Source organism: Schistocerca serialis, chromosome 8 (genome assembly GCF_023864345.2).
Source record: "Schistocerca serialis cubense isolate TAMUIC-IGC-003099 chromosome 8, iqSchSeri2.2, whole genome shotgun sequence".
Taxonomy (NCBI): domain Eukaryota; kingdom Metazoa; phylum Arthropoda; class Insecta; order Orthoptera; family Acrididae; genus Schistocerca; species Schistocerca serialis.
The window spans coordinates 393,702,038-393,846,216 of record NC_064645.1 but is presented as its reverse complement, the minus strand read 5'-3'; positions in this window follow the sequence as shown (position 1 = coordinate 393,846,216).

Here is a 144,179-nt window from a genome sequence, read left to right as displayed (position 1 = left end):
AAGACGTAAGTGGCTAAAAAAGGGGCAGAGGATAAGGAAATGTCTGACCGTTAATGGCTGGCTACAGAAAGAACATTTGGATGCAGGGTCGCCACTCAACAAGTGGCGGTGACTAAAGCGGCAGCGCCTTACTCACAACCGAGCTAGCATTACTTCCTCACGGCAAAACGACCGGGAGGTAGTCGACCAGGCTGTTGGGAGAGGTTTCACTTCTCTGAGTTTGTTCCCATGAAGGGGGCACCAATGATCATGTGAAAGTGACGTGATACGCTGATAGAGAAAAGTACAAATATCTTGCGAGGGAGCAGAGTAAGAGGCGGGCCGACCGAGATGGACAGCGGGCTTGGCTGCAGCATCAGCAGCGTCATTCTCAGGCAAACCAACAAGGCCAGGAAATCACATGATCATCACTTAGGCTCCCCCATCCGGGAACGAATGGAGGCAGTCCTAGATCCGTCGAACGAAGGGGTGGACAGGATCGGGATCATCTAGACTCTGAAGGGCACTGAGGGAGTCAGAGCAGATCACACAGCTAGTGAGCTGGTGCCTCCGGACGCAGTGAACAGCCTTATAGAGGGCAAGAAGCTCTGCTGTAAAAACTGTGCACTGATCGAGAAGCCGATATTGAAACTTACCAGCCCCGACGACAAAAGCACAGCAAACGCAGTGGGCGGACTTCGAACCATCAGTGTAGAAAAATATGCTATCGGCAAGTTGTGAGCGAAGTTCGACAAATTTGCAGCGATAGGTCAGCTCGGGAGTCGAATCTTTCGGGAACGATCTGTGGTCAAAACGATCACAAACCTGTGTCTGAAGCCAAGGTGGTGAAGGGCTCTCCCCCATTCGGAAAGTGGCAGGAAGTGTGAAGTGCAGCTGCTGAAGTAGGTGATGAAAGCGGGCGCTGGGAGGCCGCAGAGAAGAAACGTACGTCTCGTACTGGCGGTCAGACGTGTCTCCCTGTAGTGTGTCCGCAAACTGTGAATAACACGTGGAGAGGAATTAGCATCGGCAGCAACGAGACCAAAAGTCAATCCATTTTCGATCAAGCAGACAGCCATTCCAACAGATACTGCATTACGATGTCGCATTGGATGTGATCGGTTGAATATAATATCCACAAATGTCAAGTACCATATGTGTAACTCACTAGAAAATACTGGGCTACCGGTACTCATTTCCTTCTGAGAGGTCACAGCCAGCAGATAACACAGCCAGCAGATAACAAATGATTTTAATAGTTGCCTACACTGAAAGCAAAGATCTCAAGACATGCAAGAAGACCACAGGTACTGCATGCATCAAAGTAGATTTAACATACCGGACCTTGATATGCGTGTTCCTCTAAATCTTTTGAACAGAGTAGAAAGATGCGGAAAATTAGGTGGACTCGTAAGAAATAAGGTTATCTGAGGCATTGAGGGCTGAAATAAATGGAAATTATTGACAAGAAGAAGCGCAGGATGATAGTAAATTGGTTAGGGCGTCAAGGAATAGTTTCCATAGTAGCAGAGGGAGCATAAAAGGGTAAAAATTTTGGGAGACGACAGTTATTGGAATATACCAAAAAAAAAAAAAAATTAGAATGGATGTAAGTGCTACTCTGAGTAGAAGTACTTTGCACAGGGACTGAAATCATAGCGGGCCGCGTCGAACCAGACGCCATTAAAATTGCTACACCACGAAGTAGACGTGCTACAGACGTGAAATTTAATCTACAGGAAGAAGATGCTGTGATATGCAAATGATCAGTTTTTCAGAGCACTCACACAATGTTGGCGCCAGTGGCGACACCTACACCGTGCTCACATGAGAAAAATTTGCAACCGATTTCTCATACACTAACAGCAGTTGACTGGCGTTGCCGGGTGAAACGTTGTTGTGATGCCTGTTATAAGGAGGAGAAATGCGTACCATCACGTTTCCGACTTTGATAAAGGTCGGATTGTAGCCAATCGCGATTGCGGTTCATCGTATCGCGACATTGCTGCTTCCGTTGTCGAAATCCAATGACTGAGAGCAGAACATGGAATCGCTGGGTTCGGGAGGGTAATACGGAGCGCCGTGCTGCATCCCAACGGCCTCGTATCACTAGGAGTCGATATGATAGACATCTTATCCGCATGGCTGTAACGGATCGTGCAGCCGCGTCTCGATCCCTGAGTCCACAGATGGGGACGTTTGGAAGACAACAACCATCAGCACGAATAGTTAGACGACGTTTCCAGATGCATGGACTATCAGCTCGGAGACCATGGCTGCGGTTATCCTTGACGCTGCATCACAGACAGCAGCGCCTGCGATGGTGTACTCAACGATGAACCTGGGTACACGATTGGCAAAACGTCATTTTTTCGGATGAATCCAGGTTCGGTTTACAGCATCATGATGGCGCATCCGCGTTTGGCGACATCGCGGTGAAGGCTCATTGGAAGCGTGTATTCGTCATCGCCATACTGGCGTATCACCCGGCGTGATGGCATGGGGTGCCATTGGTTACTTCTTGTTCGCGTTGACGGCACTTTGAACAGTGGACGTTACATTTCAGATGTGTTACGACCCGTGGCTCTACCCTTCATTCGATCCCTGCGAAACCCTACATTGCAGCAGGATAATGCACGACCGCGTGTTGCGGGTCCTGTATGGGCCTTTCTGGATACAGAAAATGCTCGACTGCTGCCCTGACCAGCACGTTCTCCAGATCTCTTACCAACTGAAAACGTCTGGTAAATGGTGGCCGAGCAACTGGCTCATCACAATACGCCAGTCACTGGACTTGATGAACTGTGGTATCGTCTTGAAGCTGCATGGGCAGCTGTACCTGTACACGCCATCCAAGCTCTGTTTGACTCAATGCCCAGGAGTATCAAGGCTGTTATTGCGGCCAGAGGTGGTTGTTCTGGGTGCTGATTTCTCAAGATCTATGCATCCAAATTGCGTGCAAATGTAATCACATGTCATCTGCCTAACTCGTTTTGAATAGCAGTTTATCATCTGCATTTATTCTTGGTGTAGCAATTTTAGTGGCCAGTAGTGTAGGTAGACCAAAGGCTGATAAACGTAGGGTGGAGAGCTAGCGCAAGTATGTAGCTCCGTTTGAGTCCCTTAACGAAAGAAACTTGTATGCATCAGCAACAATGAAATTCGAAGCTGCGTTTGAGCTTTTTAATGAAAGCAGCTTGTAGGTAGAAGCAGCAATCAAATTCGAAACAACAATAAACGTGCAAGGTAAGTAGATACCACTGATAAGTTTCGCTTATGACACAGTTCTCCTGGCCAGGAAACTTGTTGAGAGGAATAGTCTGCATAGTTAGCGCAGGATACAGACTAATGATAAACGATGATTAAGTGCAGCAAAAAGGTGAACAACGACTTAGTCAAAACAGAAATAGGAAAGTACTCGGTAGAGAAAGAAGTGAAAGAGTTCTTCCATTGGGGAAGTAAGAGTACTCGGCATGGTCGAAGCAAGAAAGATGTAGATTAACATAGGCGAAGAAAGCTTTCTTCAGTAAAACAAATCTACCGGAGTCAATTATCGGTTAGGAAGGGTACATCTAAAGCACTCCGGTTCATGGGCGGGAAACATGGAACATGGAGCATTGCTTCCGCGAGGCGAATCCGCGGGAGCGACGCTCGTCCCGCACCACTCGGTTTGAACGCGCTGCGGAAGCACGTGGCCGACAGTTCCCTCACACGCCGTCACGCGAGCGAGCACACTGTGAGTGCGGGGTAATAGGCGAGTGGCCCTGCCACGCGGCTGAGGAAACAGGGATTCGTCAGAACTTAGAGGCAGCCATCAGAAATCAGCTCTGTGCACTCGCCTGAATGTCGCCAACGCGTCCTGTGACGTCATCTCCGAACTCGCTGTCTCCGTGTGCCCGTAGACTCAACTCTTGGGTCTCTGCCACAGCCCACTCGTCACCACAGTCTGTCGTCAGGGACAAGTACACTCGTCTCGCTCAGAAAGGAGAGCGAGTACACGAGTTCGCAAGTGTAACCAAGGACTCGCAACATTCCCACTATATATGCAACCGTTTTGAAAGAGATTTACAACAGTAAACGGTAAAATATTATTCATTTGCTTCACACAGCCACGATTTCGGCTTGATAGCCATTTTCAAGTGCAAGTTGAAATGTCACAAAATGTCTGACCTGCCTAAATGACAGAAGCGTTCAAAAATGGTTCAAATGGCTCTGAGCACTATGGGACTTAACAGCTATGGTCATCAGTCCCCTAGAACTTAGAACTACTTAGACCTAACTAACCTAAGGACATCACACACATCCATGTCCGAGGCAGGATTCGAACCTGCGACCGTAGCAGTCGCGCGGTTCCGGACTGAGCGCCTAGAACCGCTCTGCCACCACGGCCGGCACAGAAGCGTTAGATACCAATATAACAATTGATTGGTTAGTAGTAAATCTTGTTCTGTTTATACAGAGGGGTCCAAAAATATTTATCCACTGTTTAAAAGTCCATAACATGCAAACTATTTGAAGGAGTTGTCTCATTTTTGGTGAAAGTGTAGTTTAAAGTCCAACTTAAAGATATCACTGTAGGTGTTCGAAATGGTCACCATTAACATCCACACACAAACGATGTCGCCGAACTGCAGCACGAACTACTGATTGCCACGTGTTCAGTTGGATATTTGCACATGAATGTACGATGGATTCTCGAAGTTCATCCAATGTGCGTGGCTTTTGTCGATAAACGACGTCCTTTAGTGTTCCCCACAGGTAAACGTCTAGGGGAGTTAGATCTGGGGAACGTGGTGGATACTCCACAGCACCTCTACGGCCTGTCCATCTTCCTGGTAGAGTTTCGTCGAGATATGCCCTAACAAAATTTTGGTAGTGGGCTGGGGCACAATCTTGTTGAAAGTAAACTCGTCCGTCTCCATACTAGTCTCTAATGGCAGGTAAAATGGATGTCTGAAGCTTCTGAAGGTACACCTCACCGGTAACTATGCCGTCAAAGAAGAATGGCCCAATCAAGCCGCGGTAAGACAACCCACACCATTTACTCCTGGTAAATTCACGGTTTTGTCTACATGGACGTTCGGAATTTCGGTGGTCCAGTAGATGCAATTGTGGCGATTTAATGTGCCATTGAGTTTGAACTGTGCCTCATCTGACCACATGTGTGCAAACTCTTCATCGTTGCGCACAATGCTAGTAAACCACTCGCAGTATTCCATTCTACGATCTGGGTCGTCCTCGTTCATTGCTTGTAGCAATCTCTGGATGCAGCACTTCCACTTTGCTGCCTTCAAAATTCGCCGAACGCTTGAGCAACTCACTCCAATTTCACGGGCACACGGTCTCACAGACTTCTGTAGTGAGCGAGTGAATTGTTGTAATACACGACGGGAGTTAGCTGGACTTGTTACTGTTACAGGTCGTCCAGATCGTTGTTTGTGTACATCTTTAACACAGCCTTCGGCTTCAAATTTGTCTCGAATGCGACGAATCGTTAAACATGTCGGTGGCTCTGTTTGAGAGTTATTTCGCCTTTGCCGTTGAACCTCATTAATGTTTTCGAACTCAAAATACCACTTCAAAACTAACTTCCTTTCATCGAATGTAAACCTTGCGCGAGCCATGTTTACTCGAGTAACTAGGTGCAACTAAGATCAAAACACTGACTATCTGGCGACTGTCATCTGACAAAACAAAACAACGCAATACAATGCTTGTGTGGCGATTGCCGGAACTACAAACTGTTATGCTACAAAGATGAGACAACTCCGTCAATTAGTTTGCCAGTTATGGACTTTTAAACAGTGGATACATTTTTTGGGCCCCTCTGTATATACATTTAAAAAGATATAACTTTTTCTAAGACTGCTGTAAATTTATTTTAGCATGCAGTATCTTTTCAGACAATATGTAACAATTACATTCACGTATACACACCTTCACGACGTTACCGAATCTGTAACGACAGTACCAGAGCACATGAGTTGAGAAGGAAGTGCCATCTCTAAATTATGATTAATTATTGAAATAAACTACAGAACAGTATGGTAGGCTAAACAACTCGGTGTTAGCCCATAAAGGCAAGTTTCCATGAACATATGTGTACAGAAATAGCGCGCTTTTTTGTTGCACGGATATAACACTGACGTTGCTCCGTGCTTAGTTCTCGTCTGATGCAGCACATACGTATGTTTTCTCGTGGTGGAGGAGGAATAGACATGAATACAATCATTTTGTTTGCGTCGGTCGCAATTTGTATTTTTTCGTTTAAAGCGCGGACCGTAGCATGATACTTATTCCAGACATCACTCTTCCTTTAGTGGAACATATCTGCCATTGTGTACCCTGCATTAGTTAATTTTCGTCTTACCACCTCCATTGCTTCACGGAACACCGTGCTAACGTGGGTCGCGACTAGCCGTGCCTTACACTCCTGCACGCTTCAGTAACAGACAACGAGTCGACGAGTATGTTGCGAGCGCAGTGCCACAATTCTCAGATTCGTCATACTGGCGGAACTAAGGCAGTAAAGAAGGGCGCTCGTTAGCATTGATGTAACAGCGGCGCCTTGGTATATCAAGTATGCATCCCGAACATTAGACTTGTGCTCTCTCCGTTTCTGATCTCGGTACCGATGGACACGGCGAGCACTGGTATGAGTTTATAATTAGAATATGTTTTTAGCTTTCGATTTTCCATGTTTTGTACGGAAAAAGTGTAGGGTGTATACCTGAGATTCATCAAGTACTGCCAGAGCTATTGAGTATGATTATGTATGACAGGAATTAAAGTGATGATCAAACATTGAATCTTATTTGAGGTAAACGATGAACTTGGGGAACTATAAATTTCAGTGGATGAATATCTGAGCCGGCCGCTGTGGCCGAGCGGTTCTAGACCCTTCAGTCCAGAACCATGCTGCTGCTATGCTCGCAGGTTCGAATCTTGCCTCGGGCATAGATGTGTGTGATGTCCTTAGGTTAGTTAGGTTTAAGTAGTTCTAAGTCTGGATGTCTCAGATGTTAAGTCCCATAGTGCTTAGAGCCATTTGAACCATTTTTTGAAAAGGTGATGGAATAACCCTCGTAGTCAGTTTGCAGCTAAAATAACACTGACAGTGAGATATATTTTGTATAGAGCATATGAAAGAGATTTATGTTGAGGAATGTGACGATAATGTGACGTATAATAATTACCGATAAACTTCCGTCCAGCTCTCGTTTGTAAATCCCGCAAAGGCCTTAATGGGACTCGTTACAATTGGCAATATTAAGTGCACTAACTGCAAAGATGATGGAAGAAGGAGGTTTGCAGGTAAGAAATGCACGTTGTTCATGTGCACACCACAAATTCTCAGCCTAAGTGCAAGTGAACGCGAGCGCATGAGTTCTGCGTAGCCGCGTGGGACTAGCCGAGCGGTCTAAGGCGCTGCAGTCATGGACTGTACGGCTCGTCCTGGCGGAGGTTCGAGTCCTTCCTCGGGCATGGGTGTGTGTGTTTGTCCTTAGGATGATTTAGGTTACGTAGTGGGTAAGCTTATGGGCTGATGACCTTCGCAGTTAAGTCCCATAAGATTTCACACACATTTGAACATTTTTTTGAATTCTGCGTGTCTGTAGACAGCGCTCTCTTGTCTGTGTCATTAGCCGAGACACCATCGGTCATCTTAGGTAGGTTACGCCAAGACCTGCAAAGTTTATTCCTACTGTCTCTCGCATACCGCAGGTGTGTGTAGACATGTCGGATGGGCCAGGAGCTTCCAGGACTCTAGCGCACCACTGGAAACAGAAAAAAAGAGGAAAGACACAAGAATTTGAAATAAGATGACATAGAATATTGCTGAAGATTAGATGGGTAGACTACGTAACTAATGGGGAGGTACTGAACAGAATTCAGTAGAAAAGAAATTTGTTGTGTAGCATCACTAGGCGATGGGTCGGTAGATAGGACACATTCTATTGCGTCAAGGGATCACCAATTTACTATTGGAGGGAAATAGAGGAGGTAAAAATCTTAGAGGGATGTGGGAGGTAAAAATAGAAGAGGAGTGTGGAAGGTAAAAATCGTAGAGGATGTAAGTTACAATAGTTGTTAGGAGATGAAGAGCTTTGCACAGGATGGAGTGGTATGGAGAGCTGCGTCAGACCAGTCTTCAGATTCAAGACCATGACAGCAGAAGTATTGGAAATACAATCCGACCAGCGAACTACGACATGAAGAGGAAGTGAAAAGACCCCAACAGAAAGGGGAGGTAAGTAAGTGAAACACTTGCTACAGTTTATTGGAAGGCGCATTAGAAAGGAAAAGTAATGTAGCAAATGAAAACCATATTATAGAGGAATTGGGTGCAGTAGTCATGAAGGTATTAAAATATATTGTAACACTTCCGACACTAAATTTAACTGGGCTTTCTCTTTTGATGCTAGTCAGTTGTCAGGATGAGCATTACTGCAATGGGCACTTAATTATAAAGCATTATGTCAGAATGAAAAACACTAAGTAATTACTTTTTCTCTCTTAACGACATGTGGGCAGGGTGGGTTCTTCCTTGGCTCGGGTATGAGGTAGAATGAAACAGCATTTTTACATAAGATAACTTTTATTGAAAGTGCTGTACAACTGCTTCCTTACTGGATGTTCTGGCTGGGTAGAGCGGCAACTGTGTCGTTTGCGAAGCCGTCAGCTGCGGCAGCGGCGGCGTCTGATTACACCTGGCGGTGTGTATCTCGTGTCGCCGTCTCGCCCAGTTGACTGGAGACGTGCATCGTGAAGCGGCCCGTTTAATTATTGAGAACGAAGTCGTGAATCGGATGGTGATACCGTGGATGCTACGTCCCAGTGTTTCTCTTGTCTAGTGGCCGCGTGTGTCAGTGTTGTGCGTCGGCCAGTGGAGCGGGGCGGCGGGGGAAGGCCAGTGTCCCGGACTAGAACAACGAACTGCCGCTTGCCAGTCTTCGGCTGTCAGATCTTCATCACAGCTCACAGGTGACTGCTGATGTAAGGCCGTCTCCTTCCCGTTCTCACGAGCCACCCGGGTACATAAAAATCAGTCTTCAAATACCTTTTAACTTCTGTCTTCTGGCGGCGCGGCTGCTGCTTCCTATTCCATTACAGCGCCTGACTTGGTGCGTTTGTGTATGATGTAGTCTCTTCTTCCATAACGGTCTTCAGCACCGAAACTGACTGAAAACTACTGCTACTCTTCTTGTCGGGCCCACTGCGTCCCGCGTATTTATTCACTTCAGTTCACTGGAGGTGAACGACTTCACGGTCATTGCCTCTTCTGTCACGTTGAAAAGCTTCTCGAAGAATCTTCTTAACGTCGGTCATTGGCTCTTGGAATGTAGGCGAGGGCCTGTGATCACATGTGACAATTGAGAAACACGTGAGCCGGTCGGGCGATGCCCTGACGGCTGAATCGACAGCGTCCGCTTATGTGGGGAGGGCGATAGCTTCTTCTGAACTTGCTGACTTCATGGTCATTGGCTCTTCTGTCACTGCTGCTCTGCCCGCTGTTTGCCAGTGTGTAATTCTTCTAAACTAAACTAAGTATTTCATTTAGTTTCTAATTTCTACTTCACTTCACATTGATTTCACTAATTTATTTACCTATCTTAAGTACCACTCAACAATATGGAGGACTGGAGGAAAGCATCATAACATTCAGAAGAATAGTGATTTATTACGAAGCATCTGAACTGCTCGCTGGCTGACGCTCAGCTCAAGGACGATTGGGGACAGGATTGAATTTTTAATCCAGCTCCTTGCGAAAAAAGCGAATATAATTGCCTTCAAACACCTTTGGCTCGTCCCCTTGATCCAACTGCGTCCCGCTGCCTTTGACAGTACGCTACATTTCGCTCCAGCGGGCGAGAAACGCGTTTTCGAGTCGAGAATAAATTCTGGCGGCGACAGATACCAGTATCGCCCTAATGCATGCGCGCACCTGCAGACGAGCTGGCACGATGGCGGTGGGTGGTGGGGGCGAGTGTGTTACATGGCAATAGCGGCGCCAGCCAGAGATATAAAGTGACAGCGCTTGATACACGGAGACACGATCGGGCGCCGTGTGGGAGAAGAAGCAGCAGCAGCAAGCGCCCCAGCCGTGCTTTACCGCGCCTCAGGCACAGAGGGTCGGACCAGGAGGCGGGAGTCGGCGGGGATTCACCGAGGCTGCTCGCTGTTGGCGGCGGGAGAGGTGAAGGGGAGAGGGGGTGGCGGCAATGCGCGAAGATGGGGATGGAGCGCGCCCGGGCTCCGCGCTAAAGTAGGGGTGGCGGCAGGGGTGCGAGGGGAGAGAAAGCGATCAAAAGAGCCCGGGGGAATCCAGACATAACTCCTGCTCAGAGGAAATCCGGGCAGCCGCGCCGCCGGCCGCATCGCTCTCGTACGTAAGCAGTATAGGGGCGCATCGGCGCACGCCTCGGATTCCCGGCAATCGGTCTGGAGCCGGCTGAAACGCGCACCTGCCCGGAGGGGGCACGCCGGGAGCTGACTGAAAGCTAACGGTGCAGCCACTTGCAGACACTTGACTGTGGAATTCGCACGGTCACGATAAAAGCACACTATTGACCATTAAAATTGCTACACCACAAAGATGACGTGCTACAGAAGCGAAATTCAACCGACAGGAAGAAGATGCTGTGATATGCAAATGATTAGCTTTTCAGAGCATTCACACAAAGTTGGCGCCGTTCGCGACACCTACAACGTGTTGTCATGAGGAATGTTTCGAACCGATTTCTCATACAAAAAAAAAAAGCAGTTGACCGGCGTTGCCTGGTGAAACGTTGTTATGATGCATCGTGTAAGGAGGAGAAATGCGTACCATCACGTTTCCGACTTTGATAAAGGTCGGATTGTAGCCTATCGCGATAGCGCTTTATTGTATCGCGACACTGCTGCTCGCGTTCGTCGAGATCCAATGACTTAGCAGAATATGGAATCGGTGGGTTCAGGAGGGTAATACGGAACGCCGTGCCGGATCCCAACGGCCTCGTATCGCTAGCAGTCGAGATGACAGGCATCTTATCCGCATGGCTGTAACGGATCGTGCAGCCACGTCTCGATCCCTGAGGCAATAGATGGGGACGATTGCAAGACAACAACCATCTGCACGAACAGTTCGACGACGTTTGTAGCAGCATGGACTATCAGCTCTGAGACCATGGCTGCGGTTACCCTTGACGCTGCATCACAAACAGGAGCGCCTCCGATGGTGTACCCAACGACGAACCTGGGTGCACGAAGGCAAAACGTCATTTTTTCGGATGAATCCAGGTTCTGTTTACAGCATCATGACGGTCGCATCAGTGTTTAGCGACATCGCGGTGAACGTAAATTGGAAGCGTGTATTCGCCACCGCCACACTGGCGTATCACCCGGCGTGATTAGATGGGGTGCTACTGGTTACACGTCTCGGTCACCTCTTGCTCGCATTGACGGCACTTTGAACAGTGGACGTTACATTTCAGATGTGTTAAGACCCGTGGCTCTACCCTTCATTCGATCCCTGCGAAACCCTACATTTCAGCAGGATAATGCACGAGCGCCTGTTGCAGATCCTGTACGAGGCTACCTGGATACAGAAAATGTTCGATTGCTGCCCTGGCCAGCACATTCTCCAGATCTCTCACCAATTAAAAACGTCTGGTCAATGGTGGCCGAGCAACTGGCTCGTCACAATACGCCAGTCACTACCCTTGATGAACTGTGGTATCGTGTTGAAACTGCATGGGCAGCTGTACCTGTAGACGCCATCCAAGCTGTGTTTGACTCAATGCCCAGGCGTATGGAGGCCGTTATTACGGCCAGAGGTGGTTGTTCTCGGTACTGATCTCTCATGATCTATGCACCCAAATTGCATTGAAATGTAATCACATGTCAGTTATAGTATAATATATTTGTCCAATGAATACCCGTTTATCATCTGCATTTCTTCTTGGTGCAGCAAATTTAATGGCCAGTAGTGTAATTCTGATCAAATAAATGAAGAAATGGAGTCGAATTTACAAAGATCATTATGATGTTCGAAACCCTCTTGCATCGATGTGTGCACTGAATCGGTTGGGATGGATGCCACAAAGCAGATGTATCATCTACTGCGGCAAACTGGTATCAAAGTGCTGCTACTATAAATAAAGAAAATGAACCACCACAGCCGTATCATCAAAGAAATTTTCTTGAAACGACTAGTTTCAGGGGAACATTTACGCCACTATAAACGAAATGAGTACTTCCATTCCCTGGCCATGTATCATAGAACCTCTATAATACTTGTTGCCACTGATTGCATACATCAGGACCGTCTACAACGTTGATAGAGTATAGTCTTGATGTATGCAATCCACGACAATTAATATTAAATGTTTTGTACGATAGATGGGTCAAGGAGAGATAATACTGTTTTGGTTTATAGTGGACCTGAAGATGGCGTAAGTATTGCGACGAAACTAGTAGTTTAAAATAATATGGCTGTTGTGGTCCGTTTTCTTTATCTACATCGTCAGGCAGTGCTCAAAGTCCGTGAGAACGACGGACTCCACACAGCTGTTGCACTGGTCTTGGATAACCTCTGACAGGTTTAATTAGTTGTAAGTTCTAGGCGACTGATGACCTCAGAAGTTAAGTCGCATGGTGCTCAGAGCCATTTGAACCATTTTTTTGAAGTCATTCCCGATGGTCATGACACTCTGAAGCTTAGCAAGAATGGGACTACTCATCAGGTCGTCGTCATACTCGCTGACGGTAGATTCCGGGTTAGCGCCGAACGACGACTGATCACTGAACGAAATGCGTTGCTTTTCATCAGTAGTCTCCGCTTCCTGATCACGGCAAAACTCCAGATGCAGCCATTCCTGTTGTGGCGTGAACGGCAGCCTTCTCATGGGGCGTTAATTCCCTAGTCCAGCTGTTCCAGCAGTAGCAGTAGTGGACACTAAAAGATCCTGAGGAAGATGCCAGCAGAGGGGTCGAAACGGCGAAAATTTTAGAAGAAACATGATGCGGCCTAATAACCCAGATGATTTTAAATTCAGTTATTGCGCTTGCCACTGATGGAGTTACTGGATGACCTCCTGAGCGATGTCGTGCCACTTTCTGTCTGATTCGTGCGTTACATCGTCAAAATCCCGAGAAAGTTAAAAGGCCCTGCCCATGATGCTCCATAATGCTTCTCAGGCAGGGAAAAATCCGGGGGCATTGTTGGCCATGGTAGGGTTTGGCAAGCACCACGGTCAATCAGTAGAACCTCTCGCAATGTGCGGGTGGCCATTATCTTGTTGGAACGTAAGTCCAGGATGGCTTACCATGAAGGGCAACGAAATGGGGCGTACAATGTCGTTGACGTATCGCTGTACTGGAAAGGTGCCGCGGATGACCAAAGGAGTCCTCTTACAAAAAGTAATAGTACCCCAGACCATTACTCCCGGTGGTCGGGCCGTATGGTGGGAAATAGTCAGGTTGGAATCCCACTGTTGTCGAGGGCCTCTCTCTAATCTTCGACCGGGAATCTCACTGGTGGGAATCCAGCTTCGAATAGAGCCACGATGAGTAGCGAAGACGCGATTGCGTTTTATAGAGTGTGTATCACATAAATCACGAGTCTGCGAGGTTAGCTATACGCTATATTGTCTTCTTCTAACAATCCTATGTTCCATATTCATTTGTCACCGCCGTATTTACTTAACTTTCACTGTCACAATGGACCTGGGAAGCTACTCTATAAATTTTAGGGACCTTAATATAGATATTAATAAAAGTAAGTATTTAGCATTTACAGGAAAAACGTGAATACTGATACAGTAATCCGTGCAAGCTCCCAGCTCACACACAGCCACAAACATGCAGCTTTCCATTCAATGGTGCATCAACTCATATCTGTTATACTATCTAAATCAGATTTCAAACAGAACTGCAAGCCATCAAACGAAATTCTTCCAGCAACATCTATAGCTCTACCCTGATTGAAAATATTCTACGTATGAATAAAATTACACCCCTTCTCTAGAGTGGTCAATACAATCACTCGATGGTTTCAAAGCCTGGTACAAAATTACATAGCTGGGCGACATTTCAGACAATCTTGCAAAAAGGTCTTCATTTTATAAAAACAGCAAAATATCGAAATTTTTATTCAATATTGAAGACAAAATGCAACACTTGTCACAGTGCGCTATACATAAACACTTGAAAGTATTGTAAGAAATTTTATATTGGTCCATTAGGCAGGTCTGTGGCAATTAGGCTACGTGAACATAAGGAAGATTCTACCTTTGCTGGTCATCTTTTAGCAGAGAAACATCGATATGATGTAGAATGTGAAATTTTACGTTCTGTAAAAAAAATAGTAGGAAGATTACCCTAGTGGAAATATTGGATATCAACAGACACATGACACAGAATGCCAGCCTAGTATTAAACGATCATACTCACTTTCCGCTTTCCCCTTGTTAAATTAAGTTGTCGTTACAAATACTAGATTCAAACTGTAAATTCATTTTATTTCTCATTTGTTATATATATCTCCACATAAGGACTTTGTTTACTCCCCTTTTTAGTTAATGTAGTTATTGTAATATTTTTCTCACCTATCCTATGTAAACACTTTGTCACTTTTATAATTTCTGTACTAACAATATATGTGTAAGTCGTGGTTCATGATTATCTGTGTTTGCGACAGTCAGTTACCACGTGAGGATGGCCTGAGAAGCCGAAAACCCCGTACATGATTAAATAAACACAGCTTGCAGATCTTTAGGTGGCGTTTTCCTTTTCAATATTAATTGTATTAAGCTTTCATAGTCGAAAGTCATTGAGCAATGACGGTAGACAATCAAACGCATTGGCCTGGTCAACGACATTTTCGTGGTTGTGGGAATAATTATAACTGCTTTTTTATGTTTTTAGAACACTAAAGAATTCCTGCAAAATGCTTTTAGGAGGTATGTAAGCAGAGAAGATAATCCCATCGCCGTTGGAATTTGCCTTTTTGTCGCAACTACATACTGACACGGAACTTTGAAATCATTCGTAATTTTCATTGTCGCTTAACTGGAGGATTTTTTCTTTTGAAGAAGTTTTCTTATCGTGATGACAGATTTCAGTCTCCAGCTAATGTGAAGGAAGTTCTAGCAACATGGCGTGGGAATCTACTCGTAGAGTTTCTCTAAACATTTTTTGAATGGTTAAGATTTACTAAATGGGCAAATTCGACTGCATACAGTACCGAGTGAGAAACGTTATCGATAAGTTATTTGTTTGTAATAATGTTTGTAATATATATATATATATATATATATATATATATATATATATATATATATATATATATTAGTTGTGTCGAGGTATATATATATATATATATATATATATATATATATATATATATATATATACATATATATATTAGTTGTGTCGAGGAAAAACCGTGTAACGGACATGTGATTCGTATTTTCAGCTGGTAAAGCTTCTTGAGTAGTGAAAGTTTCTCAACTGGGATACTTTTCCAGAATATTCTGTGTGATTTCTAGAGCATTTACATCCATATGAAAATCACATTTAATACTTTATTTCCAAGTAATGCCAAATACTCATGACTTGATGTATATTTGCTTTAGATACGTGAACTCTTGTTCAGTTTTGTGCGTCGCTGTCACAAAATGTAAGTTCCTAAATACATTTCGACCTGCAATCGAAGAATTCTCTGCTGTCTTTCATTAATGGACACACCAAGGCAAATTTAATGTTTAGCTTGAATTATTTTTGGGAGAAACAGAGCTTGTAATTCGTTGCAAGACGTTAACGAGATCTGTGATTTATTAATAAAGACTGTTTATGGAAACGAAAGAGCAGGGAAAAGAAGTTTCGTTGCTTGAACGGAATGTTCCATTCACAAATAGATGGCGCGATTTGGATGCAGACACGCGCATTGCCTGATTCCTTTGGCGTCGTTTAGAAAACTACATGGCACAGATTTGCCCGCGGACGAAGTCTTACGTGACGTATTTCTGAAGGAGACTGATGAAGAACCCAGATATGGCGCAAGTTTGAATACAAAGCAGCAATCGGTTCGCTTCACCGAACTCCCAGCCTTCGGAAGGGATAACGCGATGTCCTCTAGAATATAGATTTTGGAGGTAGCCACGACGTCAGAGAAGAACACACTTTCCATATTCCCGACTGTATGCTGTGGTCCTCGTTATCCACTGATTCGTATGAGTAATTACACATTACAGGCTTAAGAAATAAATATTTCTCTGCTAACAAAATCAACAAAATTTTTCAGCGCCAGTGAACGCTGACGATCCAAAAACATAGACACATCAACAACAGTTTTGCAAAACCCCGATACGTTGTGCATGTGTGTTGCTATTGTGAATGTTGCTGTACCGATCGGAAAGTTACCCCTGAGTTGTTTGTACATATACACAGAGTTACCATGAGCGACATCTGCGGGCAGAACGCCACACTCGAATGGATTGCAGCATTTCAGTTGAAAGCCATTGTTTGCCTTTCCACAATATTTCCTATGGACACTTCAAGATTAATTTGGTTGCAGCTGTAATTCCTAAGTATTTAGTTGAATAGACAACCATTCAATTTGTGTTACTTATCGCGTAGTCAAAATTTGACGGAAGTTTTTGGTACTTGTGTGGAAGTCTGCTTGGTGAGAGGGTATACCTGAAATTTGGTGTACTCGGCACACTCTTGAGACTGGGGTCGTCGGATACTGAATTCCGTAATGATTTCCAGACTGAATGTGCCACGCGTATAGCTCCAACTACCATTCCGCGTTCAAAGTCTGTTAGCTCCTGTCGCAGTTCATAGTCACTTCGGAAATCTTGCCGCATGGCTCACCTGAGTGCAAGTTACAGCTTCGCTAATGCTCTGCCCTTTTATACCTTGTGTGTGTTATACTATCGCCATTCGTGTATGTACATATCGCTATCGTTTGACTCCGTCACCACAGTGTTACCCGAGTGAAGACGAGTCGGTCGCTAGTGTTTGCTAAAATGGGAACTATTTCGCCAACGTGCTCCAGAAGGAACGTAACTGGTATTGAATCTGGAGCGGAAGAGTTGCGTTTATTAAGAAACTTATGTTGCTTCGAAACACTGAAACTTATCTACTTTCAAGTTTTTTCATATTGGCCGCTGGCCTTGATTCTAATTCTGCAACAGTTTTTGCATCACATTTGATGAAGCATTTTCAAAAAACCGCGTTTGGTAGCTACTATACAGGGTGGTCCATTGATAGTGAACGGGCTAAATATCTCACGAAATAAGCATCAAACGAAAAAAACTACAAAGAATGAAACTCGTCTAGCTTCCAGGGGGAATCCAGATGGCGCCATGGTTGGCCCGCTAGATGACGCTGCCATAGGTCAAACAGATATCAACTGCGGTTTTTAAAATTGGAAACCTCATTTTTATTACATATTGTGTAGCACGTAAGGAAATATGAATGTTTTAGTTGGACCACTTTTTTCGCTTTGTAATTGATGGCACTCTAATAGTCACAAACGTATAAGTACGTTGTATCACCTAACATTCCGCCAGTGCGGAAGGGATTTGCTTCGTGATACATTACCCGTGTTAAAATAGACCGTTTACCAATTGTGGAAAAGGTCGATATCATATTGATGTATGGCTATTGTGATCAAGATGGCTATCAGGCGTGAGCTATGTATGCTACTATGTATCCTGGACGACATCATCCAAGTGTCCTGACCGTTCACCGGATAGTTACGTTATTTAAGGAAACAGGAAGTGTTGAGCCCATGTGAAGCATCAACCACGACCTGCAACAAATGATGGTGCCCAAGTAGGTGTTTTAGCTGCTGTCGCGACTAATCCGCACGTCAGTAGCAGATAAATTGCGCGAGAATCGCGAATCTCAAAAACGTCGGTGTAGAGAATGTTACAACATCGATTGCACCCCTACCATATTTCTAGGCACCAGGAATTGCATGGCGACGACTTTGAACGTCGTGTACAGTTCTGCCACTGGGCGCAAGAGAAATTACGGGACAGAGTTTTTGCACGCGTTCTATTTAGCGAAAGCGTCATTCACCAACAGCGCTAACGTAAACTAGCATAATATGCACTATTGGCCAACGGAAAATCCACGATGGCTGCGACGAGTGGAACATCAGCGACCTTGGCGGGTTAATGTATGGTGCGGCATTATGGGAGGAAGGATAATTGGCCCCCATTTTATCGATGGCAATCTAATTGGTGCAATGTATGTTGGTTTCCTATGTATTGTTCTATCTGTGTTACTAGAAGATGTTTCACTGCATGACAGAATGGCGATGTACTTCCAACATGATGGATGTCCGGCACATAGCTCACGTGCGGTTGAAACGGTATTGAATACCATATTTCATGACAGGTGGATTGGTCGTCGAAGCACCATACCACGGCCCGCAAGTTCACCGTATCTGACGTCCGAGGGTTTCTTCCTGTGGGGAAAGTTGAAGGTTATTTGCTATCGTGATCCACCGACAACGCCTGACGACATGCGTCAGCGCATTGTCAGTGCATGTGCGAACATTACGGGAGGTGAACTACTCGCTGTTGAGAGGAATGTCGTTACATGTATTGCCAAATGCACTGAGGTGGACTGACATCAATTTGAGCATTTATTGCATTAATGTGGTATTTACAGGTAATCACGCTGTAACAGCATGCTTTCTCAGAAATGATAAGTTCACAAAAGTACATGTATCACATTTGAACAACCGAAATAAAATGTTCAAACGTACCTATGTTCTGTATTTTAATTTAAAAAACCTACCTGTTACCAACTGTTCGTCTAAAATTGTGAGCCATATGTTTGTGACTACTACAGTGTCAACTATTACAAAGCGAAAAAAGTGGTCCAACTAAAACATTCATATTTCTTTACATACTACACGAGAATGTAATGAAAAATGGGGGTTCCTATTTTAAAAAAACGCATTTGACATCCGTTTGACCTATGGCAGCGCCATCTAGCGGGCCAACCATAGCGCCATCCGGTTTCCCACTTTCGTTTGACGCTTATTTCGTAAGATATTTGGCCCAGTCACGATCAATGGACCACGCTGTATAGTGAGGCTGTCGCTACCTATGCCAAATTATATTTTGCATTGTGACGAGGTCCGCAGTTTAGACGTACACGGTGTTCAGTGCTGGCTGACGTCTCGGCAGCGTACCTTCGACAGGCGCCGGTGTGAGATCTGCGCTGTCGGAGCGCGTCTTGAGGTGACGTAATGCCTGCTGAGCTTCCGGCTGTTTGTCCACCGCCCGTGCTGCCACCGCCGCCGCGAAGATTCCGCCGTCATTATGCGAGCCAACGGCGCGTGAGTTCCGCAAATACACGCTCTGCCGCCACCGCCGCCGCCGCCGCCGCCGCCTTCGCCTGTTCGCCTAGAGCTCCCCTCATCTCACCGCGGCAGCGCCAACATTGCACGAGCGAGCCGCACCTGAAACGCAAACCTGTCTGTTTGCCACCCTGACGAGCACAAATATGTTCTCCCCACATTCCTGCCCTATTTACTCGAAATTTCTTACAGTAAACAAGTGTACAATGTAACATAGCGGGAGTAACAACCACCATCGTCTCCTTGATTCCGCTGCCACCTGCACGACCATCGATAACGGAACCGAACGAAGTGGCTTTGTATAGCTGGTCTCTACACTTGATGTCAGTCTAGCACAAAACCTGAAACTATCTAAAAGTGTTAACAGTCCGCACATATGTTCTACATTCCTCTACCTTCATCCTCACCCACACAAAGCTCATCCATGTCACCTTAACATATTCTGGTGTTATCTAGGTCTCTGCCCCTCCAAAATTATTCAAATCCATTATAATAGTCGAGATACACACACTATTCCTCGTCGCCTTCCGCATCCATCTGCTTTCTCCAACTCGTGTGCTATACCACCTTATCCAGTTTCCATAACTACTGCTATTCCGTGAAAATTTTCGCAACCAATACTTAAACCTGAATACTCAATCCCAGCACCCCATATTACACCTTATTACACTTTCTCCAATGCACATCTACTGTTGCGACGTTACACCTTAATTCACCTACCATGCACTTCTCTGCCTCATCCCTCCTACCCTGGCGGAGAGACAACAATTCCGAAATCGCAACTGTGAAATCTTCCGACATACCTGTCCTAGCCGTCTCATACCCTAAGATGTCCTTCCGGTTCTCATTGTTGCTTATTGCAATCCATTTAATATTATACGTCCCCTACAGTTCTTCACGGCCCCATTAGTAAAAATATTCTTTATTTGTTAAAATGGCTCTGAACACTATGGGACTTAACATCTGAGGTCATCAGTCCCCTAGAACTTAGAACTGCTTGGACCTAACTAACCTAAGGACATCACACACATCCATGCCCGAGGCAGGATTCGAACCTGCGACCGTAGCAAAATATTCTTTATTCTTTTTCATACATCACACGCACCACTTTATGGCGGCATATCGTACACGAGGGAAACTTTTAATTTACATCTGGAAAACAGTAAGTTACGTTATCAATACTTTTATTATTTGCAGTACGTATCAACAGGTTTGGTACAAATAGAAATATCCTCTCCAAAGTGCCGTAAATTATCGATAGAGGAGGCAAAACAAAATGCCACAACCCTGTGATGGAGCTGAGTACTGTGTGGCAATTCATTTTCTACTTTTGATATAGAACAACAGCGTAAAAATCTACACTTAGTTGTTGGAAAAATAGAGCAGCGATAGACCATCATATGACACATTGATCAAGCAGAGCAGACGGTTCCAAGTGTGGTGAAAGATATGTGAACGACGAAGAACAAACTGACAGATCATCTTTCTGAATAATTAGGATTCACATGGTGGCTTGTTCTGGGACTCAAAGAACAGCGTAACACAATTGAGGCGTTAGTGGAAGGAATGGAAAATCAGCCACAGATCACTTTTCAATATGCTGCACTAGATTTTCGGCGTGCACAAATGTGACTGCCCACTGTATTCCACAACTGCCCACAGACAGTTGAAAAGCACGCCGAGCCAAGGCAGCAGCAGGTCAGTCCTGATGACCTGCTTAGCCCCCTACTAGCCACAGATGAGTGCTGGTTCTGTGAAGAACTGCCCACAATGCCTTCAAACACCGCATGCAAGAGTTTAACATTCTGTCGCTCACCGTGCAGAAATTATTTGTGCTACAGAAAAAATGAACAGGAACGTTTTGTAGGAAATTCAATGTAGTTAACTTTTATAATGGGATACGTTTTGGCTAGAGGTATAGTCTTCGAATTATTGAAGAAAAAAGTGACCTTCAAACGCGTTTTTCTATAATAACTCGAAGTTCGTGATCCCAAGCCTAAACGTAGCCCAGTATAGAAATTAACTAAGTGAAATTTGCTGAAAAATGTCCTGTTAATCTTTCTGTAGGACTAATAGTTCGTGTATAGCGAGCGAGAGAATTTCAAAATGTGGCATGTGGTTTTTGAAGGCCTTGCAGATTGCATAAAATGTATCGTTAGGGGCAGCTAAAACATCCTGAATAACCACAAGAAAAAACATCAAAGTGATGAATGTATTTGGTACAATGAGTGGCTTCTGCTGGATCTTTCTTTCTTTCTTTCTTTCACTTGCGCCTTTGTCCCGCAATGGTCGCAGAGTCAGCGTGGTTACAACGGATTTGGCAAGGTCAATCTAAACGGGCGGCTGGATGCCCTTCCTGCCGCCGTCCTATATCCACCAGGACGGAATCAGTGTACCCCAGCTGTCTGCGTCTGGTGTAAACCACGGAATAGAGCGGAAGTGCTACAAATGTCTGCGTGTCGTGTGACTGTGGCGGGATGTGGGGACCAGCCCGGTATTCACCTAGCGGGATGTGGAAAACCGCCTAAAAATCACATCCAGCCTGGATGACACACCGGCCCATGTCGTTAATCCGCTGCTCCGGCGCGCCTACTCGAGTCCACGAAGCAGCACATTAGCGCTCTCGGCTAACCTGGCGGGTTGGCTTCTGCTGGATATGGAATCCTTAACCCTTTCGTGGGCAAAATTATTGAGTAGTTTTTTTTAATGAATGGAGAGCAGATGGTAGTTAACAGATAGGTATATTTATCATACAAAATATCAAATATGCTCCAACTGTGAAAGTGAGTATTCTTCCCACTGCCCTTCCTTGAAGTTAAATGACAAAAACAACTTTTTCAATATATGTCATATTTATTTGATACATTCACTTCTCTTGTTAGAATGATTGTTTACAAATACTTGCCAAGAAATTTTCTGATACAAGGGTCTATGCAAAGTGGTATTTGACAATATATATTAACACAGCGAGTGCTCTTTTCCACAACTTTGGTACCACAGTGACGACACTTCCAGTAGGTTTCTCCTAAAATGGGTTGATGCTCCCCTATAGCCACACGACGAAAATCTTCAGGTACTTTACCCGTTTTTGCCAAAAAGACAGGTTTTTGTCCACGCCTTTTTTCGGATGAGAAGCCAGCGATCAATTGTCTGGCTAGATGGATCCTGTATGTGAGCTGATCATGCTGTCCACTTTCTCTTTTACTTACTTTCCACAGGATAAAACTGTTCACTGCAGCAACGTCCACCAGGAAATAAAATATTCTGTGCCAACATTTTACAGAACGTCTGCCAATAGCATACCTTCTCGTAATTGATAAAACTTATCCACACCACCCATTATTTTGTTGTATTCTGCCACAACTTCAGGACAAGAAATCTCTGTACTAGTACCAGCCTTGTTTTTCCTTTTCACTGTGGCTGTTTCTCATGGGTCATGAATTGAGGACAGGAAAGTGACTGGACGGTTATTCATCCATTTTACTGCAGAAACGGCTCGTTTTATTTCAAACTGGAATCCTCCTCGTTCAAATTTTAAGTTTTCCTTCATATATTTGGGTAGATCAAAAGTATTAACCTTATACTATAGCTTTGAGGAAAAAAATCACAAAATGTCACGCTAACAGCACTGAAAGGCTCCTCTACAGAGCAAGACTCAGCTATAAAATGCCTCTGCATGAAGGTACAGCAAAAACGGTGGGAACTTCCGATTGGAAGTAGTACCCTGTGCTGTTCAGTAGGTGGTAGCACCCTACAGATGTGGGACCTGTGAGTCCCACGGGACTAGGAGCGAGTTCATTGTAGTGGGAAGCATGATTCCCACGGTTCACTAAAGGGTTAAAGTAAGATGTGAATTTTCTACATCGCCAAGTTAATACTATTGTAATCGGTAGAGATGGTGATGCGTGGTATTAGTGGTACGTGTCCTTGTAGTGGTCAAACGTTGTGCTAATCTGGAGTGGCCGTATCCGTCACAGTTGCCTGACGGCAGGAGTCAGATGCACCCTCAAGCCACTGTGTAGGCTGCGCTACGAACCACGCGCTGGATGCTGGAGGCAGTGGCTGAGGAATCGGGTGTCGGCGTCACGGACACGCTTGGCGCACAATCGCGCCGCCATCCCAGCATCGACTGCCACTCCCCCAGGCTAGCCACGCGTCTCGTTCTACTCAGCGCGCTACGTGCTCGAGTGAATGGCAGAACTGCTTAGCAGGCAGCCGAGGCAAAAGTCGCGCCCTCTCTCGCAGCACGCATGGATCGTTTACGTGACGTGCAGGGCGCGTTCGGAAAGGCTCTTTAGGTTACAGTGGACTGTTATTCAGTAGCACTCTGCCCCAGTTAGTATGCGTCAAAATAAACGTTAAATTGCCTTGTTTCAAATTGCAAATGCATCTGCGTGTGTAGCGCAGCTACGATAGAATTCCTCTTTGCCTCCCGGACTTTATATGAATATGAATGTAATTGGGATGTCATATCTGCGTTTAAACGATACAGGTACAGAGAAATGGAAAGGATTTACCTGCAGACTTGCATGTCTGTTCAAACGTTGAGTAGCGTTATTTGAAGACAGAGAGAGGTGCAGCTCCATGTGACGGATAGGCCATCAGTCGCTAAAATACACAAACAGGTGCCTAGTATTGTTCTCCACCCGCATCTGTACTCTGCAGACGAATGAGAAGTGCACTGCAGAGGGTATTCCTGATCGTAATGTTTTCTACATCTGCATCTATAGACATACTCCACAAAGCACCATACGGTGCGTGTCGAAGGGTACCGTGTACCACAACTAGTCCTTTTTTTTCCTGTTGCACTCGCAGATAGAGCCCTAATGTGGTGTGCGTACTGTAAGACCTTCAGTGCACACACCATCAGATTATTTGACTTGTCGCTCTAACGAAGTAGGGGAGTGTCAGCAATATGTCTCGTGGTCTTGTCGTGGCGTGTTTATCTTCTGCCGTTAGGTCAGACGACAGAAATGCCACTTGCACGCTTACAGTAGCAGATTGACAGTGACCAACTTTAAACAGAACTTGATCAATTTTGACCCACATTTATTAAAACAATAACAAACATAAAAATTACTTAACTTGGTTCTGGATGCTATTTACAATTAACAATCTGAAATTCCTTTGGTATTGGTACGTAATCTTATTCTCACATATATCTCTGATACTTGACAAAAGTGTCTATACATTTATCTTCATGGCTATGAACGGGAATATGGTAATCTTATTAGGCGCAGACTGAAACTTGACTATAGACTGGTACAGACAAATGTAGAACTCGTACAGACAGGTACAGACTAATGCAGACTGGTGCAGACAAATGCAGACTGACTAATCGGAGGTCTCTACACTCGTTGTAATACCTCGCGCATTCATGTATCACTGCGCAAGTGTGATCTGCGAGGAGAAAAGGTTCTATGTGAGCAGCAATCTCATTGACTGCGTTACATATTAATACGCGGATCGGCGGAAGCAGAATTTGGTCCGTCTCTATGGCAGCGCCATCTCGTAGTGTGGAGACAGACGAGCGCTGCGCCTGCGCTGTTGTGCTTAGCGGGGCGCGCTCTAGGGGGAAAGTTGTGTACGCACTGACTACGCGGAACTATGTACACAACACCTAATTTCACGTGTCTTATCTTCATGGTCCCTACGCTAAATGTATGGTGGCGGGACTAGGATCATTTTGCAGACAGCTTCAAATGTCGGTTCTCTAAAATTTCTCAGTAGTGTTCTTCTAAATGAATCTCATCTACCTCCAGGGAATCCCAGTTGAGCTCCACAAGCATATCCGTAACACTTGCATGTTGATCGAACAAATCTAGCAGCTCGTCTCTGAATTGTCTCGATGCTGCTTTCAATTCGACCTGGTGCGGATCCCAAACACTAGAGCCGTACTCAACGATAGGTCGCACTAGAGTTCTATATGCGGTCTCCTTTGCAAATGTACAACACTTTCCTAAAAGTCTCCCAATAAACCGAAGTCGACCATTCGCCTTCGTACCACAATCCTTACATGCTCCATCCATTCCATGTCACTTTGCAACCCTAGGCCCAGACATTTAAACGACCCGACTGTGTCAAGTAGGACACTATTAAGGCTGTATCCGAACATTACGGGTTTGTTTTTCCTACTGATCCGTATTAACTTAAATTTTTCTGCACTAAGAGCCAGCTGCCATACATCACACCGACTACAGATTAGCGATATAACGTCAAGTGCGCGGACAATACGAAGTGATGTTGCATCCATCTTTCCGAGTTGGGTGACACAATGGACAGCCATTCAAGATTTCAAATCTTGGTTGTGATTTAAGCTTTATATTTTTTCCATAAAGCGATTAAGGCGAATTTCGAGTTGGTCTGAGAAAAGGAGCTGATCTGTGGTCCGTCTGTAGTGAACTAGTAATGGAAAGGCTACTGTACTCTGATCTTCCTGTTTTAAGTTTTTTCCTTCATTCTATCATTCTAAAGGACCATGCATTCAGTTCACTACTAACCAGGTAATTCCTCGCACGCACTGCGTGTCCAAGCAAACTTGCAGAACACAATATGTGACGCAATACCTCAATATTAAAATTATTGAAACACAACCAACACCTTTGCCGGCCACAGTGGCCGTGCGGTTAAAGGCGCTGCAGTCTGGAACCGCAAGACCGCTATGGTCGCAGGTTCGAATCCTGCCTCGGGCATGGATGTTTGTGATGTCCTTAGGTTAGTTAGGTTTAACTAGTTCTAAGTTCTAGGGGACTGATGACCTCAGCAGTTGAGTCCCGTAGTGCTCAGAGCCATTTGAACCATTTGAACACAACCAACACATTTTTTACACTAGCTCATGGAGAATGCTTCTAATATAAGTATGCCATTTCTTATAAATTCAAATGTATTGTTTTCGAATTAGTCAGGATTCATGAAAATTTTTAAAGCCGGTGGAAGGGAATGAAAGAAAGTCCCTACTTCGCCAGGATATGTACTTTTCTGTGCAGGCACGTCCCTGAAAATAAATTTGTAGCGTTTTCAGTAAAACTGGAGTTACATGAATTTTTCGGTTCTTACATTTAAAGAGCACGAGTGGAAGAAGAGCAACTTTTCTATCTAATTTCTTTTAAGTACTGAAACTTTTGCAAATTACATGCTCTAAATCTTCATGAAGTGGTGTATTGTGGGTTCTGTAGCATCATTACTGCACTTACAGCCATTGTGAGGTATAGATTGCAGATTTCACTAAAGGTTTATTTTATGACATACGGTGATCCTGTTGTTTCGGCTTCGCTGTGGAATTAAGGACTTTACTTGGTAGGCTACCACAAATTTTTGTGGCGTCAAACAGTGACTCCAGCGTGCTCACAGTATCATAAACCCGAAGATAAGATGACACAGGGCAAGCACGTCACTCCATCGAAGGTATATGACAAGCTGTTTCGCAACAAGAAACTCGTCGAGAAAGACATTTTTCACAAGAAGAATAGCCCACGACAATCTGTGCTATAATTCGTAAAAGTTTCATGTGCGTTCATCCTCATTTAAGAACAAAGGAAAAAATTGGTCATTTATATCAAGGCATGATGTCTGTTCTTTTGGTCATATCCGAAAGAAAAGACACTACACATTCATGTAATTGATTCGTCTCGATGGGCAATGAATCCATCACCTTCGGCGCGGACGCAAAATTACGTTGACATCCTGCCAGAATCTCAATGTACCGGGTGATCAAAAAGTCAGTATAAATTTGAAAACTTAATAAACCACGGAATAAAGTAGATAAAAAGGTAAAAATTGACACACAAGCTTGGAATGACATGAGGTTTCATTAGAACAAAAAAAAAAAAAAAAAAACACCCCATATTGCTAGACGCGTGAAAGATCTCTTGCGCGCGTCGTCTGGTGATGAATGTGTGTTCAGCCGCCACTTCCGTCATGCTTGGCCTCACAGGTCCCCAAACCTCAGTCCGTGCGATTATTGGCTTCGGGGTTACCTGAAGTCGTGATCGACCGACATCTCTAGGGATGCTGAAAGACAACATCCGACGCCAATGCCTCACCATAACTCCGGACATGCTTTACAGAGCTGTTCACAACATTATTCCTCGACTGTAGTTATTGTTGAGGAATGATGGTGGACATATTGAGCATTTCCTGTAAAGAACATCATCTTTGCTTTGTCTTACTTTGTTATGCTAATTATTGCTATTCTGATCAGATGAAGCGCCATCTGTCGGACATTTTTGAACGTTTGTATTTTTTTGGTTCTAATAAAACCCCGTGTCATTCCAAGCATGTGTGTCAATATATACCTCTCTATCTACATTATTCCGTGATTTATTCAATTTTCAAATTTATACTGACTTTTTGATCACCCAGTATATGGACGGGGACTGTGGATATGTGCCGCTAGGTGGCATTTTCCATCTACCGAGGGGCGTGCCGGGATAGCATGCGCATTGCGAAAAACACTGTGTCCAGATGTGTCAGTGGTTAACGCACCTGCCTAAAAAGCAGGAGATGCCGGGTTCGAATCCCGGTCAGGCTCATAAAGTTCATATGCAACTGACATTAATAGTTCCTTCCCTTCCCTTTCCTTTCTCCCTCCTCCAGCTTCAATTTACATAGAAAAATTAGTCGCCCCAATGGGCATTACGCTAAAATCGCGTACCTCCGCCTCTAGCCTTCAAAATCTTAGCGCCACGAGGAAGGGAGTCCACAAGTTTCTTCACCTATGCCTTATCTTGCTGAAGCTATTGTAGGATTTTGGATACCTTAGAGCTACCACACTGTGGACAAGTTGATTGAAACACGTAGTTCTAGACACTTTCTGCGGGATTCCTTAGTGGGCTAGCCGGCCGGGGTGGCTGAGAGGTTCTAGCCGCTACAGTCTGGAACCGCACGACCGCTACTGTCGAAGGTTCCAATCCTGCCTCGGGCATGGATGTGTGTGATGTCCTTAGCTTAGTTTGGTTTAAGTAGTTTAACTTCTAGGGGACTGATGACCTCAGAAGTTAAGTCCAATAGTGCTCAGAGCCATTTGAACCATTTTTTTTTTAATGGGCCACTCGAGATGCGATAGGATTTTTGAGCTGTATAAAGCAAATCGGACTTCTTGCTCCGTCAATTCAGGATAAAACCTTAGCTTTCGACTATTACTTCCATCGCCTTCATCAGAGACTGTCAGAATTGCTGCTTTGGTGGCCTTATATAGCCCATTGATGACTTCTAGTTGGTCGGTAATTACGTAATGCTGTCGCAGATGGTGTCAAAATTTGCAGTGGTGGCAACACCGTTCCCGTAGTGGTGTAGAGTTTGCGACGAATGTAGTTTTTGAGAGCGTTTCTCCTGGATATCAGTGGTTTTTTCTTAGTGTTTTAGAACGAACATAAACAGTATTCACAGCAAGAAACCTGTATTATTGTGGCTACCGGTTTCAATCAGCTACTGACGAACATCACAAACGTCAACTGCAACTGACGTTCGTAGAGTTCGTAAAGCATGCAGCATTCTCTGTCTGCGCCTGCCATCATGGTCTAAAGATGCTCAGTATCCGACCAAAACCGGTAAACACTAAAATAAAGATTTCTTGCAGTCGAGACTGTTTACGTACATTTTAAACTGCGACGAATGTCGGTGGCTCTTCTCTCGCTCCCATGCACCGCTAAGATTATATTCGCTGTCATGGTTGATATTCTTCTCACACATTCCTATTTCTACAGCTTCCTTAATTACAGAATCCTTGTGTGTAAGAGCCTGGGACGAAACATCTGATTCGTCAAACTGCTTTTTGTGTTTGTTTGTGAGGCTGTGCTCAGCAATTCCAAATTTATCCAATTCTAGTTTTAAAATCCCCCCCAAGAACCATGAACCATGGACCTTGCCGTTGGTGGGGAGGGTTGCGTGCCTCAGCGATACAGATAGCCGTACCGTAGATGCAACCGCAACGGAGGGGTATCTGTTGAGAGGCCAGACAAACGTGTGGTTCCTGAAGAGGGGCACCAGCCTTTCCAATAGTTGCAAGGGCAACAGTCTGGATGATTGACTGATATGGCCTTGTAACTCTAATCAAAACGGCCTTGCTGTGCTGGTACTCCGAACGGCTGAAAGCAAGAGGAAACTACGGCCGTAATTTTTTCCCGAGGGCATGCAGCTTTACTGTTTGGTTAAATGATGATGGCGTCCTCTTGGGTAAAATATTCCGGAGGTAAAATAGTCCACCATTCGGATCTCCGGGCGGGGACTACTCAAGAGGACGTCGTTATCAGGAGAAAGAAAACTGGTGTTCTGCGTGGAATGTCAGATCCCTTAGTCGGGCAGGTAGGTTAGATAATTTAAGAAGGAAAATAGATCGGTTAAAGTTAGATATAGTAGGAATTAGTGAAGTTCGGTGGCAGGAGGAACAAGACTTCTGGTCAGGTGACTACAGGGTTATAAACACAAAATCAAATAGGGGTAATGCAGAAGTAGGTTTAATAATGAATAGGAAAATAGGAATGCGGGTAAGCTACTAAAACAGCATAGTGAACGCATTATTGTGGCCAAGATAGATACGAAGCCCACGCCTACTACAGTAGTACAAGTTTATATGCCAACTAGCTCTGAAGACGACGAGGAAATTGAAGAAATGTATGATGAAATAAAAGAAATTATTCAGATAGTGAAGGGTGACGGAAATTAATAGTCATGGGTGACTGGAATTCGGTAGTTGGAAAAGGGAGAGAAAGAAACGTAGTAGGTGAATATGGATTGGGATTAACAAATGAAAGAGGAAGCCGCCTGGTAGAATTTTGCACAGAGCACAACTTAATCATAGCTAACACTTGGTTCATGAATCATAAAAGAAGGCTGTATACATGGGAGAAGCCTGGAGATACTGACAGGTTTTGGATAGATTCTCTAATGGTAAGACAGAGATTTAAGAACCAGGTTTTAAATTGTAAGACATTTCCAGGGGCAGATGTGGACTCTGACCACAATCTATTGGTTATGACCTGTAGGTTAAAACTGAAGAAACTACAAAAAGGAGATGGGACCTGGATAAACTGAAAGAACCAGAGGTTGTACGGAGTTTCAGGGAGAGCAAAAGGGAACAATTGACAGGAATGGGGGAAAGAAATACAGTAGAAAAAGAATGGGTAGCTTTGAGGGACGAAGTAGTGAAGGCAGCAGACGATCAAGTAGGTAAAAAGACGAGGGATAGTAGAAATCCGTGGGTAACAGAAGAGATATTGAATTTAATTGATGAAAGGAGAAAATATAAAAATGCAGTTAATGAAGCAGGCAAAAAGGAATACAAACGTCACAAAAATGAGATCGACAGGAAGTGCAAAATGGCTACGCAGGGATGGCTAGAGGACAAATGTAAGGATGTGGAGGGTTATCTCACTAGGGGTAAGATAGATACTGCCTACAGGAAAATTAAAGAGACCTTTGGAGATAAGAGAACCACTTGTATGACCATCAAGAGCTCAGATGGAAACCCAGTTCTAAGCAAAGAATGGAAAGCATAAAGGTGGAAGGAGTATATAGAAGGTCTACACAAGGGTGATGTATTTGAGGACAATATTATGGAAATGGGAGAGGATGTAGATGAATATGAAATGGGAGATACGATACTGCCTGAAGAGTTTGACAAGGCACTGAAAGACCTGAGTCAAAACAAGGCCCCCGGAGTAGACAACATTCCATTGAAACTACTGACGACCTTGGGAGAGCCAGTCCTGACAAAACTCTACCATCTGGTGAGCAAGATGTATGAAACAGGCGAAATACACTCAGACTTCAAGAAGAATATAATAATTCCAATTCCAAAAAAAAGCAGGTGTTGACAGATGTGAAAATTACCGAACTATTAGTTCAATAAGTCACAGCTGCAAAATACTAACGCGAATTCTTTACAGAGGAACGGAAAAACTAGTAGAAGCCGACCTCGGGGAAAATTAGTTTGGATTCCGTAGAAATGTTCGAACACGTGAGTCAATACTGACCCTACGACTCATCTGAAAAGCTAGATTAAGGAAGGGCAAACCTACATTTCTATCATTTGTAGACTTAGAGTAAGCTTTCGACAATGTTGACTGGAATACTCTCTTTCAAATTCTGAAGGTGGCAGGGGTAAAATAAAGGGAGCGAAAGGCTAATTACAATTTGTACAGAAATCAGAAGGCAGTTATAAGAATCGAGGGGCATGAAAGGGAAGCAGTGGTTGGGAAGGGAGTAAGACATTGCTGTAGCCTATCCCCGATGTTATTCAATCTGTATATTGAGCAAGCAGGTTCGCCGATGACATTGTAATTTGGTCAGAGACAGCAAAGGACTTGGAAGAGCAGTTGAACGAAATGGATAGTGCCTTGAAAGGAGGATATAAGATGAACATCAACAAAAGCAAAACGAGGGTAATGGAATGTAGTCGAATTAAGTCGGGTGAAGCTGAGGGAATTAGATTAGGATATGAGACAGTTAAAGTAGTAAAGGTGTTTTGCTGTTTGGGGAGCAAAATAACTGATGATGGTCGAAGTAGAGAGGATATAAACGTAGACTGGCAATGGCAAGGAAAGCGTTTCTGAAGAAGAGAAATTTGTTAACATCGAGTATAGATTTACGTGTCAGGAAATCATTTATGAAAGTATTTGTATGGAGTGTAGCCATGTATGGAAGTGAAACATGGACGATAAATAGTTTGGACAAGAAGAGAATAGAAGCTTTCGAAATGTGGCGCTACAGAAGAATGCTGAAGATTAGATGGGTAGATCACATAACTAATGAGGAAGTATTGAATAGGATTGGGGAGAAGAGAAGTTTGTGGCACAACTTGACTAGAAGAAGGGATCGTTTGGTAGGACATGTTCTGAGGCATCAAGGGATCACCAATTTAGTATTGGAGGGCAGCGTGGAGGGTAAAAATAGTAGAGGGAGACCAAGAGATGAATACACTAAGCAGATTCAGAAGGATGTAGGTTGCGGTAGGTACTGGGAGATGAAGAGGCATGTACAGGATAGAGTAGCATGGAGAGCTGCATCAAACCAGTCTCAGGACTGAAGACCACAACAACAACAACAACAGTTTTAAAATATCCCTGATAGTCTGTACATCAGCTGGAAACTGTGCTGATGGACTTAGCGATGTAATTGCTTCCGCACTCACAAGCAATATTACAAATAACACATTGGGATTATGTAATTAGAGAGGCTGTAGAAATAATGTGAGACAAGAATTACAACCCTGACTGCAGATATAATCATAGCGGTGCATGGAAGCGAGCTCTCGATGCAGAGAAGAGACATTCTTTACGTTGCTACGGGAGCGGTGGCGCCACCAGCGCATTCGTCGACACCATCTACGACAGCCATACGTAATTTCTGGCCAATCAGAAGCCGTCTATGGACTATATAAGGCAACTACAGCAGCAATTTTTCTATTCAGTTGCGATTGATGAAGACGGTGAAGGTAAGCTTCGAAAGCTTAAGATTTCAACCTGAGATGACGGAGCACTAAGTCCGAGGGTGGTTAATACAACTGTGGCGTCGCGAAAGACTTCGTTCTCAAGATAAGTATTCGTCGAACCACACATGTATGCACACCAACCTCTAAACACTGCTGCTGTCGGAAGACGGGATTATACCTTTCAACAAGATGAAGAAGGAATGCGCATACTAATAAAAGTCCTAGTTCATGTTTGCTATAATATGAATGTGTGGGCCTTAATTATGTTACACCACCCCTTCATTGCCATGGCTTCTATCAGTCCTAATACCATTTGTTGCCCTCCAAAGCTGTCGGAGCCATTTTAATAAGGTGATCAGCACTTTCTCTCATAGGCTTATAGCTGCAACAGATAGAAATAAAAAATTCTTCGATTTCTCGTAAACTATCAGGTGGTGGTTGTGGAATATATAAATAAAACTGCCTATTTTCGAGTGTTCTAAAGCTCCTGCCTGGTCCGAAATGCCTGATACATCATGACTTATCCCAGAGCTAGTATAAATTGGTGGGTCGCAGAGTCTGGAATGGCTCTGAGCACTATGGTACTTAACATCTGAGGTCATCAGTCCCCTAGAACTTAGAACTACTTAAACCTAACCAACCTAAAGACATCACACACATCCATGCCAGAGGCAGGATTCGAACCTGCGACCGTAGCAGTCGCGTGGTTCCGCACTGAAGCGCCTAGAACCGCTCGGTCACAGCGGCCGGCGCAGAGTCTGGACCTTGCTTGTAAGCACTGTGTATCATGACGAACAGTTGCCTCCAATATTGCCCTAAGTGATGCCGTACGACAAAGCTACGCTGACATATTTCTTAACCACATAACACGTGAGCCTGTTACAAGGTATATGAATCAGTGAAATTACAAACACGGTGAATAATAGAATCGAAGATTCATTAATATAAAGAACCTTCTTAGATAATTAACCAATTGAACATTTGTCATAGTAAACATACTTGATTCCGTATGCCACGTAAGGCGCGAAAGAGAAAGAGAGGGAGAGAGAGAGAGAGAGAGAGAGAGAGAGAGAGAAAGAAAATTGAAAAGTTTAACAGTTTGCAAGCATCACTGGCACAATAACAACAACCTTTAAAGATAAACCATCCATCCATAATTTCGATGACAACGAAGCTGCAGCAGTAGTAATCAGTTTTATTAAAGGTGCCAAAAGGTATAATCTCTCAGATCACATTCTAGGTATCATGTAGAAGAATTAAAATTAGTACCAGAGCTAAAATAAACCTCGGCAAGTAAGTCACATTGTCTACAATAGGTGCAATGGTAGAAGACGGAGAAGTGTATGAGTTAATTAACAACACATCGAACCTCGGGCTAAAGAGATGGAGTGGTTGGAAGTAAAATTCTGGAAGAAAGAATAAAGAAGAAATTCTTGATCTAACGCACAGTCGGGGTAACAGTTTAGTCTAAAGAAGAGAAGGAAGGATGGGGGGGGGGGGGGAATGGAAGGAAGATCAGGATCTCTATCGACAACAGGGAAGTCGGAGATGGAGCGCAAGGTCGGCTGGGGAAGGAAATCGGCTGTGCCCATTTCACGTAAGCTTCTGTATTACTTGAAATGGGAAAAGCTTTAAAATACAGATTAGGATGCTCGGTCGGGAGCATGAAGCCCCATCCGCTCTGGAGCAATTTTAATGTCTTAACTATGAGGCTTTGCAGTTCATCTGTTTTTGAAAGAATTCAAGAACTTGCCCGCTCAGAAAATCTCCCTTACATTTTTTTTCATTTCGATGAAATGGTTTTATATCTTTACCAACAAAAGCCTTAAATTCATAGGAATCCACAATAACTGCACTTATTGAAACAATTTTCCATCTTAATTGCCTTTAATTTCATTAACTATGCAAATTTACACGTTGCAGCTTAAGCCATCATTGGAATCACAGCAGAAGGACATCGATGCACAGTACCTTGTCAGAAACTCCAATGCTCAGACTGTTCAAAATAAAACTGACTGGGAGAATATTTCATGCACCTTCAGCCAACCGAACTTACACCAGCCGCCCTGGTTGCTGAAAGGTGGTATGTCACTCTCTCACCTTAACAACGCAATCGGTCAGATTAATATTCACTTTTTAGGTCATGGCCTCAGTGCTCCCCAGTACTACTTTTGGTATGTGCGGCTTATGACTTAATACATGAGGAAATTGTGTTCAGAATATTCATATAATTGAAAGCATAGCCTGTAGAGAACATGCACCCCAGGGGCCGTAGTGGAGGCAATGGAGACAAGGGAGAAAGACGAATTTCGGGCCATAAATGTTGTGCCCTGTGACCGGACTGTGCGAGTGATTCGAGGAAGCAAAAGTCTGTGAACTGTACCTGTATTCTACTTGGCCGGCCAGTGTGGCCGAGCGGTTCTAGTCGCTACAGTCTGGAACCGTGCGAACGCTACGGTCGCAGGCTCGAATTTTACCTCGGGCATGGATTTGTGTGGTGTCCTTAGGTTAGTTAGGTGTAAGTAGTTCTAAGTTCTAGAGGTTCAAATGGCTCTGAGCACTATGGGACTTAACTTCTAAGGTCATCAGGCCCCTAGAACTTAGAACTAGTTAAACCTAACTAACCTAAGGACATCATGCCCGAGGCAGGATTCGAACCTGCGACCGTAGTGGTCGCGCGGTTCCAGACTGTAGCGCCTAGAACCGCTCGGCCACCCCGGCCGGCTAAGTTCTAGAGGACTGATGACCTAGGAATTTACGTCCCATAGTGCTCAGAGCCATTTTTGTACTCCACTCGTCCCACTTCGGTTCAGAGGAGGAGGATGCTGGCTTGCGAAACACTTTACCTAGGACATGTGCCACACCATCAATAAGGCAGCCAGTTGCCAGATAGTGGGTGGAAAGACCATTTAAGATTGCTGTAATCTGAGCTTTTATGTAAACGACAGAATGATCATAAAACTACAAGCAGTCTCTTGTTAAAAGCTGGGATGATATGAACAGAGCGACTGGTGCACGTGTTCAGTGGAGGCAAGACTGTAACTCCCCTGATGCCAGGAAGTCTTCAGGTTCTTTTAGCGACTGACAAAATTATATGTTTCACGGGCACTACTGCCTGGGAAGCTTGACAGCCTTCTTTCAGAAATTGGAAATGGTCGCCGGCCGGTGCGGCCGAGCGGTTCTGGGAACGTTAGTCTGGAACCGCGTGACGCTACGGTCGCAGGTTCGAATCCTGCCTCGGGCATGGATGTGCGTGATGTCCTCAGTGCTCAGTGCCATTTGAACCATTTTTGAAATGGTCAGCCTGGAAAGATTAGATCTCTCCACAAATGAGGGACTATGCTCCCGTCTCGGTAGACGATTTTTGCCGAAACATGGCAATGCTTACCATGAGAACGATGCCTCCCTAGTCTAAAATACTCTTTTTTCAGACAAAAGAGATTCTGAGTCTGTGATTGGCTGCTCCCAGGATATGAGAAGTAGAGGCTTGCTCACCCAGTGTGGGAACTCTAGTGCTGTGTCTTGATTGTCTACGAGGCGAACAAAACAGTCATGAGGGAGATTCAGTGAGTAGAGGATAGTTTGATTGGTTTGCACAATGTGGAGACAGTTTAGTTTATGCTGGTTCGGCTCCCATACCGACGCATGGTGGAAAGTCATTGATTCTTTACCTTCATCGTCTTCTGGTCCTTCCCTGGTGGAGAACAGTTCTTTCCCTAGTGGGTGAGACTTGTTGTCTGCATATTCTATTGGACTATGAGCCAGTGGCAGTTTCCATCCGTACTGACAGTGGAATTGTGTATCATCTGAGACATATCGTGTGCCTTATTCGTCCTGCGTCGGCCATCTGACGTTTGACAATTCCAGCACGCGCCGTCATGTTTATGAGTCAAATTGGTTCGCCAGACCAGCTACCTCACACTGACATCAGCCGGGATTTGAGGGCTCCGATAGGGAAGTTTACCGCGTTCTAATTATCAGAACGCCAATCCGCATAGTTTTCAAGTTTTCGTGGAGGCGTCAGAACATTACAGTTGCCGCCGAGCTCCACTCCTCACTCCAACCCCAGTTCTCGATACCAGTAATATCGTACTACTTTTCTGCGAAGTAACAGACATATTTTTGTGACAATATTCACATTTGGTTTTATTAATGTATAGGTACTCCGATGTATCGATATATTACAGTGATATGGTTCTTGTGTGTATTCATTTCTGTGAGACTGTCATAATCTTTGACTTATTTGTAACCGTTTTGGCGCGAATGCGCAAAGAGCAGTCTTCGTTTCACTTTACAGAAGTTAAGTTGTTATTTCGCTTTGTAAAAGAATAGCCATATCTTGTGTTTGGTTAAAGTGGAAATTAAATATATGAAGACTGATACAAAACTGTTTTCTTGATGATGTGACAATTAAGAAGAAGTATATGTGAATTTACAAGAAGTTTAGCAAAAATGTGGATCGTGAACACCAAGTCAAAAATTATTTCTACCATACCATTGTTCTGATCTGGGATTGTTTGATCATTAAGAATTTCCTGAAAAACGCATTTGCTAGGTCTTCAAATATTGCTAAAATACAGATCTGGACCTTCTAGCAGTCAAAGTGGAATCACCCTGGAATCAACAAGATGAGCCAAGCAACTTCAACGAAATCTACGAGGGAATCCATTCAAGATAAGTGCCAAAATTAATGACTTTCTTACAGTGACTTCATTATTTCCATTCTGACGACACCATCCACAGACAATAACTTTGTAGTTGCCCGATGAAGCGAACATATCCTGCGTGAGCAGCATTATTAATCTGATTTCTAACCTACTTTGGAGTGGTGGTATTGTTAGAAGGGCAGAATTTTGTATAGTTTCCACCCCAATGAGTGCTTTGCCAATCAAGCACTTTCCCTTTCCTGATTTAAGTTTGGCTTTTATTGTGGTTATAAAAGGATGAATAAAAACCTGTCATTATTTTCGTTAACTTAAATAGGACAGTGCTCTCATTCATACTCCTGCAACCATTAAGTGTTTTTATTTTATTGCAGTGATACATGGATACACCTGCAATTCAGAACGCAGTCGTACAAAATAACTTAATTTGATGATTAATTTGGCTTCTGAAAGTGACTGCAGACACAGTCAACAAAAGTGCCATGAGTAAATTCACTTATTTCGTATATAAAAAGTAAGGGTGTATTTCACGGCATGATTTTTTTGAAAAGATAATACTTTTCTTTATGTAAAGATAATAATAAAATGGTTCAAATCGCTCTGCGCACAATGGGAGTTAACATCGGAGGTCATCAGTGCCCTAGAACTTAGAACTACTTGAGCCTAACTAACCTAAGAACATCACACGTCGATGCCCGAGGCAGGTTTCGAACTTGCGACCGTAGCTGTCGCGCGGTTCCAGACCGAAGCGCCTAGAACCGCTCGACCACTCCGGCCGGCCGAAGATAATAACATTTAGCATTACTTGGACTGCTAATCTAAAAGTGCATGATACATTTTCCGACACAGTTTTATTTTGATAATTCTGTACGACAGTACTGCGGACTAATCGACAATGACAAAAAATTATATTGACTACAGTTCTCTTTGCTTCAGACGCAAGTTCTTTTTAAGTGATCGATTGAAAAGACAATAGCGCTACCATCTTACAACGTAGTTTGAAATCTTCATGGTTTCTTTATTCAGAGCGACTGCCTCGTGCCACCGGGGCGTATTTCCTTACGTTGAAAACTCAACGCTCCTTTCTATCGACGTCTGAGGCTTAAAGCTATCCGGAGGAGAAACAGATATTAAACTTCTTTCCTGCAATTCTCTTTTATGTCCGCTTCGTGCTTATGCAGTCTCGTGACGACGCTCTGCGCTGCAAGTTACGTCCATTTATTCCATTTTCTGCTGAATGAATACACGTTTTATACCACTGCCATCTCACTACGTAACAACGTTGCAGAAGGTCAGCATTTGACCCTATTTGCTGTAAGGTTAAATAGCGATTAAAGATATAATGACGGTCACGGAAAGATTTACAACTACAGCACACTGTAGCGCAAGAACTACAGGGGTGTTGATGAGGTAGACTCAGGCTATCAGTGTGCCACGAAGAGTAGGCACTGTTCCTTCCAAAAGGTTTCCACCACCAGAGTACGTAGAACTGTCGGACAGGCTGTGACGAACAGACCGATGAGAGTAGCCAGAAACCGAGAACAGACTGTAGGCAGAAGTATCACCGCAGTCAGACTACTGGATGCTCCCAGAATGAGATTTTCACTCTGCAGTTGAGTGTGCACTGATATGAAACTTCCTTGTTTACTTGTTTGGAAGGTAGGAGGCGAGGTACTGGCAGAAGTAAAGCAGTGAGGACGGGGCGTGAGTCGTGCTTGGGTAGCGCAGTTGGTAGAGCACTTGCCCGCGAAAGGCACAGGTCCCGAGTTCGATTCTCGGTCCGGCACACAGTTTTAATCTTCCAGGAAGTTTCATACTGGATACCGAGTTGCAATGGGAAGAATACCGTTGATACCATACGCCAACCACCAGAGGTATGCATGAGGTACAGGCAGAGTGAACTAGAGCAAAGAGTGGCATTCTGTTGAGTTCAGATTATATCTGTGGCGGTCGGTAGACGACCTCGTGAGTGGTTACAGAAAACAGAAATTCCTGAAATCATGGACGTGTCAACATAAATAATTTGGTAACTATGGAAGGGAGGGCGACGGTTAGCTACCTTTTCTTCTTTTGAATCATCAGTCTTGTATGATGCGGCCCACCATGAGCTCCACTCCTTTGTAAACCTCTTCATCTCACAGTAGCTCTTGCACCCAAAGTCCTAAACTATTTGTTATAAATTCAAAATGGTTCAAAACGCTCTGAGCACTATGGGACTTAACTTCTAAGGTCATCAGCCCCCTAGAACTTAGAACTACTCAAACCTAACTAACCTAAGGACATCACACACATCCATGCCCGAGGCAGGATTCAAACGTGTGACCGTAGCGGTCGCGCGTTTCCAGACTGTAGCGCCTAGAACCGCTCGGCCACCCCGGCCAGCTATTTGTTATAAACATTCCAATTCTTTCTCTACAGTTTTTACCATCTACAGCGACCACTAGTACCAAGGAAGTTGTTCCATGAGTTCTTAACACGTGTCCTACCAACCTGTCCCACCTCCTTGTCAGTGTTCACCATATGTTCTTTTCTTCGTCGATTCTGAGGGGCGCCCCCTCATTCCGTACCTTATCTGTCCTAATTTTCAACATCCTTCTGTAGCACCACATCTCAGGAGCTCCGATTTTCTTCTGTTCCGGTTTTCTCACTGACCGTGGCTCGCTGCCGTAAAATGCTGCGCTCCACACGCACATTCTCAGAAGTTTCTTCCTTAGATTAAGGCCTATATTGATAGGAGACTGCTAGTGCCAACTAGTTTGATGCTCTCGGGCGTCGTTCTGTGTCCACTACGGTGAGGCCAATAGGCGCACCTCTGCGTGCTGCGCTCCATAGTCTCCGGGTATCCTGGGTTTAATACGGGCCGTCCACCTTGCCCCTCGCACGCTGCCGACAGCATTCGCTGATGGCTATTCCTCCACGGCGGGGCAGTGCTGAAACAGCCTGCCTCAGCATGGCTGTCCCGGCCAGCTGCTGCTAGCACTGCAGTCGTCACATTCCGCTGTTTCATCGATTCCCCGGTTCGGGCACTGGTAAACTTGGTTGTCCAGAATAAGCTTCCAACAGAAGCTCCTCATCTCCAGAGAGCATCCTCTGGCTTCGACGTCACCATCAACCTAATATTACCCAATTCCTGAGACTATCTATACTCGACATCCTGACGGCCAAGCAGTCAGTCGTACCGTTACCTTTGTGTGACTACGTATCAGTCAGCAATCCAGACAGCTGCACTACTGGCCAATAAAATTGCTACACCAAGAAGAAACGCTGATGATAAACGGGTATTCATTGGACAAATATATGATACTAGAACTGACATGTGATTACATTTTCACGCAATTTGTGTGCATAGATCCCGAGAAATCAGTACCCAGAACAACTAACTCTAGCCGTAATAACGGCCTTGATACGCCTGGGCATTGAGTCAAACACAGCTAGGATGGCGTGTACAGGTACAGCTGCCTATGCAGCTTCAATACGATACTACAGTTCATCAAGAGTAGTGACTGCCGTATTGTGACGAGCCAGTTGCTCGACCACCATTGACCAGGCGTTTTCAATTGATGAGAGATCTGGAGAATGTGCTGGCCAGGGCAGCAGTCGAATATTTTCTCTATCCAGAAAGGTTCGTACAGGATCTGCAACATGCGGTCGTGCATTATTTTGCTGAAATGTAGGGTTTCGCAAGGATCGAATGAAGGGTAGAGCCACGGGTCGTAACACATCTGAAATGTAACGTCCACTGTTCAAAGTGCCGTCATGCGAACAAGAGGTGACCGAGATGTTTAACCAATGGCACCCCATAACATCACGCCGGGTCATATGCCAGTATGGCGATGACGAATACACGCTTCCAATGTGCGTTCACCGCGATGTCGCCAAACACGGATGCGACCATCATGATGTTGTAAACAGGACCTGGATTCATCCGAAAAAAAGACGTTTTGCCATTCGTGCACCCAGGTTCGTCGTTTGAGTACAGCATCGCAGGCGCTCCTGTCTGTGATGCAGCGTCAAGGATAACCGTGGCCATGGTCTCCGAGCTGATAGTCCATGCTGCTGCAAAGGTCGTCGAACTGTTCGTGCAGATGGTTGTTGTCTTGCAAACGTCTGCATCTGTTGACTCAGGGATCGACACGTGGCTGCACGACACGTTACAGCCATGCGGATAAGATGCCTGTTATCTCTGTTGCTAGTGATACGAGGCCGTTGGGATCCACCACGGCGTTCCGTATTACCCTCCTGAACCCACCGATTCCTTATTCAACTAACAGTCATTGGATCTCGACCAACGCGAGCAGCAATGTCGCAATACGATAAACCGCAATCGCGATAGGCTACAATCCGACAGTCGGAAACGTGATGGTACGCATTTCTCCTCCTTACACGAGCCATCACAACAACGTTTCAGCAGGGAACGTCGGTCAACGGCTGTTTGTGTACGAGAAATCGGTCTGAAACCTTCCTTATGTCAGCACGTTGTAGGTGTCGCCACCAGAGCCAACCTTGTGTGGACGTTCTGGAATGCTAATCATTTGCGTATCACAGCATCTTCTTCCTGTCGGTTAAATTTCGCGTCTGTAGCACGTCATCTTCGTGGTGTAGCAATTTTAATGGACAGTAGTGTACAATATTATTGTTATACTGCTATGCCTGTCTCCTAAGCCCTCACTCTGCCGTCCATCCTTCGCCACCTCATACTACGCTGATGTTCCTTCTCCTCTGCAGGCCGTTTATTTTAAATGTAATTGCAAATTTTACTGTTTTCATCTTATCAGGAGATGAATATTTCTTATCGGAATTAAGAATACCTTATTTATTTAGTTTTTCTCACCAAACTAATGACTAAATCGTTCATTTACTACTTGTTGATGAAATGATGCAGATGTAACGCCAAGAAAAGGTCACTTCTGTCCCTGAGAATGCTACTGTAGCTGCGAAACGCGCACTGAATTCTCAGTGAAATATCTACCCTCACTTGTCTTCAAGGCCCCGGTGTATCCTCTTTCGCCGGCCTCTATTTGAAATCTGTTGCCTGCTGCATCGTTCCACACTACTCCAGGTTTCACAATTTCCACTGGAGCATCTAGAGACGGTGGAGGTTGTGAGGGAGGGAGCGGGGGTTGGAAGGACGCAGAGGTAGACAGCTGTATCTGCAGCAGCAGCGGGGCGAACACGCCTCCCCCGCACTGTTTCCAATCTCTCAGCGCAATCAGCGAGAGGCTCCGAAGCCGACTTCCCGCCGCCGTGAGTCACTCACTCCGTGGCACGCTAGCTACGCCGGGGTGACTCAAATCGTAGCCGATAGCGACACCCACGCGACGTTTTATTTTCTATCCCTCTCCGCGCCCAGAGGAAGGAAGAAATCCGGTATCCCGTCACTCGTATTGCCTTCCATCACAACCACTTGCGCATTACGGCAAAAGAAAGTGAAATTTTTCCGAACTGCTGACATTCAATAATGGCAAGTATTCGCTACGTTTTATGTTACAGGTCAGCTAAGGGTTGACTACCCTTAGTGTCGTTATTCAATGATTAAACTCCAGCCTCTCAAAACCTGGACTGAATTCAGACTTTCGCATCACACTTACCATCCAATTACGTATTCCTCCCAAATTTCGTCGGCACTATCGGTATCTAGTGTTTTTTATTTCAAAGGCAAATAAAAAATACTCAGGAATCTACATCTGTGGTCCATGGGGAATGGACCACTTAGTAACACTGGAAGAAAGATTAGTGGCAATGGGCGACGTGTAGAAGGAGCAGACTGCTATCCTCGACGAAACATTGTTTCAGACACATCTATCATCTGAGAAATTAATTTCTTGAATCGTATATCTGGAGTATAGCATGGTAAAGTTACAGAAGTAGAAAAGAAATGAATCGACGGGTAAGAGATGCGATATTGCATGAGAATGCTCAAATGAAGTGTATTGATGAGATACGAGATGAGGAAGTTCTCCTCTGAATCGCCGCCGAAAGAACTATAAATATGCTATAGACTGGGTAGCAGAATGTATAGGATAACAGGACGTGTGCTAAGAGATCAGGCAATAACTTCCATGGTACTAAACTGGGACGAGAGATGAAACACTGTAGGGGAATACAAAGACTGTAGCTTATAGAATACATAATTTAAACGTTGGTTATGGTTGGTGTTATGGGATGAACGGGTTGACACACAAACGAAATCAAACCGTTCTATACCCCCAAGAAATTAAGACTAAAACAAATTTCGCTCTCATTACCAGCCTCAAACGAATTATAATAGGTGAAAAAATTGAAACGGGGGAAACTTCAGACATCTTACCTATACTTGAGGGCAGAAGCAGTAAAGGAAGAGTGGTATTCTTAGAAAAAATGTACGAAACTGTTAGCTACACGGACAAGTCTGTCATGAGGATATGAGGAGAAGACACTCATACAAACAACCGAGTTGCGACTTACCTAAGGGCAGAGGTTTTCAGTCACCTTAATTTTTCCATCAAGGATGAAAAGAGCATATTTCCCATCAGTGGGTTTGAATCTCGACCCACACAGGTTAACGCTGTCTGTTGTAACAGAAACTACGCAGTGTGCTCCAAGACGACAATATTCTTGTTTGGTTATGTTGCACTCGGGCAACACACACACATCAAAAATTTTTAAATCACTCAGATTCCCAGAACTCCTGAAGATAGACGTTGACTGTGGGTATTGTATCACAGACACAGTCCCTCTGACTGTTCAGAGGTGTCATTAAACCTGCGCAAAGATATAAACGACCGTGCATGAGCAGCGCCTAATAGACAGAGGGTTCCGACCGCCGATCAGTTCCAGTCATTCCACCAGGAAGGAGGTACACGGCTCGTGTGGTCTGTAGTTCAATCCATGCCTAGACCGTCAATATCGTGTTTCAATCGCGTCCGCATTATTACTTTGGGCTCGGAAGAACTCTCAACAAGGGAAGTGTCCAGGTGTTTCGGAGTGAACCAAAGCGATGTTGTTGGGACATGGAGGAGAAACAGAGAGACAGGAACTGTCGATGACATGCCTCGCTCGGGCCGCCCAAGGGCTACTACTGCAGTGGATGACCCCTACCTAAGGATTATGGCTCGGAGGAACCCTGACGGATACGCCACCATGTTGAATAATGGTTTTCGTGCAGCCACAGGACGTCGTGTTACGACTCAAACTGTGCGCAATAGGGTGTATGATACGCCACTTGACTCCCGACGTCAATGGCGAGGTCCATCTTTGCAACCACGACACTATGCTTCGCGGTACAGATGGGCCCAACAACATGCAGAATTGGCCGCTCAGGATTGGCATCACGTTTTCTTCATCGATGAGTGTCGCATATGGCTCCAACCAGACAATCATTGGAGACGTGTTTTGAGGCAACCCGGTCAGACTGAACACCTTAGACATACAGTCCAGCAAGCGCAGCAACGTGGATGTTCCCTGCTGTTTTGGGGTTGCATTATGTGGGGCCGACATAGGCCACTGGTGGTCATGGAAGGCGCCGTAGCGGCTGTACGATATGTGAATGCCTTTCTCCGACCGATAGTGCAACCATATAGGCAGCACACTGACGAGACATTAGTCTTCACGGACGACTATTCGCACCCCATCGTGCACATCTTGTGAATGTCTTCCTGCAGGATAAGGACATCGCTCGACTGGAATGGCCAGCGCCGAGTGGTTCTAGGCGCTTCAGTCCGGAAGCGCGCTGCTGTTACTGTCGCAGGTTCGAATCCTGCCTCGGACATGGATGTTTGTGATGTCGTTTAGTTAATAAGGTTTAAGTAGTTCTAAGTCAAGGGGACTGATGACCTCAGATGTTATGTCCCATAGTGCTTAGAGCCATTTGAATCATTTGGAGTGGCCAGCATGTGTTCCAGACATGAATCCTATCGAACATGCCTGAGATAGATTTAAAAGGGCTGTTTATGGACGACGTGACCCGCCAACCAGTCTGAGGGATCTACGCCGAATCGCCGTTGAGGAATGGGCAACTGAACCAACAGTGCCTTGATGAACTTGTGGAGAGTAAGGCGCTGCGAATACGGGCATGCATTAATGCAAGAGGACGTGCTACTGGGTATTTAGAGGTACTGGTGTGTACGGCAATATGGACCACCATCTAAATGTGTCTGAGCACTATGGGACTTAACATCTGAAGTCATCAGTCTCCTAGACTTAGAATTACTTAAACCTAACAAAGGACAGCACACACATCCATGCCCGAGGCAGGATTCGAACCTGCGACCGTAGCAGCAGCGGGGTATCGTACTGACATGCCTAGAACCGCTCGGCCACAACGGCCGGTGGACCACCATCTCTGAAGGTGTCACAGTATGGTGGTACAGCATGCAATGTGTGGTTTTCATGAGCAATAAAATGGGCGGAAATGATGTTTACGTTTATCTCTATTTCAATTCTGTGCACAGGTTCCGGAACTCTCGGAACCGAGGTGATGCGAAACTATTTTTGATGTGTGTACAATCTAAGAGAAAAAAAAGGAAGTTAAAAAGTAACGACGCACCACGAACGAATTATCCGAATGGGACGGAAATCGACAAACAAGTTTATTAGACCTTTAATTACAGTTTATCAGCGAACTTTCACACGCGTGACTGAATAAGCAGGTGCGTCTGATTCAGAGGAGCCTCAACACTTAATTATGTCCACCCTCGGAGAACAGTCCTTTCTTCCCCACATATGTCATACGTCTCACACCTCAAGAGTTTGCACAATTATTAGCACTGCAGGTACCTGGTTCCGGGTGCGTGTCGCACGGGCCCACTCTGCAGCTCTGAAACTCATCTGCTCATCTCTTGGGCTGTCGCTTAAAAACACGGATTCCATACACAGATGAAAGTACTTATACCTAATTTTGATCCCGACTATCTAATTAATACTAATTAATCGGCTGTCTACACCGATCGATGTACAACAGAACCCTTGTGAGACAAGGGCTGAGAATCGATTTTAACAATATTAGTTACTCTTTCACGACACGGAAAAGATACTCTCATGTGTTTACTTATGTGTACAGATACATATAGAGGGAATTTCGACGGACTGTTAAATTAATGTTGACTGGTTGAGTCATGAAGTAAAAAATGGTGTTGTGACCTTACCTAAATCACAGAAAGTGCTGTAAGAACAGATTTTAAAATCTATGGTTCAAATGGTTTAAATGGCTGTGAGCACTATGGGACTTAACATCTGAGATCATCAGTCCCCTAGAACTTAGAACTACTTAAACCTAACTAACCTAAGGACATCATACACATCCATGCCCGAGGCAGGATTCGAAACTGCGACCGTAGCGGTCGCGCGGTTTCAAACTGAAGCGCCTAGAACCACTCGGCCACACCGGCCGGCCCTTAAAATCTATCATTGTTCCATTCGTGGGACAAGAAAAATTTCTGTACATCATTGATTCATGGGAAGGGACGACTGGCCGGGCATGTCATGAACAAACTTTTGTAGATGCACCTGCACCTAAAAACTATCGCACTCAAATGTACTCCACTTTTTCAACCCTGTAATGTTTATTTCCACAGATAAATTAAAATTTTCGCAAAAAAGTTTAAGAAAATCAAATGCTAAACTCTAAAAATTTTGAATATTATCTACAAAACTTTTAAATGTTTAAAAATTTAGTATATATTGACATAAAACTTTTCTGAATATCGTATAGCATCAAAATGTAAAAAATAAATAAATAAATAAACTGTACTGGAGAAACAAACATTACATCCGCGGTTACAGTAGTCTTCTTCTGTGTTTAGTAGTGGCCGTGGCCGGAACGTTGGTTTCTCCAGTACAGAATTTATTTACTTCTTTTCCATCATGACGTGGTGCGATACGCAGAAAACTTCTGTATCAACTGACCCCGGCCGCGGAGGCCTACGCGGTTTCCACAACATGTCTGCATTCAAAATTAAATTTTTTTTTTAGAAAGCGATGACTAGCTTCGGTAGATTAACAACCATCTTCAGATTTGAGAACAGACAAACCAAAAAAAAAAAAAAAAAAAAAAAAAAAAATTGCCGTAAGTAACAGAATAACGGAAAATAGGTGTTGACTTACTTTTAAAAAATGTACCAGGAATTAATGTACAACACGTAGTACCAGTGTTATAAACGCACCCGCAGTGTACAAAACTGTTTCATCGTCCGTAACATACTTATTTTAACGCTGCAGGAAATATGTGCTATGTGCAGACTAAAATGAACTGAAGGGCATATATATTATCCACTGGGAAACAAATAAGAATAAGAAATAAATATTTAGAGGAAAAGCTACTAGTGGGGGAACAATAATTAGAAGCGTAAACATGTCCTTACAGGCTTTGTAGTCTAATTTGAAAATGAAGAAAAACACACACTTTAAGCATATATTGCTCAACAACACTTTGGAATACTATCGTAAAATGTAGTCTACGAAACCAGAGGTCTCACTGACCTAGGCACTTCATGCATCATCCAGTTAGAGCCCACACACTGGGTGGTGTTTACTACCGGCATGCTTTGTGGCCGTCTCCCGCTCATGTACACACACTGCTGCCGCAGCAGCACACAGCGAGCAGTCCAGTATCAACAACAGCTTCATTCACTTTGTGTTCAGCACTGCAGTAACACGCCGCGTAGAGTCATACAACACTTTGATAGAGTCAGAATAGCGGCTTTAATTTTAGCAGGTCATACACGGCATGAAGTTGCCAATCGATTACATGTCACTGAAGCTGTGTGTCTAAGGTGTGGCGAAGGCACAGAGAGATCGGAAATATGAATGATAGGCCTCGCAGTGGTCGTCCTCGTATGACAACACCAAAGCAGGATCGTTTCATCAAGCTCTTGGCTCACAGACGCCCAACATCAACTGCGAGAAATATTGGAAAGAAGCTTTGCTGGGCAAAAGGGATTCGAATGTCAGACCAAACTGTACATAGTAGATCATCATCAAGATGTTCTTCATGCCGGAATACCAGCGAGAAGTTTTGCACTGTCTACATCTACATCTACATCTATATCTACATTTATACTCCACAAGCCACCCAACGGTGTGTGGCGGAGGGCACTTTACGTGCCACTGTCATTACCTCCCTTTCCTGTTCCAGTCGCGTATGGTTCGCGGGAAGAACGACTGTCTGAAAGCCTCCGTGCGCGCTCTAATCTCTAATTTTACATTCGTGATCTCCTCGGGAGGTATAAGTAGGGGAAGCAATATATTCGATACCTCATCCAGAAACGCACCCTCTCGAAACCTGGACAGCAAGCTACACCGCGATGCAGAGCGCCTCTCTTGCAGAGTCTGCCACTTGAGTTTATTAAACATCTCCGTAACGCTATCACGGTTACCAAATAACCCTGTGACGAAACGCGCCGCTCTTCTTTGGATCTTCTCTATCTCCTCCGTCAAACCGATCTGGTACGGATTCCACACTGATGAGCAATACTCAAGTATAGGTCGAACGAGTGTTTTGTAAGCCACCTCCTTTGTTGATGGACTACATTTTCTAAGCACTCTCCCAATGAATCTCAACCTGGTACCCGCCTTACCAACAATTAATTTTATATGATCATTCCACTTCAAATCGTTCCGCACGCATACTCCCAGATATTTTACAGAAGTAACTGCTACCAGTGTTTGTTCCGCTATCATATAATCATACAATAAAGGATCATTCTTTCTATGTATTCGCAATACATTACATTTGTCTATGTTAAGGGACAGTTGCCACTCCCTGCACCAAGTGCCTATCCGCTGCAGATCTTCCTGCATTTCGCTACAATTTTCTAATGCTGCAACTTCTCTGTATACTACAGCATCATCCGCGAAAAGCCGCATGGAACTTCCGACACTATCTACTAGGTCATTTATATATATTGTGAAAAGCAATGGTCCCATAGCACTCCCCTGTGGCACGTCAGAGGTTACTTTAACGTCTGTAGACGTCTCTCCATTGATAACAACATGCTGCGTTCTGTTTGCTAAAAACTCTTCAATCCAGCCACACAGCTGGCCTGATATTCCGTAGGCTCTTACTTTGTTTATCAGGCGACAGTGCGGAACTGTATCGAACGCCTTCCGGAAGTCAAGAAGAATAGCATCTCCCTGGGAGCCTGTATCTAATATTTTCTGGGTCTCATGAACAAATAAAGCGAGTTGGGTCTCACACGATCGCTGTTTCCGGAATCCATGTTGATTCCTACATAGTAGATTCTGGGTTTCCAAAAACGACATGATACTCGAGCAAAAAACATTTTCTAAAATTCTACAACAGATCGACGTCAGAGATATAGGTCTATAGTTTTGCGCATCTGCTCGACGACCCTTCTTGAAGACTGGGACTACCTGTGCTCTTTTCCATTCATTTGGAACCCTCCGTTCCTCTAGAGACTTGCGGTACACGGCTGTTAGAAGGGGGGCAAGTTCTTTCGCGTACTCTGTGTAGAATCGAATTCGTATCCCGTCAGGTCCAGTGGACTTTCCTCTATTGAGTGATTCCAGTTGCTTTTCTATTTCTTGGACACTTATTTCGATGTCAGCCATTTTTTCGTTTGTGCGAGGATTTCGAGAAGGAACTGCAGTGCAGTCTTCCTCTGTGAAACAGCTTTGGAAAAAGGTGTTTAGTATTTCAGCTTTACGCGTGTCATCCTCTGTTTCAATGCCATCATCATCCCGGAGTGTCTGGATATGCTGTTTCGAGCTGAGAAAATTTATGTGAAATGTATTCCAAATTTTCTCTCAGTTGTTCTGCCACTAATGCTGCTGAGTCGGGAGGTCGGTAAAAGGAGCCAATTATTAACCTAGCTCGGTTGTTGAGTGTAACCTCCACCCATAATAATTCACAGGAACTATCCACTTCTACTTCACTACAGGATAAACTACTGCTAACAGTGACGAACACTCCACCACCGGTTGCTTGCAATCTATCCTTTCTAAACACCGTCTGTACCTTTGTAAAAATTTCGGTAGAATTTATCTATGGCTTAAGCCAGCTTTCTGTACCTACAACGATTTCAGCTTCGGTGCTTTCTATCAGCGCTCGAAGTTCTGGTACTTTACCAACGCAGCTTCGACAGTTGACAATTACAATACCGATTGGTGCTTGGTCCCCGCATGTCCTGACTTTGCCCCGCACCCGTTGAGGCTGTTGCCCTTTCTGTACTTGCCCAAGGCCATCTAACCTAAAAAACCGCCCAGCCCACGCCACACAACCCCTGCTACCCGTGTAGCCGCTTGTTGCGTGTAGTGGACTCCTGACCTATCCAGCGGAACCCGAAACCCCACCACCCTATAGCGCAAGTCGAGGAATCTGCAGCCCACAGCCCAACGGAACCGACGCAGTCGCAGGTACATCAACATTGGACCATTGTAGAATGGAGTAACGTCATGTTTGCTGACGAGACCAGGACTCGTTTGTGATCGGACACTAGACGTGTTAGGGTTTGATGAAACGCTAGATGACACCAGGAAAACCGATACGTTCAGGACGTCCATCAGTTTGCAAGAAGAAGTGTAATGTTCTGGGCGGCAATAACGATGGGACGGCGGACACCTCTTACTCCCATCTATGGCAACTCGAGTGTCTCCGATACATCCAGGAGGCTCTACAAACGTGGAGACATGAAGTCTGTGACAACTTCATCCTAGTAAATGACAATGCAAGACCGCACCGTTCTCTAGCAGTATTTCTGTATCTTCAAAGATTTAATGTAAACCTAATTCACTGGGGAGCACAGTCCCATACATGAATGGAACTGAGTATGCGTGGGACCTTCGCCAAGTGGCAATTGCACAGCTTGAGAATCCATGTGACCATCCTGAGGACCTCACTGAATCTGCCATTGTAGAATGCAACCTCATACCCAGACTTATAATCATCATCATGACATAAAGATTTTCACGGATTTTGTTGTCACATGCACACTTAGGAGAGAGCCTGCTTTGTTTTGTAATGATTTTCTGTAACTAACCAAAATCTTACTTGTTTTCACAAGAAGTTATGTTTATTTTGTTAATGAGGTCTTGTACAAACCTCAATGTGTGAACTACAAGAAGTCATTGTAATAAGCCCTATGATATTCCAAACTTACGTTGATGTATGATTTGTGAAGTGAAATGCTATATTATGCCTGAAATACGGCGGTCCCTAATAAAAACAGGACACAAGAGTCTATTTGCCAACAAGAGAACTTTGGCGAAAGGTCAAGGCAACAGATGTATTGGCTGTAAGAAGTCTGATGATAACGGAAAGCCGGCCGCGGTGGTCTAGCGGTTCTAGGCGCGCAGTCCGGAACCGCGCGACTGCTACGGTCGCAGGTTCGAATCCTGCCTCGGGCATGGATGTGTGTGATGTCCTTAGGTTAGTTAGGTGTAAGTAGTTCTAAGTTCTAGGGGACTGATGACCACAGATGTTAAGTCCCATAGTGGTCAGAGCCATTTGAACCATTTTGATAACGGAAAATCTAAGGGTGTAGCTTCAAATAAAGTTGTTTAGAGTTCTTACTAACTATAAAATTAAATATTTAACGAAATATCAGAATGTGTGGGCCTAAGTGCAGCCCTCGAAATTCACAAATTTTTCAAAAATGGTTGAAATGGCTCTGAGCACTATGGGACTTAACATGTGAGGTCATCAGTCCCCTAGAACTTAGAACTACTTAAACCTAACTAACCTGAGGGCATCACGCACCTGCATGCCCGAGGCTGGATTCGAAGCTGCGACCGTAGCGAGCGCGCGGTTCCAGACTGAAGCGCCTAGAACCGCTCGACCACACCGGCCGGCACATATTTTTCACACAGTAAGAGATTTAACTTTGCTTGCACAGCGAATACAACCGATGCAACAGCCCATTTATCTGCTACGCTATCACGAAACGATACATGACGTCATGTTTTATAGTACTTCTACCCTACGTTCTGACAAGAAAGAAACAAGGAGGCATAACACAAATCATACTTATGTTCCGTTAATTCCAGCCTTTCTGCAGTTTGAAAATCCAGTTACATGATCCCCGTAAGTAGAAAATGTGATTAGGCCCCGATTTATTGTCTTCTCTTTCTCTCTCTTTCGAAATGTCTGTGGGGAAGAGGGAGGGGGAGGAGCAGGGATATATGTGCACTCGGCGACACATGACTCCCACGTACTCATAGTGCAGTAACACTGACCGTCGTGTCTACATGCAAATGGCAAGTTAACGGTTCAGGAAGTGCCGGTAGTTCGCGTTTCGGTATACAAGCGATAAATGTGAGGAAAGTTTTATTTCTTTCTGTCTTGAAACAGAAAGTAATCAAATTAAAATGATGTTAATGCATATTGCAAAGGATGAAAATATGTAACTACATTACGAAGTAAGCGATTTAACGAGATTATAAATGTCATGTGTCAAAAATAGACGAAGCACACAAATGTAATTTACTACACTACATAATTCATTGTCATTCATTAGCAAAACAAAATAAATTAATAAATTTACTCGTCAGTACATAGATGAACCCGTGCCACAAACACTGATGCCGTGCACTTTAGCCGCTACGCTACGATGACTTGCTCGAAATATGACTAAAGTTACAGGTATAAGAGGTACTCACTGAACTTCAACATGGAATTTCTAGTAAACCAGGCGCCGTTGCATGACAACCCTGATAGCCAGGTACTCAGGACAGGTCCCTCTACAACTCACCTTTCCTTTTTTTTTTTTTTTTTTTTTTTTGAGTCATCAGTGTTCTGACTAGTTTGATGTGGCCCGCCACAAATTCCTCTCCTGTGTCATTCTCTTCATCTAAGAGTACCACCTGCAACCTACGTTCTCTGTTACTAGTTGGACGCATTCCAGTCTCTGTCCTCCTCTACAGTTTTTGCCCCCTTCAAAATGGTTAAAATGGCTCTGAGCACTATGGGACTTAACACCTGTGGTCATCTGTCCCCTAGAACTTAGAACCACTTAAACCTAACTAACCTAAGGACATCACATACATCCATGCCCGAGGCAGGATTCGAACCTGTGACCATAGCAGTCGCGCGGTTCCGGACTGAGCGCCTAGAACCGCTCGGCCACCGCGGCCGGCTTTTGCCCTCTACAGCTCCCTCTGGTACCATGGACGTCATTCCCTGATGTCTTAACAGATGTCCTATCCTCCTGTCCCTTTTCCTTGTCAGTGTTTTCTACATATTTCTTCCTTCTCCGACTCAGCGCAGAACTTCCTCATTCCTTACCTTGACAGTTCACCTAATTTTCAACATTCGCCTGTAGCACCCTATTTCAAATGCTTCGATTCTCTTCTGTTCCGGTTTTCTCATAGCCCATGTTTCACTGCCATACAATGCAGTGCTCCAAACGTACTTTCTCAGAAATTTCTTCCTCAAATTAAGGCCAATGTTTGATGCTAGTAGATTTCTCTCGACCAGGAATGCGCTTTTTGACAGTGCTAGACTGTTTTTAATGTCCTCTTTGCTCCGTCGGTCATTGGTTACTTTGCTGCCTAGGTAGCAGAATTCGTTAACTTCATCCACTTCGTCACCATCATTCCTAGCCGGCCGGAGTGACCGAGCGGTTGTACGCGCAACAGTCTGGAACCGCGCGTCCGTTACGGTCGCGGGTTCGAATCTTGCCGCAGGCATGGATGTGTGTGATGTCCTTAGGTTAGTTAGGTTTATGTGTTTCCAAGTTCTAGGGGACTGATGACCTCAGAAGTTAAGTCCCATATTGCTCAGAGCCAGTTCAACCATCATTCCTAGTGTTGAGTTTCTCTATGTTCTCACTTCTGCCATGTGTCATTAATTTCGCCTTTCTTTAATTTATTCTCTCTGATTCTAATACTGGTTCCCCATGAAACTCCCGCTAAACCCGCTGGGCAGAACAGGTGATGGGATTGTGGAAAGGGCCAAGGGCTGAAGTCAGTTTCTGCTTCTAATTCTCATTATTTATTGTAATTTAGCAACTCTTTCACGGCTGAAGGCCTCCGACAAGAAATCTTAACAAGATAAAAAATCCAATTAAGATTGCAATAAGAAAATTCAAAAACAACATAAGCAAAGTGCAATACCAATGGCTGAGGACCACAATCAAACTTCAAAATTTCAAAATATATTACCATAATCCAGAAAGGCAGAAGGCTACAATGTTTAAGCTTGAATGATAAATTTAAAATTAATTTGCAAAATTTTAAGAAACCATCAATAACCATAAGCCTAAAATTTAAAATAGCTGATACCGGTGGAACTCAGAAGACCGCCAGCGAGGTCTGTCTGTCCTTGTTCACTTTGGTGAGACAGTTGGTGAGCCCTACTATACTTGATCCGTCGGAACCCAACCAGGGGACAGCCACGGACCAACCGACCCTCAGAATGCCGACGTATAAAATAGTCGCCAGGAAATAACGCCAACTACACACACAACCCAACAAACACTGCACGGAGACTTGAACAACACCCAACAGTAACTAAAGACACACGAAGACAAATCGGGAGTCGATGCACACACCACACACACACACACACACACACACACACACACACACACACACACAGCCGACTCATGTCATCGGCGAGCCAAAACGCGTCGTCTGGTTGGACGACCGACCGACGATCCACCAAGACTGTGGCCCGGCTCAAGTGATACGTGGCGGTAATGGTCGGGCGAGCCATGTCGACGCAGACCTAACTGCTGCTCCAACCCGACTGCACTAGCGCCGCATTGCAACTCCCGGCTGGCAGGTCCGGACAGCGCTCCAGGCGCGTTCCGACTGACTGGCAGCCCGAACTCGCGACCCGAACACGCTATCCGAACTCTCGACGAACTGCGACCAACTAACTTACAACCTTCGACCATAGATACCACTAGACTGGCCTTGCTGTGCATAAGCTACAGGGCTGGTGTGGCTCCATCATAAACGACGTGACTGTTGGCAAAAGGTGGCGGGATTTCAAATCAGCGGTCTGCCATCCTATGTTTGTATCGTATTTTCCCCACATTTCTCAATTGACTGCCAAACGCTTCCAACAAAAATTACTTTTTTATTTGCGAAAAATTATGCCAGAACTACATTTGACCTGGATTTGTTCTTTTGTTTTTCTGGGTGTTCGTTTCCATATCGCATAACGTCACTGTAAACAAAACAAAAATGCATGTTTTGAGGTATAATTTGTGGGCGAAGCATGACCGAAATGGCACTTAACGTAACGTGCTACAGTTCTACTCTAATACAATATTTTACTAACTCGCATTTATCACACACATTCTAACAACATTCAGACTTACAGGCATTGGAAGCACAGATTTCAGAAGACGTGGCATCATATAACGAACGCCTTTTACTGTGTGGTTTACGGAGCTTAGGCCTGTTCCATTTCATATGCTCCGGAAAATCAAAAAGTGTCGGGATAGCATCACTACTTAGCCAATTCCCTCCAGTCTTAGCCCTATAAAAACATCAGGTTTAAAAAATGACAGATACAGTAAACATAAATTATAAAGCGCATGTGTGCAGACGGCTTAAAGTTTTTCTGTTTCAGGGCCTGTATCCAAAGCTGCCTTCGGTTTTCATCCTTAGGGAACCTATGAGTAGCAACGAGAAACAGTTATACTTCCTTCTGTAGCCGAATTATCACAGATAGTTTCCAAAATGTAATATGAGTCTGAATTTACAGGCATCACTTTAAACACTCTAATTTACGTGATACTCTATTTCAAGTGTAAAAAACATATAAAACTCACTTCATCAGATTTCAGTAAACGCATTTGCACTATCATAGAAACACACGTGAAATGTAGTGCCATTTCCCTCGACAGAACGCTGAGTACAGCCATAAGCGCAACACGGAACAACCATGTTTTGCCAACATTCACGTGACTTCAGCCCAGAGATGTTGGAGCCACGAAAATGACGTCAGGGCCAGTCTATTATATTTATGGTCGAAGCTTACAACAGACAAAGAGCGGAAAGTAATAGCAATCGAGCAAAGATAATACGAGAGGGGATACATCGATACGCGCTGCTAGCGCCGCTCACGATCAAGCAAAGCATCAACTCACTGACAGTAGTAATTTAAATTAATGTAGTGAGGTGGAAGTACGTTAAAAATCGGGTGTAAAATACATAATGGCGGGAGCACGAGCCACGCACGGCTCATCCAGTTTCTTCTAAATCGACTTCTGTTTTTTTTCTATCACATCAGACATATCTTCCCCCTCATAGAGACCTTCAGCGCACTCTTCCACCTATCCGCTCTCTCCTCTGTATTTAACATCAGAATTCCCATTGCACTGTTAATGTTACCACCCTTGCTTTTAATTTCACTGAAGGTTTTTTGACAACGTATCTAAAACTCTTCAAATTCTGTAATTAACAGCTCTGATAGTCTCCTTGTAAGACACTTCTACTGGCTGCCAAGATGGTGCAAGCCGACCTGGGGCCCTATTCTGTATAGTTCATATCGATCGGTGTAGTTGGTTCGTTTCGGTAGTGACGTCATTTTCTGTTCTTTATCGAAATATCCTATTCAGTAAGCTTCTGAGACCTGTCACCGAACCGTCCTCCCACCGATTTTACGACAATTGTACCTAGAGGTTTTGGATTTCGGTGTGGCCCTGTCGATCGGTGAGCTGTGGTTTATGTACACCTATAATTTGTTATTTTAAACATATTTTGCGATTTTAGCTTTAGATTCAGTGATTGTGTTACTAAAGAATCACCAGAGGACGCATCCCGGTTGGAAAGTGAGTTCATAAACGAGTATTTTCTTTTGTTGGAAATATGGTTAGGTTAGGTTGTTACTGTGAATGATTACATGCAAACAGAAAACGTTTTCGGTCAATATTCTCTCAAAATATGTGTTATTTTAATGCAAGTAAGAGTTTAAAGATCGTTAAATAGCAAGACATCGGCTCTGCTTACGTATATTACATGAGTGTGAACTGACGTTACTAGTGACTTTGAGTACTTTTTCACACAAATGGTTTAGGTAGTGATTATCGAAACGTTTTTACAACTTTCAAGTAACAATGGAAAGCAATTGTGTGAAGCCTGATACTAGAAACCTTCCAAACTATTACGCATTTCTGACTTACGCAGCATCGTTTGGCAACAAAGTCAGCCTACGTTCCCTCTGTAATAGTACAAGAATTCAGCTACACGAAGTTGTTGTTTAACGTAGCCAAGTGGTCGCCGGCACGGTGACTCAGCGTGTTCGGTCAGAGGGTTAGCTGCCCTCTCTAATAAAAAAAAACGGAGTTAATGGAACAACGACGAACTAAAATGGGTGTCTTGCGATGTCCGCCCCGAGCAAATGCAACTAACGAAAACGAACAAATTAGATTTTAAAAAAAGTGGTTAGCGCGCGGGATTTCTACACGCAAGGACACGGGTTCGCGCACGAATGGGTGCAATTTTTTTTTTCCTCTTCATATATGCAACACATTCTGAGACATTGTTATTCGTGTAAGTTAAGATTTTTCTGCAACATTACTTACATGTAAGAGCGCACTTCTTCAGTAATGATTTGGTGATTTCTGTGTGTTTCAAATACGAACTGTGAAATTGTTGGATATGAAATTACTGTGAGTGAAACAACCGACAGTGACCTTTATATTTTTTCTTGTCAGAAATAATTCACCATTTTTCCCGAATATGTAGCGATTTCCGAGTATGCGGTTAGACAGGAATCTAAGAGCACAACTTAAATTACTGGGAATGTAAGTAGCAGCAGTCATCTTCGTAATCGTGCTTGTCACAAGCCTTTACCTGCTATCGAATCCTCAACAACAGTAGACAGAGATGAAAGATCTCCGGCGTAATATTTTTAGACTGTAGCACCATATACGAAACATTTTTATTCATGAGATACATGTTATAAGCTTCGACGAACAGTAGGAGCTCTCGAAAACGCGTTTTTTCAATTTTATTTTTAAGACGGAAATCGTTGACCAATCATATAGGAAAATCGGCTACTTAATCATTTGGATCTCTAAGAGCGAGTTATAACCACATTCTGTTTATCTTCTTATTCTTTTAGCACAGGCTATAAATACTGGCAAAAACTGTTCAACGATAAGTGCCTCTCCATACCCAGGGTTGCTGCTTTTGTTTCAAATAAAATACCCATAAACGACAATCACAATAGCAATCCTAAACCCTCTTTCAGTGTCACTGAACTGTGAACCTACTAACCTCACTGTCGTCCGACATTTCCACTGGTATTTTAGCAACACTTCGTACTGCGAAAACGCAAGTTCGGTATTTGGAAGAATAGCACGCCTGTGTCGTCTGCTAGCCGCTTTGTGTTCGTGGCGGTGTGCGCGCTGCAGTCCGCATGCGCAGATCTGCGGCCGCTTGCTTTTTGATTGGCTTGCGCGACACGAACCGACAACAGCGCTTCGGTTCTCTAGACCCGTACGGTATCGCTACCGAAATGCATACTAATTAATGATGGGACTCTAATTTGAGTACTAGACCGTTCGGTGCTCTTGAGTACCGAAACGATCGGCACAATGGCGGAAAGATACAGAATAGAGCCCCTGAAGTATTCAAGACGCTACACACCAGTACGTGATGAAGCTGTCCATTCGCAAGACACACTCGTCCACTTAGGGTTGGCTCTGAGCACTATGGGACTTAACTTCTAAGGTCATCAGTCCCCACTTAGGGTCTGGAGAACGACACACCCATGGCGTTCCATGAGGAGACATTGCCGCAGCCAGTCGGTCCCGAGGTGTCACAGCATTCCTCGCGCAGCGTACTGTTCGCCCTGGTGTCCTAATCCTAACGAAGCAGTGTGGGGTAAGGGCAGAACAGCGCGACAGGATGAAAATCACCTGCTTTCTAGAGCAGGCAGGGTTCCGTTCGCTGATTACTCGGGTCGTGCAGGAATTTCTTTCGCGACCATACCAGGAAAGCCGCTCCATCATACGTTGCGTTGGACCCGTCGTCACCGTGACAGTATATGAATACTGTGGCCGCAGACGAGGCCGGCGTCTTCTGGAACGTAATTTTCGGCGTGACATACGGCAGACGTTCCTGGCCCCAGTACAGTGCACCTGCCGGGCTCGGTAATCCTTCTGCCAGCCGCTCCTCGCCCGTAACGGCGGCCGGCTTCGCCCTGCCTTGTATAAATGGCGCGCGGTTGATCACGGGCTACGTGTTTGTTAGGCCGCGGGCTTAAGGGTCGGCCACAGCGCAGCAGGGCTCGGCCGCAGGCGGCTCCAACCGGCTCCTCTGCAAAAATCCATTTTCCGGGCGGCGGCCGCGTCAGCCCTAATGGGCATCCAAGCTGGCGGGTGCGCGTCGCCGCGCTGCTCTGCGCTGATCATTTCCAGCGGACCGTCTCCAACCCATTACGGCGCCGGATTGCTGCGCCGCTGGAGCAAGGCCCCCGCGGAAAGAAGAGGGCAGAAAAAAAGAAAAAATTCTAAATTGCTGCCCGCTTGGTGCAGCGAGGACCACGTAGCGCGAGGTGCATTTCTTCATTTTTCCGTCACGCTGTTACAGCGCAGTACTTTTTCCTTGTGATTTACCTGACTTGGCAGCTGCCGCTACATCTGTGTTCTCTTGTTTGTACCTGTAACTACAACTGTCCAATATCCTTATCCAAATTGATTTGAACAATATGGGACTCGTTAGTGAGATGCCTTCCTTTAAACATTTTCTGTTGAAGGAAGCATTGTAAGTAGACTTGTCACACTTAGAAATAAAGGTTATACGAAATTTATACTATCCGTTGGGGTTTGGGTTGTATGGGGGAAGAGACCAAATAGCGAGGTCATCGGTCACATCGGATTAGGGAAGCATAGGGAAGGAAGGCGACCGTGCCCTTTCAAAGGAAACATCCCAGCATTTGCCTGGAGCGATTTAGGAAAATCACGGAAAACCTAAATCAGGATGGCTGGACGCGGAATTGAACCGTCGTCCTCCAGAATGCGAGTCCAGTGTGCCACCACTGCGCCTACTATCCGTAATGAACAAAATATGTGACAATTGCCCAAAATTCTAAATAGTCCAGGAAAGAAAGTTTCACTACAAGACACCAGGAAGACCTTTCGGCTAAATAATGTTTATAACTCCAATTCTGTAGCACTTCTGAAAGGACATGACCACTCAACCACATCCATTAGAGATAGCCTACAGTTACAAAACTCTTTCAGCAAAGGGAAGAAAATGAATCTTCATGAAGGGCTCCAAATCTAAATCCGTAGCTTCAAATCACCCCACCTAGCTCTCAATGAACAAGTAGGACGTGCAAACAAGTCACTTTTACACGTCTTTAACGAAATGTTTTAAAAATCAAAGACTGTAACTCATTGCCCCTTCACAAACAACATTTTTTTTAGAATAAGATGTCTCTAACCTTATACAATTTTCCGGCAACCAATTTGCATATTACAAAAAAAATGTGGTTCCACAATCATGTAACAATTTCATTTTCATGATTTGTAATATATGTTATGTATCTGTAAGTGTAACATCTCTGCACTTCTTTGACCTAAGCTCTTTGACCATAACTCTGTTTTCCAATGAAAACACGCGGAAGTAGTGAGTGATGCGTTTCGGAAGTTACTAACATCAGAAGTGCCACTACATTTTCAAAGACATAATATTGAAGCGCCGTTAATTAACATGGTGACTAATACACAGTTAACGTCTGAAAAGAACGAAATATTTTTTAAAAGACAATTGATACATGTTTTGTGAAAACGATAATGATACACCCGCTATATCTAGGTAAATGACTCTATGGGACCTAACATCGGAGGTCATCAGTCCCCTAGAACTTAGAACTGCTTAAACCTAACTAACCTAAGGACATCACACACATCCATGCCCGAGGCCGGATTCGAACCTGCGACCGTAGCAGTCCAGCTGTTCCGGACTGAAGCGCCTAGAACCGCTCGGCCACCACGTGTAAAGACATTACTTTCCCCGAAAGTCGATAATATTTTCTTTCTGTTGTGCATTACCCTGTCACAGTACGTATGTATCATTTATTTCATCTATTCTTTATTTGTTAATAAGCCACATAGTTTCTACATTCATTTTGCTACTGTTTTATATTTTATATTGTTCGAATATGAATGTTCTGGTTTTATATGCTTTGCAAGTCTTTGGTTAGGATTGGAGAAGTACTGTGTCAGTGAGAGAGCGAATAACTATCGATAGAGAGCGTGCGAGTTGTGGTATCGTGGCCAGTTCGCGGGTAGAGAAACGTTGCCAAAGTCGGCGTGAAAGACGGTGATACGTGGAGGAACAATTAATTACAGTGAGTCCGCTGTGTTAATAGGAGATGGTGCATTATTCAGTGAGCAGTAAAACCTGAGAAGTATATCGAGTGTTTGCGGTGACGATTTTACATACTGTGTGAACTTGTGACAATTAGCCGTGAACCAGACACATCGTAGAACTGCGTGAAAGTGGAACAAACCAAAATGTTAAGTAAAAGAATAGTGCTGTGATTTGATCAAGAAACATTTATTATATCATCCAAACTGTCTTAACGACGACGACGTAAATTGAACTGATGTTTAACGGACTGTTATAGTGATAAACACATGTTACTGTTTTCCTGTGGCAACGCGGTTAAAGAACTGTGCGAAGTATTGGAATCAACCGGCTATATATCGTAAATACTAAAGACAGTGTATAATTCCGACCTATCAGCACCGCGTGATTAATAAACTTTTAATAATAAAACGTCGCTCGCGTAACGACAACGCACACACTGGAACTATTACTATCGCGCCAGTACTGCCAGCTGATTTGACTACAACGGAGACGTGGACCACCGCCGTAACTGTAATATTAATGAAACAGGAGGATCCATCATTATCGTCACGCCACGAACCAGGAGTAACTTCACACGTCGTCCGCGCGGACCACCGCTGACGTCATCGCACTGCCTGCAGCAGCAGTTAATATATTAAAAGGAAGTTATTACGCTCTCTCTCATTTCAAAATTAAAGACAACTGCAGTTAAATTATCTATTTTAAAAATACTGTCACAATATCAAAGCTCAATTTTGTTTAATTCCGATAAATATTCTTTCCTTTATTTCGTTTTGTTGACAGTGTTGAAAACAAGCCAAATTAAAGTCAATTAATGAGTTTCTTTCAAAATTCTTCTCAGACATTTTGCTGCTCATCATAATTTTATTTTAATGTTTGTGTGTAACTTCTGTTGGAGGGAGTACATATTTTATTTTTTGGGCAGTAAAATTAGCTACCACAAATTTATGTATATTTCCAGCTGAAGCTGTCCGCCATTAGTGCTTGAAAACTGACCAATAGTATTTTTGCACCTATTTTCCCATTGGCTGTCAGCTTCAAAACAAAATTGGGTATTTCTTGGACATCTAGCAGATGTGCGATGTCTATGTAGGCCCCTACAATAATTTGTTAATACGTCACATTGTTTCTACATTCATTTTGCTACTGTTTTATATTTTATATAGTTCGAATATGAATGTTCTGGTTTTATATGCTTTGAAAATCTTTGGTTAGGCTTGGAGAAGTACTGTGTCAGAGAGAGAATTATATTGACTTTAATTGTTCATTTGGCCCCTGTTAAAGTGATTTATCGCATCTATATAATAATTGTACTGAATTACCTAATTTTTTTTTTATTACGTAAGCATTGGCATACCATATCGAGATTAAAATTGACGTCTTATTGGCCCCACATAAGATTCTGCACGTTCTGACAAAGACTATGCCAATTTTTTTTCTTCGTCCATGACTGACAGGGATAGTCAGATTTTTTATTATTTAAAGTTTTTTTTTCAGAAGTAGAGAACCAGTTTATTGAAACGCGGCCGGCTTATCTAGGTAAAAAAATATTTTAGAAGACATGTCGCTTACCAAGGTACTAACGTTACATTAGCGTCCATTTAGTCATCATCACATTATTTGTTTTTGATTTAAATTCTAATTTTTAACACTGAGCTTGACAAATAAAATCATCATCTGTTGTGACAGGTTGCGGTTATTATTCTACACCCTATCAAGGTTCTGTGTATGGAGGGTGAAAGTTAACAAAACCAACAAACTGACTGGGAATGGATGAAAAAAGGTTCTTTGAACATGTGGCCAGAAAAGTACCTTTGCTGCGGTACATGACATTTATGAATGGCGGTTCCTGTGACCAAGTGCCGTGTGTTTCTCGTGTGTTGCAGGCTGCGTGATCGATGCAGTGCCCTGTAAGCGGCAGAATGGTTCGGTATTCATTTCGGGAACAAGCGGAAATGGTGTCTGTGTACGGCCAAGCAAATGGAAACGGTCGAGAGGCCGCACGGCAATACCAAAATCATTACCCTCACTGACACCAGTCACATCATTTAACATTTCAAGCCCTTTTCGGGCATTTGTGTGATCATGGGTGCCTAATAATAGGCGATCATGCAGGGAGATGGTGGACTATACGTATACCAGATTTGGAGGAGCGGGCTCTACAGGACGAATCCCAATATCAACTCCAAGCTATTGGCCCGCCAACATGGAGAAGCAAAAGTACTATTATATGTATCCTGAATGAAACCGCTACTATCACCTGCAACTATTGCAAGGGTTAGCAGCAGTGGATCGGCCCCTATTGGGAAGGATACAATTACGGTTTTTGTACAAGACCGTCACAACTATGAGATTTCTGTCATCAGTACTCTTTACTGATGAAGCAAGCTTTACGTGAACTGGCATCATGAGTGTGTATAATCGTCATTTGTGGGCTATAGACAATCATCGGGGAATTAGTCGAGGTGTCTCATCGGCATTGGTTCAGCATCAATCTGTGAGCAGGTATCTATGCAGACGATACACTTAGAATGGTTATTGAACCGTGATTTATTTTCAAAGAATATTCGAAAGAATGTATTTTATTTACTAGCGATTCATCAAGAGCATTATCACATTTAATCACACTATGTAAGAATGGAAGTAGTTGCCAGGGAGTAACTGATGAAATCATAAGCAAACTCCTTTTTAACAAATGGTAATTTATTCACTTTAATGTTGCCTAAAGCTTTTTTTAAAGGAGACAGATTTAAAATTATAATCAGAAAGCACTCTCTAAATATCAAGTTACAATTTATTCAGAGACAGAAAGAAACAAATTTTTGACTGTATGAGCTTTCGGGCTGAGAATCTTGCTGCTCCCTTTTGACACGGCCGTAGTTACGACCGTTCACAACAACCTCTGAAAGACCACAGTGGTGCAAATCTGCCACACACCAGATTACTTTAAACTAAAAGTTTTAACAATTCACACAAGCACACAAACTATGCAACCCACAGGAGGGATGGAAATGGTACAAGACACTAAAATTAAAATATTAACTTTGCCACCGAAGGTGCAACTTGATTTTAACTTCTAAGAAATATCTTACAGTGAAAGGGTGGCAACTTTATACACTAAAATGACCACTGAGATAAAAGCCCATGAAATGCAATCTTATATAAAACTATACAAAGTTGGCCAAACAAGTTAATATGCTCTACAGTACACAGATACCGCCTCTCAAGATAATAGGCAAGATCAAAACATATTTCAGGAATTAGGCCGTTACACTTCAAGCAATAAATTCGTTAACACACCAAATCCGACAAACGTGACAGAGGCAGCTACTAACGTACGGTAGATTGATAGGGAGATTACCGAACAACCCGAACCCCAGATTGCTCTAACGCGCCCCTACTCCACAAAGGAAAACGGACCACCCAATTCATAAACAACCACCTTCCCGCGGGTGGGCAAACGGAGACGACTGGTGGGACGACCCCAAAACAAAACGGCTGGTGACCTCACCAAGGAAACAAGTACAATTTAACAAGTAAATGAAACAACTTATCACCAATCAAAAATGGCTCTGAGCACAATGGCACTCAACATCTGTGGTCATAAGTCCCCTAGAACTTAGAACTACTTAAACCTAACGACATCACACACATCCATACCCGAGGCAGGATTCGAACCTGCGACCGTAGCGGTCACTCGGTTCCAGACTGAAGCGCCTTTAACCGCACGGCCACACCGGCCAGCTTTTCACCAATCACTTAATTTCTAATAAACTGCGATTTCTGGAGAAGGCCTGGCGCAGCACCGCCAAATCGCTCTCCCGAACCTTCCGCTGCCATCCGCTTCAACGGACGCAGGAAGGCGCGCCGATCTCCCGTCTCACGGCGTCGCAGCTCGCACCGGCCTGACCGATGTCATGGGTTGACTCCTGTTGCTCTCGTGTCGACCGCGAAGCCACTACCCCCTCGCTATACGGCGCGGCCCACTGGACACACGTGGCGACCTCTCATGCGCCGACGCTCAAGACGGACAAGCCATCTTGTGTCTCAGTGCGCGACCGACCAACCGATCGATCCAACGCCAATGAACATTGCCTGAACAAACTCGAGCAGACTGGCGGCCTAACGCGCAGAGTCACATGCAGGAACTAAGCCCCGACCGAGCGATCACTCACTCAGTTCTCTTACTGGCGGAGTGGAAAGACTCTCATTATCCCGGCTTTAAAAGGTTATCCGAACGAAAGACAAACTAGCACTCCGGACGACAGACAGGCACTAACTGCGTCGTAACTGCGGACGAGAGACTGCCCCAGACTGGCTCACTGGCGAGCTCATAGCGCCCCTTAAATGCACGTGAACAGGCAACCTTTCCCCTTTCCCACCAGAGGGAGACACCAAAGCTGCGATTGCCACGGTGGCGCCACCGCCAGAAGCGGAGGGCGACTGCTTCACATTACGCTCTGCGGCGCGCTCTTCAAAACAGCAATTTTTACCACGGCTCAGTTATTATACCGCGTCGAAGGTGCGAACAGGGACTTCCCGTTGAATACACTGACTGGGCAATACGACAGCTTATTTGGTTTCTGCATGATGTAGCACCACCGCACTTCCAGGTAACAGTTTGCTGACACCTCAACAATGACTTCCCAGAATATTGCATAGGACACGGAGGCCCTACAGCATGGCCCCCTGCTAGATCGCCGGGCTTACCTCTGGATGCATCTGAAAAGCATTGTGTATGCTGAACCGGTACCTAATATGCAGACCCTTCAACAGCGTGTTCACTACGCGTGTGAAGCTGTTCGGTGAGAGGCCGGAACGTGCGAGAATGAGGAAATCCGTGATGTGACACTTGCACGCGTGCACTGCATCCAATGGAGGCCAGTTTGAACATCTGGTGTGACGTGCATGCAGTTCAGCTCTCTATGTTCTTCCGGGGCGACCTGTTGTTGCAAGCACACCGTCAGTTTCCGGACACGTGTTAATAGGAGCTTTTCTCCCCATTTCCAGTCAGGAATCCGTCCCTGCAGTGTGTCGGTTTTATTACTGAACTCGGAATTGTACGAAACATTTTCGGAGGTACTCGAGGGATATTTTATGAGTATTTTATTTAGGAGGAACAGCTGGAATCTGGTGACTCGCTTCAGAGTAATTACACATCGTCCGATTGCTACATGTACTTATTGTTTTGTCTGTTTTTCACTGAAAATATCTTCACAGCAATGCAAATGTTAACGGTATGCGCTATTTGTCTTGTTCAAAGAGAAACTCGCCCCAGTCATCTGCTATAAAGCCGTAGTACAACTGTGTCGCAGTATCAGTACGGAAATAACGATGCACCAATTATCCAAACTCGTGGCTTTCTTAACATATGTTTCGGGACAACATTATCTCGTTACTAAGTTCTTAAAATTATAATGCCTTCAGGCAGAGTCCAGAATAATAAACAAGCAGCAAACACGTATTGTCCGACACACCTCTCCAATATACATATCATGGCATAATGTTCATAATTATCCGTGGTGCTTAATAGTCTCAAGTGCGCTATTTACTAACCCACGTACGACTCTCCAGTATACAGATCACTGCATAACGCGGAAGGACCACAGGTAATTAAGAACGTTATGCAGTGATATGTATACTGGAGAGTCGTACGTGTCTCACAGTGCATGTTTGCCACTGGCTTATTTGTTTTCTTATTTTTCACTGTGACTAATGGCATAATAATTTTAAGAACTCGATAATGAGATCATGTCTTCCTGAAGCATGTTGTCTTCAATAAATCACGCATTTGGACAACTGCTGTGTCGCTGTCTCCTTTCTGATATTGTTCCATTCAGTCATAGAACTTGCCGCTGAAAACAGTAGGGCCTAATACCTAGTTTATCTTCAAGCTAAAATTTTCATTTAGTACTACTTCGTTCTGACTCGGGTTTGTTCTCTTAGCAATGTTGTTTACTGAGAAGGATTTGTGACGAAACTGTGGTGCAAGAACAGCTCAGCATAGCAATGTTGTGCCGCTTTTCCATTAAACTCAGTGAGCTCCACACATGAGCTGCATATCGATCACGTTTGGGTCAGTAAACGTGTCCTTACTGCTGCGTATCACTATTAACTTCCAATTAACACTTCCGGAAAAACAAATCTGAGACTTGTCGGAAAATCAGCTACCGAGGTTGATGAAGGAAGTAAGCGTAATAGGGAAGACAAGAAGAAAAGTTCTAATTGATTAAGAGATGGGAGAAAAGCGCTGTAGGAGAGATGACAGTCGGTTAGACAGCAGCAACTAGTAAAGGTGAATATTTGTCCAATCTTCTACACGAGGACCAGTGAAGTAAATAAAGCTATTGAAGTCCCAGAAACAAAAAGGAAAATGTGTAAGACACAGAAATGAATGAAAAGGTTATAAAATACAAGGTGTAATTCAAGACATGAACTTAGCTTAATTAGTTTAAATGAATCAACAGGAAATAGCAATGAATACAGAACAATGTAGCAGGAACAGTACTAAATGATTAGTTAAAATGGTGTCGAAAATTTACGAAACAAGGCAAAACAATCTCTTCGCCAAAACAAAAAACACTTCTTCCAACTTCGAGAAGTCTTTGCAGTTGTCAGAATAGTCATGAAAGAATAGGCACTATCGGCTGAAAAATAGTGTCTATATTTATTTAAGTTGTGACATGTTTCACTCTAACAGGAGCATCATCAGACATTGGGTGAAACCTCTGGAGGACCACTGGCAAATGTGCAGAAAGCCCAGCGACGACCAAAAATGGCACGTCATCCAGTAAAATTCACAAGACGAATTCACCCGGTAAAAACACTCGAGGACCAATGCCAAGAGTGCAGAACGTCCCGCGGGAGTGCTGTACTCTTGGCAGTGGTCATCGAGTGTTTTTACCCAGTAAATTTGTCTTGTGAATTTTACTGGATGACGCGCCGTTTTCTGTCGTCACTGGCCTTTCGATACATTTGCCAGTGAACCTCGGGTGTTTTTATCCAATGTCTGATAATGCTACTGCGAGAGTGAAACGCGTCGCAAATTAAATAAATAAAAAACCGTTTTGCATCGGAGATTGCCTATTATATCTTGAATATCTGAAGAGGCTGCTTTACCATTGGTTATGAGATGGAGTGGCGTGACTGTCAAAATATTTGGAATTTTAACTACGAACTGCAAGCAGAACAGACATTTGAAGAAAATGCGCTGTAATGATTGATTTACTAATGAAATTTCTACGCTTTAAATGACTGTTCTTGAGTAATTTTGCATGATCCACACAATTTAATGATGTCTGTATGGTGAAACCTAAGGGAAATTTAGGTGCACGATCAGAATTTGAACCCGTACCGACAGGATGGTAGCTGTGAATCTTAGCCCCAAGCCCTACGTTTGCTCGCTCGGTTGAAACGTATCAACGTTACCGATATAGGACTTACTCATAAAACTTCAACATTGACTTTCTGGGAAACTAGAGGCCGTTGCATAAAAAGGCGCTATTCAGGTACTCAGGATAGGTCCCTCTACGACATACCAGAAACTCATCAAAATCGTGACTAACGGGGCTGATGATCGCATTGTTAGTATTCCGACGTTTAAGAATGACATTTCCTCACCACTCGATGTTGGTGTCTATTATGTAATGCTGTGGATAGTGAAAAAAAATGATGTTACCTTAGGAGATCGAGAAGACTGCAGCATTTCGCTACTGCTGTTTAATATTCAGAGTGGACCCGTGATGAGGCTACAAACTTTCAGGGATGAGACAGAAGAGGAAATGTGTGAGTTTGAAGTAAGTTGTACTGGCTAGGAACGACCACGTCGAAAGTTATAAGCGAAATGCGTTTTGATACAGCCGACAGTGGAATATATGTACTGTGCTGGCAATGTTGTTACTAAAATTGTATGGTAGGCAGCTTTCAAATGTGATAATATACACCAAAACAAGAAAAAATTGTCTAGTAAACATTGGCTCTAAAATGTAGCAGTGAGTACTTGTTTAGTAGAAGAGATGTGTTTCACGGTAGGGAAGTAGCGAAGATGAAGTAGAGCTCGTAGCTCGTAAAGTAGGCATTTTAGAGCCCACATTTGCGTCACTGTCTTACTTGGTTTGGTTCACACAACCGTCTCTGAAAGTGGCCCACCCTGCAATCTTTCAACAACAGTACCGGCACATGTATTCCACTGAGGCATCAGAACGATTTTCGCTTATGTTTCTCTACTCGGTAGTTTTAGGACCAGAGTCCCTTACCTTAAGTTGATACATTTTCCATTCTCCATCATCCCTGAAAGTTTGTAACATCATCACAAAATCGCCGTTAATACTGTAACGAAATTGTTCAACAACTAATTACGAAACTATAAAATTGAACATATGTTTTTAACCAACAGGATACTGCGATGACGATTCTATTTGCCGATGATCAAGTTTTTATCTCCGACAGTGAAGATGGACAACAGGAAGCTGCCTATGAACTATACGAAGTATGTCGGATATGTAATACTTCAGAGTCAATACAAAAAAACAAAAGCCATGGCTTTTTGTGGCAAGTGCCCAGTACGGACAAAAACTTTAACAGAAAACTGTTGTTGTTGTTGTGGTCTTCAGTCCTGAGACTGGTTTGATGCAGCTCTCCATGCTACTCTATCCTGTGCAAGCTTTTTCATCTCCCAGTACCTACTGCAACCTACATCCTTCTGAATCTGCTTAGTGTATTCATCTCTTGGTCTCCCTCTACGATTTTTACCCTCCACGCTGCCCTCCAATACTAAATTGGTGATCCCTTGATGCCTCAGAACATGGCCTACCAACCGATCCCTTCTTCTGGTCAAGTTGTGCCACAAACTTCTCTTCTCCCCAATCCTATTCAATACTTCCTCATTAGTTATGTGATCTACCCATCTAATCTTCAGCATTCTTCTGTAGCACCACATTTCGAAAGCTTCTATTCTCTTCTTGTCCAAACTATTTATCGTCCATGTTTCACTTCCATACATGGCTACACTCCATACAAATACTTTCAGAAATGACTTCCTGACACTTAAATCAATACTGGATGTTAACAAATTTCTCTTCTTCAGAAACGCTTTCCTTGCCATTGCCAGCCTACATTTTATATCCTCTCTACTTCGACCATCATCAGTTATTTTGCTCCCCAAATAGCAAAACTCCTTTACTACTTTAAGTGCCTCATTTCCTAATCTAATTCCCTCAGCATCACCCGACTTAATTAGACTACACTCCATTATCCTTGTTTTGCTTTTGTTGATGTTCATCTTATATCCTCATTTCAAGACGCTGTCCATTCCATTCAACTGCTCTTCCAAGTCCTTTGCTGTCTCTGACAGTATTACAATGTCATCAGCGAACCTCAAAGTTTTTATTTCTTCTCCATGAATTTTAATACCTACTCCGAATTTTTCTTTTGTTTCCTTTACTGCTTGCTCAATATACAGATTGAACAACATCGGGGAGAGGCTACAACCCTGTCTTACTCCCTTCCCAACCACTGCTTCCCTTTCATGCCCCTCGACTCTTATCACTGCCATCTGGTTTCTGTACAAATTGTAAATAGCCTTTCGCTCCCTGTATTTTACCCCTGCCACCTTTAGAATTTGAAAGAGAGTATTCCAGTCAACATTGTCAAAAGCTTTCTCTAAGTCTACAAATGCTAGAAACGTAGGTTTGCCTTTCCTTAATCTTTCTTCTAAGATAAGTCGTAAGGTCAGTATTGCCTCACGTGTTCCAGTGTTTCTACGGAATCCAAACTGATCTTCCCCGAGGTTGGCTTCTACTAGTTTTTCCATTCGTCTGTAAAGAATTCGTGTTAGTATTTTGCAGCTGTGACTTATTAAGCTGATAGTTCGGTAATTTTCACATCTGTCAACACCTGCTTTCTTTGGGATTGGAATTATTATATTCTTCTTGAAGTGTGAGGGTATTTCGCCTGTTTCATACATCTTGCTCACCAGATGGTAGAGTTTTGTCTGGACTGGCTCTCCCACGGCCGTCAGTAGTTCCAATGGAATATTGTCTACTCCGGGGGCCTTGTTTCGACTCAGGTCTTTCAGTGCTCTGTCAAACTCTTCACGCAGTATCATATCTCCCATTTCATCTTCATCTACATCCTCTTCCATTTCCATAATATTGTCCTCAAGTACATCGCCCTTGTATAGACCCTCTATATACTCCTTCCACCTTTCTGCTTTCCCTTCTTTGCTTAGAACTGGGTTTCCATCTGAGCTCTTGATATTCATACAAGTCGTTCTCTTATCTCCAAAGGTCTCTTTAATTTTCCTGTAGGCGGTATCTATCTTACCCCTAGTGAGATAGGCCTCTACATCCTTACATTTGTCCTCTAGCCATCCCTGCTTAGCCATTTTGCACTTCCTGTCGATCTCATTTTTGAGACGTTTGTATTCCTTTTTGCCTGTTTCACTTACTGCATTTTTATATTTTCTCCTTTCATCAATTAAATTCAATATTTCTTCTGTTACCCAAGGATTTCTACTAGCCCTCGTCTTTTTACCTACTTGATCCTCTGCTGCTGTCACTACTTCATCCCTCAAAGCTACCCATTCTTCTTCTACTGTATTTAATTCCCCCATTCCTGTCAATTGCTCCCTTATGCTCTCCCTGAATCTCTGTACAACCTCTGGTTCTTTTAGTTTATCCAGGTCCCATCTCCTTAAATCCCCACCTTTTTGCAGTTTCTTCAGTTTTAATCTACAGGTCATAACCAATAGATTGTGGTCAGAGTCCACATCTGCCCCTGGAAATGTCTTACAATTTAAAACCTGGTTCCTAAATCTCTGTCTTACCATTATATAATCTATCTGATACCTTTTAGTATCTCCAGGGTTCTTCCATGTATACAACCTTCTTTCATGATTCTTAAACCAAGTGTTAGCTATGATTATGTTGTGCTCTGTGCAAAATTCTACCAGGCGGCTTCCTCTTTCATTTCTGTCCCCCAATCCATATTCACCTACTATGTTTCCTTCTCTCCCTTTTCCTACACTCGAATTCCAGTCACCCATGACTATTAAATTTTCGTCTCCCTTCACAATCTGAATAATTTCTTTTATTTCATCATACATTTCTTCAATTTTTTCGTCATCTGCAGAGCTAGTTGGCATATAAACTTGTACTACTGTAGTAGGTGTGGGCTTCGTATCTATCTTGGCCACAATAATGCGTTCACTATGCTGTTTGTAGTAGCTTACCCGCATTCCTATTTTTTTTATTCATTATTAAACCTACTCCTGCATTACCCCTATTTGATTTTGTGTTTATAACCCTGTAGTCACCTGACCAGAAGTCTTGTTCCTCCTGCCACCGAACTTCACTAATTCCCACTATATCTAACTTCAACCTATCCATTTCCCTTTTTAAATTTTCTAACCTACCTGCCCGATTAAGGGATCTGACATTCCACGCTCCGATCCGTAGAACGCCAGTTTTCTTTCTCCTGATAACGACATCCTCTTGAGTAGTCCCCGCCCGGAGATCCGAATGGGGGACTATTTTACCTCCGGAATATTTTACCCAAGAGGACGCCATCATCATGTAATCATACAGTAAAGCTGCATGCCCTCGGGAAAAATTACGGCTGTAGTTTCCCCTTGGTTTCAGCCGTTCGCAGTACCAGCACAGCAAGGCCGTTTTGGTTATTGTTACAAGGCCAGATCAGTCAATCATCCAGACTGTTGCCCTTGCAACTACTGAAAAGGCTGCTGCCCCTCTTCAGGAACCACACGTTTGTCTGGCCTCTCAACAGATACCCCTCCGTTGTGGTTGCACCTACGGTACGGCTATCTGTATCGCTGAGGCACGCAAGCCTCCCCACCAACGGCAAGGTCCATGGTTCAGGGGGGGGGGGGGGGGGGGGGGGGGGAACAGAAAACTAGGAGACGTATATCGAAAAAGGCAAAATTGAAATCTTCATTTACCTAAACAGTACCATTAGAAGATCTTTCCAAAATAAAGCAATGACAGAAAAATATCTAAAATTTTATAGTATTATATCGGTACTAACGATGTTCTATGAAAGTGAATCCTGGCTAATGAAAGCAAAATAGATTAAATATTATTATAGACCAACGAAACGGGACTCATCAGGAATATGGCAGGATACATAAAGTTAGATTAAAATACAGTAACAGATGCTAGGAAGGAACTGAAAATATATATGGTTCAAATGGCTCTGAGCACTATGAGACTCAACTGCTGTGGTCATTAGTCCCCTAGAACTTAGAACTAGTTAAACCTAACTAACCTAAGGACATCACAAACATCCATGCCCGAGGCAGGATTCGAACCTGCGACCGTAGCGGTCTTGCGGTTCCAGACTGCAGCGCCTTTAACCGCACGGCCACTTCGGCCGGCAAAATATATATGATACAGTCAAAAAGTAGACAAGATCGGCAAAATCGATAGCCCATTGTTGCGAATGGAGGAGTCAAAAGTACCACTACATTTTTGGTAACATATTACATAAAGTAAAAGAAGCTTCAGAAGACCGGCAACTAGATGGAAGGACGAAATGTAGCTGAAACAGACCGAGCCAGGCCCAATCCAAGAGAAGAAGAAGAGGGAGAAGAAGAAGAAGAAGAAAAAGAGGAAGATGATGATGATTTGATGCTCGGTTGTGAATCTGCACAGCTCACCATTACTTCAGATAAAATAGCAATCACTACAATAAAATTGGATAACCATGCATACGTCTACGAAAATAAGTCGCAAAACCATCAGCCATACTCGTTCCTTATCACGTTCTGCCTAACATACATTGTAAATATATCACAAGAGAAATTACTTTTTACTGAAGTAATAACACACGAGTCTGCGATGAATGCAGACACCCGAGATTAAACGCGCACTTCTTAATGCCACGCCACGAGCAGTGACTTAGATGCGGATGGCAAGTCAAAAGCAAAATATCTGAAATTTGTAGTTCAATAAAACGATCAATTTGACAGTACCAAATACTCAAAGGAACTCGAGCAGCATATCAAAATCTATTAAAAATAAATGTTCGAATGGTTATTAATTCTTCAAAATGGAATTTGCGTATGACATTTGTGGCCGGGAGACCCCGTCTGGGTTCGAGAGGCCAAGCGCTAGTCATTTATTTGACACCACTTTGACGACCTGCACGCCAGTTATGACGAGGAAATGGAGAAAATCCCGGACCCGGCTGGGAATCGAACAAGGGGCCGCCTGATAGAGAGTCAGCAACGCTAACCAGAAGGCCACGACACTACCTCATTCACGTCTGTAAAAAAAAGAGTTAGCATACAAATATTCTTACACCATGTTTTCTGTTTTACTCAGGCACCTGTATTCTTTTTAGTAGTAGAAATGGCAAGAAATTGGAAAATCTTATAAGCAGTCTGAACGGAAGGGAAACCTTGTACTACACGTATACAGGAGAAACGAAAGCTGAAAACGCGTACTGCTAACATGATCTACTCTATTTTGCTACCAATTGCGAAACTAAATAATCTTTCTCAGATATAGAAACTGCCTTCTTACCATTCTTGTGCCTTAACAATCACACTATTGTAAATTACAGTTCTCTGACGAACTAGTTCCTATAGCATTAATTTATTATTAAGTAACTTGTTGATTTGTAATTAAGCACAAGGTGAGGACGTAAGGGACGTCACTCATTTACGCTTCAACGGAAAGTACTGAGATATTCCTACCTGATGTGATCTTATCAGAAATTATTCAAGTAGTGATCGTTTCTGACGTCGTAACTGTTTCCGGATTAGCGTCATAAGATAATAAGTCATACGCCTGGCTATGATCGTCTACCATCGGAAAGCAGCGAAACATTGTGCTGTCAGTGTTTCCGAAATACTGTTCCTTAAATATTGGCTCTGAGCACTATGGGACTTACCTTCTGAGGTCATCAGTCCCCTAGAACTTAGAACTACTTAAACCTAACTAACCTAAGGACATCACACACATCCAGTCCCGAGGCAGGATTCGAACCTGAGTCTGTAGCGGTCGCGCGGTTCCATACTGTAGCGCCTAGAACTGCTCGGTCACTCCGGCCGGCCCTTAAATACTTACCTGCTGAAGCGAACCACTTATTGAAAGTATCTGAACAGGAATTGTTCCAGAAAGGTGGGAGACTTTCGGCCTTATCGTCCAATATGACGAAGAATTTTCAAGTTCATTGACGTAAGACGACAATTACTGTTCATCACCTCTGACTAATTGGGAGAACAGTTGACCACTATGAGCTATTTTTCGCATTTTTTCCCATACTGACGTCTACACACGAGCACATACTGACTCCATACCGACTTCCATATTTAGTTTTGTAGCTTTCCCTCGACTTTTACCTACAATCCGCCCACTGCTTCTTCTTCCCTTTGTCCTCCCTCCCTCCTTCTCCCTCCCCTTCCCTCATCTCCCTCCCTCACCCCTCCATCCCCCGCCCCCTCTCTCTCTCTCGACACACTGCCGAAAATAATAGCTTTACACATCAGATCTCACGTTTTACGCTGCACTAAAACAGATGCAGTACTTGTGTACAAAAACGATACAAATGTAATATCTCAATGATGTGGACGAAACAAACTTCATAGGACTTTATTAATTAAGTGTGACAGACGGCCCACACCGTCCTCTCACGGCGCTTATTTAATGCCCTGCGAATACCGAACGAGCATTTATTTCGCGTCTGTACATGATCTGGTGGGAGTATCATTTCGCTATTGGGGAAATTCATCTCGGCTAGGCTCCAAATCGAAATTGTGTGACATAACAGAGGCTGCTGCCCACCAATAAATGTCGCTTGATGGCGGCAGAGAGAGAAATGATGGGAGGCATCGTGTTTACGAACTCATCGACAGCAGAATTTAGGGCTGCGACGTCACGCACATTGTCCAGCGCCCGGGCCGGCGACTCTGCTAAGGGGGGAAATTTATGCGCCGCTGCGACGGCTCGATTTAATTCGAATTCGATTGCGGCCCAGTGACAATTTATATCGCGCAGGCCGCCGGCTCGTCCCATTTCCATGCTCTGCACGTCTGTCCGCGCGAGTCGCCATTCATCTGCACAAAAACGCATGAGAACGTTTCGGTGCACACGCACGCACATCTCCCCACCCCCTCCCCGCACTCACTCTTACACACGCGATATACACGAACATACAACGTAGACAGCGTGCTTGGATGCCAAGAAGGCGGTGTAAACTACAAGTGTGTAGGCTCTGATCACAATGCGACTTAACTTCTGAGGTCATCAGTCGCCTAGAACTTAGAACTAATTAAACCTAACTAACCTAAGGACATCACACACATCCATGCCCGAAGCAGGATTCGAACCTGCGACCGCAGCGATCGCTCGGTTCCAGACTGTAGCGCATAGACCCGCACGGCAACTTTGGCCGGTTACAAGTTGTTATATATATCGAATTGATGATACCGATGATAAGTGTAAACTGTTATGAAACTTAGCTTAGGGCCTTCTGATAGGATTGTAGTTATGTACTTGGATGACTTTTCCTGACCATATATTACATGAGACGATACACATTACATTTTAAGAAGTAGTGGTCCATTGATAGTGACTGGGCCACATATCACACGAAATAAGCATCAAACGAAAAAATTACAAAGTACGAAAATCGTCTAGCTTGAAGGGGGAAACCAGATGGCGCTATGGTTGGCCCGCTAGATGGCTCTGCCATAGGTCAAACGGATATCAACTGCGTTTTTTTAAATAGGAATCCACATTTTTTATTACATATTTGTGTAGTACGTAAAGAAATATGAATGTTTTAGTTGGACCACTTTTTTCGCTTTCTGATAGATGGCACTGTAATAGTCACAAACGTAACATTTCGCCAGTGCGGACGGTATTTGCTTCGTGATACATTACCCATGTTAAGATGGACCGTTTACCAATTGTGGAAAATGTCGATATCGTGTTGATGTATGCCTATTGTGATCAAAATGCCCAACGGGCGTGTGCTATGTATGCTGCTCGGTATCTTGGACAACATCATGCAAGTGTCCGGACCGTTCGCCATATAGTTACGTTATTTAAGGACACAGGAAGTGTTCAGCCACATGTGAAACGTCAACTACGACCTGCAACAAATGATGATGCCCAAGTAGGTGTTTTAGCTGCTGTCGCGGCTAATCCGCTCATCAGTAGCAGACAAATTGTGTGAGAATCGAGAATGCCAAAAACGTCGGTGTTGAGAACGCTACATCAAAATCGATTGCACCCGTACCATAACTTCTATTCACCAGGAGTCGCATGGTGACAACTTTGAACGTCGTGTACAGTTCTGCCACTGGGAACAAGAGAAATTACGGGACGATGACACATTTTTTGCACGCGTTCTATTTAGCGACGAAGCGTCATTCACCAACAGCGGTAACAGAACCGGTATAATATGCACTACTGGGCAATGGAAAATCCACGATGGCTGCTACAAGTGGAGCATCAGCGACTTGGCGAGATGATGTATGGTGCGGCATTATGAGAGGAAGGATAATTAACCCCCCATTTTATCGGTGGCAATCTAAACGATGCAATGTATGCTGATTTCCTACCTAATTTTCTACCGATGTTACTGTGGTGTCACCGCCAGACACCACACTTGCTAGGTGGTAGCTTAAATCGGCCGCGGTCCATTTAGTACATGTCGGACCCGCGTGTCGCCACTGTGTGATCGCAGACCTAGCTCCACCACAAGGCAGGTCTCGATATACGATAGAGCACTCACCCCAGTTGTACGACGACATTGCTAGAGACAATACGGACGAAGCCTCCCTCTCATTTGCCGAGAGACAGAATAGCCTTCTGCTAAGTCCATGGCTACGACCTAGCAAGGCGCCATTAGCCTTACCTAGTTTGAGAGTTATCGTATAAATGTCTCAAGAAGAACGCTGTATTCATCAAAGAATAAAAGTTAAGTATAAAGTAGCTACGTACTGTTCTTGCTACCATTCAATAGTTATCCTGTTCCAGACTTGACGCCAGTCGGCGTGTGTGTACGCGTGCCTTTCTTTCGGCTCCCTTCCCAGTGTGGCGTAGCAAGCTTGTTACGCCACAACAGATTGGCGACGAAGGAAAAGTGTTCTTTCTGATTGCTTACATTTATTTGTGTCATGGCTTCGCCACAATCTCCAGATGTACTGTCCGAATTTTATCGCTTGCAGAATCAGCAGACGCAGGCGTTATTGGATGCCCTTGGACAGCTCGTCCAAGGTCAACGTGCACTGCAACACGATGCGGCAGCCGCCGCTTCACCGCTACCGCAGCCACAACATGCAGTTGCACTGCAGTTTCGCCAGTTTGACCAAACCCACGAGACTTGGACGGAATGGTCCCACCAGTTTGCATTTCACCTAGCCGTCTACAGAATTCAAGGTAATGAGCGGCAGCCGTTTTTGCTTTCTTGTGTCGGTGTGTCCACCTACCGTGTGATAGTGAAATTGTTTCCCCGACGCGACGTAGCAACTCTGTCCTACGAAGAAATTTTGTATGCTTTAGATGCCTATTTCAAAGAAACAGTTAATGTGGTTGCAAAACGGTATACGTTTTTTCGTACGAAACGTACGGCCGGTCAAACTAATAGGGAGTGGGTAGCAACATTGCAAGGACTTACTAGGGACTGTGCCTTTGACTGTGACTGTGGCCTTTCTTATTCAGATACAATGGTGCGTGATGCAATTGCACAGAACGTTTCTGATGTTCGCATACGGGAGCAAATTTTGAAACTAGTAAATCCCTCCCTTCAACAAGTGATAGACATATTGGATAGACAAGACACACTTGACTGTGCTCAGGAATCTTTTGAAACCTCGCCAGCTGTGTGTAACATTAACCGGCCCGCCGGGCGCGCTCACGCTACGCGGCCCGGTCAACTGCCCTCGCGCACACCAACGCAGCTGCCGCCACGCTCTAAGCCACGTGTGCCGCGCCAGCACACAAATGCAGTGAAATCATGCCCGCGGTGTGCTACTCAACATTCGCGTGAACATTGCCCGTCACGCCAAGCTATTTGCTTTTTCTGTAATAGGAAAGGACATGTTCAAAGTGTTTGCCAGAAAAAGCTCAGATCAGACAATTACAATCATTCCAGCCCCTTTGCTTCGCGCCGGAATCGAACCAAGGACACTCAGGATCATGGACCTTCGCCCATGGACATTCATGTCGTTACTTCCACCCTGTCCAGGGCCACTTTCTCTACCAGTGACGGTGTTCGTCCCGCAAAACGTGTGCGTCGACGTCACCGGAAATCGCGTCAATTAGCAACTGATTCTGTACCAGTGTCTGTTCAAATTGCCCAAAACAGTCGCTCTTGTCGTCAGCAGGACGATAAACTTTTTGTAGATTTGGACTTTAATGGCAAGGTCATACCGTTCCAGCTCGATACCGAAGCTGCAGTTTCATTGCTCAATCACGACACGTACAAACAACTGGGCAAACCTCCGTTGCGTGCCGCAAATGTTACTCTAAAAAGTTATTCAGGACAGCCGATCCCTGTGTTAGGACAGTGCACTCTTCTTGCAACATACAAGGGACAAACAAAACTTGTGTCATTTTACGTTCTTTGTTCTTCTACTGCAGTGAACTTGTTTGGTTTAGATTTATTTCAGTTGTTTAACATGTCTATTGTAAATCATGTCCTATCAGTGAATCAAACTGTGCCTTCAGACAGTGTTTCTCGTCTGTGTGACGAATTTGCAGACATTTTTGCACCGAGCTTAGGTTGCGCTAAAAACTATGCAGCACATTTGGAACTGAAAGTCAATGCACAACCGAAATTTTTCAGAGTGCGCAATGTTCCCCACGCATTTCATGATGAGGTCGCAAGAACACTAAACGAATTAGAATCACAGGGTGTAATTGAACGTGTGCGAGCTTCTCTCTGGGCCTCACCCTTAGTAATTTTGCCAAAACCTTCCGGAAAATTGAGACTTTGCGTGGACTTCAAGGCTACTTTTCCTTTGCCCCGCCTGGAAGATCTTTTTGCTAAACTGTGCCCGGGAAAATATTTTTCAAAGTTGGATCTCGCCGATGCGTACTTGCAAATACCGGTGGACGACGAATCCCAGCGCGTATTGGTGGTTAACACGCATCTTGGATTGTACATGTTCAAAAGACTGCCGTTCGGGTGTGCATCCGCCCCTGCATTGTTTCAGCAATATTTACAAACTATTTGTGCGTCGGTCCCTACTGCAGCAAACTATCTGGACGATATAGTGATCTCCGGACAGACAGAAGAAGATCATCTTGCGAACCTACGAACGTTATTTCAGGTCTTGCGACAAAATGGTCTTCGCTTGAGGAAGGACAAATGTGTGTTTTTTGCTCGTGACTTACCATACCTGGGCCATGTCATCAATGCCCAAGGCATACACCCGAGTCCAGAGCACCTCCGTGCCATACAAGATTTGCCTTCCCCTCAAAATGTGAAGCAGCTGCAGAGTGTGTTGGGTAAAATTACCTACTATCATCGCTTTCTGCGCAATGCCTCATCCATTTCAGCTCCGCTTCATCGCTACGCGCCTTTCGCCAGTTGAAATCGGCGTTGCTTTCTAATACTTGCCTCACGCCTTTCGATCCCCGGAAACCCCTTTTGTTGATGATAGATGCATCGGATTTCGGGATCGGTGCTGTGCTTGCGCACAAAGTTGGCTCGCATGATCGCCCTATTGCCTTTGCGTCCAAATTGCTCTCGTCTGCGCAAAGAAATTATTCCCAGATAGAAAAAGAAGCTTTGGCTCTCGTGTTTGGTGTTACTAACTTCCATGATTTCTTGTATGGTCGTCACTTTACCATCATCACAGACCACAAACCTTTGACATCGCTTTTTCATCCGAACAAGCCTGTACCTCCTCGTACAGCGCAGAAATTCATTCTCTGGTCAATTTTCCTCTCGCAGTACCGCTACGATATCTTGTATCGGTCGACTGCTAAGCACGGAAACGCCGATGCGTTGTCCCGTTTGCCTGTTGCTGAGGATAAAGCATTCGATTCTTCCAAACTTGCTTGCATGTTCGTTGATTCGGAAACCGATGAAGTGGTCGAATCGTTTCCGATTGATTTTCGTCGTGTAGCTATAGCCACAGCTGCTAACCCTGTCCTTGCTACCGTTTTACGTTTTGTTGCTACGCAATGGCCTTTGTCAAAGTCTCGGATCGAGGATCCGTTGGTTCGCCGATTTTTTGCTCACAAGGAGAGACTTTTTGTTCGACGTGGTGATTTGTTGTTGCGTTCTGATAATGATCACTCCCGAGTCGTGGTCCCACGTTCGTTACAGTCCTCTGTTTTACGGCTTCTTCACCAAGGACATTGGGGTATAGTGCGAACGAAACAACTTGCTCGTCAGCACTGTACTTGGTTCGGAATCGATGCTGCGATTACGAATATGTGTTCTTCTTGCATGGCATGTGCCGAACAACAATCCGCACCGCCGCGGAAAGTCTTTGCATGGCCAAAAGCCACTTCCCCTTGGCAACGCTTGCACATTGATTTTGCTGGTCCATTCTGGAATGCTCGATGGTTGGTTCTGGTCGATGCCTTCAGTAATTTTCCTTTTGTTGTCCGGATGTCTTCCACGACGTCCTCCGCCACCATCCAAGCGTTGTCTGCTATCTTTTGCATTGAAGGTCTTCCGCAGACTATTGTTTCCGACAATGGCCCACAACTCATGTCCGCAGAATTTCAGTCATTCTGCCAGGCCAATGGTATTCAACATCTGACATCCGCGCCGTTTTCGCCTCAGTCAAACGGTGCTGCTGAACGATTGGTCCGGACCTTCAAGTCACAGATGTTGAAGTTGAAAGAGTCGCATTCTCGGGAGGACGCGTTGTTGCTCTTTTTGTCTTCGTATCGCTCTCGGCCCCGAGATGGTCGCTCGCCGGCTGAGTTGCTCCACGGTCGTCCTCATCGAACCTTGATGTCTTTGCTGCATCCGCCGCATCAGGTTCCTGTGCAGCGGCAGACTCCTGCTTTTGCTCCAGGCGACGTTGTATTTTATCGCAACTATCGAGGTTCACGGCGTTGGCTCGCAGGGCGCATTCTTCGCTGCCTCGGCCGCGCGATGTATTTGGTTTTGGGGGCCTCTGGTGAGGTGCGTCGGCATCTCAATCAGCTGCGCCTCTGTCGTCGCACGGGTTCTGCCGCTCCCCGTCTGCTTTCAGCGACGGTGCCGTCCGGTCAGCGCCCTGGGGACCCATCTACTGGCTCGCCTCATCCCCAGGTGTTACCGACGATGCCTTCCATTTTGCCCCATGGCGACGCGCCGCCGCAGCCGCCGCCGCCGCCGCCTGTTCTCCCGCCGGCGCCGCCCGCATTCGACGCTTCGCTTCAGCCGCCAGGCGCCTCCCTGGGTCACGCGCCGCCGATCGCTTCCCGTGACCGGCTGTCCTCCGCCATGGAACTCTTGCCCGCTCCGGACCACATAACGTCATCGCGCGTCGGGTACCCCGACGCGATGGAGGTCGACCCTTCGGCCCCTCCTGTCTCATTACGGGCGCATACACCGCAAGTTGACGTGCACCCTGGACTAGGTTTTCAGGCGTTTCCTAGATCCCCTCGGACCGAATGGCCGGGTGCGGGTGGCACAGCCTCGCCTGTTGTTAGGCTCCCCACCTCATCGCATACGTCAACATGGGGTCCTCCCCACGGCGGGCGGAAGCCTTATCACACGACCGTTCGCCGATTTGCGGGGGAGGAATGTGGTGTCACCGCCAGACACCACACTTGCTAGGTGGTAGCTTAAATCGGCCGCGGTCCATTTAGTACATGTCGGACCCGCGTGTCGCCACTGTGTGATCGCAGACCTAGCGCCACCACAAGGCAGGTCTCGATATACGATAGAGCACTCGCCCCAGTTGTACGACGACATTGCTAGAGACAATACGGACGAAGCCCCCCTCTCATTTGCCGAGAGACAGTTAGAATAGCCTTCTGCTAAGTCCATGGCTACGACCTAGCAAGGCGCCATTAGCCTTACCTAGTTTGAGAGTTATCGTATAAATGTCTCAAGAAGAACGCTGTATTCATCAAAGAATAAAAGTTAAGTATAAAGCAGCTACGTACTTTTCTTGCTACCATTCAATAGTTATCCTGTTCCAGACTTGACGCCAGTCGGCGTGTGTGTACGCGTGCCTTTCTTTCGGCTCCCTTCCCAGTGTGGCGTAGCAAGCTTGTTACGCCACAACAGTTACTACAAGATGTTTCACTCCATCACAGAATGGCGATGTACTTCCAACATGATGGATGTCCGGCACATAGCTCGCACGCCGTTGAAGCGGTATTGAATAGCATATTTCATGACAGGTGGATTGGTTGTCGAAGCACCATACCATGGCCCGTACGTTCACCGGATCTGACGTCCTCGGATTTCTTTCTGTGGGGAAAGTTGAAGGATATTTGCTATCGATATCCACCGATAACGCCTTACAACATGCGTCAGTGCATTGTCAATGCATGTGCCAACATTACGGAAGGCGAACAGCTGCTGTTGAGAGGAATGTCGTTACACGTATTGCCAAATGCACTGACGTTGACGGACATCATTTTGAGCATTTATTGCATTAATGTAGTATTTACAGGTAATCACGCTGTAACAGCATGCCTTCTCAGAAATGGTAAGTACACAAAGGTACATGTATCACATTGGAACAATCGAAATAAAATGTTCAAACGTACCTACGTTCTGTATTTTAATTTAAAAACCTACCTGTTAGCAACTGTTAGTCTAAAATTGTGAGCCATATGTTTGTGACTATTACAGCGTCATCTATCACAAAGATAAAAAAGGGGGGTTCCTATTTAAAAAAACGCAGTTGATATCCGTTTGACCTATCGCTGCGCCATCTAGCGGGCCAACCATAGCGCCATCTGGTTTCCCCCTTCAAGCTAGACAAGTTTCGTTCTTTGTAGTTTTTTCGTTTGACGCTTATTTCGTGCGATATTTTGCCCGGTGACGATCAATGGCCACCCTGTATATGTATATGGATACTCCTACTTAAAACTTTAATGGAACATGCCCAGAATTCTGTACAGGACCTCCTAGTATTAGTCCACAGCTCTTTTTTCTGTAGTTTAAGAAAGTGCGTTTTAAATTTTCGTATCAGTTTTCGGTGACTTTTGTGCCGACTCGTTCCATGACTAAGTATCTTTGGGTCACGTGGTACCAAAATACCAAAATGGATAATTTAAATGAAATAGTTAAAAAACTGCACGGTGGATTGTTTTACGCAATCCTAACTGAATGAATAGACAGAAAAGCTACACTCTGCCACAATTACATTTAATTACTCTCATCAGACGTCCAAAAACTTTTGTTTCTATGTTGTAATTATACCAAGAGTATAATGCAAAACATATTCTTATAAAACATGTGCAATGGTTTTCGCGGATTATCCAGACAAAATTTGATACACAACTGCAAAGAACTTCCAAAAGAGATGCGGATTGAAAACATCGTACTGTCCGTGGTACTCCAGCGCTACAACAGTGTTTTTCAGACCAAAGGTGTGGATGTGAAGCTCTGGTTCGTCGACAACAAGTCAGACAGAATGCGTATGAATGGGCTTACAGCGTTCTCCACGGAATTCTCACGTGAGTTTCGTACCCCAAAGCCAAACACGTTCCCTACTCAAAATGACCTGATTGCTTGTGGACGAGGACTTTGGGAATACACGGAAGAGATACAATGGGACAGAACTAACGTGGAAGGTTGCAGTGAGTTTAAATCAGGAGGGCACACACGGGCTGCAGCAAAAGTATCTTGACTGAAAATGTGATGTTGTGTTTTGCAGCTTTAATAGTTGATACAAAGTAATTTCTGCTACTATATTTGTTCAAAGTGTCCTTCAGTGTTACCTAGACATCCAACACATCGTTCAAACTCTGATTTAGTTACCTCGTCATATAATTACCTTGTCACGAAACTCCCCGTCATTATTGGCAGAAATAATTTCAAATTCTATTTCAGTCAGATCCCTCCCTGTAGATCTGATGGTTTTGTAATGAAAATATTGTCTTTAAATGTCCAGAAATTGAAAAATCACTCGGTTTGATTCCGGTGATCTGGGAGGCAAACTGATTTCACCCTGACGTCCTGTCAACTCTTGAAAATTGTCATGAAGGAATAACAAGTAGTCCCTATGCTGCCAAATGAAACTGCTTCGTATAGCTTCAAGTGGAGGGGTATCGTGTAATTCAACAATATCTTCTCTTACCATATCAAAATACCTCTCCCCAGTTATGGTTCCATCGAAAAAATTAGGTCCTACCCCTCCTTTACTGTATGTTAGAACGGAAACACGCTGATCACATTCCGCTTCACAGAATGCAGGTTTTCAGTCAGGATCATCCTCGTTTGGGGTGTGTAGTAATGCAGGTTTGGATAGAATGTTTTAATATTCTCAACCTTCTAACGGAAAATTGTAGTTCCTTAAAATGCCTTCTGTCAGATTTCCTGCGCGATTGAACGAATGCCTGAGCTGCTGATTTTCTTCAGTAAAGAATAAATTTGGGAGGCGATTGCGTGGTAAGTTGCCTCAAACATTCGGTTTAATTGGTAGGTAGCCTGCATTGTGGCTGTGTATGAGGGAACTTTTCAACGAAAGGTCGTCTATCATCTTCATAATTGCCAGCAAATTTCCAAAACATCTGTAACACTCGCTGGTCTGTAGACAATTATGCGTTCACAACGTGCACTTTTCACGATTACAATCAATGCGCAAATGACGCAAATGCGCAGATTGTCACTTGTTAATAAAATAACCACTTCCATCACTCTTAACTTCACTGCGCACAGGTGTGGCGATTTTTCAACGTGGGAGATAATACCAAAATAAGAAGCTAAACGTTGACCATATACAGAAATGCGCAGCGATCAATTGACTTAAGCCGCATGTGATATTGATTTATTATTTAGTCTGTGACGTCGGATTCAGTTTCTTTGATAACCACTATCGCGACTGGCGGGTAGAATGAGGTAAGTGATCTTAGGTGACTGGATGCTTGGAAGAATGAGGTTAATATATCAACCAAAATGACGAACAGATGCAGCTTTAGTGCGGCAGTATTGAAGTTCTTGGCCGCGGCCCTTATTACGGCTGAATCATTGGCCAAAATTATTGGCGTGATGTTATGGCTGAGCGTAGGTGAGTTGACTCTGGCGCTACAGAGGGAATACAGTTAGTACGAGGGGGCGTTAAATAAATAACACAACACACTTGTTTCCTTGGCAGTTTTAGTTTAAAAAAATGAGGATTTTGCTGTGGGACATAGAGGAATATTCCTGCTTCAACCCCTATGGTTTCATAAAGTCCTAATAGGTGGCGGTGCTATACGTTGCCTTCAGAATATCGTCTGCAAAGGAGGTGCGTTCTAAGCAGAGAGCTGACACTGAGTTTCCTTTGGTGGGAAACCAGAACATCGTAGATAATCATAGGCGCTCCCTCAGTGTCTGCGGAGACCTGGCAGAGAACAAAAGAAGAGTGAGTCGTTGGGCGAAGTGTCCCGCCATCACTGCAAGAACGTCGCGCAAACCTGTCCGATTCTCCGCTTGCCGGCCGGGCGCACATAGTTGTGACTCTTGCAGTGTTGGAACGTGCGGACGCCCTTATTCTATGTGGTCAACGGATCCCAGTCAGAACTTCGCTGCTCAACTGGACGTCTCTGTTGGTGGTACTGACACACTCGTCCACCATTTGGGGTACTCAAACTGTGTGCCCACTGGATTCCACAGGCCTAAAAGACAGCAAAGACCAACGAAGGACCCTTTACCTAGAATTGCTCCTGCGTTACGGGGCTGATCGCCACAATTCTTGTCGAACATCGTCACAGTCGATGAAATATGGATTCATCACTTCGAAATGGAAACAAAACAGCAATTCGTGGAGTGCCACACACCACCTTTCCTCCGAAGAAAAAAGTTCAAAGCCGTATCCGCAGCCGCTAAAGCCAAGGCGACTTTCTTCTAGAACTCTGAAAAGGGTTGTTTTATTTCATGTCCTCCTTTGTCGTACAAAGATAAACTCTGAATTAAAGAAACGACTTCAGCGTGTTCCTCACTACAAAAATGAAAACGAACTTTTTTCTTTTCCTCACACAAGATTGCGCTTCCCGGAGGAGCTCCCAAAACTTCTTTAGACTGTTCTCACTCTCCCACCCTACAGTTCAGATCTCGCGCCTTCCTACTCCCTTCTGTTTCGCCCAATTAAGGGTATACATCGTAGAAGCAGTACATAGGCAATGAGGTTATTATTGCAGCAAGACGTGGGCTTCAACGCCGACCAGTAGAGTGGAACCATGCAGTTACATAGGCCCTCTCCTTTAAGCTGGTGTAAGGCCGTCGCACTGAACTGAGATTATTTGAAAAAAGGGTTTTTTATCCAAGAGAATTGAGAAAGAATATGGTGTTTTGGAACTCTGATTACAACGCATCCGGTTTCAATAAAGTGTTGCATTACTTATTGAACGCCGAACGTATGTAGAATTAATAGACGAATGTTAGTATTTTGGTAGCAAAATCACTATCGGGAACAGATATAAAGTGGATATAAAATGTAGGGTAGGCAGCAGGAAGAAAACATGTTCTGGAAAAAAAGAACTGTTTTAACATACACAGCGTGACTGCTACGGTCGCAGGTTCGAATCCTGCCTCGGGCATGGATGTGTGTGATGTCCTTAGGTTAGTTAGGTTTAAGTAGTTCTAAGTTCTCGGGGACTGATGACCTTAGAAGTTAAGTCCCATAGTGCTCAGAGCCATTTTTTTAACATACACACATCAAAAAATGTTCTGCATCAGCCCGGTTCCCAGAACTCCTGAAGACAGAAGTTGACTGTGGATATTGTATCACAGACACAGTCCCTTTGACTGTTCAGAGATGTCACTATACCCACCCAAAGATGTAAACAACCATGCATGAGCAGCGCCTATTAGACGGAGGGGCTCCGCCAGCCGATCAGTTCTATTCATTCCACCAGGAAGAAGGTACACGGCTCGTGTTCAACCTTATGAGATGGTCAATACCGCTTTTCGTTCGCATCCGCATTGTTACTTTGTGCCAGGAAGGGCTCTCAACAATGGAAGTGTACAGGCGCCTCGGAGTGAACTAAAGGAACGTTTTTCGGACATGGAGGAGATACAGAGAGTAAGGCCGCCCAAGCATATGAAAGTAAGTGGAAATGATCAGATCGCTATAACGAATGGAGCGTGGTATGAACAACATAGAAAACTAAGTAGGAGGCATAAAGTAGTAGCTACACGACAGGAGAGAGTTCCAGAATCTGAGTATTGTAATTATTGCATCTCTAACAACAGTTGCTTATAGAACTGATCCTTGAGGAACGCCTGCAATAGGATAGAAGTAAGCGAGTGGGTGGTATGTATTGTTACGTAGGACTAACGCCTCCTCATTAACGGTGTAATCAGACTCATGTAGCAGAGTGATAATAGAAGATGAATGACGTTTGTGGATCTTATGACCACGATTTGAAACTGAAAAAAAGGAAGATACGGTTCCACGGAACTTAGTTCCAGTCATGTTCAATAACCAAGTTACGGTGATAGTCTTCATTACTTTACATCTTTCTGAACCTAGTTTTAAAGTGAGTAAATTAGTGTGTTGCACAACTCTTCGGTATATTAGTACATTGTGGGAGCGATCAGAGGTGCCAGATGTTTAACTTATACAGAAACAGTTCAGTGCCTGCTGACTTATGAGGACGTCATCTGTCATCCACTGCCGTAGGTAAGTGTCGCATCACCTCTGGATTTAGAGGGAACAGTGTTACACAAAATACATAAAACCGTTATATACGAAGCTGGCCGCCTCCTGTGAAAGCCAACTGTGGCCAGTTGTCGTGGAAGAGCGATATCGGTCCCCATTGTGGTTCTTTAATATGACTTGAGCCTTTATTGAAATTCTGAAGTTTTAGGACGCTTTGCTGACGGAGAAAGTAAGCTAATACAAAGGTAACGCGAAGTGAAAACCTTGAATATGGAACGAAGGCGATTTATTTCTCACTTTTAAATAACGGATATCTGTTGAGCTAGTATCTTTGTATCTTTTTGAAAGTAGTTACTTGTTGGTAAACGAGGAGTATATAGAAAGGGATTTCCTGGTAGCACCTGAAGATGGACGGCCACTTAATTTTAGTAGCCGAGAGATGTGAAGCCAGTTGGGGAAAGTTTTATTTTTATTCTTTGTAGGCAGCTCAATGTAAGCAAGATGAGCTATTTTAATATCTAAAATAGAGAATGAGGCTATCAAACGAAAGCAACCCCGCTATGTTACAACGTTATCGCATCCCATCTCATAAATGTATCTAGGATCTAGCACATTTGAGCAGTCATGCATTTTTCATATCACTGCGAAGGAATGGTAGAGAGAAATGAGTAACAGCATTTCATTTACTCCAGAGTAAAGAATCATACATTGATAAATTACAGTTAAGATTCAAAAACTTTAACGCCGACTGTTTCACAGAGAAACTCTTTATCTGTTTCAGCAGAAGAGCCAACGCCGTGTTACGAGTGGAGGCCGAAATGCACGCGTTTTAGCTCACGCAGGCTGGCGTGAGGAGGGAAGAACTATACTGACGTGAGGTCTGGAACATGACAAGGAATGAGAATTCAGAGAGCGGACGTAATTATTTTGATACTTAACTTTAATCCATTAATGATGAACGTCGCTCTTGACGGTACATGATTCACAATATTATCTGTTCAGAATACATTCTTTAAGATAGAAATTATAGTAACTGAATAGGGCGCCTTGATAGGTCGTAGAAAATGACGTAGCTGAAGGCTATTCTAAACTGTCGTCTCTGCAAATGAGAGTGCATGTAGACAGTGAACCATCGCTAGGAAAGTCGGCTGTACAACTGGCGAGTGCTAGGGAGTCTCTCTAGGCTAGACCTGCCGTGTGGCGGCGCTCGGTCTGCAAACACTGATAGTAGCGACACGCGGGTCTGACGTATACTAACGGACCGGGGCCGATTTAAAGGCTACCACCTAGCAAGTGTGGTGTCTGGCGGTGACACCACAAACTCGAAACAAAAACCACTGATTAATAATCCAACCAATACGATGGTAGATCCCTCAGAAGGATGAATTGCTATCAGTTAAGCTTCGGAAAGTATTTGTTTGGAGTGTATCCATGTATGGAAGTGAAACATGGACGGTAAATAGTTTGGACAAGAAGAGAATAGAAGTTTTCGAAATGTGGTGCTACAGAAGAACGCTGAAGATTATATGGGTAGATCACGTAACTAATGAGGAGGTATTGAATAGAATTGGGGAGAAGAGGAGTTTGTGGCACAACTTGACTAGAAGAAGGGATCGGTTGGTAGGACATGTTCTGAGGCATCAAGGGATCACCAATTTAGTATTGGAGGGCAGCGTGGAGGGTAAAAATCGCAGAGGGAGACCTAGAGATGAATACACTAAGCATATTCAGAAGGATGTAGGCTGCAGTACGGACTGGGAGATGAAGCAGCTTGCACAGGATAGAGTAGCATGGAGAGCTGCATCAAATCAGTCTCAGGACTGAAGACTACAACAACAACAACAACAAGCTTCGGAATATACCGTGGCAGAACAGACCGTCTGATTTACAAAGTAGATATCGCCTAAGCATCACAATACTTCAACGGAGACTTCAATCGAACAGATTTTAATGAAGTGTAGGAATGGTGCGAAATCAAATCTGAGAAGATGAGGGTGAGAGTTGGATGTACAGACTAGCACACTGACAAAAGCCGATGTTCTGCACATTTCGATATTTTAAGAGGTGGGGCAGGCCGTAATAATCTGTAAGAAGTGGTGTTTTGCCTACGTAAGGAAATTAGAGCATTACAAGCTTCCCACCACCAGGTTATCACAACAGTGGTACGCAGGAAAGCACTGTTGCATTCGTACGATATGTATGCAACTGCGCCACGTTAATGGTATTCCGTTGCCAGATAAGCAGATCGATGAAGGCCTTCTTTCGACGCAAAGGCTTTTAGTCTTTCACATACAACGCAGTGTGTGCATGTCACACACAGACAGTCTATTACGCTGCGTTTTGTATTGGCACTGCGTTTATTTTTTTATGAGAGGTGAAATGTCTGTTGATCCGATCAATAAATATCTATCTATAGCGACATTTCATCTCAGAGTCAAAGAGATAATATTTATTCTACATAAGTCCCAGAAAAGTACTATTTTAAATGTACATAACGAATTTATGCAGCTGAAAACAAATACAAGCAGCAGTCACTGGTGTTATAAGTAACAACAATATCCGGAGCTAGAACCACGATAGTAAATTTTGTAGCATTACTTTCGTAGTACCTATTTAAATTTGTATCTTGAATACATTTTTTGCTTTGGTGTTGCATTTAATGCATGCATGACCAACGTTTATTTCCTCAGGTAATGTGATGCGTAGCGCAGGTGCAGTCATTGCAGAAAACCAAATGACTCCTGGGTATAGCAGTGGAATCGTAACAATTGGCACTTTACAATAAGGAGATCAGTTTAAAAACTACAACCTGGAAATACAATCTATGGGTTCAGGAAGTTAGTCATTTCAGTTTTCCTGTCTGTATGTAGGTGAAGGATATGTATTTTAAGAACGGACGTCTTTGTTTTTTTGTGTACATTTTGCATTTCAGTTTTAAAATACAGTCGAAAAAAGGATAGAAACATAATTTCTAGCCCACATATGTAAATTAAAGAAAGAATGCAGTTTCCTGGATTAAACTGAATATGATCTCTATGTTTTAGATTGTTGCAATTATTGCCTCACTGTATAATAACTTACGTGAAATAACACAATGATTTACTCCACATAAGATCCTGTAAAGTTCTAAACATTTTAATACCTAACACAAATACAGTACAGATTTTTAAAATTCTATTTTACACTCGTGTGACATAGTGCTAAACGAACTTCGTTAGACTGTAGAGTCCGTGAAACGATGGTCATACAATAACCGCGATCTACAGTCTAAACCAGCATATCACGGACGATTCACACTGTGATCCTGATTTGCAACTGTTTCTGATTATACGCAGCATTCTGGGTTTTAAGGCGGTAACTATAGCTCCAGCCTCATAAAATATGACACATAACTAGTTTGCAGTGGGAAACTGATGTCAGTAGCTAGCGTCATGAGGCTCAAAGCCAGAGGCTGAAAATATGTTCTCAGTAATTTATCGCCGTTTCAGTAGATCCCCAGGTGTTGCTACTTTCTATTGGCCTTTGCTGCACACAAGTTGCATGAGAGGCCTTATTAAAAAAAAAAAATCATGGTACTGAACCACAGTCATACAGTATTTTTTGAAAGAATACACAGCCATTTGACTGTATATTACTGTATTTTTCTTCTGTACAATCTAGAGTTAGGCTTTTACGCCATTATCGAGTACGATGCAAAATTTTCTTATTCCAAATCAGGTAAAGTCATTAAGCTTTGAACTGACTTTACGAGATGTGGTTTTAATGGTCTAAGAACTTTTAGTGCTGTACTCAATAATGGCCTGATAGCTGAAATGTAGACTGTGCAAAAGATAAATAGAGGAACGGATTACTGAGAGAAAAAGAGTAATGATACGAGGTTGTTCTATTTGCTTTTAAAATTTTAACATAAAGAATTGTTTCGAATACTAAAAAACTGGTTATAAGAAGTCGTACACCACTTTGTTCAAGGGGGGAGAAACACAGACATGCACATCTGTTTCTTATTTCCATGATTCTTCTGCATCTCTGTGTGTCTTATAAGACACTGTACAACCATCAGGTATTTCCCATGAAGACCGAGCAGCAGCAACAATTGACTGTAGGTCTTATAAGACACTGTACAACCATCAGATATTTCCCATGAAGACCGAGCAGCAGCAACAATTGACTGTAGCACCACATCTCAAATGCTTCGATTCTCATCTGTTCCGGTTTCCCCACAGTCCATATTTCACTACCGAACGATGCTGTGCTCCTAGCGTACGTCCTCAGAAATTTCTTCTTCATATTAAGCCTATGTTTGATACTAGTAGACTACTCTTGGCCAAGAATGCCTTTTTTGCCCCTGCCCAGTCTGCTTTTTATGTCTTCCTTGCTCCATCTGTCACTGGTTATTTTGCTGCCTGTATAGTAGAATTAATTAACTTCATATACTTTGTAACCATCAAGCGTAATGTTAAGCTTATTGCTGCTCTCATTTCTACTACTGCTCATTACTTTCACCTTTTTTCGATTTACTCTATAGTAATTCAATTCAGAAGACGTAATTATTCACTTTCACGCAGGAAAGCAACGCCATCAGCGAATCATATCACTGATGCCCTTTCACCTCGAATTTTAATTTCACTCCTTTAGCTTTCGTTTTTCCACCATTGCTTCTTCGATGAATGACTAAAGAGTAGGGGGCGAAAAACTACATCCCTCTAACCCTGTCTTACATCCTTTTTAATCCGAAAACTTCGTTGCTGGTCTTCATTATTATTATTCCATCTCGGTTCTTGTACGTGTTGTATATTACTCGCCTCTCCTTATAGCTTACTCCTATTTTCCTCATAATTTCGAACATCTTGCACCATTTGACGTTGTCGAACGCTTTTTCCAGGTCGACAAATACTATGAACGTGTCTTGATTTTCTTCAAGGCATGTTTCCACCATCAACCGCTACCTCTTAATAGCCTCTCTGGAGCCATTACCTTTAGTAAAGCCAAACTGATCGTTATTTAACCTTCCTCAATTTGAGATGTGATGCTGTATATTTTTCTTGTCAGGAGCTTGCATGCTTGAACTGTTACCCTAATTGTGCGATAATTCTCTCACTGTCAGCTCATGCACTCTTCGGAAGTGTGTGGATGATATTTTTCCGAAAGTCAGATGGCATATCGCCAGACTCAAACGGAAGGTTATTTCGACTTTCCTACATGCCGAGTTAGTCCTTCAGACAATAACTTCTTTTCCGATTTCTTCACGTTTATCACGCAGCCGTTTCGTCTCAGCTTCCCTGTACTTCCTGTTTGTTTCATTCCTCAGCGACTTGCATTTCTGTATTCCTAAATTTCCTTGAACATTTTTGCACTTCCTTCTTTCATCGATCAACTAAATATATCTTCTGTTATCATTGGTTTCTTTGCAGTTACCTTCTTTGTACCTATGTTTTCCTTTCCAACTTCTGTGATTGCCCTTTCTAGAGATGTACAGTCCTCTTCTGCTATACTGATTACTGAGGTATTCCTAATTGGCAGTATCTATAGTCTTAGAGAACTTTATGTATCACATTTCTTTGCGTATTGATTCTTCCTGACTACATTGTGATATGAGTCTTCATCCACTTCTGGGTACGCCTTACAATCCAGTATCTGGTTTCGTAATCTCTGTCTGATCATTATGTAGTCAAATTGAAATATTTCCGTATCTCCTGGGCTTTTCCAGTTATACCCCCTCCACTTATGATTCTTGAACAGAATATTCGCTGTTATAGCTTAAATTTATTACATAATTCAATTAGTGTTCGTCATCTTTCATTTCTAGTACCATACCCATATTCTCTTGTAACCCTCTCTTTTACGCGTTCCGCAACAATCGCATTCCATTCCCCCATGCCTATTAGATTTTCATCTCTCCTTACACACCGAATTACCTGTTCAGTATCCTGATATACTTTTTCTACCTCTCCATCTTTAGCTTGAGACGTCGGCAAGTATACCTGAACTATCTCTGTCGGTGTTGGCTGTCGATTCTCATGAGAACATCCCTATCACTTAACTGTTCACTGTAATTCACTCTCTGCCCTACCTTCCCATTCACAACGAATCCTACTCCAGTTATACCACTTTCTGCTGCTGCTGCTGTTACCCTAAACTTATCCTGCCAGAAATCCTTGTCTTCTTTCCACTTCACTTCACTGACCCCCCAGTGTATCTACATTTAGCCTTTGCATTTACCCTTTCAGATTTTTCTAGCTTCCCTACCACGTCCAAGCTTCTGACATTCCACACCCCTACTCCTAGAACTTTACCCTTTCGTTCGTTATTTGATATTTTTCTCATTGTAACCTAGCTTTTGGCAATCCCCTCACAGAGGTCCGAATGGGGGTCTATTCCGGAATCTTTTGCCTCTGAAGAGATAATCATAATAGTTTTTCAATTACAGGCCAAATGTCCTGTGGATATACATGTCTTAAATGCAGTGGTTTCCACTGCCTTCTACATCCTCACGCCGTTGACCATTGCTGATTCTTCCACCTCTTTGGGGCAGTTTCCCACCCCAAGGACAAGAGAATGCCCTGAACCCCTGTCCGCTCCTCCGCCCTCATGACAAGGCCGTTGGAAGAATAAGGCTGACTTCTTTGAATCTTTCACCTACAGACAAAAACATTCCACCTAGTTAACATTTCTTGTGGCTACTGTTCGAAAGGGAACGTGAGCCCTGCGCTAGTGGTCGATATCTTCCACAAGAAGAAAAAAACCTTCTTTTTGGAAAATGGAACGTGATTATTGAGGATTTATTTATTTATTTATTCATTATGGCTGCTTCATCAAAAATGGTGTCTCTTCTTTCGGACACTGTAACGCAGTAAGCTATTACGAGATAACATTCGTTGCAGTAAGGCACACAGCCGTCTAGTACGGTGGCTGCAGCATGGCTATGTTTTTTTTTCGATCTGCTCAAAGCACAGCTGCCTGCCGTGAGAACTGCATAGCGTGACATTCATACCCTCTGCGAATCTAAATAATCCATACTAATTATTATCCGATTTCTTTTCAAATTTGGTACACAGCCTCTTGTTATTAAGAGAATGCTGCTGTCAAAATTTCAGACATTTAATAACTATAGTTCCAGGGATAAAGAGAATGACCTAAAAGTCCTAAAACCTATGCTTGTATTTTAAAACCAAGTTGGGATCAATAACAGACTGACTTTCATTATCATTTGAAGTCATGAGAAAGTTGTCAGTGCATAAAAATCAATTAATTATAATTTTCTTTTTAAAACTTTAGTTACTTTGCATTGCATAATACAAAAATCGGTCAGAATTATTAACTGATTATATTTTGTTGCTTGAGTGCGTGAGAATAATTGAGAGAACGTATGTGAGACATACCTTAAAATTTAACATTTCATTTTACATAAAACCTTGTACAAACGAACCGTGGGAAAGTTATGTTGCAACCACGATTCAGGTGACGTATGTCGGTATGTGCTTGCTTTTGTATAGAAGTAGCCAGAGTGGCAGTTAGAGGCGGAAGAAGTTTATTTATCAATTTGAAGAATATTTCGCACTTTGCTTATTTTGATTAAACATAATACACGAAATTGAAGTTTTGCTGACGTTAATTACTATCAAATCACTAATTGGATTAGGCAAGATTTGCCGCGACAATGATCTGGAAGGAACGATCTAATTGGTCGTTTAGATCAACAGCCAATCAGAATTAAGCTGTTCTCGCACGAAAAGAGGAGTGAGCATATAGGAGAGTACCAGGAAGGAATCGCTTGCTAGCTGGGCTACGGATAGTTCGATGTCAGATCGATCCTTAGAAAAAACTCGGTAAGATGAGGAAATAGTGAGCTAATATCGGTTCGAACATATCGTTACTGAAGGGACTGGAGTTACGATCATTTTAATGAAAGTTTGGTGTTTCTAATTTAAATAGTTTGAGAGAGATGAGCGTGTGAACTTTCTGGTCATAGTAACAACTCCACGTGGCGAGTTTCGTGCTCTGTACGGAATATTCTGGCGGGCACCTCTTACGAGGAAGACCACCGAAACGACCGAATGTTTAACTCGCAAATAATAGTAGGTCTGTGACTGGTAGAACGTGAAAATTAGTCGGGTCGGACTTGCTAAAATTCTGGCTGCTTTTCGAGGGAATATTTCTTATACGGACAGTGAACTGTCAATGAGAACGTTTCACCGTATGAAATACGGAGTTGACAGCCATTTCATGTGTTTCAATGTAAGTAAAAAACAAAGTTAATCCAATTTTAAACGCTTTTCTGCAAGTAGACTGAATATCCCGTACGCCCGACTTTTTAATCATGAAGTTTCAGGAACTGACTTTCAACTAGAGTGACGCGGCCTCTGTGTAGTAGATATTAGGTAGTGGTTACATCAACGCTGCTTTACACTGCCTAGCACGTATCAGCTACCACAGAGTGAAGGGACGTCGTCAAGAATCGTATCAAAGTAGCTCGACTGAATGATAGTGTTGATAACAACACAGACGACCGACCCCGCACCGCCACAACATGTCCGAAATATATATTACACCTATTTAATATATACATGTACAAACACAACGATGCGTCCTGGCTGTCCTAGGTGGGAGGAATCAGTAGCTTTGTGGAACTGGTGCGGATATTGTATGATAGATGTTGGATATGTGTATGGGAATTAACTATTGAATGAAATGCAGATGTTGAGAGACTGGTGGGTTTGCAACTGGCGGCCAAATGATGAGATGGGCCTTTTATTTAGAACGTTAGGAGTAGGGGGTATTGTGGTTAACAGAGGAGGTACGTCTCGGGGATTTTATTCATGTTCTGTGTGGATGAAGCGATTAATGTTGCTCTGTCAAACGGCAACAGCCATGGTTCGCCAACATTGTAGGAAATAATAAGGCGTAGGGACTAGAGTGCACGGTTGATGTAGGACATGACGAAGACTTTCTACGTGTTTGAGTTGTGAAAAATTTGTGGGTTAACATGCAAGCCATAAAGCATGTCGTTCCACGATTTGAAGGGACTGTTATGACTTGGAAGGAGTGGAGTTAAGGGCGACGTATGCATTTGGGACAAAGAATGGAGGATGTAAGAGGCGGGCTACCACAAGCAAAGAGAGTTTCCTTGCCAAAATAAGTCTAGTAGTACCAGACGTGGTCCTCAATATAGAAAGTAAATATACGTCAGGAACCAAATATTTTATGGAGGTGTTTCATGGGCAGTTGGAAAACGGAAAAAGAAGATATCATAAATGTTGGGATGCCGACACTGTAATACGTTGATAAAGCAAGAAATACATTGATACGACAAGAAATTTGAAAGCTCTCTGTAGAACTGGTGTGCAGAGGGTAAAACACACTACAACAAGGGACAAGACGAACTGACGTAAGTTAAGACGTCAGCGAATAACTTCCACGGGTCTAGAGGGAGACGCAAAGGGTAACAATTGTAGCGCTAGAAGGAGTTCGAAATATATTGGAGAAATACGCAATTCACCTTTACTTTCTGTGTCAGGACGAGAAGATATAAACTCTCTTCCTCCACAAGTTTGCAGCTTTAATGGCTTTGTCACTGCACAACAATATATCTTCCGCTGTGCAAACAAACTCCGTCCGCGAGCACAACAGCAAATGGTCAGTTATCTGTATTTCTCCACATTCACAGCGGACATCTCCCCTGTAGCTCAAGTTAATCATGTTTACTTTACATTTTTCGACTCCTGTTCGTAGTCTATTCAGTGCTCGTCATGTGACAAATTGTTGAAGCTGTTGAGTGTAGCTGCTACTCTGGTATGAAGAGGCTGGCACAGAAGAGAAAATAGTGGCTGTAGGAAGTCAGAAGACCGATGATCATGTCCGACCCCGGTAGCTGAGTGGTTAGCGCGACAGAATGTCGTCCCTAAGGACCCGGGTTTGATTCCCGGCTGTGTCGGAGATTTACTCCGATCAGGGACTGGGTGTTCTGCTGTCCTAATCATCATCATTTCATCCCCATCGACTTGCAAGTCGCTGAAGTGGTGTCAAATCGAAAGACTTGTACGCGGCGAACTGTCTACCCGACGGAAGGCCCTAGTCACACGACATTTACATTTACCGATAATCATGCCCCATCCTCATAGTAGATCAGATGTGGGTCTTTATGTGCAAATGATTGTCGTGGCCATTTTTGGACATATAGTCTTAGCCAACTGGGGGCTTTCTATTGGATCATTGATACATAGAGATTTCAGGCTACTTTTGAACGTGTGTAAGCCTGAGATATATTACTAATTAAGATAACTGGATAGGACGGATGTATATAGTAAATCAGAGGTTTTGGGGATGGAAGGCTGCTGTATTTTCCTATACTCATCGAGTTTTTGTAGGGGTGATGGAGAGTACTACTGGTTCCACCCAGAGGTGAAGTTGTTGAAACAGACCTGGTGGGGTCATCGCAGTGCATTTAGAGTGGAGTGCATGATAAGGAACGTGGTGTCGTCAGCATAATGTAGCAGATAAAGGGCTGCTCGTACCTTTGCTAGAACTGGTATGAGCCGCGGAGGGAGTGAGAGAGTGAGTGAGAGAGAGAGAGAGAGAGAGAGAGAGTTGGGCAGCAGTGCAGAGTTACAGGCATTGTGCGGGGTTCCTCGCCTGTGGAGATCCAAGTAGCAGCTACAGCAGCAGCGGCGGAGCTGCCCCGGAGTGGGCTCTGAGTTTTATTGCCGGCGAGACGGCAGTTCGTCCGCTCAGGCCCAATCTGTCCAGTGGCGAGGGACGGGACGCCGACAGATGGACCGGCTGCGATAACTGGTTTACAGAGGCCGCAGGCTCTCCGGAGGAGCAGAAACTACAACGTTCGTAGGGCCAGGAGACCAGATAACAGCCGCAATGAAAGCTGGAGGTAAATAAACCCGAAACCAGTCCACTTCTGTATTACACGCTAGTGTCCGTTGGACATCTAGGCTAAAGTGAATATCAGCAACCCTGATTCCAAAATGACAGCAATATTAATAAAAGTAATACTAACAAAACTGGCATCATACTTTATGAATGAACACATTGTAGTAGATTACCTAGCACTGACTCGACACAGATTATCAAACTGAAGTATGTGCAGGGTGTTTCAAAGTCTTTGAATCAAACGTATGGGCTGTGGGGAATAGCTATTGACAGACACGCTTTTCGGCGGTGCTAGGAGTCCTTACGTATTCGTTGGGCCTGAAATGAATTAACTGAACCGGCAGGGTCTGCTAATGAGGTGTGCTGCACACCACCTGCCCTCGTACATTGCTAGACCAATTTTCCACAAGAAAGTCTTAAGAATGCTTGACTCTGAGAAAGATGCTTTAGAAGTGAATTACGACTCTAATTTTGCTGGGCCTGACTTATTTCATTCGGAGCTCGTGACTGGATTGTAGGCAACACAAAAGGCATCTGCGCACAACAGAATGCCTACATCCGTCCTCCTCTGAGAGGTATAACTAACGCAAAAGGAGGTCTACCGTCCATGGAAAACATCAGAAAACAATTTGTCTCTATCAAAAGTGTTACATCTGATGTGATTTATCTCGTCTTGACGTTTGATGCAAAGAGTTTGAAACTATATATACACGGAGCACTGGACAACATTGTATCAGTCTTTACGTAATTTTCGGGCTACAATTATGTCTCTCACGAGTCATATGATTTTGGTTTGGGTAGCACCTCGAAGTACATATGGCAACAGCAAGCTATTAATAACGCTCGTTTTCACCTGGGCAGCAGGTCAGGTGTTGAAGTGTGGAGACGTGGACACAGAACGGTTTGTCAGTACTGAGAGGCTGGTACACTTGGTGGTGGAATTACGACCGTGCAGGAAACATCAGGTAGAAAATTATGCGATGTATTTGTGAAACACTATTAGACGCAGAGGAAAAACTACCAGCACTCTGATACGTGTACATAGTAAGACACCACACAAAAACATTTACACCTATACCTGTCATATCCTGTATATAAGCAATACATCTTACATTACACACCAACATTAAAGTGACTTGTTCAAATCAAAGATGTACTGATATTGGTTCCGTATGACTACAATTAATGTCAGTAGTTCTAGAGAAAGTATTCAGCTGTTGAACCTGTTCCACATGTTAGTGGAACTCGCCTCAACCATCTTCGTTTTGCTGATGACACAGTGCTATATGCCCGTAGTGTAGATGAACTTCAACAATGAATAAAGGAACTTCGCTAAAACTGTTAACCAGGATTTGTATTAACTACGGGCTGGGCAAAAAAACTTTTGTTTAGGAAGCCTTTTTACATTGATACAAAGATCACTCTCCCACTGACAGTACCAGGTAATTATAAAAAATTTGTACCATGTCGTGGTGCTGGATAGAGAATGATTTTATCACAGTTAGTAGTAGTAGTGGTAGTAGTAGTAGTAGTAGCTTTATTCACCCGCAGATCTCTTTTTGCAAATATATAGGACATGTCAAAGTATTTACAATTTTAGACCAATTCAAAATAAGCTAAATCGTATACACATACACTTACAGACTTCTAGTTAGAGACAATCATTAGATTTACTCTTGGTATAGAATACTCTTTTTAACAAATAACTTATTACATAATGTAATGCCACACTGTTCACTCACACCTCATACCAGTCACTCCACACACTATACTCACATTGTTTCATAACCCTCCACTCACTACACACACACACACACACACACACACACACACACACACACACACACACTGGCGATCTCTGTGCCATTTTCGGTACCGCAACCTCCCATTTGCTATCCTGAAAAACTGAGTCAGCATCCATCTATAATGAGTCAGATGTTGAGCTCAGAAAGAGGAAGAGGTGCTACTATTGTGCTATGTATAGCTTGGGGGTACGTTTTTCTAGAAAAGGAGAAAAAGATGGAAAAAACATAGTGTGAAGGTGTTATGTGGAATGTTGGATGTTTTATGATCATTAATATTTTTTATTTTTACAACTTCTTTTAACCAGACCCCTACTCTGTTTTGTCCAAGTAATCCTTCAATGTATAAAATGAATTGCATAACAGGTACTTTTTAGCTGCCTTTATAAATAAGTGTATTTTTGCAATTTATTTAATCCCTTTTGGTAATTTATTATACAGTTTTATTACTAGGTAGAAAACGCTGTTTTGAGGTTATATTTTTATTGGTAAATGTTAAGTTCAGTCTATCTCTTGTTCCATAGTCATGGACAGAGCTGTTTGTGGAGTAATTACCAACGTTATTTTTGATGTGTACAACTGATTCACACGGAACAATTAAAATCCCCACTGTTTTGAACAGATCTTTGCAATGACTTCGACTACTATTTTGGTTTTAGGTGATCGTCGCACTCCGTATCAGCCTAGGTGTTCCTAGATATTTTATGGGCATATTTCCAATGATTTATCGCTAAAAATGTGATCAAGCAGCACTGTATCATTCCGCCAATTTACGCACAACACAGTGCTTTTTTTTATGTCGATCCATCTGGAACCATCTTGAAGCTGCTGGGAGCTAATTTAAAATTATCTCGGAAAATAAATTACAACACTGTGCACAGGTAACCAAAATATCAGAAAGAAATTAAGGAAGTCATCAAAACAGCCAATAAGTTTTTCTGCTTTGGACGCTTAAAGGCAATTATTATGTTACCTGCTAAATAAATAAAGAGAAGAATTGGTTTGAGGCGATCGAAAGGAAATGGAAGATGAACTGCTGGTTGCAGTGAGAAAATTTTCTTGCCTCTAAGCCGTACTGCAATGATTGTCTGAGTGACAGCTTGCGTGCTAACATCCAGGGCAGTGTTAGCCGCCCAGTTTAGTTTTTCTGCACAATCTCTCATTATCACAGTGAATAACATCCACAGTATAACTTTTACAGAACCGTATGTCTCATTTAGAAATACTCTCTACGATAAAACGGTTGTTACACTACTCATTGATACGTTCCTTTCCATTACCTTTTGCTGTATGCATGGCAATGACCTACCTTTGGCCTAGTCGACGCTAAGGACAAAGAAACAAGAGGACGTATTCTTCATCGTTGCCAACTTCTGTTCGGTATCTAATGATTTCGTCATCGACATAAGCCCTAATCTTCCACTATTTTTTTTCTTAAGGATCAATAGCATCCACCATTCTATACATCTGTTGCCGTTTCCTTTCTCTGTTTCTTTTGTGTATGCGTATTTACTGAGTAAAATGTTATATATCACATACAGGACGAGAAATCAGACGCGTCAAAATCAGTTTTTACTGTCTCAGCTGAAATGCAGCTGATTGCTGATCTCTGTTGTAGATGAAATTGTGATACTAGAATTTATGAATTCATTAATAAAGAGCAACCTATTTCAAGCAAGCTGTTCGTCTAGTAATGAAGTTACCCCATTCAGCTCACTGCCACTCTGTGGTAGCTACATTCGAAATTCGAATCCTCTGTACTCGTGAGCATTCACTGCGCGTCCTCGCAGGTCAGAATGTCCAACACTACAAGAGAGGCGCCTCACCTGAACAAGCCCATCAATTTGTCTTCATTAACGTGTGAAATGTAATGGAAAGCAGACTGTGGTATGTCGACACGCATGACCTGTATTCGGTCGATGCACAAGCCATGCCTGTAATTCAGGAAATTGAGCTATTGCCTGTTCCAGAGCGCACTGTGTTCATTAGAGAAGAAATTTATTGGGTGCATTTGACATAGTGGTGAAGTAATATTACCGGGAGAAACGTTTTAATTTCCTTATTTTTTACAATTTGTATACGTTCTAATAAGAATATTAATTTTTTGACGTCCCCTCCGTGTTATTCCGAGTAGTGTAGTGGTATAGGTCTATGAGTGTTTACATTGTCTCCATGCCTTTATGGACATTCGATAGTTTGAATAAGCATAGAAAACATCCCACTATGTCGAATTATTGCTTCTATTAATTCCTCCCAACCGACAGCTCCTTCACTGTAACTGGCGGTTCCTGGTCTAAGGTACGCAGTGGTTAAAGGATTGCAGAGATAATTTAGTTAATTCTGAATGTAATTATTCCGTATGTAACTGCCCATCTCACACTTCAGATCTCGTTTTTCCCCCATTTCTCAATTCCCTGTACCTGTCTCAGGAAAGGTTTTTGCATATCGTAATGCTTACTCGTATTGTACAAAGCGAAGGAACAAGAGGCGCCTAAACTGTACTAAAATGTAGTGAAGAAGGATGTTAAAACTTACAAACAACATCAAGATTCCTGAAGGATGTACATAAAAAGTGTACTGTGTTGTGCCTAAGTAGGTGGAATGATCCATTGCTGCTCGATCACATTTTTAGCGACAACGCATTGGAAAAATGTACATAAAACATTAGGAACACCTGGAACGATCACGTAAAACAATTGTGATAAAATCGTTCACCATCCACCCCTCGACAGGGAACAAAATATTTAAAATATAATTACCTGGCATTGTCGGCAGGAGAGCGATCTCTGTATCAAGGTCTAAAAAGGCTTCCAAAATAGAACTTTCGTTGCCCAGACCGTAGTTAATTCATATCCTGGTTAATAGTTTTAGGGAAGCTACACTCTCATTTTCAGATCATGTGTCACACGCAGGAGCTGTATAACTCACGTATCCGATATATATCAAGATGGCAATATAACTTTGCCGAAACTAGTAATAACAATATGTATTAACTGCGATCTGGGCAATAAAACTTCTATTTTCCAAGCTCTTTTCCATTAAATACTTAAATGACAAGACTGCTAAAGTAATCGACATTTGTTAATTACCACAACATCAGGTGTCAAGCTGAGATTCCCCGTAGGAATCACAGGAAAATGAGATTCATTGGCGAAATGCTGTTTCGATCGTGTGGAACCTTTCCCATTAAGATTAACACAGGACGCAATGAAAATCAAGAGGAGAGCTGAGAGTTTCTTTAGGGTTTCGTTTAGTGAGGGTGACAGTGTTGTGGATACGTTCACCAAACTCGAGGGGCAGATGCAGCAAAACAGGCGTCGGACATGGTGATTATAGTGAATCGCTACTGGAGCCAGCGTAGAAAACCATATTTACTGTATGGATACCAAATTTTGTAGGTGTGACATGCAGACCCTGCGCTACAGGATTTTCTTGTTAGTGGCTTCAGTGTCACGACTTGCTGTTAGGCGTCGGTATTGCTACGGCCACGTAGGTTTGAAACACAACCATCAGTGTGAATTACAGATACTGTCAGTCATCATGGCTCTGAACAAGATTGGCAGAGAGTTACTCGTCAAACTGTTTTATGAAAACCGCAGCGCTAGGGCTGCTGTTTCTGTCGAGTCTCGACGCAATAAAGGAATAATCAGAGGTCCTGTTTCTCCAAAAAGGTAGAAGAACATGATTCGGGAGTCCGAAATAACTGTCGATTTACGAATCACTCCTGGGAGAGGCCGGCCGCCATTTGCACCACAAGTTATTGAAGAAGATAACTGTTGCTATGGATGCTGGCTGTCATATGCGATCCTAAATCAGTGCACGAAGTGTGTCACGACAGTTGGATATTCCATGATCCACTGCTGCAAAACTGCTGTGAAATGGTATCTCCAATACGGATCCAGGCTATCGTCGATGCAGATGTTCGTCACATTGTAACTCTTAACGTAAGTATGGTACGCAAATAACAAATACTACCCTGTCATGTGAAAATTAATATGTGTTCCTTTTCACTGTTTATTCAATATTTCTCTTCTGCAAGTCCTTAAAAATATTTCCACAAAGTTTCATTGTCCTAAGATCACTTGTTTTTTATGAAGGCCCTCTCAAGCAGCGGAAGCTTAGCTATAACTGATGACTAAATGAAACCATCAGCTGCCGACATGTGTTGTTGATATACCTCGATGTGGACAGCTGAAAATGTGTTCCCCGACCGGGACTCGAACCAGGGATCTCCTGCTTACATGGCAGACGGTCTATTCATCTGAGCCACCGAGGACACAGATGAATAGCGCGACTGCAGCGACTTATCCCTTGCACGCTTCCCGCGAGACTCACTTTCCCAACTGTCCATAATTCTACATCTGTAATGTACCTTATAAACATTTGCCCGTCGAGTCATTACTCGCGCACACTTTGGCGATTCCCGTAAGAGTTTGGGCAACCTGTGCGCATTCGCACAGACGAAGATCAATGGCTGGGTAGCCACATCGAGATATATCAACAACAGCTGTCGGCAGCTGAGGGTTTCAGTTAGTCATCATTTATTCCAGGGAAAAGTTGCACGGCGATCAACAGTATCCGTTCTTTCGAGAACAGTATCTGTTACTTCCATTTTTTGTCGCTGTTAGTTTCCACGAAACCTCTCTTCATATGCTCAGATTTGGCACTTTTATGGGAGGGGACAAATAAAGCGTTACTCGCCTCCTACGTGTTAAAAGCACAACAAACAACGCTTGTTCACTGGGATGTTTAGCAGTGGTTTAAAACGGAATTCCCAACAAAATCAGTAGCAGTAAGTCGAGTGTTTATCACAAAAACGCTGTTGGAATGAGTGAAGACCGGATCTGGACACGGCCGAGGTAACTGAATGGTCCCGTTTGCTATTTAACTTCGGCTTCCACAGTTCCCCGTCGTATGATACGGGCTCGCGATAATTTAATTCGGAACTTCTTGCACCATTTACTTCGAATGGCAGTCAAACTGTACCGTGCAGACAAACTCTTCGCCGAGAACGGCCTTTGGTTTTAGCCGCGCGCCTGCCTTCCTCTCTTCCCTTCCTTTTCCACCCCCCCGTCTCCCCCTCGGCCACCATACTGCTACAGCCCCCACTTAATTAACTTCCAACATCAGGGGCTGTTGGCTCGTAACGTAACAACCACAGGAAAACTAATTTTTCTCCGTTAAGCTCTGCTCACATTTTACTCGCCGAGTTCGCTTACAATACAGCCTTTTTCAGCATAATTAACCCGGTGAATCATTTCAGACCTTATGGTTGGTGGGTCAGCCTCACTCGTATAACTTCTTAGCACTTTCGCTAAGCCAGATAAACATGGCAATGTCGGGATCGCTTTCTCCTCGCAAATACTCAGGTAGGCAAATCAAGGTTTCTTTTTACACGAATACGTCAACACTTGCTTTTTGACTCCGAAGGCCAACGTATTGTGCACGACAAGGGGTAGGGAAGCAAGTGAGAATTTCTTCAAGCCATCATCAGTTTACAGACACACAACGAGCCCCCCTCTTCGTCGCCCACGCTGAGTGTGTAGCGGTGCCGTCACAAACTGTTGAGCAAACATTTTAGAGCCGCAAAACAAAGCTTTTTCAGCAAATATAATGTAGTGTACTTAGATAACATATTTTGTAAAGTTTCTTCAGAATTAAATGCATACTTTTAGGGATACTGGAGTTTCTTCGATGCGTTTATGACCACCAGATAATGGCGTTAGAGAGCTTTAATTCAACGATAATGTGTATTTCCTACACAGAAAGCATTTTTCGTGCCCTTTTAGAGACATCTTTAATTTTATAGAGGTATTCTGAAATAAATTTTTACACTGAAGAACATGCTTAGATTAACTACCTGTGGTATCGCCCAGAGGCCGCGGCGCCACGTCAAAGTCGTCGGTGTGAATCGATACGTTAGCGAGAGCTCGCTGCAATCCGCAACAACCAGTGGGAGGCACTCCAGATGACCACACCCCTCCCTCAGCACAGCAGCGCCCTCACGCTGAGTTCACGAAAATATCGAGCATGCAAGAGCTCTGCCCAGTTTGTGACCTCTGTTTCAGTAGTCGACATCATCTAGTAGGACAGTGTTAGTCGAAGAGTAGAACATGTAACTGTGTTGATGACGAACACTGTACTCCAAGAGCACAGTTTTTGAATGTATACATCAAGTGATGTTTTCGTAGTAAGTCGCAAATATTCTACGCTCTCCTGTGGCAAAGAACTGTCTCAAGTTAAGTAAATCTTTTTTATTCATTCATATAATAAAGTGAACTAATATTTCCTATGTTTCAGTTAAAAATAAACCATCTCCCAGATTACTCAAAGAACCCACAGTTGTGGCTGGACGACTGTAGATTCGTCTGGTCGCAACGTTACCCGTAGTTTTAAGCCATCACCATACATAGTCTAATACATTGGACGTTATAGAGCCAATGGCCTTGCCACAGTGGTAACACCGGTTCCCATCAGATCACCAAATTAAGCGCTGTCGGGCTTGAAAAGCACTCGAAAGGGTCACTGTCCACGCGCTGTTTGCAAGTGGGGTGAACTTAGCCCTAGAAAGGAAAACTGAAGAGCTACTTGACTCAGAAGCAGCGCTTTCCATCACGAAAACTGACAATAGCTAGAAGAGCTTAGTGCTGACCACATGGGCCTCCATATCAACATCCTGTTACACCAATCAGCTGAAGACGACATGTTGGTCGGTCGGTACCGTTCAGGGCCCGTTCGGATGGAGTTTGTTCGTTTCTGTACGTTACAGAAATACTTAGTGTGTTGCGATTTTGGAAAAATTTTAAATTGTTACTCTAGTCGAAATGAGTAACGATTTCTGTCAGAGCCCAAAACTGACCTTTAATTATATCCTGTCTATTGATTCTGCAGACTGTGACACTTGTCGCTGGGCTTCAAGCAGTAAAAATTCCCAATTATTAAAAACCTGTGTCATAGCAAAGATCAGACGGGATGGCTATGAGTGATTTGGTTTGTCTGATGGAACATACTTTTTTCGGGGTGAAAGTAACCACAAACGAGTTGGGAGGGGGGAAGGGAGAGGGGGGGGGGGCGGTGGTTCCTGACCACCCATGAAAGCTGCCCCTCTCGCCGGCCAGAAGTCAGTTATTCCAGTCTATATCGGCTTCTACAGATTATATGCTCTACGGCTCCCACTACCACAATTAAAGTTGTTCCCTGATGTCTTAACAAACGTCGTAACATTCTGTTCCTCCTTATTGTCAGCGTTTTCAACACATTCATTTCTTCTGAGAATTCCTCATTCCATAATTTGTCATTTCACGTAATTTTCAACATTATTTTGTAGCACCTCATCTCAGACCAATCGTTTCACTTCTTTTCCGGTTTTCCCACAGCCTAAGATTCACTACCATACGGTGCTGTGCTCCAAACGCACATTCGAAGAAATTTCTTTCTCAAATTAAGGCCTATGTTTGAGAATAGTAGACTTCTCTTGACCAGGAATGCCATGTTTGCCAGTGCTGGTCTGATTTAATGTCCTCCTTGCTGCGTCCATCGTATGTATTTTGCTGCCTAGGTAGCAGAATTTCTAAATTTCGTCAACTTTGGGATCCCCTATCTTGAGGTTAAGTTTCTCGTCGTTCGCATTTCTGATACTACTGACTACTTTCGTCTTCCTTCGATTTACTCTCAATCCATATTCTGTACTCATTAGAATGTTTATTCCATTCCACGCATCCTGTAATTCTTCTTCACTTTCATTCAGGTTAGCAATGTCATCAGTGAACTTTTTAATGAGATATTTTGTCCCGGAATTTCAACCCCACCCTTGATGGAACAGTAGGGGCGAAAGACTGCATCCCTGCCTGGTACCATTACTCTTCCTAAAACCAAACTGACCGTCATCTAACAGTTCCTTAATTTTCTTTTTCATTCTTCAGTATATTACTCTTTCCAGCTACATGGATGCATGAACATCCAAGCAGATTGTGTCAGAGTAATCGTATTTATCTACTCTTGCTATCTTCGGAGCTGAATGGATAGTACATCTTCGAAAGTCTGTTAGAATGTCACCAGTCTCATAGATTCTACACAACGACTTGAATAGTTGTTTGGTTGCCTCTTCCTCCAATGATTTTAGAAATTCCGGTGGAATGTTATCTGTCCGTTTTGTCTTATTTGATCTCACGTCTTCCAATGCTCTATCAAATTCTAACTATATTACTGGGACCCCCATCTGTTCCATACTGACTCCAACTTCTTCTATCCCGTCATGAGACAATGCCTCATCCTCATACAAACCTTCGGTGTACTCTGTCAACCTATACGCTGTTTTCTCTGCGTTTAACAGTGGAATTCCCTTCGCACCCTTAGTGTTGCCACCCTTGCTTTTAATTCCACTAAAGGCTGTTTCAAGTTTTCTATATGCTGAGTCAGTTCAACTGACGTTCGTTTCATTTTCGACTTCTTCACATCTTACTGCAGCTATATCGCATTTGTTTCCCTGGGCTTCCTATTTATTTCATTCGTAAGTGATTAATACTCCTTTCTTTCCTTGGACATATTTGTACTTCTTTCATTCGCCGATCGGCTGAAATATTTCTTGTGTTACGGAGGTTTCTTCGCAGTTTCCTTCCTAGCACCAACATTCGTCTGTGCAGCATCTGTGACTGCTAATCTTACAGACGTCCATTCCTTATGAACAGAAACACCTAATATCGTATCCTGTATCGCAGTACCCACATCTTTCGCAAACATCAAACTTTTCTCATTATTCCTCAGTTTCCTTTAGTTACATTCTCTTAAAATTCAGTCTGCTCTTCATAATTACTAAATTATATTCTGAGTCTATATTTGCTCCTAGGTACACTTTACACTCTAATATCTGATTTCTGTTTGACGATGTAATCCTGCTGGAATTTTACCACTCTCCACACCTTTCCCGGGTTCACCTCTTCCTCTTGTTACTCTTGAACAGAGCATTCGCACTGAACACCTGAAATTTATTGCAGAATTCAATTACTCTTTCTCCTCCCTCATTCCTACTTATTCTTCCGTAATTATTTCTTCTACTTTTCTCTCTGCAACCACATTCCACTCCCCACGATTATTAGATTTTCGTCTTCCTTTAGATACTGAACTGTCTATTAAATCCCCTCATATATTTAGGGAAACATCACTCACCTAATTCTGGAGTGTAAACTTTGTCTACTATCTGAAGCACTGCAAACATTATAAACTATTTATAGTGTAATATCAATACATACTACTTTTCATATTAAGGAACTTTATGTTTTCAAGAAACCACTTTAGGGTAGTCTGTTACATCGATCTCCCCGACATAAGTTACAAATAGTCTGGCACGTTATAAAGCCCTGAGTGTCAAAGAGAGTGAGAAATTTGTTTTAATATTGCATAACGAATAGTTGATCGTGTTATGTGCTTTTGAATAGGGTGTTTCAGAACAACTCTGTATCATAGCTACTAATGAGTTGTATTTCAGGGAATAGATATATAGGACCTTGAAGACAGAGAGACAGTTGGAGTCAGTGCTTTTTGCAGGAATTTTCAGGTGAAAATACGATCCATCTATACTGAGCCTATGGAGTGGGACGGAGAATTCACATGGACGCAACAAGAGACCAATGACTATAGAACGGCGCACGTCTCCACAAATATACATAGTGAATAAAATAAAGCCCTCTCTTTCGAATAACTCCCGGTATAAGCCTGAGTTTCTCTAATTTTAACATTATTGTCATTAGGTGAGATTCATGTTCGAGAAAGCAGTATGCTTATCGGCTCAGACAACAGACCTGTGGGCTCCCAGAATTTTGAGCGTTGAGCCATCCCCACGAGGTACTGACTGTGGAAGTCGGGTATGGATGCGAGAGACATCGTGGTTCTTCAACACCGAGTCTATGACGGTTCAGAAACGACCACTTCAAGTACCGACCTACCGCTTCGTGTGTCTCTCAACAGTCCTCCTTTCTAAGGTTCCAACAGCAACAACCAGTTAAAATTGCTCAGACGAGAATTTCGAACGTAATTCCATTTAAAAATCGTTTACAGTTCACTTGGAATCCTTCATATATATCTGACGTCAGCCTGCCATGTCAATAATTTCGTATGGACTAAATTTTAAACGTCGTAAACAAGAATCGGCACTTCACATTTTTAAATTTTTCTTAATTGACTCAAGGCACGGCCGATTATACATGCATCTCATGTAAGCTTTACTAGCCTCGGTGTTGGGGCCTTCAAAAGCTACTTTAGAATGTATCACCTTAAGTCGTTTCTAACTAATACCGGTAATAAAATTGAACTACCACATCAAAGACCACGTTGTAAGGACAGTCAATACGTTCTTTAAAGAATGTAGAGATTTTCACTCAGAATATACACTCCTGGAAATTGAAATAAGAACACCGTGAATTCATTGTCCCAGGAAGGGGAAACATTAGTGACACATTACTGGGGTCAGATACATCACATGATCACACTGACAGAACCACAGGCACATAGACACAGGCAACAGAGCATGCACAATGTCGGCACTAGTACAGTGTATATCCACCTTTCGCAGCAATGCAGGCTGCTATTCTCCCATGGAGACGATCGTAGAGATGCTGGATGTAGTCCTGTGGAACGGCTTGCCATGCCATTTCCACCTGGCGCCTCAGTTGGACCAGCGTTCGTGCTGGACGTGCAGACCGCGTGAGACGACGCTTCATCCAGTCCCAAACATGCTCAATGGGGGACAGATCCGGAGATCTTGCTGGCCAGGGTAGTTGACTTACACCTTGTAGAGCACGTTGGGTGGCACGGGATACATGCGGACGTGCATTGTCCTGTTGGAACAGCAAGTTCCCTTGCCGGTCTAGGAATGGTAGAACGATGGGTTCGATGACGGTTTGGATGTACCGTGCACTATTCAGTGTCCCCTCGACGATCACCAGTGGTGTACGGCCAGTGTAGGAGATCGCTCCCCACACCATGATGCCGGGTGTTGGCCCTGTGTGCCTCGGTCGTATGCAGTCCTGATTGTGGCGCTCACCTGCACGGCGCCAAACACGCATACGACCATCATTGGCACCAAGGCAGAAGCGACTCTCATCGCTGAAGACGACACGTCTCCATTCGTCCCTCCATTCACGCCTGTCGCGACACCACTGGAGGCGGGCTGCACGATGTTGGGACGTGAGCGGAAGACGGCCTAACGGTGTGCGGGACCGTAGCCCAGCTTCATGGAGACGGTTGCGAATGGTCCTCGCCGATACCCCAGGAGCAACAGTGTCCCTAATTTGCTGGGAAGTGGCGGTGCGGTCCCCTACGGCACTGCGTAGGATCCTACGGTCTTGGCGTGCATCCGTGCGTCGCTGCGGTCCGGTCCCAGGTCGACGGGCACGTGCACCTTCCGCCGACCACTGGCGACAACATCGATGTACTGTGGAGACCTCACGCCCCACGTGTTGAGCAATTCGGCGGTACGTCCACCCGGCCTCCCGCATGCCCACTATACGCCCTCGCTCAAAATCCGTCAACTGCACATACGGTTCACGTCCACGCTGTCGCGGCATGCTACCAGTGTTAAAGACTGCGATGGAGCTCCGTATGCCACGGCAAACTGGCTGACACTGACGGCGGCGGTGCACAAATGCTGCGCAGCTAGCGCCATTCGACGGCCAACACCGCGGTTCCTGGTGTGTCCGCTGTGCCGTGCGTGTGATCATTGCTTGTACAGCCCTCTCGCAGTGTCCGGAGCAAGTATGGTGGGTCTGACACACCGGTGTCAATGTGTTCTTTTTTCCATTTCCAGGAGTGTATTTTCGGACCAAATGTGAAGGAAACTTAGAACTGCTAAGGAACTTCTCGGTAAAGAGCTTAGGATTAAGACACACAAAGCAAAACTGAAGGTTCTCGCATCCATACAGCCATTATATCTAGTCCAGGAAAGGTGCTGGCACTGTGACACGAGTCAACGTAGCAGTAGTCTCTAAAGACAAATTTTCACCAAACCGTATCTGCTTTTGGCGCCCAACTTCCATATTCGGACACGCCACGTAGCCACGGCAAATTTCCTGTAAGCCTGTCTTCCTGCCGAGTGATTCAAGCATTGTGTTTGAACAGTCGCCATCGAGAGGTATTTGTGTGAGTAAAACTGTCCTTGTCAGACGGTAATACAAGGAGTATTTCCATTAAAGCGTTAACCGGTGGCTCGTGCAGTGACGACTACCGATGTAATTTCGTAGATGGAATGTCGGACACGTCGGCACCCTGCTACAATGGTCCATTCAAACTGCAGGATGTCACATACTGCGTTGTAGGCAATGAATGAGAACGAGCGACCGGAAAAGATATGATGAGTGGAACATGTTATGCATTGACTCACCTCATCGTAATTGTCTCGCCGATATTGTCCCGTGAGAGCAGGTCATTGAAAATTGTACAGTAGTTTGCGAGTTAACTGATGTGTTTCAGGATGTTTTTATGGGTGTCTGAAAATGTGCTGTTGGCTCAGATTTCAGTTTTCTGATATTGTTACACGAGGTGACGTCTTTGGTTTTTTTCTGCATATTGCTCCCTATTGATAAGCACTGTGCTGTTCCCTTTATTAGCTCTTGTGACTGTGATGCTATTAGAGTGCAGTTCTTCTATTAATTTCTTAGTGGAGTTGTTTTCAGTTTGATGTTTCCTGTTTAGTTCTTTCTTTGACATGATAATTATGATGTTTATTTCTTTCCCTACTAGCTATCATATTAGGTCAGTATTTACACAAATTAACGCATAACGCAAATAAAAGACTCCACAAAGAGCATCTTTCATTTGTTGCAACACGGAGTACATGTACCCACCGGAGACACAATAAAAATAATAGAAGAAAACCTACTTACTTATAACGAACTACGTGCAGACAATATTAGAGGAGTAAGCAAAACTCTTTAAGAAATCACATCCGAAAATTACTTCCAGTTAGAAAAGGAATTTTGGCTATTAAAAGATGGCCTTCCAATGGGATCCCCAGTATCAGTAACATACGCAAACATATTCATCCGGTACATAGAGAACACGATCTTTGACCAATCAAAATTGTTTACTGGTATGCGGATTTTGGAATCTGTATGGCAGATGAACCAACAGATAACAAGGATAAACTTCATACCGAGATAAACAGTGTACATAAAAATATTCAACTCACCACGGAAAAACGAACATTAAGGCAGATACTTTTCTTGGATGTAAAACTAAAGGGAGACAGCAATAAGTACACGTTAGATATCTTAAGAAAGCCAACAGCCACAGACGTAATTCTACAGCCATGTCCTACCATCCACAAAATCAAAAATTAGTGGATCTATGACACATGTTGCACGGACTAAATGAAGGACATATTTCAATAGTGGTACAAATCCATTACCTCCACTTTTCTGATTATAGTGCTTCTGACATTAATAATCGAGACAAACAGGAGGAAAGGTTCATCTCTAGCAAGAAGCCATATGCTTGAATATTTCTGGTATATCAACCGCAGATTTTTCAGCGCTCATTTCACTTTAGGACTCTATATCTTAAAATGAACAAGAATGGACTTGTACCACTATTGAAATAAGCCCTTCAAATAATATCCCCCCTCAGAAAAGAAAATTATGCAACAGAATTAGAAACATACACCTCATGACCACAAACAAAGATTATAACACCCACATATGGGCAAAGACTCAACCACAACATCAAAACACAACGAAAGAAAAATGAAAACAACCAGAGTATGTAAACATCACAGAAACCCATAAACAATGCAAACACTACAACACACACAGAAACAAAAAATGGTAACTCTCATGACATGAGATAGCGAAAGAAATGGTACAATTCAACGTACATACACAAATCATCACACAGAATGGAAAGTAGACAAAAGAAACAAGGAGTCCACATTGCTTAAAGAACAACAAACACGCTCCAGCCACATATACACATAAATATACAGACCAAATAAATATCAAGGAGCAGGTGTATACCAGTTACAATGTCAAGAATGTATACCTGGGAACGACAGGCAGGAATTTCAAAACTAGATTTAAAGAGCATATATGAAGTTGGAAATACGAAAACAGCCATTCTACTTTTGCTGAGCACCTGATAAAATATGGCTATGAAGCATTCATCATAGAAGAGGACACGAAATTTACTAGAGTGAACAATCACAACAGAGAAACTCCTGACGTTACAGGAAAACTTCCATATACAGAAAGCCCCCTTGCAATGTAACATAAGTATTTAATGACCCAATCAATATAAGCAGTAACTCACTGATCATGTTAGCCACTAAAAATAGTAACCAACAGAAATGTAAATTATAACCAGATACGCAATTAATCAATCTCCCCTCTCCCTCTCATCTTCCTTACTCCTCCCTCAGCCCACTCTCTCTCTCTCTTTCTTTCTCTCTCTCTCTCTCTCTCTCTCTCTCTCTCTCTCTCTCTCTCTCTCTCACACACACACACACACACACGCGCACACACACACAAACACGCACACACACACACACACACACACACACACACACAAAGCAAATGAATGAATACCAAACTACACACAGACACACAATACAAACAAAAGACGGAAGATTAACACTCACCGACAGTTGCCAACAATACGCACTGTAAACACACACGTTCATCACACAGCGAAAAGTGCAAGTGAAGCATTGTAATAAATCTGGGTGTAAAAAGCGTCGAAAATCGGCCGTCTGGAATAAGGAGTCCGAGTAAACACATCTCCAGGATGATACACATGGACTAACAACACTGGAAATGAAAAGTAACATAAAACGATAATTTAATCCCACGACACTTGTTATTCAAAAGTTGTTTCTAACATGAGAAACGAGGAATAACACGAGAAAACGTAACATAGTAACATACTTTTAACTATCACATAATGTATTTATTACGTGTATAAAAACAAACATGTATTACACGTCACTGAAAGTGCTTCATAAATAGATAAGAGAAACGCTAATGCAAAGATGAAGACACTTTCATGAACCATTCTTTCGTTTTAACACAAACGCAACGTTTTCGTATCGAGAACACACAAATAGCACAAGCTATTGCTGCACATACAAGTATTCAACTGAAGTGGGGGGTGAGCTACTACTGTTGTTCAAAGTCAAGGAAACAATAGTCCGCCAAGAGTACAACAACTGGTTGCATAAAATTGGGAACAGCTAACCGACTTCAATTCATTGTAAAAGAAGAGCTTGTCCCAGTTAATTTTCATGCTACTGTATTCCCCTCCCCCATATCTGAATATGTTTACAGTTCCATCACGATACGAGTAACAGAAACTAACAAAATCACTTTTTTGATACCATCGTGTGTAGACACACCCATGACGGGCTGTAAAGAAAAAGATATCGAATAACACGTCAATTCAGCCTTTTTACAGGCTACACTGCCTTAAAGGTAATCTTCACCCGTTGAAGCTTTTCAGGTTCACAAGCACTTCATTTGATTTAACTCGTGCGATAGTGTTTGTAGTTATATTCAGAACCTTTTTCTGTGATATCTTGTAATCTTTAGTTACTTAAATACTTCACTGTGGTCTTCACTGTGGTACCAGTTTTGTTGCGAATGACAACATTTTGATGTGTATCAAAAACCGAGCTGCGTACAGATAATGCTGAAGGAATCGTAAAGTTTTCTATATTTCCTTGCGTACTCGGGAAGCCGTCATGCGGTCCATGGTGACTCGTGGTTGTTCAACAACTACGAGTCAACCCTTTCTCTGTCCCACTCGCTAATGAAAGAAGGGAAAACGGCTGCACGACCCCAAATATCTCCTGTGTTCGCGGTCCTTACGTAAGATGGATATTGGTGGCAGTAGGATGTTCCTACAGTCTATTACCAATCTCGGGTCTCTAAACTTTTTCAATAGAATTTCGCGAAAAGAACTACTTCCGTCAGGGATTGCCATTTAAGTTCACGTAGCATCTACGTAATACCTGCGTGTTTATTAAAAGCAGAAGTAACAAATGCCTTTGAACTTCTTCAGTGTCTTCCTTCAATCAGACCTGGTAGGGATACACAACACTAAAGCATTTCTCAAGAATGGGTCAAAAAATGTTATGTTCGTGGTCTCTTTTACAGAGAATTCTCATATTTTTCTAGAATTCTTCCAAAAATGGAAGCCTTCCTTTTGTCATCCGTATAGCTGACCATACGTGCTCGTCGCTTTCAAATGTTAATCCTGGATATTTAATCGACGTGACTGTGGGAAGCAACCCCATCATTAACACTGTATTCAAACATAATAGAATTTTTCTTTCGTAGTCATTTGCATTAATTTGCACTACGTTCTATTTCTCAAAAATGCTTAGAAAAAACTCATGTATCTGAGAAGCTACTCCGCATGCTCGGGTATTTGCTAACATTATACGAGTACATGGGGTGTCTCTTTTTTCGGACATGACCACGCTCGAACCCTTGCGGGAATCGACGAAACGCCGTGAATAATGAGGATAATGGGCTGTTGCACTACGTCAGTAGTGTGGGGGTAAATTGATAATATGGGTGTGACGGGAGACGTGCTACGGTATTCCGTGCATTTGCGATCATTACTGTGTCCGGATGGCTCAGTGGTCAGACTATCTGCCTAGTAAGCAGGAGACCCGGGTTCTAATTTCAGTGCGGCTCAAATTTTCAACTACTCCCATTGATGTCAATCAATGCCCACTAGCTGCCACATGTCGCAATTGCTTTGCATCTTATTTGTTAACAATCTGCTGTGAGGCACTGTGTCAGATGTTTTCCGGATACCATTTCTCATTTGCAGAGCTATCACTACTTTTCCGTAGCTTACAAACGACAGCTTAAGAGAACTTTAAATTAACTGATCCCATGGAGCCTGTTCGTCTTAACGAAGTGAACTGGTCACAAAGCGAAGTAGTTAAGGAAGATTTAACGATTATTATTCCTCAAACCAAAGGGGTTGGGGGTTATATGGGGAAGGAGACCAGACAGAGAGGTCATCGGTCTCATCGGATTAGGGAGGGACGGGGAAGGAAGTCGGCCGTGCCCTTTGAAAGGAAACATCCCGGCATTTGCCTGGAGCGATTTAGGGAAATCACGGAAAACCTAAATCAGGATGGCCGGACGTGGGATTGAACCGTCGTCCTCCCGAATGCGAGTCCAGTGTCTAACCACTGCGCCACCTCGCTCGGTTCAAACCAAAGGTATGTACCACTTACGAACTTGACCATAAGTTCTGACGGCCGACTGCGGCCTACAAGACAGTACGAGCAGCGATCTATGATCATGGGACATGTAATCAACACATAGTAATCACCCTCTGCCGTTATTGCCAGTAGACAAATCCTGAAAGTGCCACAGCTTCTTTATCCAAGCAGCTCTTCATTTGCCCTCACGAGGCTGGGTGAATCCTACTGCAGAATTCATTTATTGTGCTGCGCTAAGTTGTAGGTGCCCCTTGCCTACGATTCTTTCTCGTGTGCACGGGCTGTAGGGAAGATTTACGTCGCAGCGAGCAAGAATGGGAACACAGGTGTAAGAGAACTAAAACTACTGTGTGAGCACTGCTTTTGGCAAATGACTGGTAAAAATAGCTGCTGTTCACTTGATTTCTGGTCTGCGTATAAAAATCATACTCCTTCAGAGCAAAATATCCCTCCTAAAAAGTGTGTGACATTGCAATTCATATCTCCTGGAACCACTGTACAAATTCAGCCTCTAGATGTCTGTTTTTTCCGTGCCTATAAAACATCTATCGCACTATCTGCAGCTACCCCTTAAAGGACCTCTAGTTTCGCAGTAAGCTTCGTGAGAGACTGCTTTGGATGCATGCCATTACTTTCCATTGGTTCTCATCACCCTGTTACACCATTTTGATATTATATGCATTATTTAAGAGTGGATACCCACCTGAGCGTCCTGCACGGTTTGTAGCTCCCAAGGAGGTCGCCTTCGATTTTGATGGAGGGACTCTTTCTGATCATTGAGGCGCGCCAATTTTCATTCGGTACAAGTAAATGCTTCGTTTCAACTTTTATTGAATATCGATGATGTCGGTTTCGTGAAGTGTAACACATAGACTCTATAGAAGGTTGATCTCTGCCACTCTCGAACACTAGTTCCAGCACAGCACTCGTGGCTGCCGCATCGCGGTCGCAAAGTGGGGTTTCGAGGCAGTTCCAGATAAGTTTTATAGTCTGACGAGGCAGGATTCGAATCTGCGACCGTAGCAGCAGCGCGGTTCCGGACTGAAGAGCCTAGAACTGCTCGGCCACAGCGGCCGGCGAGATTTACTATTGGTATGAAATTTCTCATACTAAAAATGCCGCACTCTTTTCTCGCACTGGACCCACTTTTATCAAAAATCCATTTTCTGCATGTGGGTACATCGCTCGATTTGGCCGAAGAGTGCCACCGAGTTTCGCCCGTGGTCTGTACTTTAGAACGTTCCACTGGTACAGCCACACGTACTGGCATGCTGGTTTTGGAAGGTCGGCCGTTTCCAGCTATCGGCGGGTGTCACCGATGTCGGTGCCACTGTGATCACAGCCGGGCTCTGTTCGACTCGACGCCTAGACGAGGGAGACCCATTTCTGCCGCCAAGGGCAGCGAGACCGTGAACTAAAATTCCACGCACTCTATACTCCAAAATTGCCAGCAAAGTTGACGTTGATGCTGTATTCTTCCTACTCATGTCCATTATAATTATCCGGGCTGTTATGCCGTGGTCGGTTGATGAATTCTGTGTCAGTTCCCAACGTTTCGTCTCCGACTGCGGGAGACATCTTCAAGGGGGTCCGTAGCTCGATGGAAGGACCAACACACCCACTGGCTCGCTACTGACTGCCGCTAAGTTCCGTGTCCGCGCGCTCCCGCGCCGCGGCGTGACGTCACGTGTTTTGAAAACGTCAGTGCAATTGGCCGCTGTCCGTCGCCGTCGATCGCCGTTGCCATCACACAGTAGTGGACAGGTGGTACACATCTTCTTTAACACCGGCATCAATATACCGTTTAATTTCACGCCCTCCTCCTTTCGATTGAAATTATTGGGGTGTTAAGCGACTTCGATTACCTACCTGTAGAGCCTTTCGTAACATCAGCTTGTGGCCGCTAGTACTTGCGTCTCCTCGAAAGGAATATTGTGGTTCCCTGGCTGGAAAGCATGCTCCGCAACAGCTGATCGTTCCGTTTCTCCTCTTCTACATTTGCCCTTGTGCTCTTCCAAACGTTTAGAAACAGTTCTTTTTGTGGTACCCACATAAACATCTACACAGCTGCGTGGGATCCTATACACTCCAGCTTTTTCCAATGGTTTGCGAGCGTCCTTGGCAGGCTTAGGGTATTCCTTTATATTCCTGGTGTGCTTGTAAATTACGGTAATTTTCAGCTTCGTCAAGTTCCTCCCTATTCTTTCCGTTACATTTTTAACAAACGGCAGGAAAACCTCAGATTTTGCAGTAGCCTGTAAGTCACTATGATTTCTGCGTGGATGCCTCAACGCACGTTTTATTTCGGCGGACGAATATCCGTTCTTCATTAGTGCACTGTGGATATGTTTCATCTCAGCGTCGAGCAACTCAGATTCACAAATATTTCTAGCTCTGTCCGCTAACGTCTTGATAACACACCGCTTCTGTTACGGGTGGTGATTCGAATCCCGGTGCAAAGAAAGGTCCGTGTGCGTGAGTTTGCGGTAAACTGAGTGGCCCAAACTACCATTTTCGTTTCTAAAAACAAGCACGTCGAGGAAATGTAATTAGCCGTCTACCTCCTCCTCCATTGTAAACTGAATTCTCGAGTTAATACTATTCAGATGTTCGTGGAACCGGCTTAGTTCCTCCCTGCCATGTCTCCACAGCACAAACGTGTCATCCACGTATCGGAACTATACATTTGGTTTTTTGCTGGCATTACCTAAGGCCTGTTCTTCGAATTTCTCCATCAAGCAGTTTGCAATTACGGGACTTAGGGGGGCTTCCCATAGCCACGCCATCCGTTTGCTCATAAAACTGTTGATTCCACTTGAAGTATGTGGTCGTCAAACAACACTTAAACAGTTCTGAAACACCGGCAGGAAAAATTCGATCCAGCTGTTCCAATACATCCTTAAGTGGAACCATGTTAATAAGCGATACCACATCGAAGCTGACCAATATGTATCTTCCAAGGGAACCTCCCCATCGCACCCCCCCCCCCCCCCCCCCAGATTTAGTTATAAGTTGGCACAGTGGATAGGCCTTGGAAAACTGAACACAGATCAATCGAGAAAACAGGAAGAAGTGTGTGGAACTATGAAAAAATAAGCAAAATATACAAACTGAGTAGTCCATGCGCAAGATAAGCAATGTCAAGGATAATCTGACCTCAATAGTGCAGTGGTCCCGTGGGTAGCGTGAGCAGCTGCGGAACGGGAAGTCCTTGGTTCAAATCTTCCCTCGAGTGAAAATTTACTTTCTTTATTTTCTCAAAGTTATGATCTGTCCGTTCGTTCATTGACGTCTCTGTTCACTGTAATAATTTTAGTGTCTGTGTTTTGCGACCGCACCGCAAAACCGTGCAATTAGTATACGAAAGGACGTGCCTCTCCAATGGGAACAGAAAAAATTTGATCGCAAGGTCATAGGTCAACCGATTCCTCCACAGGAAAACGCGTCTGATATATTCTATACGACATTGATGACGGCATGTGCGTCACATGACAGGAATATGTTGTCGACCCACCTAACTTGTACACTTGGCCAATGGGTAAAAAGATTTTTCTACATTGCCCGATTTAGGTTGTCTTGTGGATGTGAGAATCACTACCAAAAAGGTGATGAAAACATAAGAGTTTGTCACATAAACTAAAAATAAAAAAGTTAAACTTTTCGTTCGAGGGAAGACTTGAACCAAGGACCTCACGTTACGGAGCTGCTCACGGTAAACACGGGACCACGGCGCTCCTGTGCTGACATTATCCATGATATTGCATATCTTGCGCATGGACTACTCAGTTTGTATATTTTGCTTACTTTTTCATAGTTCCACACAGCTTCTTCCTGTTTTCTCGATTGATCTGTGTTCAGTTTTTCAAGGCCTATCCACTGTGCCAAATTATAACTAAATCTGAGGGGAGTGCGATGGGGAGGTTCCCTTGTTAGTATTCTTCCTACTGTGCAGTGTAAGCGCAGTAAGTAACTTATTATTGTTACTTGCTGGTGTTGCAGATTTAATGGCCACGAGGGTACCATTCACCCCACTACTGTGCACCGAACTGCGACTGCAACAATCGTTCAGCCTCCAGCTCCGACTGCCGTTCCGACGGAAGCCACTCCTGGCCGCCCCAGTGCCGGCGCAGGGCGTCGCCGCCTCCGGGCCTCCAAGCTGGGCACATATGGCGGCGCCCATAAAGGCGCTAAAGTGGCAGCCGTCACCCTCACCGCCTCCCTAAAGGCCAGCCACGGGCTTCGCTGATTGGCCGCCACCGCCACAGCACTGCGGTCCGGGCCAGCTTGCCGTCGCCCCTGGCAGGCCCCCGCCGCCTAAGCAGCCACCGGCTATAGGTCGACGGGTGGCCTGCTGTACGATGTCCTCTACAGGACCATCACCAGTACAGCTGCTTAAGGGGTGGGGGGTGGGGGGTGGGGGGGTAGGACGTCAAACGGGTTGACTTGGAGCAGGAGAGGCATCACAGGACATTTTAATTTCCACTGTCTATACTTTTACAAATAAATTCATAAAACTTTGTCAGCATCACCAGGAAGGATTCAGAAATCACAGTCTTTGCATTGGAAGTTCGAAAACATAACGAAATAATTTTTTTTACGTGTCAAATTTCATCATCTTTTTCACTTGCTAATGGTAGCATTTGTTGCTATAGGTACACTTTTCTTCATAAGTTATAGAGATTCTTCGAAGAATTTTGCACAGCATACATACCATACTTACAGGTGTATGAAACTCTAGAATTTATTTAATTTATGAAAAAACGAATGAGCTGTTATATTTTAAACGTCATGTTTAGAAAAAAAACACAAATTTTATAGTTAATTACCTCAATTTTTACCACAGTTTTAAATAGATTTTCAAAATCCTTGAGTTTCATACACCTTTAAGTATGGTTTGTATGCTGTGCAAAATTCATCGAAGAATCTCTCTTACTTAAGAATGAAAGTGTACCTATAGCAACAAATGCAGTCATTAGTAAGTGAAAAAAATGATGGAATTTCACATGTAAAAAAGATTATTTCGTTATGTTTTCGAACTTTCACTGCTATGAGTGTGAATTCTGAATCATTCCTGGTCATGTTGACAAAGTTTTATGAATTTATTTGTAAAAGTATAGACAGTGGAAATCAAAACGTCCTATGGTGCCTCTCCTGCTCCAAGTCAGCCCGTTTATAGTCCTACCACCCTTAAGTACCCTGTTAGCGACAGACACGTTGCTACACCTAGCTACCGCCTACTGCACTTTCTAGTAATCCGATCAATAAACTTGGGGTATTCTTATGACAGTAGTCATGACACAAGTAAATATGCAGTTACAAATTCGAGTTAAGCTCAGCCGTTAGACCACTAAATAATGTCACGTTTTAGAACGTCATCTGACGTGTGTATGTTACGGCTTTCACTAAAATATTGTAAAGGAATTTTGATATAGATCGATTTTCGCCTTTTGTTAATATTTGGAGGACTACTAAAGATATTCTAACAGTGAAAAAAAAACCATGACGCACCACCTCTTACCATTAACACGTTCAATTAACAGTCTGACTGAGTGAGTTCGTTAGTTAGTTATTTACGTGTTACATTGATCGATCCCACGGGAACGGTAATGATGTGTAACGTGTCAAGTGCATACGAAATGCACACATGAATGAAGTTCTTTTTTTATTTTTTTAAAAAAGCCCAACATTTTTGTTACCTATCCCATGCCCTTAAATTGCACAAAACACTTATATTATAGCTATATATTTATTTATCCCTATTCAAAAATTCATCTGTGGTATAGAAGGAGCTGTCAAGGAGATATGATTTCAATTTCTTTTTCAAACTGTTACTACTGTCTCTCAGACATTTTATTTCATCTCGTAATTTATCGAAAAGTCTTACAGCAGCATATTTTACCCCTTCCTTTGCCAAAAATAGGTTACGTAGAGGATAGTGTAAGTCATTCTCTCTTCTGGTCTTATAATCACGAATGTCACTGTTGTTTTTAAGCTGGTCCATATTGTTGAGAACTAAATTTATTATTGAGTACATGTACTGTGAGGCTGTTGTAAGTATTCCTAACCTTTTCAAGAGATGCCTACAACAAATGTGACTATGAGCTCCACACATTAATCTAACCACTTTCTTTTGGGCAGTGAATACTTTTTGCCTAAGTGTTGAGTTACCCCAAAACTTTATTCCGTATGACATTAGAGAGTGAAAGAATGCAAAGTATGTTAGCTTACTAATTTCTATATCTTCAAAATTAGCACTTATTTGTTTGCAAAAGTCCACCCAAAAACTTAATATGCTGTACCCTAGCTACTGACTTCTGTTGATGTGTTATATTTATTGAGGGAACTGTACTCCTTGCAGAAGAAAACTGGATGTACTGTGTTTTCTCAATGTTCAGATCAAGTCCATTCGCAGAAAACCAGTCAATACCTTTTCCAAAGACATTATTTGTATCATCTTCTATTGGAATTTCTCTCACTGGATTAATAATGACGCTTGTATCATCAACAAACAGTGTCAGTTTAGCTTCTTGTTTCAGATGAGAAGGGAGGGCGTTCACGAATATCAAGAACAGAAAGGGACGCATGATCGAACCCTGTGGAACACCTAATGTAATTAGACCCCTGTTGGACCAAATGGAAAACTTCCTTAAAGCACTTAAACTATATAAAGAAGCTTTTTGCTTCCTGCCCTCTGGATATGACTTAAACCACTCATATGCTGTTCCATTTACACCATAAAATTGTAATTTCTGTAATACGATGTCATGGTTCACACAATCAAACGCTTTTGATAAGCCACAGAAAATTCCTATTGGTTACATTTTACTATTTAAAGACTCTATTCTGTGGGGAGTGAAATGGTATGTTTCTGTCTGAGTGGAACAGCAGTTCTGAAATCCAAACTGTGATTTACAAAGTATCCCATTACTGCAGAGATGACTAATCACTCTTGAGTACATTACTTTCTCGACAAGTTTTGAAAATGCTGTGAGCAAGGATATTCACCAGTAATTATTGACATCTGTGGTGTCCCCTTTGTTGTAGAGAGGCTTGACAGTCGCGTATTTTAACCTGTCTGGGAAAATACAGATGTATTACATATGTGACTCAGAACATCAGCTGTAACTGCTCCACATCGTTTTAATATCTTGTTAGAGATGTCATCTACTCCAACAGATTTAATGATTTTCCTTATTTCACAAGTGGTTGTTAGATGAAAATTAATCTGACTAGGATTTCTCAAAACTGCTCTTCAATGTACTGCATGGCTTTTTATTTTGAACTATTCTCACCAAATATTTCACCAAAATTTAAGAAGTGGTCGTTAAATACATTAGCTATATGTTTACTCTTGATTAAGACGATCTCGTTCTCTCTAGCAGTAATGCTATCTACCCCAGTGGCTACTTTTCCTGTCTCTCTTCTTACAACATTACACACTGATTTGATTTTATTGCCTGAGTTATTAATTTTGTCTCTAATATACATATTTTATATTTTCTGGCAACTTTTCTCACTATGTTACAATAATTTTTATAGTGTAAAATTACTTCTTGGTCCTTACTAATTCTTGCTGCCTCGTATAATTTTCTTTTCTTTCTGAAGACACTTTAATACCCGTAGTGATCCAAGGTTTCTTTGAAAACTGTTTGGTGTTACAATTAGTAATTGTTTTGGGGCAGCAGTGTTCACTAAGGGATATAAATCTATCACGAGATATGTTCCATTTATCACTGGCGTTTGGCTCATTAAATACAACTCCCCAATTAACATTTCATAAACTTCCTCTGAAGTGCTCTATAGATACTGGGTTGACCACCCTTCACTTTTACTTAATGGTTTCTGAAATGTACACCGTGCTAAACTCTGAATGTCAATCAGTTGTGCATCACGGTCTGATAATCAAATTTACACGGGGAAAGCATGTTTTAGTTTTAAATCCTCTTGGTGCATAAATATATTAGCTGTTAGAGCGCTACTGCCTTGAGCCATATGTGTAGGGAAATTGAAGAATGATTATAAGTTATATGTTATTAATAACACGTCCATTTTACTTTCCTCATCAGAATGCTTAGAAAGTTTACATTGAAGTTATCACCGATTAATAACTTCTTCTCTTTGTTTCACAGATAGCATAAAAGGGAGTCAAATTTTTTAGAGAACAGTGCTCAATCTCCTTTGGGAACCTGCACACTGTTGCTAATATCAACACTACATTATCTAGTTGTAGTTCACATGCACAACCATCAGAGTGCTAATCGACACAAAATTCGCTTACTTCCACTGTTTTGTACTTATACCCTTGTATTGTGTAAATGGTAACTCCTCCTTTATCCATGCTCGATCTGCAAGTGTGAGATGCTAAATTATACCCATTTATACTGACACTTTCCATTCCCACAATTACATGGTGTTCAGACAGACAAAAGTATATCAGTCTCATTCTTATTTTTGAGATCACCTAAACACACTAACAGATCATCAACTTTATTTTCTATTCCCCTGATATTTTAATAAAGTGAACTGATACTCTCCTTAGCTTTAACCCAATTTACTGTACACGAAGCTTCTTTTATTCAATTTTTCTTGATTATTGTCTGTCTGGACTTTGGCTTTACCTAAAATACCGGTCTGCCTGGTCCTGGTAACCACAGGAATCATCCCTTGAGTGTCTATGCCCCGCCAGCCTTACGATATCTGTTAATAGAAAAGCTAACTTATCTTTCCCCTACCTATTTAGGTCCAAGCCATGTGTAGTGTATTCACACCCACCAATAGCATCAACTGGAAAACAGACATGTGAGAATTTTTAACATTATGCAGCCCCATCAGCAACTGTGATAAACATATAACACGTCAGCCTCAGATGCAAATACACTACTGGCCATTAAAATTGCTACACCAAGAAGATATGCAGATGATAAACGGATATTTATCAGACAAATATATTGTACCAGAACTGACATGCGATTACATTTTCACGCAGTTTAGGTGCATAGATCCTGAGAAATCAGTACCCAGAACAACCACCTCTGACCGTAATAATGGCCTTGATAAACCTGGGCATTTTATTAAACACAGCTTGGATGGCGTGTACAGGTACAGATGCCCATGCAGCTTCAATACGATACCACAGTTCATCAAGAGTAGTGACTGGCGTATTGTGACGAGCCAGTTGCTCGGCCACCATTGGCAAGATGTTTTCAATTGGTGATAGATCTGGAGAATGTACTGCTCAGGGCAGCAGTCAAACATTTTCTGTATCCAGATAGGCCCGTACAGGACGTGCAACATGCGGTTGTGCGTTATCCTACTAAAATGTAGGGTTCGTAGGGATCGAATGAAGGGAAGAGCCACAGGTCGTAACACATCTGAAATGTAACGTCCACTGTTCAAAGTTCCATCAATGCGAACAAGAGGTGACCGAGACGTGCAACCAGTGGCACCCCATACCATCAAGCCGGGTGATACTCCAGAATGGCGATGACGAATACACGCTTCCAATGTGCGTTCACCGCAATGTCGCCAAACACGGATGCGACCATCATGATGCTGTAAACAGAACCCGGATTCATCCGAAAAAATGACGTTTTGCCATTCGTGCACCCAGGTTCGTCGTCAAGTACACCATCCCAGGCGCTCCTGTCTGTGACGCAGCGTCAAGGGTAACCGCAGCCATGAACTGGTAGTCCGTGCTGCTGCATACGTCGTAGAACTCCTCGTGCAGATGGTTGTTGTCTTGCAAACGTACCCAACTGTTGACTCAGGGATCGAGACGTGGCTGCATGAATCGTTACAGCCACGCGGATAAGATGCCTGTCATCTCGACTGCTAGTGAAACGAGGCCGTTGGGATCCAGCACGCCGTTCCGTATTACCCTCCTGAACCCACCGATTCCATATTCTGCTAACAGTCATCGGATCTCGACCATCGCAAGCACCAATGTCGCGATACGGTAAACCGCAACTGCGATAGGCTACAATCCGACCTTTATAAAAGTCGGAAACGTGATGGTACGCATTTCTCCTCCTTACACGAGGCATCACAACAACGTTTCACCAGGCAACGCCGGTCAACTGTTGTTTGTGTATGAGAAATTGGTTGGAAACTATCCTCATGTCAGCACCTTGTGAGAATGCTCTGAAAAGCTAATCGTTTGAATATCACTGCATCTTCTTTCAGTTGGTTACATTTCGCGTCTGTAGCACGTCATCTTCGTGGTGTAGCAATTTTAATGGCCGGTAGTGTAGCAACCAATCTTTACCTAGGTTTCAGTCAAAATAATTGGCTTTCTTCAGAAGCTATTGACACAAAAGTAATGCATGTCAAAGTTTAGCCATAACGAGTATAAAACCATAGGACCGTAATACCCAATCATAAATCTACATTACTAAGCGAGGAGAAACAGAAGGCCCCACTGCGCGAATGAGGTCGGTAGGCCGCAAGGGCTGTGCCGGAACTAATCGCTGACGGTCATGCGCATGCGCGGGTAGAAATATAGATGCATAACCGTAGCTACCTTTACGGTAGGAATTCGATTAATATAACCATTAAAACTGTTAATGGCGTAATATGTAACCAAACTTACTTCTGAGGAGAACGAGAACCCTATAACGGATTCGGAGCCCTTAAGAAAGACTAGCTATTACTGGGGATAATTACTCCTCAATTTTGAATCCATTACTAATCGACTAAAGAAAGTGGAGTCAGGCGTCTGCAACTGCAAAGGCAACGTAATATTAGGGCCGGTGAAGCAAAGAGTGCAACCTTCGAAAAAGTTCTTATTCTCAATTGTAGCTGGTCATTAAGTAGGTTTCTTTATCGAGCAACAAGTGTTTAAAGATCTGCAACTCTTCGTGGATGCCAAGCCTAGTGCCTTTAAACTTGCAATTTAATAGCTCTATGTTATTTCATGGATTAGGAGCATGGGCCAATTGAACAAGGTGCTCGGTAAAAGTCGAGCCACGCGTGCCATCACCACTTTTCGTGGCTATATGTTCTATATATCTGGCTGAGAGGGCTCTCCCTGTATGGCCGATGTAATAACACGGGCAATCACTACAGGTGATTTTGTACACCCCAGAACGAAATAATTTCTCATTCGTATTCCTTAACGAGTGGACCAAGTTCTTTTTGAGGCTGTTATTCGTAGAATATGCAATCTTAAAACCGTGGTTCATTAAGAGTTGCCCTATTTTATATGATGCTTTGCCTACGAAGGGAATAGAAATGAAGCTAGTGGAGTTATCCTCTGGTGCGATACCTAGTGTAGATGAGGTCGCAGTTTTTCTACCTGATTTCTTGTTAAAGAGCTGTCTCGTTCATATCTATTGTTATAGGCGATAACTTCTAGGGTCTATAACTCGTTCTCCATTGCGTCTGCTGAAAGAGGAATGGCGAGCGGTCGGTGTATGCAAGAATGGGTATTTTTCCGAAAAGTGATTTCGATACATTGCAAACAGATTTGTTGTTTTGAATAAAATACCCGAAATATTTTTTTTTTTAAATGGCACCGGCCAGGGAAACCTATGATCTTATGATACTTGTTGATGAAGAAAGTGTAAACTAGAGCCCCATAACACTAACGTCGATTTGCAGTAGGCTTTTGGAACGTATTCTGTTTTAGAAATGATGAATAATCTCGAACAAAACGATTTATTGACTAATGGTCAACATGAGTTCAGGAAAGATCGTTATTGTGAAACACAACTAGCGCTCTATTCTCAAGAAGTAATGAGCACTACTGACAAGGGCTACCAAATTGAATCAGTATTTTTCGATTTCCAGAAGGCTTTCGACGCCGTTCCTCACAAGAGTCTTCTAATCATATATCGTTCCAAAAGAGTACCGTCTAAGTTGGGCGTCTGTATTTGTGAGTGACTGTCATGTAGGTCGCAGCTCTTAGTAATTGACGGAACTCATAGAGTTGTTTCTAGGATCTCTGACCATCCTGTAACACTGTTAATTGAAACTGACGAGTGGTGTTCCAAACCAGAACATTTATGTGAAAATAAATGAGGTATCAAGAACTAAGTTTACATTCCTGCAGCTACAGACCGTAATCCATTTATGCGATAAAATTATTGGAAATGCCACGCTCAAGTGCCCTTATAATGAGTAAGTAGTATAAGCGCACTTGAGCATGGCATTTGCTATAGTTTTAACGCTAAATGGATTACGGACTGTAGCTGAAGGAATAGAAACATAGTTTTTTATACCTGATTTATTTTTACATAAATGTTCTGGTTTGGAACACCACTCGTCAATTTCAGTTAACCGCGTTACAGGATGTTCAGACATCCTAGAAACTTGTAATGGTTGAAATTTTACTGTTAAACTGCACTTGTATGTGGAACTTGCGTATTAAATTAAATTAATCAAAATATTTAAAAATACACCTGACTGACTCATTTGAATATTAAATGAAAATGATTAGAAGTGCCAGAAGAACTTAAGGAAATTAGCTACAAAATTTATTTGTAGAAAAAAAGGCCTTTGGATCACCATTATTGAAATAAATCAACAAAATATGTTTATTCATAAGAAAAGTAAATAATAATTTGCCCGTTATCAGTTGTAAGTATCTGAAGGTCTTGACCGGAGCATTTAAATGGTGGCTGCTATGAGAGAAACGGAGCTAGCAAGGGGACTTGGATGAAAGCTGTAGTGCATTTTATCTGGAAGAGAACAGCTTGCTATCAGCTCAGCGAAGACGCACTGCGGTGCAAGCAGGTGACAGTGTGTAAGTAGTGGGCGGTTACGTTGCAAGCGGCTGCCCATATCTCACAGAGGCCCGTATGTCTCTGTCACAAGTGTCTTCTTTCCCGTCTCGACAACAAATCTCCCTCCAAGACTATCTCTTTGCGTTCCCCAGAGCTATTACGCTTGTCATTGTCATAGTATAATCTAACATTAGCAAAGCGAATCAAAGCTAGAGCTTCATATGTAACATACTAATGAAAAATCATAACTACTCATGCCAAGCTGCAGTAAAATAACAGCTGCATTAAAAACGACAGACAGCTATAGGACATCAATATGCGATTTCAGACAAAAGAGTATACGTTATCAAGCATAACTGAGTAGCCTATGTTTCTCTTTTGGACAATCGAACTATTGTTCACCATCAATGTTAGACGTTCTGTGCCATCCACAACCCTCTTTGCTGGACACACAGATTTTATTGTGAGAGGAATTCCTTCACTAGGCGAACTCGATGTCTCAATTTAAAAAAAAAAACAACAACAAAAGTTTTGCATCACTTCGGTTCAGAGAGTTCCGGAACCTGTTCAGAAAATTGGAATAGGTATCAGCATAAACATCATTTCCGCCCTTTTTATTACTCATGAAAACCACACATTGCATGTTGTACCACCATACAGCGAGACCGTCAGAAGTGGTGGTCCAGATTGCTGTACACGCTGATACCTCTAATACCCAGTACCACGTCCTCTTGCACTGATGCATGCCTGTATTCGTCATGGCATACTATCCACAAGTTCATTGAAGTGCTGTTGGTCCAGATTGTCACACTCCTCAACGGCGATACGAAGTATATCCCTCAGAGTGGTTGGTGGGTCAATTCGTCCATAAACAGCCGTTTTTAATCTATCTCGGGCTTGTCGATAGGGTTCATGACTGGAGAACGTGCTGGCTACTCTAGCAAGATGTGCACGATGGGAGGGGGGCGGGGGGGGGAACAATTGTCGTCCATGAAGACGAATGCCTGCCGGCCGCGGTGGTCTAGCGGTTCTAGGCGCGCAGTCCGGAACCGCGCGACTACTACGGTCCCAGGTTCGAGTCCTCCCTCGGGCATGGATGTGTGTGATGTCCTTAGGTTAGGTAGGTTTAGGTAGTTCTAAGTTCTAGGGGACTGATGACCACAGATGTTAAGTCCCATAGTGCTCAGAACCATTTGAACCATTTGAAGACGAATGCCTCTCCAATATGCTTCCGATATGGTTGCACTATTGGTCGGGGGAAGGCATTCACGTATCGTGCAGCCGTTACGGCGCCTTCCATGACCACCATGGGCGTACGTCAGCCCCACATAACGCCACCCCAAAACAGCAGGGAACCTACCTTGCCTCACTCGCTGGACAGAGTGTTAAGGCGTTCAGCCTCACCGTGTTGCCTCCAAACACATCTCCGACAGTTGTCTGGTTGAAGCCATATGCGACACTCATCGGTGAAGAGAACGTGATACCAATCCAGAGCGGTCCATTCGGCATGTTTTTGGGCCCATATGTGTAGTGTCGTGGTTGCAAAGATGTACCTCGCCATGGACGTCTGGAGTGAAACTGCGCATATGTAGGCTGTTGCGCACAGAGTCGTAGCATGACGTCTTGTGGCTGCACGAAAAGTATTATTGAACATGGTGGCATTGCTGTCAGGCTTCCTCCGAGTCATCACCCGTAGGTAGCGGTCACCCACTGCAGTAGTAGCCGTTGGGCCGCCTGAGCAGGCATGTCATCGACACTTGCTGTCTCTCTGTATCTCCTCCATGTCCGAACAACATCGCTTCGATTCACTCCCAGACACCTGGGCACTTCCCTTGTTAAGAGTCCTTCATAGCCCAAAGTAACAATGCGAACGCGATAGAACCGCGGTATTGACCGTCTAGGCACGGTTGAACTACAGACAACACGAGCCGTGTACCTCCTTCCTGGTGGAATGACTCGAACTGATGGCCCATCGGACCCCCTCCGTCTAATAGGCGCTGCTCAGGCATGGTTGTTTACATCTACGGGCGGGTTTAGTGACATCCCTGAACAGGCAAAGGGACTGTGTCTGTGATACAATATCCACAATTCATGGAACCGAGGTGATGGAAAACTTTTTTGATGTGTGTAGATATCCTGTGTTCAGTCCCTTTGTCAGGTCCTCTTTTTCTCCAAAAATGTCCTTCTACTTCACTGCACTCTCTCCAACTCTTCCCTCGTCAGAACAGCACACGCAAATTCTAAAAGGCGTTCGCAGCAAGCATTGTTTCCCTTAGCAAAGCGCACATCGACATTTCACGTTAGCGACTCACTTACTGTAGGGGCATCCTATGGTCCCCTCGCCAACCTGGTATTATAACGTGTCTCCTCCACTCTTCGCAACAGCTCAGAAAAACAGTCTGGCTTACGATACCCTGGTTGTCCCGGAGGGGAGAGGATTTTGTGTGTTTCATCGGAACCGACCTCTGCCTCCAACAGCGGGGAGGGAGAGGGCGATGTTTGGCAGTGACAGGGATGGCAGTGAGGAGATGGTCAGGTCCCTATCGTCCGGTCCATTACAAACTGAGGGCTCCTGAGAAATCACAGCAGTAAGAGAGGGGCATTTTTGGTTCGTGTGTGTGTATGTGTTCTCGTGCGTAGAGAGAGAGAGAGGGGGGGGGGGGAGGGGGGGAGAGACATAACATGTGAAAAGATGGTGCTACGAAGCCACAACCAAACTTAATTTCGTTACGTTGTTATCAGATAATTCGACAGGTAAAACAAAGCAACCAAGTGGGTTTCTCTCTCTGTAACAATAAGTAAACTCTAGAAATTGGCATTGGTAACTTTCATCGATACAACATGTATATTATTTAGTTACTTAATTCGTATTGATGCCTATATATTAACAGTCGCCGGCCGTGGTGGCCGTGCGGTTCTAGGCGCTGCAGTCTGGAATCGCGAGACAGCTACGGTCGCAGGTTCGAATCCTGCCTCGGGCATGGATGTGTGTGGTGTCCTTAGGTTAGGTAGGTTTAACTAGTTCTAAGTTCTAGGGGACTAATGACCTCAGAAGTTGAGTCCCATAGTGCTTAGAGCCATTTGAACCTTTTTTTTATGAACAGTCTGTAATTGAGTTCCGTATGAGAGCAACTTTCAAGGTGCTCACTACAGTTATTACTAGCTGAGTGGGAATTAGAATTAGATTTTGGTCAAAGAAACCTGCTGCATTTTAAACTGAGTATAACATACATAGCCGATGAATTTCGTGCTGACACGGCTTTGATTCAGCCTACGCTGCTTCACTGAAACATAGCATATGTCATTGCTAAATACTCCCTTATATGCCAACAGAACAGTGAGAAATTCAGAAATTATAGAAGGAACGTCGTGAGATTGCTTGCCCAACACTGTTCTCAGCAGTAGAAGAGGTAGTTGTCCCATCCGTTAAGAAGCAAAAACAAAGCAGTGGGCGTCACTAGAACACACATTTCTGCAAAAAATGGAACGCTCTCGAGGACTCTTTTCAGTATGCGTTTGCGCACACTAATGGTGGTGTCAGTGGTTCTCTTATCACGGTCATCGGCGATCAGTTAGCACTTAGCAGGCCTGTCTGCACACCTTCTGTTCGAAGGCAGTAACTGTGTTGCGTTTAGAGGTAAACAGCTCTGCAAAATTCATGTTAGGGTACTGACATGCCACAAGTACTCGTGCTGAAGGGCGTCAATCATTTGAAAGGGACGCATTGTGGGCCTGCGGGAAGCTGGTAGGACATATCGACTCACTGCTATACATATTGTGCACAATGTACAAAGGGCGTTCAAAAAGTTTTGCACAATCGTGTTTTTTTATTTTTTTGAAGGAGGAGAATGTATTTCTTTGTGAACGCACTTGGAACGTTTAGTTATACATTAAGCGTACTCAATGTAGCCTCCATCATCTGTGACGCATCTGTCCCAACGTTCTTTTCACGATGTAAATGCACTTTGGTAAAATTCTGGGGATTGACTTTTACACCATTGCTTGACACAGGAAATATGGTCTTTTACCGCGCAGGTTGGGCTTCAGATGACCAAAGAGGTAAAAATCAGGCGGAACAAAGTCCGGAATGTGCGGAGGATGAGGAACAATTTTCCAACCCATTTTGCTGATTTTCTCTTGCATCATAACGGCTGCATGAGGTTTGGCATTGTCATGGTGTAGTCTGATGAGCTGACCCTGAAGCTGTGGTCTGTGGGTGTTGATGACACGTCGCAGCTTGTCCAGTGACAAACAGTAACGGTCCCGGTTAATTTTTGAGCGACTTTCCAAAACCTCAATGAAATTGACACCATAATGATCCCAGAAGAAGGAGGCCATCACGTTTCGGCCTGCTGTTCGTGAAAGTCTTGGTTTCCTCTTCCGAGGGGAACCCGGAGGACGCCACTCTATGGATTGGGTTTTGCTCTTAGGTTCGGACAAAAACAACGGTGTTTCATTCTGTGTAATAACGCCGTCAAAACACTGTTTCCACTCTTCATTAAAGGTGTTCTTGAGACCCTCGCACACATTCTTCCTCATCGTTTTCATTTCTCTTGTCAATAATCTATGCACCAAACGAGGTCAGATTTTTCTGTACCCTAGTGACTGTACCAGTGATACTACACTACCCAATGACAAACGAGTCATTTCAGCAAGCTGTGGTGTCGTCACACATCTGTTACTTTGGATGATTTGATCAATGGTCTCCTTATTCAACACTGCCGTCGGTGGCCTACCGCATCGTGGATTGGCCAGTAGAGAGAAATCACCTTCTTTAAACCTCTGCAACCATCGCTGGATACTGCTGCGGTCCACTGTGTCCTCCCCATAAACAGGGAGCAACTTCCAGCGAATCGATGTGGCAGAGTCATGGCCGGTCTTGAAGAGGAACTCCATCACCGACCGTTATCGCAACCTGACATCTACTTCACGGTCCACAAGTCTCACCAGTAAATAAAAGAAAATTTATACACCAACTTATAGCTAAATGTTCCTAGTATGTTCACAAGAAATTTCATTATCCTCCTGCAAAAAATTAAAAAAAAATAGAGACGACTGTGCAAAACTTTTTGAACGCCTTTTTATCAATGGTGCATAGATGCTGCCTTAACTGGGGAACAAGTTCTGGACGTCCGTGCAGTACGGACTCACGTTAAGATTGATGCATTTTGCGAACAGCGGTGATCGACCGAACACCATCCACGGACGAAATTGAAGTGCATGTTGCATTTCCTGGGATCATTGGGAACCGTCTGCTTGCAGAAGGACTAAGATCACTTGCTCCTTTCGCCAGGCTACCACTGACACCACGTAATCACCAAGTATGACTACTCTGGTGCTGTGAATGAGTTGAGAGGAGCGCTGAATGGCGCCTTGTTCTCTTTAGTGATGATAGTAGGCTACATGCGTGTGCAACTGATGGCGTGTATGGAGTGGACTTACTGAGCTACAGTCACAAAGTGGATTCGCCCACAGCTCACAAGTCCCAGCACAGGCTTCATGCTGTGGTGGGAGGGGGGGGGAGGGGGGCATATGTTACATCTCAAGGTCACAACTGGTGTTTCTGCAGTGAAAAGTAGCCGGTGTCCGCAACATTACAAAGGTTGTTATCCCGTGCTACTGCCATTTCTTTGACAGGAAGGTGATGTTCTTTTTCAGCAGGACAACGCACGCCCACATGGGTCTGCTGTGACGCAAAGTGTTCATTGATATGTGCAAGAACTGCCACTGCCCTGGCTAGCGTGATCACCAACCACATGGAACACGATGTAATGGGAACTTACTCGTTTTCCAAGCCCTGCAAGATAAAAAAAAAGGTGCAAGATGGTTCGGAAATTATCGATTGATGCCATTCGGTAGCTTAATGCTTTATGGTCGTGTGTGAGAGTACATGCCTGCGTTGCCACTAGGCAGGGGTACACTGTGTATTCATGCGACAATTTGGCAGCCCTTCAGCTGTGGCATATTTGCGTGTTCATTTCGTCTGAATTTGTTATCATATACTTGTACAATAACGAGACCCGCCAGGGTAGCCGAGAGCAGCTAACGCGCTGCTTCCTGGACTTGGGTAGGCGCGCTGGCCCCGGTTCAAATCCGCCCGGTGAACTAACGACGAGGGCCGGTGTGCCGGCCAGACTGGATGTGTCTTTTAGGCGGTTTTCCACATTGTGATATGTGAATACCGGGCTGGTCCCCACGTTTCGCCTCAGTTACACGACATTTGACACACGTTGACACTATTCCATGGATTACGCAGACACCTGAGGTACACACTTTCTGACCCAGTGGGGTACGGGGTGGTGATAGGAAGGGCATTCGGCCGCCTCTTCAAATTAACACACCATAACAGCAGACGCCACAAGTCAGGATGAATGCTTGAAAAGAGAGAGACTCGTACAATAATGAATTACCTGACACCTCACTTGTCAATAAAATGACCTCGTCTTTGATGGTGTTACATTTCTTTCTGGAGGTGCATTTCCACGTGATCCATGTTTCAACTGATAACGTACTATTTGACCTTGACGCAGGCAAATTAACAACGAATGGAAAAACGTAATACAATAAGTGTAAAGGTTGAAGATGAGGTAGCAATACTAAGTTTCTTCTTAGTGACCAGATGGAGAGATGCAACTTCGGCGTTTAAAGAACTGGAGCTTACTCTCATTTGCGTTACCTCCTCAACAGTGACGCCATTGATTTGTCCCTTTGTTTAACTGTCTTCTTCTGTGTAACTGCTGCATGTAACATAATGAAATCCACAGTCCCTAGGACTTAGATGAATTTGGATCACTTGATCTTGGCTTTTAAAGAAAAGAGGATATGCGGGTAAGGCTGTTTGTTTAGGAATTCCTCTGGGTAGCTGAAGAGCACTGAACAATGTGTAGTGACCACTAATCCAGTGTAACGAGATTATTTTAATGTGCTGCATACCGATGATGTACACGACGAAAGTCATATAGGCTCACTTTCTTTTTTACTTATTACGTTACGTTGATAGATTCGGCGTTATAGGGGCCTTAATGAATCGAAAACGACTTAAAATTCCAATTGTGGAAATTATTGTAACTAAAACAATTGATGGATGAACATGACGTCATTTAAAAAATTCAGAGAGACACTAATTTCAAATGTAATACAATTGTGTAAAGTATTAACTGAAACTGGATGGGCAATAATGGCAATGTGGTTGAGTGTCCAAAACACAACAGTGGTGGTAACCGTTTGAGGGTCATTAGATCGCGGTCTAAGGCATTTTTTGGGCCTAATATTTCGCCATCTAATACTGGAGCTTCTGTCAGGCTGGAAGATGGTGGTAGATGAGATGATGGAAAAAGTGAAGGCGTAAGAACGGGTAATGAGTCGTGCTCGGGTAGCTCAGTTGTTGAGTACTTGCCCGCGAAAGACTAAGGTCGGTCCAGTACAGAGCCTTAATCCGCCAGAAAGTTTCAGTTTGTATGCTGGTATTACAAATAGATTAGTTGCGGTTCGCACATGATGCGGTGTAGTCCCATAGTGAAAAGACGAAATCATCGTCCTCGAGTCATATTGTTTATGCATCTTGTGCATATATCACTGACATTTCGTTTGTGTTACATAGTGAACATACTGGTATTCATGTGTAGCTTCACATGTTGACTGGTAATTTGAATTGTATGCCATATTTCGTGCAACATGGAGCATACTGTTAACGTATATGCACTTGATAATGACACAGTAGTTGAAATTGACTAACAACGCAGTAAATTAAAATATGAACATACGGCCTACAACGGACAACGTTTCTTTTACTTGTCATAAAGCTTTACAGTGAATTCAGTCAGTTCACCTATCCTTGTGTACATATCAGTAGTAGTGGTCGAAAGGTGTCTGTTGCTAGTCATCGCCGAGCGGGATTAGCCGAGCGGTCTAGGGCGCTGCAGTCATGGACTGTGCGTCTGGTCCAGGCGGAGGTTCGAATCCTCCCTCGGGCATGGGTGTGTGTTTGTCCTTAGGAAAATTTAGGTTAATTAGTGTGTAAGCTTAGGAACTGATGACCTTAGCAGTTGAGGCCCATAACATTTCAAACACATTTCAACATTTTTGTTAGACATCTTTCATGGTACGCTTTCGTGCGCTTGTCGATTGGCACTTGTCTGTCTTAGAGAATCTATAATCATTTATCCGTCTGCTGGGGTAGTAAATCTCTGAGCAGAAACTGCGAGTTACGTGCTTTGACGAGACTCAGCCAATAGCGAAGTTTGGCGACAGAACCTGTGCACGAGGGCGTGCAGCCGGGAGACAAAGGGTCACTTTGCCCCCACCTCTCCAGGCTGTTGCCTTCCGCTTGCTGCTTTAATGTCGACATGATGCGTCTACCTCGTGGTATAGACGCTTTGTCTTCTGATACCGGAAGGGTTTATTCAACTGACTTCGATCTAGATTAAGATGAGGTTGCTGCTGGCTTGCACGCTAGCGACGCATTTACCTGAGTTTTGTACGCTTTGTGGTTTCGGGGTTACACAGTGATAGATATCTTCCTGCGGTACATTTCTGCAGTCGATGTTATCTTGGGAAATGTTCATCTACTCAACTATTTAGAATATAATATTTAGTTTTACTCCGGTCTTCCTAGGTTTCAAGTTTCTTAGGTCATTGCTCTCGCACTCTTCAGATAATATTAAGTGAGTTCGTGCTAATGTGGCGATTTTCTTTTGTCTGTCGTATACGGATGGTGATGTACAGACGCATGGTACGTTGAAATGGATTTGTATATGAAACATGAAACCTTGCAATCAGTTGTTGAACTTTGTAGCAGTGTGAAGGTAATTTAAGATTCTCAGGAACTTATTTTCATTTCCCTTGGTCCATATTCAAGTTAAACTTCCACGTGTTACATGTCTCCACAGGTATTCACTTAGGATCTACGTTCTCGGATACACACATTCACTTCAATTGCATATAAAGCCGAGAGCGAATCAACTATCTTAAGCAGTGATAAGAGTCTTATTTAATAAGGTTGGTGTTGAACTCAGAGACAGGAGCTGGCGAAGACAGAGACATTGAGATAATTTCTGCCAGCACTGTAGCTCAGGGCTTTTCAATTTACTAAGTGCTGTAGGATACAGAAGATAATAACCATTTGCATAGTTATGAGCTGCATGAGGTCTATTGTGACAGTTTCAGTTTTGCCTTGCTTAACTTATGTTAAAACAGTCCTTTAATTATTTCGTTTAGCCTTGCGAAAGTTTTTGTCACTATGAAACTTAAAATCAAAGTTAGATTGCGTTTGTTACCATATGGACCAGATTTTTGTATAGAGTGATAATGTTTCAGCGCATAAAAACGTAGATCATAATCTTTCATAAACTCAAAGTAAACAGCAGTAGAAGGCTTTCAAGAACGTTACTGAAGACAGCTTTCTCCGCCTATGCCGTCTGCTCGTAACTTCCACGCTTCGGTCATTTTGTGTATTATTGTTTCATCTATATGAGAATTCTTCCACGTCTTCAGTACTGAGGTTTTGATACCAGGCAAGTCGCTATCACCCTGTACACTTTTTTTTATTAATTTCATATTGATTTTTTTAGATTTGAGTCACAATCTGTGATTTGTGTCCTTACCTCTGTTTTGCTACAGTCAGTTCTCTGGGAATCATAGCGTTGGGTGTCCTTTCTCCTTACGCTCCAAATTTTCTACGGTGTATCCTTTCGTTTATTTTGTGCTTCTGTAAAGTACAGGATGAACGGCAGTAGTGATGAATTACAACCCTGTCTTACGTCATTCTTAAACGGACGTATCTTTCCTGATTTTTCACTTTCATTAGTCGCACTTCTGTTTTGCAAGTGATGTAGATTGTACTGTGAAGCCATCTCACACTGTCGAAGTGTTAGTCTATGTCCATGAATACTAGAGAGGAATCATATTTATTTTTTCAATATGCTTTCGATCACCAAGCAGAATGTCAGAATTACTTCTCTGGTGCCTTCTTCTTCCTGATCCCAAACTGATTGCCTAGTAGGTCTTCATTCTTGCATTGTACTTTTATGAACATTATCGTGATTGGCAATTTACTAGAGTGACATATTTCTTTAGTTTCGTGTCTAGTGTTTCGAAAGATATTACAGAATGAACTCAATACGTGAACCATTGATGTATGGACATGGCATTAAGTGGATAGCCAAGTATGTGGCTCAAGTAATTAGATTTAAAAACTAGTCTTCAGGAACATCGTCTTATATTTCACATGAGACTCGGTAAATAGGGAACAAGATTTATTTCTTGTAGTTCAATACAGCTTAAGCCGTCAGAGGCGAAATCCAGAACCATCAAACGATAAGAGATTTTAACGAGCTACTGCATTAACCGCAGCATGCAAACAAGCGATTTAACAGGCCTAGAGTATAATGATGGGTGCCCGTATCGAAGTGCAAATGGCAGTGTGGTTAACGATCGAATTATCAAATTACTTCCAATGTGCATAAATCTAATTGTCAGACAGTCACGTAAATAGTTGACGAACATGTTTGAGCAGGCATATAGGGGATCCCGTTCCCATCGCTCGCAAATCACCTAGTCGCGCTATCCATTTAAGTCGATAAACACTATTTCCCATCCATTAGACGGCTGATAGAGAGCTTGAATTTACCTCGATGTATATTTGATTAGCGAGGCCACCTGCTGCCTGCTGACCCATGCAGGTAATTCCGACAGTCGTTAAGAGAGCGATTTAGCTTCGCTACAGTATGAGCCGGAATATTCTAAATGCTGCCTGCAAACATTACTCATAAAACGACGGATAATTATGCTAAACATAATCAATATACGGGTGTAGATGCTCGTCGCATGTTTGTCTTGACGGAAGATGTGATACTGCTATGTTAGATGGTTAGGAGCAAAGTGTCCCATATTCGTACAAGAGTTAGTTCACGTCAAAATGGAAACTTATGTCGGAAGACAAATACTTCGTGGGATCTTTTTTGTGATAGCCGTATGTCTGGACACTGCAGGAGGTGCTGAATTTGCTATTAGTGAGTCTGAACCATCCTTCACCGCTCCTCCTCAAAGGGTCACAAACTCATGCGAACATCCATGGCTGGTCTTGGAATTGGTCTCAAGCACGGGACAGATATTAGTATAAGGCCGATGTGGAGTATAAGTTGCCGATGGGGACGGATTACGGCAGTGACTTTAAATGATCCAAAACAATAAATCTAACGGTCAGAGGGCATGCTAATTAGATGGGAACGGTAGCTGGACCTCCTTGACTCATACGTAACTCATCAAACGTTTGCTTTAGGTACTCGTATGAGGGGTAGATACTGTCGTATGAACGCCCCTCTTTCGAAACTGCTTTTACTGCCTTTGTGTAAGCCTAACACTCTCCAGTAACGTGAGTAACCTTCGGTGCCGAAATTGGTTATAAAAAGTACCTGTTAGCTTGTCCAGTACAGTGTATGGACCTACTAGTTTATCACATTATTTCATATAATTTGGCTGAACAAGGGTGATGACTGGAGATTAGATCGTTCCTCTTGGCAACTTTCCTAGAGTGCGCTGTTTTAACCGTTTACGTTGTACAGAATTCGAATATTCAGTCACTCAACGTTTCTCTTTGAATTGTTATCATAAGTCTACGCAGTGGCACACTAATAAAATTACCGCTACGCTAGGCACGTATTTCGGTCGTGGATACTTAGTGCCACGAGCGGTTCTCTAGTTTATACTAAAGTCAACATGGTGTCTTACTCGAGGAATTATATCTTTTTATGTTCGGTTGTAAATACTGTTCATTAGCAACTCTGAATCTCACCTCACCTGTAAGTAAACGGTTGTAATTACTATGTTTGATATTAGCGTCGCAGCCAGCGGACTTATTATGAAGACAAACACGTTAAAGTTCTGCGCTGTGGCCCTGGAAGGGACAATCGCCCCGACCGACCACCGTGTCATCCTCTGTCTTTGGCATCATTGGTTGCAGTAGAGTTGGGTATGTGGTCACGACACCGTTTACCCGGTCGTCGTCTGCCTCTTGCCCTAGCAACCGCTACTGATCTGTCGAGTAACACCTCAGAAGGCCTCATGACGCTGAGTGCACCCTGCATCAGGATTCCCACCA